Source organism: Phyllostomus hastatus, unplaced genomic scaffold (assembly GCF_019186645.2).
Source record: "Phyllostomus hastatus isolate PE091 unplaced genomic scaffold, TTU_PhHast_1.1 phas_contig_1, whole genome shotgun sequence".
Classification (NCBI taxonomy): domain Eukaryota; kingdom Metazoa; phylum Chordata; class Mammalia; order Chiroptera; family Phyllostomidae; genus Phyllostomus; species Phyllostomus hastatus.
This window is the reverse complement of record NW_025333498.1, coordinates 16,247,713-16,375,658: the sequence shown is the minus strand read 5'-3', so window position 1 is coordinate 16,375,658 and position 127,946 is coordinate 16,247,713. Positions and strand designations below refer to the sequence as shown.

Genomic DNA, 127,946 nt, shown 5'->3' with positions numbered 1-127,946 from the left:
ATCTATTAAACTCATACCCTATGTCAAATTCTCTGTTTAAATGCCAAGCAGAGTTCTGGTTTTCCAGGATGAACTCTGCCTGACGGACATATTAGTCTGGAGTTGGTTGGCCACATGCCACTAAAAATTCTATTGCTATTTAAGAAAGGGTGATGGATACTGGGGACAACTATCAGATCTCAGAACAAAGAACCTTAGTACAATTTCATTCATCCCTTATACCGCACCATACCTTTCAAGATTTGTTGACACTGTCCTGCGCTTTTGTTCCAGTTTATTAATTTTTGCACTTTATGCCTATAGTGTTAGGACTTCCTTAAATAGTTCTACTTAAACTCACAAATACAGTATCAATAATTATTTGTACTTAATTATACATTTTACTGGTTTTTCACAACTTTCTGGTCTATCAGATCTTCCTGTTTTATAAGTTATTCTGAATCTTCTCCCTTTCCTGGGTAATGTTCTTCCCGTGTATATGGGGGGAATGGGGGGGAGAAGTGGACACAAATGGGTTGGCCAAAAAGTCCATGATGTTTTTTCTGTACAATGGCTCTAGCAGTGCTTTGTTGTCGTTAACTTCATTCAAAATATCTTTAAATTATACTTTATTGATTATGCTGTTACAGTTGTCCCAACTTTTCCCCCTTTACCCCCCTCCACCCCCTCAGATAATCCCCCCAACTATGTTCATGTCCATGGGTCATGCATATAAGTCCTTTGGCTACTCCATTTCCTATACTGTACTTTGCATCCCCATGGCTAGTCTGTAACTACCTATTTGTACTTCTTAATCCCCTCACCTCTTCACCCATTCCCTCACACCCCCCTCCCATCTGGCAACCATCAAAACGCTCTCCATATTCATGACTCTTTGTTCTTGTTTGTTTAGTTTGTTTTTCAGGTTCAATTGTCGATAGATATGTATTTCTTGTCACTTTGTTGATCTTCTTTATAGTTTTGATCTTTTTTTCTTAAGTCCCTTTAACATTTCATAGAATACTGGTTTGGTGCTGATGAACTCCTTTAGTTTTTTTCTTGTCTGGGAAGCTCTTTATCTGCCCTTCGATTCTAAATGGTAGCTTTGCCATCTTGGCTATAGGTCCCTGCTTTTCCATTCAAAACATTTTTATTAGATCGTCTTGTGACACCTGTCATATCAGCATGCATTTCCTAAAACACTTAGCTAAAACTGAATTTTTGTGCAGCCATTTTAATATTGAAGATGGAGGAAATAAGCAGTATTTTTGGTGTATTATGCTTTATTATTTCAAGAAAGGTAAAAATACAACGGAAATAAAAAAGATTTGTGCAGTGAGTGTATGGAGAAGGTGCTATGACTGACTGAACGTGTCAATGGTGGTTTGTGAAGTTTCTTCATACTGTTCACATTTTGGCCAAATCTTTGCTGTGGGGCTAATATAATTTTTAAAAAAGTAATGGTTATAAGAATGCTCAACAGAATAAAAAAGGATAGAAATCATAAGAAAGGAATAGTTAGAAATGAAGATACTTGTCCTGGCTGGTGTGGCTCAGGGGATTGAGTGCTGGCCTGCCAACCAAAGAGTCGCTGGTTTGGTTCTCAGTCAGGGCACATGCCTGGGTTGTGGGCCAGGTCCCCAGTAGGGGGCATGCAAGAGGCAACCACACATTGATATTTCCCTCTCTTTCTCCTTCCCTTCCCCTCTAAAAATAAATAAAAAATTTAAAAAATTACATTAAAAATTATTCAAGTATAATTGACATACAATATATTAGTTTCATGTGTACAACATAGGGATTTAACATTTACATATCAGTTACACTATGGTCAACACAATAAGTCTCTAAACTATCTGTCAACATAAAAAGTTATTATATTCCCTGTTCTATATTATATTCTTGTGACTTATTTTATAACTGGAAATTTTTACCCCTTATTCCCACTCACGTTTTCATCTGCCTCCCTCCCCCTTTTCTGGCAATCACTAGTCTGTTCTGTTTCTGAGTCTGTTTTTGTTTTGTTTGTTCCTTTGTTTGTTCTTAGATTCCAGATATGAGAAATCATTCAGTATTTCTCTTATTTCACTTAACATAATACACTCTAGGTCCATCTTTGCTGTTGCAAATAGTAAGATTTCATTCTTTTTTATTGCTCAGTAATATTTCATTATATATACATACACTTCTTTACCTATTCACCTAAACATAGATACCTAGGTTGCTACAGTATCTTGGCTATTGTAAATAATGCTGCAATGAACATGGGACTGTTGGGAACTGCCCTGCCTGGTATCAGAAGCTGTAACCATGCCAAGGCTAAGGCTGAGGGAGTGGCCTTGGACCATAAGCCAGTAAGGAGACAAAAGCCTATCTCCCTGGCAGGAGCGCTGCTTCTGCTGCTTCATTCATAACTGAACCCCAAAGCTTGGTCGGTTAGCCAATGACGGGTGAGATTCACCAAGGGGGGAATGACCTAAGACAGGCATGATCACGTGAGAGGCCCCCAAGAAAGGATTTTGGGGGCTATAGCAAAAGGGGGTGATGGACTCTCGCTCCTTGGCTGTGTTATAGCCTGAGTCCTCATCGTCTGGGAGAAAATCTCCTAATCTCTTGGCTGCCTTAGTTCCCTTGCTCCACCTAAGCCTGAAACAATGACAGGGTGGTGCAGCCCTGTGCTGAAAAGGGCAGGTTCCCCGGGTGATCAGGCCTAAGAAAGAATATGTAAGATCCTGTGAAACCTGCTTTGTTTAGAATGCTTTCAGTTGAATGAGAAGGGTCCAAGGAAGAAGTAAGTTTGTTCTTTAAAGTTTTACAGCTCTTTGACCCTGACTCAAAATAGGCCCTCACACTTTCTTGTTATCTATTGTTTGATCCTTACTTCCTAGCAATGAGTAATGAGTTTTTACCTGAATTCTTATTCAACGAAACTAATAAAAAGCCTCTCCGGAGGGGGAACAGTGCACTCTCCCCACCAGGGAGGGTGGCCAAGAGGCGCATCCCCTACGTGAGGAGTGGCCATGGCACCCTCCGGGAGAGAGGGTGGCCAAGGCGCTCCCCACGTGAGGAGTGGCCCTGCTGTTCCTATTCCCCCACAGGACCTGGTTGTCTCTGTGCATGTTTTTCTCACATGTTGACGAACATCCGCAGCTGAGATGCATACTGCTGGCCGGTATCATCCACATGGGGCAATGTATCCTTTCAGAATTCGTATTTTGTTTTCCTTGGATAAATTCCCAGAAATGGAATTGCAAGGTTGTAATACACTTCTATTTTTAATTATTTGAGGAAACTCCACACTATTTTCCATAATGGCTGCACCAATTTACAATGCCACCAACAGTATTAATGTATAAAGCAAAAGGGTTTATTTTTGAAGAATAATGGTATTGACAAATATTCTCTGTTCCTCATAGACCGCACATAATGCCATTGTTATCAGTTGTAAGAAACTCAAGCACCTCTATCATCTTAAATTTTGCTAAGTAAACAACATTAAATAATGTTTGCCTGGTTTTGGGGCCAGGCTATGGAAAACAACTGCATTATCTCCTTAATATTCATGCCTTAACATTATTAAAGCAAAAATAATTTTTGCTTGAACTGGGTGAACATTCTGTTGTCTTTCACAGGAAGCCAAACCTACTGTAAAATGAATTATATATAAAGTAAACCAGTCCTTATTTGACATAATTGACATATTCAAAAATAAGATTTAGAATCAGAAATAGTTTCCCATGGTAACTATTCTGTTCAAAGAATTCTAGTTCAAGAAATGATGTCTTAAATGTAAAATCTAATACAAAATAAAGATGCAAGGGAAGGTGTAGGAGGGTGCAGCCAAAGGGTCCCCAAAAGAAGGATTTGTAATGGAGTTCAGAACTCAAGGTGTCCAGGAAATATTAGAAAAATATATAGAATGTCCTCACCCTCCACCCCAGGGGAAGAGACAAATGGAGCAGGGCCATTGAGAGCTGTTTCGCATAGCAACAGCCTTGCAGCTACCCTCTGGTGTGGTCATTTAGCATATCTATAACCTTTAACTGGTTGCACAGATATGTTAAATAACTGTGACCAGCTCTGAGCCAGGGGAATGGAAGTAACTTCCCCACCCAGATGTAACTGGGGGGCAGGTCCCCAGAGTTACAGTGCCTGCGTGGTGGGAGCTCAGAGAAGATTGGCTCCATGACATGGGGCCACGCCTGTCCAGACTCATGATGGCAGCCCAGTGAAGCTGGAATGATATGAGTTCTGGCATGTGAGGCCGAGTGTGGGAGGAGTCGGAAATGGGGCTGCAGAGGAAGATTTGGCGCAGGGATTTAAACTCAGGTGCAGCAGCCATTAGAGAGAACCATGCGGCTTTAGCAGAGTGGGGACTCCTGCAGCTGCGTAGACACCTTCCGCAATGCAGCCGCCTGTGGCTCCTCTACCGCCTGGCTCTGAGCCCCAGCCAGCTCTACAGCTGAGGCCGCGAGAAGGGGCCACCAATAAGTGACTTGAGAGCACCGGATCACTGCCCAGCCGCTGCAGCAACCACCAGGCCTCTGCATGCTGCACCTGCGCTCTCACCGCTCGGGCTCAGCCAACCTTGCAGCCAACTGCTCTGGCCAGGACACGATGAGCTCCGCGCTAGCCCTCACGGCGCTGCTGCCACTGTTCTCTCAGAAAGGGGGATCATGCCCGCCACCCCCCCCCCGCAGCCATGAGAAGAATCACCACGTGGCTTTAGCTGGCGATCCTGGCAACACAACCAGTGGTGCTGGGAACTAAGGAAGGCCTGCCAGCTGAGCACAAATTACTAGGAAAAACCGAGAGCTGCCTAAGCCACGGACTTCTATTTCTTCTCCTGAGATACGGTACCCCAGACTGGGCAAAGGGGGGAAGGAAGGACTGTGTGTGTTTGTGGGTGTTTCAAGGGACTTTGGGATTTTAACAAAGACATTAAGTCTTTACTTTTAGTCTGTATAACTTGAATAAATAACTCTTTTCTTTTTCACCAATCTCTAACATGGAGAGCTATAATTCTCTGGCTTAGGGAGAGGTGAACCTAGTACAGGGGGACCCCAGGGGAAATGGGGATTAATTCCATAGCATTGTGGGACCCTCTTCCCTGGTGGCCAATCGGGGAGGATCATGGGAAACCACATGCGCAGTAGCTTTAAAGTAATACAACTACTTGTGTATACTCAGTAAAAACCCACTAAAACAAGCCAGGAAGGATCCACCCTATAAGAATAGAGCCCCTCCAGCCCTTGAGGTCAATCTCTGGTTGGAGTTGGCCTGCTCCCATGTTCTCTTCCATGAACTCTGGGTGTTCGGTTCAATTCTTTGTCCCGATCACTAAGAACCTGGTTACCGATGCCCACCTGTGACAAAGGCACTGTGATCAGGATAATGGTGTACTAACGCCATCCTCTTCTCTGAAAGCCATAGGAAAACAATGCACGTGCCTTTGAGGAACTCACTGGCTCACTATCGAGCAACAGAACCCTTCTAGTTTGAGTGTTACATGTGACAGATATGATGTCTTATAATTTAACGTTTGAGCTGGTGCTTTGGACCGCTGAAGTAGAATAAACTACACGTATTTCCCCCTTTATTGTAGGTTCCAATGTCACATGGCCTTTGTTATTTCAGAACTAGTAAGCCCTTTCATTTTGGAAACATCACTGATCACACTTTTTCTATGCAAAATATGTAATTGGCAACTCACCACTTACAGTTTTCCAGGAAGGTCTTTACCTTACATCTTGTGAGGGTTCCCTTAAACAGGATGCTAGCTCTCTAGGATCTTAGTATTTGCTTCAGTGAACACCCAAGTCTTGATCTGTAGTTACAGATAGTCTGAAAGGATCTGCACTTGTTTTTTAAACCATGTGGGAGAGAGAATTACAGAAAAGTTATTTGTATGTATTACAATTCTCAAAAAACTGTTTTTCACAACTATATCAGACAAAAACAAAATGATGTAATTCTGCTTCAAAACTATTATTCTGTGGTCAAGATAATCACAAAATGTCAGATTAATTTTTTTTCTTCCAAATTTCTGTTTCAGAACTAATTGCTTAGATAACTCAGCGTTCTTGAGGCACATGTTTATCTATGCATGTGCATATTTATATAAGATGAAGGCCTAGGAATAAATGTTTTTTGTGTAATAACATTCTCAGAAATACTTAGTGTCAAGCATCAAATTCTACAGTCTCAGAGATGCAGAATTATCAAAACTACATTTAACACTACGGACAAGCCAGAGATAAGAGATTCTATCTCCTGTCCTTTAAAATAAAGGACACACGACTTTGTGCTTTTAATATATCTGTCAAACTTTTTTAGAGAAATACATCATTTTGTTTTGATGAAATCTTTTATCTAATACCACATAATCTAGATTAAGCACGTGTTAGTATACTTTAAAATAAAAAAAATAGCCATGTGGTTCTCTGTATCTCTTCAGACTGATTCAATCCAAAGACTGAAACATCACTCTACATACTCTCCAGCAAAACCAGTGTCTTTCTTTTTCTTCACTTAGCACTTACCACTTCTAATACATAATGTACTTACTGTGTTAATTGTGTTTCTCAACACACACCCCCTCCACCAACACACAGAATGAAAGCTTCACATAGGCAGGGATATTGTGTCCTGGCAATGGGTGTATTCCAGGTGCCTGGAACAATGACTGACACCTGGTAGTACTTATTTAGTGAATACAACAATGGGTAGGAGATAAAGTTGGAGATGTTAAGGGGATGGGGATGGGGAAACATCGTCTAGGCTTTATAGGCCACTGCAGGGAATCCAGCTCTGAGTGCAATGAGGAGCCACTCCAGGACTTGAGAGCTGAACTCGCTGTATGTTGGAAAAGCTTCCCTCTAGCTGCTGTATTGATGGCTGAATGTAGTAAGTGGGGCTGTATGAGGTGGACACAGTGATGTGGGTCAGAAACGATGGCACAGATCAGGGTGATAGCAGTGTAAATGCTGAGATGTGGTTGAATTTTGGTTTATTTTGAAGGTAAAGCAGTGTGTTTCCTGATGGGTGAGTGTGGGCTATGGGAGAGCAATCGAGAATGACAAGGTTGTTCTCGCATAACCAAATGGAAGAATGCAGCTGTCATCAGTTGACTTATAAAAGATTGTGGGAGGACTACATTCGAAGGTAGGGCTGGGAAAGACTATGAGAGTTCAGTGTTGGACATGTTATATTTAAGATGTCTTGTTAGGCAGGCACCAAAAGATACCAAAGGCTGGTGGGTCTGTGTGTGGTTGAAGTTGAAGAAACATTTTGAGCTGGGAACACCCAAGATCACTGTACATGAATGAGGCTAAAGTGAATGCCGGGAAAGAGGAATAACGCCCGAGTACCCTGCAGTTGAAAGGTCTTGGGAAAGGAATGTATTTTATCACAGAAACAGAATATCAGGTGATGCAATTTCATGAAAGATAAGTAAGAACAAGCAAATTATGAACATAATTTAAAGATAGAATTTATTCTCTGATGGTTTACTCATGCAAACTGCACATAAAAGAAAATAGTACAGTTTGTATAACATTGCAAATGTAAGGACTCAAAATGCTAGGTACAGAAGTAGTGTGACATCCTGAAAGTCAAAATGAAATTTGTGTTTATACAACTAATAATGATTTTTATTTGCTGAGTACAGACTGATTTACAATGAAGGTTTTGCTAACGTTGGTAAGCTCATTAACCATTTACATGACTTCTTACATCTATGTAGCTTTATTTTACAGTTGCAAGAATTCCTGTTATCAAAGAACTTTAACTTGCATAAATAATAAAAATGAAAGGAAAATGCACTGAACTGGACTTAGAAGAGAGAAAAATTGAGGCGGCTTTTCCTAACCCATTCAAACTACAATAAAAAATAGCCTTCTTGTAGAATTCATATTTTGTGCCTTTGAGATCAACTCCTTAGCATAACTATGGCAAAATCATGATTAGAAATTGATTACTTTAACATTATAAAATCAGTTAAAAATAAAAAAACTTAAAAGTCGAATTATCAACTAAAAATGTTGTTTTAATAAGCCAAACAATAAAATTCTTCTTATCTTCATAACTTAAAAGTCCTGAAATGTCGTTTGTATAATTTGAATGTTTCCCAGTCTGGAACTTAGGCAGGTGGAATATTTCCTTGAATTATCAAGGATATTCCATACAAGTTTTTAAATGTCAGTCTCATTAGGAGATGGCACTGAGACTTTCGCAAACAGTGTAGTATGGATGCAGAACAAACTACACAACTTATTATAAATGCATTACAGGTATTTACATAATGGAATCCTGCTTGAATGCCAGAAGTTGCTACTGGGTAAGACTCATCACTATTTTACAAAGTTTTCTTACACACATCTACTACTTTTAAATTTTTAACAATTTAGTCTATTTTAAAATATTGTACTGTATTTTGAACGTAACTGCAGAATAAAAATAGATAATGGCACATTAGAAAACTCAGCATCCCACAGATGATTGGATAATGAGAAAAGTGTACCTACAATCATCTCATCAGAAACAAACTACATCATGGAATGTTAGTTATCCAAGCCTGCACAGTAATGACATTTTAAATTGCAATCACCTATTGGCCAGCATCACACTGAAGGCATCGTTAAACATTCAAGCAAAGATTGCTGGCATAAACTATTGAAAGATACACACACACACATACACAGACACACACTCTCTCTCACTCTTGCTTCCCACATTATAATTACATTGTTCTAAAGATACTGATTTTTTCCCACAAGAAACATTATCAAAATTTGCTACTAAAAGATGACAGTGCTTTCACAAGGATAAGTACAAGTTAGCTTGCAAGTACAAGACAATGGGGGTAAACAGTCTTAAATTTTCTAAGTAGTAATTTTTAGGCTTTTCTGGCAACCATACCATACTTGATTATGCATAAACTTCTCAGTTTGAAACCTGATCTGCAAAAAAACCCCAAAAACCTAATTTCAAAAAAAATTATTAGATATGTGATAACCCTGTATTGTACATTACATAATTTCATATTTTATAGCCTCAAAACATAAGGTTTAAAATACTGAATTTAAGACTTGAAAAATAGTCATTTCTGAAATGATAAGGATTCCAAAATTCATGTCTACTTAAAATCTTTAAAAAGAAAAAATGCACTATTAATGGTCTTGATCTAAGAGTTTAAGAGTGTGCATAAAAGCACTGTATGTCTTCCACCATGTTTCACTTACTTAAAAAGTGTTCTCTAATGTTCTTCCTTTTGCATAATGTGCAAAATAAAAGGCAAAAAGGTTAAAAGCAAATTTTTTTCTCTTGCTAGTGCTTTATGACTTTGTTAACATTACAAAGTCAACAGGGATTTAAGCAGAACTTTGGTATAAATGATATAACAATATTACCATCACAGTTGAGGGTTAAGAGGTGGTCAAAAGAAATGGAAGTGGGAAGAGAAATTCAGTAACACCCCCATTTTTTAAAACACCACCAAATTAAAAATGAAATAAACCACAATGAATTATAATACAATTTATACACTGAGCACAGAAAAATTAATAAATCTAACAATATTTATAAAAAAATCAAAATCAGTCTTTTTCCAGAGACTAAAAACTTTTGTTCAGTCTGATCATCAACTGCTGCTACACCAACTTTAGAGCCAAATTTAATTTCAAGTAAAAAAAAAATTTACAACCACAGATTTCGCATAAGTGGAAACTGGTCTTTCCTTGATTTCCCTTTGAAGTCACTAGTAAGTTTCTAAAGCTGCTGCACTGCAGGTTTCTAATCAACTTCCTGAGGGCTGTGCCTGGGAGGAAGGAGCCATAACAATCTGTGAAAGGGCAGGCTCTGCGCTCTGGTCCGCCATCTGGGTGAGGACTGACGTGGCTACAGCTTCTGCCTTGGAGGTGGAGCTGACTCCATTGGATGTGCTGACGGAACTATGCTGTATAGCTTCAGTATGTGGACTACTTGGCACCGACAAGTCTTCTGAACTATCATCCTTATCCGCAGCTGAGTAGAAAAAAAGAAAAACTCTCAGTTTCTTAAACAGTGTAAGAAGGTAGGAGTAGGCTGAGTCAATAAACAGAGTAAAAAGTTACAAGATTGGTTACTTAGACAAGTCAGTCTGATGGGAACTGTGTAACTGAGAGGTGGCTTGGCTCGAAGTCATGAAGTGGGCAATTTTACCTTCAACAGGTTGAAGGGAGGCACGACCATGCACGTGAAAACATCTGGGTGCCCGGTGCCTCAGCAATAAAGCTGAAGAAATATCTGCTAAATGGCGAGTGTTAAAGAGGCTGTGGTAGGGATTTGGGAGATAGACTCCTACAGCTATAAGCAAACACTTACAAACAACACATCTAACAAAACCAATCTGTTTGGCTATATTCATTCTTATTAACAGATAAAAAAATGTATTTCTACATGCATGAACAAAATGAATTCTTCCATACAAAATTATACCTTCAAATTATCCCTCTGCAGTTTCCAGAACTATTCTGGTTGACTTTCCATCTACTGCAGCAATGGATGACTACCACACCTGATTCTAATGATGCATACACAACAAGTGTAAGCATTTAGAATCCAAATGCCACCAGCTATTATAGTTGCATGCATTAATTGAGATTCAAATAAAAATCTATTAAAAACTCTAGATACTGCAACTGAAAAGAAACTCAGAAAAGGGCAATCTAAATATTTATGAAAATAAATCTACCCATTTGTAGGCGTGAATGACACATCTCCCATATCTTGAGAACAGAATTCAGTAACTTCATTTACTGAAAATTCTGACACACACAACACAGTTACAGTGTATATGAGTTATAAGACACAATGTTAACACGGACACCTGTGAACCCAGCTCCAACTTAAGAGAACATTGCGAATAACCCTGAAGTTTCCCATAAGCTGCTCTCCTTACCAAACATAATTGCCACTCTGATATTTCTTTAACCATTCCCTTGTTTTTTTCTGTGAAGTTTTAGCAAATAGGTATGTATCCGTAACAATAGTGTTTAGCTTGTTTATTACTGGACATTCTAAAAACAGTATCATACTAGATATATTCTTTTGCACCTTGTCTTGTTCACTTGGCATTGAAATAATTTTTATTTAGCAGGCTTTCCATCAAATCTGGGAATGCACACTAGCCTGCTTACTAGTGGCTAAGTCCTCCCCCTGAGTGTCCATTATTAAAAGACTATGGACCTTATGAAGCAGGACTTATCCCATGATTCATAATATAGAAGATGGAGGGGGAGGAACCTTACAAAGCACTTTTGTTCAAATAAAACTCCCTATTTTGAGGGTTTTCTAGAATATAGTAATTTTTATAGAATTTTGACATACTTTCCCCAATTCATGCATTTTTGAAAAGCAGTTTTAAAAATGTATGTGAGATAAAATCCTATATTCTCCATAATCTGCTATGAATGCAAAACACCACCTACCCTTATATAAAAATTTGACCTTAGGATATAAATAAAAAATCACAATCAGTAATTCTTTTAAAATTGTAACAAATGTTATAAAACACAGTTTAGTGCATAGCCAACATAATAGTTATGTGTTCAGAGAAAACACTACAGACTACTAAAAAGCCCTCGTTTTTATTTTTTCACTATTTCTTCAACAGGGCAAAAACTGACCTTTCTCTCAACGTTAAGTTCTAGGGATGCACCACCTTTCAGAAATAGAGGCTGATCTGGTAAGTGTAACAAGGAAATATAAACGTATAGTGAAGGCAATGACTCAAAATTAAACAGTAAATTCTGAGGGACAATGATTATCTCCAGTCTTTCAGAATTAGGTAAAGTAAATCTTTAGGCTGTATGTACAAAGAACAGGTAATCAGTTATAAGTTCTGTAATTATAGATTTCATACATAAAATAACTACAATGTGATATATTTGCATCTACCACTACTTCTAGAAGGTGAGCAGAGAAAAATTACCAGTATGATCACAAGCACAAGAAAGACAGACGAGACCTTACAGCACTCCAAGAGCCATTTTCAGCCTACAGAAGTTAAAGAAACCAGCTGTTTGACAATTCACTCTCTGAAGTTCTTCTCTACGTCTGTTCATGTATATTTTCAGTACTGAAAATACTGGGGGGGGGGCAAGAGTAGGTTTACAGTTGTTCATATGCAAAATATAATAATTAATAAGTAGTAATTAATAAATAATACAATAGATTCTGTGTTCTGTGAACTCACACCTGTAAACTTACTTTCGCCCCATCTGGATAAGCTCTCAATTATGTCTCAAAATTATCTTTCCCACTTATGACTATGGAAACAACTATAATACGATTTTAATTATGTTCAGCACTCCAGAGAATATGAATTAATGGCAATATGATCACTCTTGAGCTTTCTTCTTCATGAAAGTCAAACATTCAGAATGTACCGTATCTTTACCGACAGTTGATACTATCTGACTGTTACAGTGCCAACTGTGAGTTTTCCCATGGCTGGGTTTCCTAGGATGCACGACTTTCAGTGTTAAAACTGCTACCCTGTGACAGTGTGCCTTTAACTGTCACCTTTACCCACAAAATTTTGTAATATTCCTTAGCTTCTACTGAACCTTAGTTTTCTCTATTAAATGTTTTGAAGGAATTAACTAGCACTGAAGCTCACCATTAGCAATTGCTGTGTGCAACAGGATGAATAGCATTAGGTATTTGTAAATTTTGCCATGTTTTCTAAAAGATTTAAATATGCACTTAGTCACTCTCTATATTTAAGTATTAAACAACAGAGAAATCAGATTTTTTCCAAAGACTACAAATCCTAAAATAGAAATTACTTTAAAATTTCCACAAAATCCTATTATCTCCCAAGAGCTGAAGAGAACTAATTTTGTGCTAGAACTATACTCCAGTTAATCTGATTATTTAGATGACCAGACAGGAAAAAAGGTAGGTATAGTTTCCAAAATAAAAATGTCTTGCATTCTCACAACCTAGTATAATACACAGGGTCCAGCACAAAGAATGTTCCTTTTTTACAAAATCATAAACATGTAATTCTGTAACATATACACTATCCCACTCAGGCATACCATATGACATTTTAGGTGAAATATTCAAATTAAACTATGAATTATTACACCCATATTATTACCCTACCACCCATACTGAAGCAGGTGTTACTTCTGCCAGCCCCTGTATATTCACTAAAACTTATTAATCTAGGTTTTTAGTTTATTTAAAGGCATAGGACATAAATTCATGCATCTATGCACTTAAAAATTCCTTTATAAATTATTTCTTAAAATGAAAAATTGGCTTGCATTTGTTGAATATAATACTGCCTAGAGAATAGAGAGAAAACTGTTGGGATTATCTAACAAATTACCTAGGATTTAAAAATTGCAGGTAATTTTGAATTGCATGCAATATGAGGTAATTTTCTAATTTTATAGAATCAATTGTACATTACATTTTGAACTATCAAAATTCAAGAGAACTCTCTTGTGAAGAAAATCATGTATGCATAATGCTGAGCTCAGTAGCTTCTGTAGGAAATTATGTTGTTAAGTCAGATGGGAGCCATAATACCCTCATCTCTGCAGCAATCATTGTTAATACAAATTCCAAACATATTTCTATATGGGTCCCATTTACTCAACAATGTGTTTCACCATCCTGTCAAAATGATTAGATATCAAAGGACTGAGATTTATTTGCTCAAAAGTGACAAAAATCAATGTTCTAAATATATATGGCAATAGAGAGTTGCTAAATCTACTGAAACTTTTAAATTAAAAAATATTGCCTATTGTGATGAAACTGCTTACAATGACTACAAGTAAAGATGGTGGCCATTAAGTTTTATCGTGAGCACCTGAGGAACTGCTTGCGTCCAATACAAAATGTTTCTTTCCCTTTGAATTACTGACACTGGCAAATTAAAATGAAGTGGATACATATGGTTGAAACAATCTTCACATTTACAAATACCCTGAAATATCACTAAATCATAAAAATGAAAGCTGTGGGTTATATATTATGAATGTTGCCTAATGCATTCCCCGCTCTGTTATTTGTTACAAATTTGTGTACAATGGACAAAATTGGCCATTTACTCAAGAGTAACAGCTGGTTTCAACATTGTGCATATTATCAAAAAGAAGGACATTACCAAGGAAAAACCACAATTAACCTCTGAATTGCTAAAAACAGAAGAATCTCATTTTTCAGGAAAACCATTTAAGAGGAAACTGATTAGCAGATAATTTAAATACTGTTCCATCTTAGCCTTTTTATGACTAGTGAGATTCAATATAAAGGTTCACAACAATAAAAAAATCGCACAATGCTGGTATCTAAGAACAATAGGATTTGCTACTGTAAACAAAAACTATATATTAAAAAAACAGTTGATTTAAAACAATCATTACTGAACAAAGACTGGAAATGTTTCATCCTGTCAATCTAAGACAAAGCGTTCCAAGGAAGATAAACAAAATAATCATCAGTACTTACAGTACATTTTAAATTATTAACTAACCCATTGCGTTGATCTATAGCAATCCCTAGGAAAAAAACTAGAAATAGGAAAACTCAAAAATTCTAAATTCTAAGAAGAATACCCTGATTCCATAACCTCATGGAACTGACTTAATATTAAATATGAGAATTTCAGTCTTTTTAATGGTAGTTTGGTTCACTGTGGCAGCATTTCACGGGTGTAGCCTGAGGCTACAGGTAATGGACCATTACTCACTATGATAGCCAGATTTCTTCTGCATGGCGGTTACAGGGCAATCTTTATGAGCCAGGAGAAGCTGTTTCAGCTGCGCCACTTCATTTCTCAGCAGGGTGACTTCACTCTGGAGAAGAAACGAGTTATGTACCTTACCAACATCAGAGTAAACATTTCTTACTGTTTAAAACAAGTGAAGATTAAGATAGTGAAACTGGATATCTTAAACAATATCAAGGAATAAACAAAATATGCTTAAATGTTTAATCAGTACACATCAGTTTTTATATTTGAGCATTTGAATAAAAACTGCAGGATTTATAAAAATTTAATACCACAACCGGATAGCATATTTCAAAGTTTTTACATTATCACTTGCCTTGGGACTACTTATATATACTACATGTATTGAATATAAGGCATTTTTATTACATATATGTTAGATGTTCTTTTGATTACATAAAAAATCAGCAACATCGAAGGAGTCAGGATAAATTTTTAGTCACTCTATTCACTTGAAAATGAAAAATTTATCCTGAAAACTCAAGTTTCTAGTTTTCTGGAAACTTGAAAAAGCTCCATATGGGAAACCACAATATCAATCAATCATGGATAACTAAAATGCATTTCAAGGCACTGTGTTGGACATGAAACCAATGGGAGTATATCTAAATGGCTTAGTTACCTTTTACTTAGGCAATTCGTTCATATCTAAATTTAAGTCTGATAAATCAATGGTAATTTTCCCTATTCCTTATTATGGACTGAACACATCAGCTTTTGTTTTGTATGCATTAATCTGGAAGATTCTCTGCAAAACACAGATGGCAAACACAGGGCTCATGGGCTGAATCTGGCCCTCCACCTTGTTTCTACCCAGTGGCAGCCCCAAGTTCTCGCTTAACAGTTATAGAGTAGTTACATTTATACAGTCCTAAAATTACATTTGGACCTTTGAAGGCAACCGCGAAGCTGATATGGCCCCCAGTGAAAATGAGTTTGACAACCCTGTTGTAAAAGTCCCAAATTCAGAGTCCAGTTAATTTCATTCAGTCAACCCCAAATATTAAAGACATATAGATCAGTGATTACTACCAATACTCAAGAGTTAGAAATAATATGAATTTAATAAATTGGTAACATAAAAATTTTAATTTACAAATACCTCTACTTATTTGGACTTACATTAACCTTAACTATGCAGATTTCATCCATGAACCCAAAACTGAATAAATATAGCAAATGAGTGTACATAAAAGCACAGCACTTTGTTTTCCACCCCTCAGTCTCTTTTAATATAAAATAATTTAGCAGATTTGACTCATTATGCCTGCTGATGTGATAAATGACAAATACAAAAATCAAAAGAATAAAAATAAGCAATCTAAAGGTAAGTCTCTTGGGTCAAATAGTTCCTCATACCCCAATAATAATGAAAGGCAACACTATTTTAAAGCACACATCAAAAATTGATGCTTATAATAAATACGAATCATTAATTAAAAGGTTAAATTGTTTAGAATATTGTACTTGAGACAAGAATGGGTTCATAGCAATCAAAGTACTAAAGGGAAAACTTACAAGTTTTGTTTTAAAACTAAACTTATTTTAGAAAACTCATTTTTATGAAATAGTGCAGTCATTAGTGTCAATATGACTAATTGTAGCACTTTATTAATGACACTATTGATGAGAAACCATGTTATGAATAATCCAACATATAACTTCCAAGAAAGTTTCTCCCTCTGTCTGCTTTGTCAACTTAATTTTGAGACCCATGTCTATAAGTTTCTCTCATTAATTTGTGTAATATAAAATAGGACTGGATATGTATATCAAGCATATACATTTTATAATCTGGTACATGTGGCCATCCTTCCCATTAGTTTGAACCCATGAAATAATACTTAATCATTTTTACCTATAAAAAATAGAAATTTTATATGGCTACCTGAACACATATTGTTGTCTCTACCTAGAAAATCTTTCCTTTTTGCCTTGCTAACTATTCTACTCATCAGTAAAAGTCAACTCAACATAGAGTGAGCTTGCGCAGGAAAAGAAGTTAGATGTCCACTTCTTTGCTCCCACAGCTGTGAGTGTGTGTACTAACACGGCACTTATCACGATGGACTGTGATTTTTGGTTTACCAGTTTGCCACCTATGTCAGACTGGGGCTTTCTCCAGGGCAGGATTCTTGTTCTTTGTATGTTCAGAGCGTTACAGCACAGCCTGGCACAGGCTAAGTACACAGTTACATTATAGAGGACCATGGAAATTCTATGTCCAAGGGTACAAACAAAAAAATGAAAGAGGTAAAGTAAAATAAAGGACAAGAAAACATGAAGATGTCAAAGTCCCATTCAAATGTGAGCAATTTTGATTTTTTCTAATCAAAGTAAAACATACTTGGTAAGATAAAGCAGATGCTGAAAAAATTATCCTGGTAAAAAACAAAATGGACATTATTTTGGCATTGTCTTACTATTGCTCCATTCTATTTTTAGGTACTCAAAAATTGATTTCATACTAATACACAAATAAATAAATATTTTAGAGTTTGTCTACAGCAGACTGGACTGATGAAATCATGTTAGGGTAGCCAATCCATCAATCAACCAAAACTTCTTACTGATATCTGGCCACAGATGATGACCAGGTAATCCACAAATTTATGACCTCTGACTTACTGGTTCAGCCACTACCCCCAAAATTACAGTAATAATGTTAGATGATTTCTTCTTTGGGGAATTTCTCATTGCTAAAGATCTAATTTTTCTCATGTTTAGTCTTCATAAAAATCAATGATCAAATATTAAGATTCCTACTGAACAGTTCCAAAGGTTGCCATGGATACATAACCTTACACTTGAGAACAAAATAGTTTTTTGTCTACAATAGAAATATAGACAACAGTGTTTAATTTTGAAAATATTTTTCAAAAAAAAGAAAAAAAAAGAATGACCCTTTCCTCTTCTTATACTGTAATTACTTCTTTCATGTTTGTGTCCTCTGGTAGACCACAAATTTTGTAAGTGCAAGGGCAATGTCTTTTTCACTATTATATTCCCTGTGTCTAATAACATGTGCTGCATACAACAGATGCTTAATGACAGAATGAATAGTAAGTAGTATTTGCATAGCACAGTTATAACATACTTTTCTGTATCTTCTCTCATTATTCTATGACTGACAGACAGGAGAGAAAGATTTTTAGTGAAGGCTAGTAAAAAGAAGTACTAGGTTTCCAAATCTTAATAAAATGTATGAGGTACAGGTAGCATCACTAGTAGCTGCCCATCCCCCCACGTAGTTAAAAATTCTAGGGAGGGGGGATTAAGACAGTAGTGTAATAGGATACTTACTATCCCCACCCCCCGCCCCAGGAATTAAAACAGGCATTATACAGCATCTTAAATTGTGATTCCTTTCTATTTCAAGTGATAAATACTAAAGATTTGATCCTATTCCTATAGTCAATGGACTGATCAACAAAACCAATTTCATATCATTAACCTACAATAAAACTTTTCACATATCCAGCTATCAAAGAATGCTCCTATAAACTTCTGGAACTTCTACTTCCCATACATTTTGCAATACTTAAGTTTTAAAACCAAAATCCACACCAAAATCTCCAAATTTTATCCACAGAGTAATGGTTAAGGAGTTATAGTTGGTAGAGAGTCAGCTTTTTGGTCATAAAGGAAACGTGCTGATGTTGTAAACTGAAAACTAATCCCCCAAATATGTATGACTGAAAGGCAAAGCCATAAAAAGGTTAAAATGATTTCAAATAAAAGACAACAAAAACCATATATTACCATAAAAATATAATTTATGATTAACAGCATCTAATTCTTGGTCAAGATTACTCTAAATATCTCTAATCCAATTTGATAAAATTGCCTTTTTAGTAATGATTTTAGAAAGCTAAAATATAATAAATTTTGTGACTGGGGCAATAAAGTTGAATAATATTTAAAAAACCCTAATATATATTTGGTAAAAATATGAACAGTCACCAGCATTCATTAAACTTTTTATTGTATATGAAAAAGTCCAACCATTGTAATATAACAAGAAAGGTTTCCGTGACATTGATGTAAGCTAGCAGCCAAGAAGAGTGGACTGGAATGTGCATGGGTGAACAATGATGACTTCATTATAATAGTCAGTGGGGGCGGTAGATGCCATTGAATGAGCATGTGTAGTGTGTGGCCATCGCATTCAAAATGACTGAGCGAACAGAGCAATGAATCTACATCAAATTTAGTTATCAGGTAGTGTGATTCCTCCAACTTCATTCTTTTTTCTCAACATTGTTATTGCTATTGAAGGTCTTTTATGGTTCCATATAAATTTTTGGAATATTTGTTCTAGTTCTGTGAAATATGGCATTGGTATCTTAATAGAAATTGTGTGGAATGGATAGATTGCTTTGGGTAGTATGGACATTTTAATGATGTTAATTCTTCCTATGTATGAACATGGTATATGCTTCCACTTATTTGTATATTCAATTTCTTTCTTCAGCGTCTTAAAATTTTCCAAATGCAGGTCTCTTACCTCCTTGGTTCAATTTATTCCTAGGTATTTTATTCTTTTTGAAGTAATCGTAAATGGGACTTTTTTCCTTAGTTCCCCTTTCTAATAGTAATTCAGCAGTGTTTAGTACATTTACAAAGTAATTTACAAATCTACTTATGCAATATCTCTACCACTCTAAAATAATACCTATTACCCATTCATCAGTTTCTCCCTTTTCTCCTCTCCCCAGTGTCCCACAGCAACTCATCTGCATTTTGTTTCTATGGATTTATTTGTTCTAGATATTTCATGTAAGTGGAGTCACAAAACATGTGACTTTGTGTCTAGCCTCTTTCACTGAAGCATGTTTTGAGGTTCATCCACATTGTAGTATGTGCTTTCTATCCTTTTTATGCCTAAATAATATACCAATGTATGTATATACAATTTATTTACCCATTCATACACTGACGGACATTTAGACTATTTCCAGCAACCTTCTTTTCCCCCACAACGATAAACTACAATTTCTCAGGTTAATACATATAAATGGACCCTATTCTTTTTCTTTTTTGAATAAATATTTTACCAACAATCCCTGACAACATATTTCACCTCTGTTCATATTTTGGTATGCACCTCTAAAACTGAATACTTTCTTATCTAATTATCATGCCATCATCACCAGTTTCTAATGATTAAAAATATTTTGTTTTGTTTGTAATTTAAAGTATTAAGCTCTACAGTTGAATAAAACTTTAGTTAACTTAGTGATTTCCTGGATTTGACTTCTATTTAAAAGTTTCATGCTTCGAAAATGATGTGTAGCTTGTACTTAGATGATAAATCTTGCCTTCTACCTGACTTGGGAAATATAAAAATTTAACACATTTTACAATGGTATTTTAATCATAGTTTGTATAGTGGAAAAATGTAGTTAATAAAAAAAGATTACGTTTATTTTAAATTCTGAATTTTCCAAGGTTTTTTCAAATAATAAAGTACCATCGCTATTAATAATGATGACCAGCTCTGCAGTATAACTAAGGAAAAAGCAATATCTCATTAAAAGTTATTAATGCTGCAAAAACTTGGGTCAAAGCAGAAAACTGGCTCAACTTAAAGTACAATACCCTGTAACTAAGACCTTATAATTATATACCATTTATAATTTTCAAACATTTTCACTTCTTAAAAAGGCAAGTAAGCCAAATTACATAGGAAAAAATTAATAAATTTATCTTACTACAATTAAAAGTCTATGTATCTAAAAATACTCAAGCAATTTATGCAACAATCCAGAGATTAGCAGTGCCATCTCTGTTCCACAGGTAAGACGACTGAGACTAACAATGTTCAATGTCCTACAACTGTAAGTAGCCTTAGTCATCTGGAAGAATGATCTTGTTAGTTAAAAACAGAAAAGAAAAAATATATATACTTAAATCACCTTTGTTAATATAAAATGAATAGTCTTTGAAAATTTAATTAATTAAAATAGTTTTTAAAAAGTTAATATTATAAAAGAGAGACCTGGTAAAGAATGTATATTTTTATAGTGTATAAATAAATTGATACCTATAATTTGTTTCACTGAATTTAAGAGGAAAAATATTCATATTTTCCTTAAAAATTAATGTTTTCTAAAAATATAAGTATACACTTGAAGTCTCTGTGATGTAAACCATGTTTAATTTTTTCTAAATGGTTAAATATGTTTTGTAAGACAATTTGTTCTAAAACTAACATGTCAATATTCAAATCACAACACAGTATTAAAAGATATCTGCTGCCCTGGCTGGCGTAGCTCAGTGGATTGAGCGCGGGCTGCGAACCAAAGCATTGCAGGTTCGATTCCCAGTCAGGGCACATGCCTGGGTTGCAGGCCATGGCCCCCAGCAACCACACATTGATGTCTCTCTCTCTCTCTCTCTCTCTCTCTCTCTCACTCTCTCTCCCTCTCTAAAAATAAATAAATAAAATCTTAAAAAAAAATGTCTGCCTCACATTTGAAGAATCTTTAAGTTATAAAATTTACATTACAGGTTAAATGCTATCCCTGATGCTAAAAACTTTTCCTAAGCATTTAAATAGACATTTATATTAGTGACATCTTTACAGATACACAGGTTTAAGAAGAGAGCAGTTATCACCAATTATATAGAAAGATATGTTTTTAACTGGAAATGAATGAACTCTGAAGGCTGATCAATAACAACTATAACTCATTAACATAATTTTCTAGTCGATGCTCATTGATTGGTAGTTTAGAAGATTTTACTGGAGAACATTCACAACATTTAAAAAAAAAAAAAGAAGAAGAAAAGAAGGAAGAAAATAGATTTGGTGCTCCCCCACTGGAAATCTTACCAAAGACTGAATGGGAAGGAGCCTTAAAGCTTTATACCCATGAGGTTCCTAAGAAATGTATCTGAGGCACATCGGCAGGGCAGTATAAAATGATTTCTATTGCCACTGGCCATATTGTACCTGTTCTGTGGATAATAAGAGTCCTTCAGTTTCCAAAGCTGTCAATCTGGCACCTTTCTTGAGCACTATATTCACTTTAAATAAAACAAAACAAAACAAAACAAAAATTTATAATTCAAAGAAAAGAACTTAAGAACACCATTACTTAAAGCAACTTTACTGTTGTGAAACAAACCAGAAAATGAACATGAAAGTAAAATACCAGTGATGTTTTTAATTTTAAGATTCTTTGAACTTTATACCACAACTTTATAAAGTTTAAGTACTTTTGTACTACACAATTAAATTTAAAATCTTCGCTGTATCAGTGTTGAAAGTTTTCTATTACTTCATCTCAGTATTGAAATAGAGTTATAAAATTAGGCTTTATTATGGGTTCTCTACACACCCAACATGGTGTCCTAAAATATTTAGGTGGCTAACTAGGAAAGGAAGAGCTGTGTTCATGATTACTAAAACAAACAGATAAAACAAAATTTATATTTATGTACCATACCTGCAGTTGTCCATTTAATGAACTCAAGTCTTCTGCTTTCTTCTCTAAAGACTGAACCCACACTTTCCTTTTTTGTCGGCATCTTGAAGCCGCTGCTCTGTTTCGCTCCAGAAACTTCCTTCTTTTTTCATCAGGATCTTCATTAGCTGCCCTTCTTCGACGACCACTTGTATTTTGGGTCTGTGGAGTTGTGTGAGCTGGAGAAGCCTACAATAAACAGAAATGGAAGCATTTTAGTGACTGGTGTGTCTGTACAGGGCATTTGCCATAAATGGAACTTGTAGGACTAGAAGTTGCTCTGGGTAAGTCAGTGAGTAACTGGTGAGTGAACGTGAAGGCCTAGGACATTATGATACACTACCGTAGACTTTATAAACACTATATACTTATTATACACTAAATTTATAAAACATTTTTCTTCAATAATGTTAAATTAACCTGAATTGTTGTAACTTTTACATACTGAACTTTTTAAAACTTCTGGATTCTTTTGTAATAATATCTAGCTTAAAACACAATGTACATCTGTACAAAACATTTTTTTTTTTGAAAGATTTTATTTCCTCATTTTTACAGAGAGGGGAAGAGCAGGAGAAAGAGAGGGACACATCAATGTGTGGTTGCCTCTTGCACACCTATACTGGGGACCTAGCCCACAACCCAGGCATGTGTCCTGAGTGGGAATCGAACTAGCGACCCTTTGGTTCACAGCCCACACTTGATCTACTGAGCTATACCAGTCAGGGCCAAAAATATTTTCTTTCTTTATATTCTTATTCCATAACTTTTACTATTGATATTCAAAAAATTTATTTTTTTACTTTTGAAATTTTTTCATTAAAAACTAAGACACAAACACACATTAGCATAGCCCTAAACAGGGTCAGGGCCATCAACACCACTGCTATCCACCTCCACATCTGGTCCCACTGGAGGGTCTTTAGGGTCTGCCATCTTCTGTAATATGCTTCTTCTGGAATCCTTCATAAAGGACCTCCCTGAGGCTCTTCTGGAAAGAGGTGTCAATCTTAGAAATATGTCCATGGTCGTTTGGTGTTTTTTTGTTGCTGTTGTTGTTGTTGTTGTTGTTTTTATCACAGATTTGTTTGTAAGCATATACTGTAATCTTATAGAACCACTACCACATATGCAGTCTGCCACTGACCAAAATGTCATTATATAGCATGTGATTCTAACTCAGCTTGTCTTCAGTTTTTAAAATATAGGGTCAATCTTTTTCTAAGGGTTAGATTCATTAATGCTCATTTTCCTGGCGGGTAGAATACCATAGGAGTCCATATTTTCATTATAATTTATCCCTCCACCTCCCAACAGATTGGCTTGGTTATCCCAGGTCAGCCACAGACAGAAATCTTCACTCACCAGTGATATTGTCTAGTGTCTAGGACCATACAACAATAAATACCTCCAAGCCTCTCATAAGTCCCAAAAGTGTACCACAGAACACCTGAGTATGAAGACAGGAAATGAAGCCTTGGGCATTGTGCAAGGGAAACAGCACTTTGTGGCCACAGGCACATGATCCAAAGAAGCCTAAAATGATCTTTTACCTATAATTAATTATATTTTAAAATGGTGTGAACAGATAAAACTTCTATCTTCTCCTAATGTAGATAAATAGGCAAAAATCTTATATATAAGCTCAGGATAACTTCTACAGGAAAATAACCAACTAGTTTTCACTCTATGAACTCCAAAAAATACCATGTTATGATTTAATTCATTTTCCAAATAACTAGCATTAAAAATCACTAGGGTTATTCCATTTATACTATATTTTAACTGTAATAAAGACTAATTGTTAGATTATTTTACATAATAATTCCAAGTTAATCTTTTAGAAAAATATTTTTATGGCTAGCTTCAAGAAAGGCAAGCTTGAAATATTTTCTTTACCTTATCCTCGTAACTTATAGCAGGTTTTTTTTTCTTTTACTCATTTGGCTAAATAGGAGAGAACAGTTATTTTTTTTAATTGACAATTCAGTTTCACAGCAAAAGCCAAATCTAAGTATGATAAGTGGAAACTGTAACAGTTACATTTGTGTATTTTTACACCTAACAAGGACTTGAGGCTAATGAGAAGCATTAGGACCTCCTCCTTTCCTTTCTTTCACTGACTCATTCATTCCACTTCATTAAAAACATATATGAACTATTCTAGAAACTAGAGATATAATAGTGGAGCTTTCACCTAATAAAATAAAATATAAAGATATAGATAAAAATTAGACAGGGAAACTATAGCTAGTGTAAGACAATAAATTATATCTATTTCTTTCCTTTTAAATAAACTTTTAAAGAAATAAAAACCACACTTAGCTTGCACACCATACAAAAAAAACAGCCCTGGGCTTCATTTGGCCTGTGAGCCATCTTGCTAATCCCTGAATTATGACAATAAAATATACTTACTTACTTTCCCTCTCTCTTGGACAAGTAGTAAAAGTTGTTTAGTGGATGACAACCACAACTACATTCCACTTTGTTGTAAGTTTCATAAAGATAAAATAGAATTACCTAAATACCTATGCTTACGAGGCATTCTAAAACTTGCTGTTTGCCTGTGTTTATTTAAATGCAAAGTTTTGCTTTTTAATGCCAATGCTAACATTCTTAGGGTAGAGAAGATAAAAGGTCTAGAGTTCTGAAACACTAAACAGAAGTACAGCAACCGTTACTACAGAAGTATTGATCATCTAACAGGCAGTCACAAACTAGAGAGAAGTGAAAAGGGCCTCTAGTAAAAACAGCTGCCACATGGCATAGCTTTTCCTTTGGGGATGTTTCACAAATTTTAATGAAAGAATTGTTTGATTTATGCTTGTAATGTGCTACATATACACATTACTTCTTGAATACAATTAACAGAAAAAATATTTCTTTTGTAAAGTAATGGTGTACATTGTGCCATGTTAGGCCAACACATATACAGGGTGTCCTACGCAGTAATTACTTGACAGAATGATGGACTGGACTATTTACTTAATGTCAATACTTGTACACTGAACTACCTCTTCCTAAGGCTTCCTACATATTTTCAGAATAGCAACATAATCAGAAATAATTTTTTCAAAGTACATAGTCATTTAAGTTACACTGTATTTGTTTTGTTTTAAGGATTGTAACAGTGCTGAATGATAAAAATGACGAACATACCGGAGTTTCTGTAGTGGATGTGGCTGGTTGTTGTAATGACTGTGGTCGAGATTCCTCTGATTGAGTCCTAACCAGTCCGCTACCATGACCTTTTACTGTATCACCATTGGTCACAGGAGGATGTTGCTGGGTCAAAGCAGCTTTTAATCTCTGAAATGCAAACACTAAATTAAAAAAATTTCTCTGCTTTCCACCCAAATCCAACTCTTAATGTACTTTTTGATTAACCAAAAAAGATATTTGTTATGGAATACATAAACACACCCAGCTTTAAAGTTAGTTTTGATTTGTCATGATTTGTTACATTCCTAAGATCACTATAAATATCAATAAGATAAACAAAAGGACCTTTGGAAAGCTTCCCTGAGCCTTTTGTTTAGTAGTACTAGAGATTCTAAAGTTTGCTGTTCCTAATCAATTTTGAAAAAGAGTAAAAAATAAAAACACTATTGAGTGTTTTTAACTAGCTTTGTTCAACTAACATAAAGCAATACAAGTTTATTATGTACAATTATTCCCCCCCTCATTCCTGTATCCTATATTCTAATTTTCTCTGGCTCTTAGATTCTTAAATCAAAATCTTTTCTTTTCCAGATACGGGCCATCTGATTTCTGCTTTTCAGGTCTGATGTCAGTGCTTACTTTGACAATAACCTGATGTTGCACTTTTTTAGGCCACTACACTGTCAGGTTAAACCTCCTCTGAGAACCTACAGTCTGATTTGCATCTCTTAGGTCTTCCCTGTGTCCGATAAGCAGATCTACTTCCAAGTCTATCTGTTCCACTGTGTTCCATTTTGCCTGTTAACTGGACTGTACCTGACCCACTGTCAAGAGTATGAAAGGTCTAGTGTTAGAATGAGGCCCTAGACATTTATGGCTACCTTTTTAAAGGATACAATTTGAATAAGCCTTATTATTCTATTGGTAAAAATGTATTGTATGTGAATATATTATCTCTCTAATTAGACAGTAAGCATTTTAAGTGCAGAGATTGCCTTATATTTTTTGCATCCTTTTTAGCAACTGGTACTTTACTGATTTATTACAGAGGTGAACAGTGAATTTATTTGGTAATAAACAGAAATTGGTTTCTTTGATGAAAATGACATATATGATTTTGGGGATAGTTTTATTATTATGATCTGTATTTTGAAATAAATAGCACAAGGTAATCATACTATAGTATCTCTGAGATGAAAACCACTCCAGGGACCTAAAAGACCTGGAACTATTGTTGCTGATAATGTTCTTTTTTTTTTTTTTAAGAGTAAGGAAGATAAATATCTTTTTTTAAAGATTTTATTTATTTATTTTTAGGGAGGGAAGGGGGAGAGAGAGAGAGAGAGAGAGAGAGAGAGAGAGAGAGAGAGAGAGAGAGAGAGAGAGAGAGAGAGAGAGAGAGAGAGAGAGAGAGAAACATCAATGTGCGGTTGCTGGGGGTTGTGGCCTGCAACCCAGGAATGTACCCTGGCTGGGAATCGAACCTGGGATACTTTGGTTCCCAGCCCGTGCTCAATCCACTGAGCTACGCCAGCCAGGGCTGCTGATAATGTTCTTATTAACTGAAATGTAGTCTTGAGCCCAAAATAAAGCTCTATCACAAAACTTGATGCAGAAATATGTACATGACCTTTTCCTAAGATCCACCACACTCAGGCACAACTTTCAGAAGAGGGAGGCTACAAACACTGGTATGAGAACCGTGTTGCAGTCTATCCAGTGCTTCCAACTGCCTGTACGTTACATGCTAAAAACAGATTCTTGGTAGCCTTTTCTCTCTTCCTTCTCTGGGTAGAGCAGAAATGGTATATTACCACGGTAAGAGAGCTTTGGAAAGAGGTCCCCAATGATTCTAGTACAATTGCTTTCATTCATGCCAACTCAGAACAATTTAGAAAGTTCTACAACTACTCAAATATTTGAAGTTTCTTAATTTTCATCCATAACTATCTTACTTTCTATATCTAATCCAGATTCCTTAAAAACTGAAGCACATATGAAAAGATCTACAAAATTTCTACTAGGCAATAGTTAAACATGGATAATTGTTAGTGGACATCTTCTCTTTACTGCTAATCATTGTAGATTCTGAGTATGACTTTAAAAACAAAGTCAGTAGTTTAAAAAAAGTTTTACTGAGTTGTAAGTTCAATACAGTAAAGTGAACTCATCTTAGTGTACAGTTCTTTGAGTGTTAACAAGCACATACAGTTGTAGCACCACCTCCTACAATCAGGATATAGTACAGTTCTATTACCCTCAAATTTCCCTCATGCTCCTGTCCTGTCTCTCTCCTCACACAACCAGCCCCTGGAAACCACTAATCTGTTTTCTGACCCTAAAAGTTCTTGCCTTTTCAGGAATACCATCTAAATGGAATTATACAGTGTATAGCCTTTTGAACCCAGCTTCTTTCCTTTAGCACAATGTACAATGAGTTTCTAATAGGACAATATCCCTGTTTTACATACTCAGAAACCAGAGATCATTTGTCCAAGGTCACACAATCATTAAGCTAGTTCAAATCCTGGATTTGTTCAAATCACACAAGGAATGATCAAGAAATAAAGTTTGAGGCTGAGAAAGAGAGGGAGAGAAACATCGATGTGTGGCTGCCTCTTGAGTGCCTTCTACTGGGGACCTGGCCAGGAACCCAGGCATGTGCCCTGACTGTGAATCAAACCAACAACCCTTTGGTTCACAGGCTGGCACTCAATCCACTGAGCCACAACAGCCAGGAATGACAGAATACTTCTTTATGAATTGCAGAGAGTTCTACAATATGTAGAGTACTAGTATCTTCACTGGTTAGTATATAGAATGTATACTGTATACATATTGTATACAGCTGAGAAGACACTTTATATTGTTCAGCATTTAACTCTGCCTCAAACTATCTGTGTGACCCTGAACAAATCATTTACTGTATTTTGGCATGTATAATGTGCTCCCATGTATTATAATGCACACCCACATTTTTGTGTGCATTATACACAGGATCATTAGGCACATCATTATACCCATGGAATGTAATCATTATACCCATGCATAATGCGCATCCTTGTTTTCCCCTTAAAAATTTAGGTAAAAATGTGTGCATTACATACAGTAAAATACGATAATCTTTGGGTTTCGGTTTCTTTATCTGCAAAACTGAGGCTGAATAGTGTTAACTTCTAGGATTTAGGTAAAGATTAAATATAATGTGCAAAAGTACCTGATTCATAAAAGGATCTCTCAAATGTCGGGTTCTTTATTTCTTCAAAAATAGCCTCTATTTTCTTTGTATGGGTGTGGGGTGGAGATGCCAAAGAATCAGGCAAGTTCCTACACTTTTGTATTTTCAAACTATACTTGGGAAAAATGTACTTAAGGGTCATCTTAATCACTAATTTAGTCTCAGACATGTTTTATTATGTAAATTCAATTCTCAAGACCACATCATACAATGCATCTTTCGGAACCCAGATAAAATTCTTGGTTCCTCCCTTGTTTTCCTTTTTTTTTTTTTTAAACAAGGAGGAACCACCACAACAGTGGCTCAAATACAGGAGGTTTGGGCACTCATAACTGATGGGATAACATGGAAGTGGGTGAATAAGTAGACAAAACAAGTAGTTGGCTACAATCAGGTAGAAATACTTAGGTTAAATGGTCAAAGAAAAATTAAAAGTAAAATGATAAGAGTTTGAAAGTATGGGTCACATAAACAGAACAAAGGAGGAGAATCTGGAGAGGTAGTCTCTGCCTAAGGGTATCTTTTAAAAACAGAGTATCAAATATCAAAATACAACGAACAGCACCCAGCCTCTACCATTAGGTTAGGGCTTTCATTTATGGATATAAAATGTACATACGTGTAAGTAGTGATTAAGATGTGAAACTTAATAAATTTTATGTTGGTAAAACATTTTTAAGTCCTTAGGTAGAAAGCATCATAGAATTGGAAAGCATTTAAAGTTTTATAGTGAAGAGCTTAACTCTTAGAATTAATGAAATACAGTAACTACACACAGGGGAGTCTGAAGTACATAAACATCACTCTCTTGAATAATCTTTAGTAGGACAAGTTACTACCTTACAGAGCACTTAAAAGCAGCATCAGTATTCATTCATTACCCTCTCCTGACTGCCCTAGGGTATACAGTACTCAGCCAGTGAAGAAGCTCTAATGTTTGCTCCATGCTGTTACATTGATTACAACAAGTCTGACTTGGAAAGTGTGCCACTGGGTACAAAATTTCTGAAAAAGATTTTCAAGGGTTAAGTAACACTGCTCTGAAATGCAGATTTTTTGAACAGCAATAAATATACATATAAACTAAAAAGTTAGAATGGGTTCAGTGAAAAAGCTGTCACTAAATGATTCATATAAAGTTTACAATATAAAAATGTCTATAATCTACCCATATATATTGTATTTGCTAGAGATATTTTAAAGAAATAATTTGTTCAAAAATTAGTAAGAAATTCTGTCCAATGACTCCTACTTCATTGAACATATTTTAAACAAGTTTTGTCCAACTAGTGCTTTTGTCTAATATTAAGTATTCTAAGTATATTAGGAATCAAAAAGGGTATCAGTCCATTGCTAAGACTAAAATTTCTCTCATTAAGTAAAAAAAGATTGAGTGCTCAATGAAACTAAATATTTAAAAGTCTATATTCTCCAACATATACAATAAAACAGACATAACTTTAATTTCAAACTGAAGGTACATACCTTGTTTGAAAGAAAATGAAAACATCTTTATTACTGTATTTCTAAGCAGACTAATGTTTTAATGGTTAGAATTAATATTTAACAATATAAAATTCAACTACTACTGAAAACTTTTTTCTTAAAAGGTAGAGACTGTTGTGCTGATCTGACATATTCACTTTAAGAGGTAAATCTAAAAATAATCTGCTATTCAGGTTCTATGTTATATATTATATCACTGAAAACAAATTTTATCATATTTGTCAGGACTTAGTAGAAACAAACTATTCCATCATAGTTCAAAGAAAAAACAATGTTCTCTAAAAAAACAATTTATGAAAAAGTCAGATCCATATTTCATATGTGCCACAAAAGCTCATCAGAGTAATAACCCTCCTTCTCCTGGGTGTTATCCTACCATCTGCTGCTCTATTACTTATCTTTATTTCGCAACTAATTAACAGCATAATCTTCTAAATTCAGCAAGTTAATTATCATTATTGTGGTCTTTGCAGCATCATCAGTCCTCATAAAGTCTTGTCTCCCCACCCCCAGAGAACATATGAAAATGAAGTAGGTTGGGAGAGAGTCTGTTTCTTTGGAGTGGGCTCATTAGGTGTTTGCTGATTAGCTTAGCATGCAGAGGCAGGTCAGGAGAATTCTGCTGAACATGAGGTTCCATGCAGGGCCCAACTAAGTTAATGTGAGTTTCTGAACATTTGCCAAGATGCCCTCTGTCAGCTCTCAGTAGAAACCCCCCGCAGAAAACCTACTGGCTACCCACTGAGTGCAAAGGTATTTCTGTTTGTCACACAACTCTTAAAGGAATGATTCTGGAGAATACCACTTAAATGCATTTTACATCTTCTTAAACAAAACTCCTAAATGATTAACATTCAGAAGATTTACTTTTTGATTACAAATATTACATAAGAAAATTGTTCTACTAGAAGAGTAACAAAGACAGCAAATATTTATGGTTTATGTGCTTAATAACAAACAAAACCTCTTAATCTAAATTTGGTGAAATACAGTGCAATTTTGCAGTGAAATAGATTCTACTGATTCCTGTGTAGTATTAGAAAGTACTAGATAATCTTGTGTCTGTGGACCCCCACCTACCTTTTTCTTGCACCACACACTTACTTTTCCAAAGCTTTATTCTAAAGTTCTTAAAATTAAACAAACAAACAAAATATCTTGCTCTTAAGAAATTTCTTGAACACAAAACAAGGATCTTATTTCAATATTTATAGGGGACACAAACACAATGCAAATGTCATGCCTTCCTGTAATCACTAGGCATCTGCATATCGGGGCAGTGCAAAAGCATTCTTTGTGCTCTCTGGATACAAACAAGTTTTTCTTCAGCTATACAGTGTGCTACTCACTTTATGTATTCTAATGCTGTCATTTCTCTTACATTATTTTTTAACCACAGGTCATTTTAGTAGAATCAGCACTGCTAAGATATGTGGCATGTCATTAACAGATTGTGACGACACAGGCCAAATAAATCCTAAAGAGATATGTAGAAAGAAACACAGAGAATGTTTTAAGTATTTTCAGAGTTGAAAACACCAAAGCAAAAGCCAACTGAAGTAGTGAAAGAAGAAATTGTAAGTTTCACTGAGGGGCTGTAGATTGGTGAACAGTCAGAAAAATTAATTATCATGTATATAATGTGAATACAGAGATGTGGGCTGGGAACCATGCATGTGGAAAGCATGGATTTGAAGTTCTATCTCTGATGGAGAAAATAATAAAGTCCCAGGATCACTTATCTGGTTATTAAAAAACCTCTGTGCACTGAGATATGAACCCCGTTTCAATTTTCTTCAGTTGGGATGATACAATTATTTCTTCATTTGGTAAGCCTCTAATTTTAGCCCCTCGAAGCTTAAAAAAGTAATCTATGACACTAACATTTTAATTCAAATTTAGAAATAAGCTGTATCTATTTGGTATTTTATGTTCTAAAAGTACCTAAAATAACAGATTATCCTTGGATTTCAAATTAAAATATTTAAGAGACTGATTTATTCCTGTGATTTTAATTGAGGAACTAAGATAATCTTATTAAGCCTCTAACTTATAAAGGAGTATTTTAAAAAACCATGCCTCATTATATCTATTAAGTTCAATTGAATTTAAAGGTTATTATGTACTTGGGAAACAGAAGAAACAGGAAATATTAGGTTTAAAATAAAATTTAAGATGTTTAATATTAATTATAGTCCTTTAAAAGGGCTACGTATATAATTAGATGTGTAAATTGGCCTTAACAACTTACGGAAGAACTAAATTTAAAACTTTAGTAAATCTAATATTATTTTAATTATAATGTGTCACACCAACACACATCATAATTAAAATGCCAAAGGTTAAATATAAAGAGAGAATCTTAAAAGCAGCAGGAAAAAAGCAGTTAATTACCTACAAGGGAGTCCCCATAAGGCTGTCAGCTGATTTCTCAAAGGAAACTTTGCAGGCTAGAAGGGACTGGCAAGAAACATTCAAAGTCATGAAAAGCAGGGATCTACACCCAAGACTGCTCTGCACAGCAAACCTATCATTCAAAATTGAAGGGCAGATAAAGAGCTTCCAGACAAGAGAAAGCTAAAGTTCATCAACATCATACCATTATTCTTTGAAATGTTAGAGGCTAAAGAAAAAGTTCAAAACTATGAGCAGTAAGATGGCAATAAACACATACCTACCAACAACTGAATCAAAAAAATTAAGCAAACAAGAACAACAGAGATGAATCATGGATATGGAGAGCATTCTGATGGTTGGCAGATGGGAGGGCAGGATTTAGGGGATTGCAAGAAGAGGTGAGGAGATTAAGAAGTACAAATTGGTAGTCACAGAAAAGCCATAGAAATGTCAAGTACAGTATAGGAAATGGAGTAGCCAAACAACTTATATGCATGACCCATGGACATGAACCAAAAGTATGGGAATTACCTGAGGGGGGGGGGTAAAAGAGGAAAACTGGGACAACTCTAACAGTATAATCAATGTAATTTTAAAAACATCTGATATTTTAAAAAAGAAGTCCCTGAAAAAATGATTCTTCTGCAAAAAAAGTCACCATAAGAAACATCAAAAAATCAAAAACAAAAAAATCACCCCAATGATGTAATATAATCCTGTCAGTACCTGTTTGAAAAAAAAATCAATAATGTTCTTCTTAAAGGTAACACTTTTTTTTGACTCTCTCGATGATCACAGGCAATATCTGGGAGAAAAATCCCTCAAAATTTAAGATCACCTCTGCTAATTTTTTGGTACCCATGAATGTCTGTTAAATAAATGACAAGTGATAGAAATAACTATTAAATGAGACTGAGACAAAATATATAAACATGAATTAAACTACAAAAAACAAACTATTTCTGGTTACTCCCTAAGGCTGACAGACTCGTTTTGTACTTCTATAAGTAAAGTATAGTTGATGGTGATGATAACAACACGTAAGCATTGAAAAGTCTTAAAGAGATACTAAATAATGTTCATTGTATGTTACTAAGACAGGGAAAACAAACTAATATTCAATAAAAATATCAAACCAACAGTGAAGTAGGAAATAATCTAGCTTTGACAACAACAACAAAAAACCCCAATTAATCACAATTCCTTTAGCATTCCAGGCAACTGATATTCTGTGACCAGTTCATGCTACTTGAATAGCATGGTAACAACTATGATTTTCACAAATAAGCCAAATGCTTATACTATATTAGAAAATGAAAACACATGACAGATATACCAAAGGTTGTATATTACTACACCATAGTATATATAATTAAAATATAAAAAGAGGAAAGCCCCCAAATATTTGGAACCCGTGTAATACTTTTTAAAAAAGTTAATCTAAGTTTCATTCTATTTTCAAAACAATACCAATTACACAGTTACAAACAGAGATAAAAGCCAGATAAGATAATTGTAATAATTATCCAGAGAATGTTATAAGGCAAATCGGTACCTAAGCTTCAAGGGCAAGTAACAAATATTTTCTTCTAAATAATGACTATTGTTATTTTCAATATTTTTTTCTGAACTTTGGAAAATAAAGTCTTGCTTCTCACTTCTGCTTCCAGTTCCACTTGTCCTATACAAACAAGGAGTGCCACGGAAATGCAGGGAGACCTGAGGTCCAAAGGCAGATCACCGATATCGCCCAGAAGCTACCCAGTTTACACAAGAACGGGAAGTGGAGGTCAGTTCATCCAAAGTCAGCTAGAGAGGCACATAAGCAAGTATCTCAGAAAGTCTAGTCATATATATATATCCTCAGGCTAGCCCCTTTTTTTCCTCAATTCTTTTGAAAAACACTATGAAGTCTTTCTTAACATTTTATTGTATCACAAAACCTTCAAATATATATCCAAGATGGAAGAATTATGTAATAAACATCTGTATGCCCACCAATGCAGTCTATCACTAACATTTTACTATATTACTTTATTGCACATCTGTTGACAAACCCATCCCTCTATCCATCATTCATAAAGCCAACTTATTTTTTGGTGCATTTTCAAGTACAGTAAATAGCAGGTATCAGTAAATATACACCTAAATATTTTATCTTTGGGGGCTGAAATATACTTAAAAACACACACACAAATCGTAAGTATACCATTCAGTGTTTCCACAAATGTGTATTTGTGTAACCAAAACCTCTATAAACATTGCTACATCCCAGAATATCCTCCCATGCTCCTTCCCAGTAAATACCACCAAACACAACCACTATTCTGAATTTTTCCACCACAGATTACTTTTACCTGCTCTACAATTTTATATAAATGGATTTATAAGAAAAAAGTAAAACAGAAAATAAGTAATGAGAAAAAAATTCTGAAATATCTTATTAGAAAAATGGCTTAAGTTGAAATCTAGTTTGATTAATAAATACATCCTGAGACTTCCAGCCAAGATGGAGGTGTAGATAGATACCCTCTGACTCCTCACACAACCAAAAGAGGAACAACAACAAATTTAAAAACAAAATAACCAGAACTGCCATAAAATTGAACTGTATGGAAGTCCGACAACCAAGGAGTTAAAGAAGAAACATCCATCCAGAACAGTAGGAGGGGCGGAGATAGGCAGGCGGGCAGAGAGGACTTTCGGCAGGGTGGCAGCTGGCAGACCTGGGCAGGCAAGTTGGCACCTAGCATACTGGGTGGTCCCACATTTGCATTCAGATTAACCAGGAGGAACAACTGAGGAGTGAGACAGACCCCTCAACCCAGGGTTCCAGCCCAGAGAAATAAAGCTTCAAAGCCTCTGGCTGAAAACACCTGTGGGGGATGAGCCTCACAGGAGAGTTCGCAGGAGAGACCCACAGGATCCTAGAACGTACACAAACTCATGTAACTGGGAATCAGCACCCGAAGGGCCCAATTTGCTTGTGGGTAGCGAGGAAGTGGCATCGTTCCCTCTGAAACCCCTCCTCCAAAAACAGTGCCACAATGCAGCAACCTGGGTTGCCCACCCTGGGGGACACCTAAGGCTCCGCCCCTTACAACATAACAGGTTACCCACAAAGGAGTGCCCATAAGGCTATCAGCTGATTTTTCAAAAGAAACCTTGCAGGCAAGAAGGGGCTGGAAAGAAGTATTCAAAGTCATGAAAGGCAAGGACCTACATCATCCAAGATTACTCTATCCAGCAAAGCTATCATTTAAAATGAAAGGGCAGATAAAGTGCTTCCCAGATAAGATCAAGTTAAAGGAGTTCACCATCACCAAGCCTTTATTATATATTATATGAAATATTAAAGATACTTATCTAAGAAAAGGACGATCAAAACAATGAACAGTAAAACAACAACAAACTCACTGAACAATAACCATTAACAACTGAACCTAAAAAAAAAAACAAACGAAAACAAAGCAAACTAAGCAAACAACTAGAACAGGAATAGAGTCACAGAAATGGAGATCACATGGAGGATTATCAGTGGGGAGAGAGAGGGGTGAGAATGGTATAGGGAATAAGAAGCATAAATGGTAGGTACAAAACAGATAGGGGGAGGTTAAGAATAGTATAGGAAATGGAGAAGCTAAAGAACTTTTATGTATGACCCATGAAGATGAACTAAGTGGGGCGATGCTGGTGGGAAGGAGAATGCAGGGTGGAGGGGAATAGAGGGGAGAAAAAATATGGGGCAACTGTAATGGCATAATCAATAAAACATATTTTAAAAAATAAATACATCCTATGCAAGACTATTAAATTATTCAAAGCTGAAAAAAACAGCCCCCCGCAAAGCAGTTTGTTTAACTTTTCAAGAGAAGCCAAAGATCTATATTTTCATGTGAAAATATTCTGTTAAAATTTACCAGCAAATGCAAAATTGTAAAAGACCAAGAGATCTGGCTTGGTGGCTCAGTTGGTTGGAACCTTGACCCGTACACCAAAAGGTGCAGGTTCAATTCCCAGTCAGGGCACATACCCAGGTTAAGGGTTCCATCCCTGGTCGGGTCACATGCTGGGTAGGGGGTGGGGGAGAGGCAACTAATCGATATTTCTTTCTTTCCCCCTTCCCGTACTATTCTAGTCATGCAGATAAAAACTTACAATAAAACTCCACAGTGGATATTTACCCACAAAAATTAAGACATATCTCTCCACAAATACACAAGAATGCTCACAGCAGATTAACTCATAATGTATAGGCAGCAGAAACAACCCAAATGTGTGACAATGCATGAATGGATAAACTATAACATATTTATACAATGAAATAATACTCAGTAATGAAGGAAATGAAATGCAGAATATAAGCATCAAAAGCATTATGCTGAATACAGTAAGACAGGCATACTGTATAAATCCATATTTTATTTGTATACTTTTTGCATTTCATTTACTTTTTCATTGTTGTTCAATTACAGTTGTCCTAATTTCTCCTCGTTGCTCTCCCCTATCCCTCCCATCCCCTGCTCCCTCAGTCAATACCCACCCTGATGTCCATTACCATGGGTCCTTTATACATGTTTCTTGACTAGACCCTTCCCCTTCTATTCCCTGTTATCCCTCTCCCCCCTCCCTTTTAGTCACTGTCAGTCTGTTCCTTATTTCCATGTCTCTGGTTCTATTTTGCTCATTTGTTTTGTTCATTAAGTTCTACTTATAGGTGAGATCATATGGTATTTGTCTTTAGCTGCCTGGCTTACTTCACTTAGCATAATACTCTCCAGTTCTATCCATGCTGTTGTGAAAGGTAGGAGCTCCTTCTTTCTTTCTGCTGAGTAGTATTCCATTGTATAAATAGACCAGAGCTTTTTTTATCCACTTATTTACTGATGGGCACTTAGGCTGTTTCCAGCACTTGGCTATTGTAACTGTTGCTGCTATGCACATAGGGATGCCCAGGTTCTTTTGAATTGGTATTTCAGGATTCTTAGGTATAATCTCAGCAGTGGGATCACTGGATCAGAAGGCAGGTCCATCTTTCTTTTTCTTTTTTTTTTTTTTTAAGGAAATTCCATACGATTTTCCACAGTGGCTGAACCAGCCTGCATTCCCACCAACAGTGCACTAGGGTTTCCTTTTCCCCACATCCTCGCCAGCACTTGTTTGTTGATTTGTTAATGATAGCCATTCTGACCAGTACGAAGTGGTATCTTGCTGTAGTTTTAATTTGCATCCCTCTGATGGCTAGTGATGTTGAGCATTCTTTCATATGTCTATGTGCCCTCTGTACATCTTCCTTGGAGAAGTGTCTGTTCAGGTCCTTTGCCCATTTTTTAATTGGATTGACTTCCTGGTGTGGAGTCATATGAGTTCTTTATACATTCTGGAGACCAAACCCTTGTCCAAGGTATCACTGGCAAATAGGTTTTCTCATACAGTTGGTTGATTCCCTTCTCATTTTGCTGATGTTTTCTTCAGGCATGCAGAAGTTTTTTTAATTTGATAGAGTCCCATTTGTTTATTCTTTCCTTTATATCCCTGGCCCTAAGAGATATGTCAGTGAAGATATTGCTGTATGGGACAGCTGACATTTTACTGCCCTATTTTCTTCTGGGACTTTTATGGTGTCATGACTTTAAGTCTTTTATCCATCTTCAGTTTATTCTGGTGTATGGTGTAAGCTGGTGGTCAAGTTTCATTTTTTTGCAAGTACCTGTCCAGATCTCCCAGCACCATTTATTGAAGAGGCTATTTTTACTCCATTTTATGCTTCTGTCCCCTTTGTCAAATATTAATTGCCTATAGAGATGGGTTTATTTCTGGGCTCTCTGTTCTGTTCCATTGATCCATGTGTCTTTTCTTTTGCCAGTACCAGACTGTTTTGATTACAGTGGCCTTGTAATATAATTTGGAGTCAGGTATTGTGATCCCTTCTACTTTGTTCTTCTTTCTCAAAATTGCTGCGGCTATTCAGGGTCATTTATAGTTCCGTATAAATTACTGAAACGTTTTTTTCTATATCTGTGAAATATGTCATTGGTATTTTGATGGGGATCACAATGAATCTATAGATTGCTTTGGGTAGTACGGACATTTTAATGATGTTAATTCTTCCAATCTACGAACACATTTGTGTCTTCCTTAATTTCTTTCTTCAGTGTTCTGGAGTTTTTTGAGTACAAGTCTTTTGCCTCCTTGGTTAAGTTTATTCCTAGGTACTTTATTTTTCTTGTTGTTATAGTAAATGGAATCTTCTTCCTAGTTTCCCTTTCTGATATCTCATTGCTGGTATACAAAAATGCCTTTGATTTCTGAATATTGACTTTGTATCCCACTGTTTTGCTAAATTCATTTATTAGGGTGAGTAGTTTTTTGGTGGAGCCTATAAGAAAACCCGATAGGGTTTTCTATGTATACTACCAAGTCATCTGCAAACAATGACAGTTTTATTTCCTCCTTTCCAATTTGGATGCCTTTTATTTTTTTCTTGTGTGATCACTGTGGCTAGAACTTCCAATACTATGCTGAAAAGAAGTGACAGAAGTGAAAGTGGACACCCTTATCTTGTTCCTGATCTTAGGGAGAAAGCTTTTAGTTTTTGCCTGCTGAGTATGATTTTGGTTGTAGGTTTCTCCTATATGGCCTTTATTAGGTTGAGGCATGCTCCCTCTACTCCCACTGAAATAACCCATGGTTCAAAGAAGAAATCATGAAGGAAATTAGAAAATGAATGATAATGAATATATACCATAAAAATTTGTGCAGAGAAAAATATAGCTTTAAATGCCTATATTAAAAATGTAAATAGATTTAAATCAATGAGCTCCACTTTAGGAAGCTAATAAAAGATAAGCAAATTGAGTAGACAAGAGAGAATATTAAAGATAGCAATAGCAATCAATAATAGTACAAATATACTACTAAGGAAAATAAAGGCAAGCTACAAACTGAGAGGAGATATCTGTAAGGTTATATATAACAAAAATTTGAATCTAGTTTATATTCATAAAAACTAAGAATTCATAGAATGAATTCATACAACATAATAACAGCATACAAATAACCCAATTTAAAAACAGGCAAAAGATAACACAAAAAAGCCTAGTCAAATTGGAAATGCAAATAAAAACTATGAGATACTGCTATATACTCCTAGAATTTCTACAAGGAAAATGATAAAAACCAAATGTTGGCATAAATGTGGGAAAAACTGGGATTCTCATGCACTGCTTGTTGGAATGTAAATCTTTGGAAAAATATCTGGCAGTTTCTCATTAAGTTAAATGTATACCTACTCTCTGACTCAGCAATTCTACTATTTGGTAGCTAGACTAAATGAAAATATATGTCTATGGAGAGTTATATAAAAATGTGCATAGTAGTTTGATTCATAGTAGCTAAGCACTAAAAGCCATTCAGGTGTCTATCCACAGGAGAATGGATAAAGAAATTGTGGTATATTCTATACATACAATGGAACACTACTTAGCAATATAAAGCAGCAAACTAGGATACATTCAACAACATGGATAAATCTAACAGACACAGGCTGAACTGGACACAGAGTATATACTGATTGTAATTATATGAAGTTCTAGAACAAATTGCTGCTGACAAATAGAAGTTAGGGAACTGATGGGAAAGGAAATAAACTTTCTGGGTAGATATTAATGTTCTATACCATAATGAGGGTGTGAAGTACATGAATGCACTTATCAAAACTGTACATTTAAAATTGGTTCATTTCAATGTATGTAAATTTTACATGAAAAATAATTGAGTCACAGTAGGGAGTAATCTGAGGTATAGACAAAATAAGAATGGTAGTTATATTTATAATAATTGAAGCTGGGTGATGGGTATGTGTGGGTTCATTCTATTATCCTGTTTACTTTGTATGTGTTTAAAATTTTGCATAATGCAAAGTTAAAATTTAATAACCTAATTTCTGAGTCTTTTTATTTAATTAAAAAAGAACAAACTTATTTATTATACCAATTAAAAAAGGCAATCATTTAACTATAACTATTTCACATTAGCAAACTTCTAACAAGAAATTTATTTGGATTATTAAATTTAAGTGGAGCAATCTGTAACTCCCTCTGCTATTTTGGGGGCTTTCAAGCAATGATTGTTTTCCATATATAAACTTGTGAACATTATAGCTTTGGTATTTTTTAATATACAAGCATACAAAATACTTCTATTATTATTAATTTAATTTCCTGGTAACAGAGAAAATTATTTAGGGAAGTGCTCAATTTAATAGTTTCTACAAATATGGCCTAATCTTGTAAGCCAAGAGTATTTCTTTAAATTGAATTTGTTCTTTTTGAATTAATTTGTAAGAAAAAAAAGCCCACTGAGTAGGTAAAATATTTTTAGATACAGTGTACAATAATATCATCTCCTTATTCACATTTCTACTCCTAGTTCTCCCTAACTGAATTTTTTTTTAATATTTTATTTATTTATTTTTAGGGAGGGAATGGAGGGAGTGGGAGAGAGAAAGAGAGAGAGAGAGATCAATGTGCGGTTGCTGGGGGTTATGGCCTGCAACCCAGGAATGTACCCTGGCTGGGAATCGAACCTGGGACACTTTGGTTCCTAGCCCGCGCTCAATCCACTGAGCTACGCCAGCCAGGGCTTGAATTTTCCATTAGTACGATATGTTTAAAGTAAAATGTATAAAAAGCATTTCCAGGGAAGCTCTTTGGCTATCAAGTGAACATTCATCGTAGTATTTCCGAAGTTTTGACCTAAAAGCACTGTCATGTGAAAAATTTCCCTCTCAGGTTTTCATGTTCTCTCACTACAATCAATAACCAGCTAATTTTTACATCCCTCAGCCACCTATTATTCATTCAGATGATATGTACGTTTTATTGTTAAGAGAAGTCATCACATGCCAATTTCAGATTGATTATTTGCACTAATGGAGGACAGCAACAAAAAATTTAAAGACTTGCAACATATAATGGTTTTATGTGTACAAATCTGTATCATTAATGTACTGCCTAGCATTGAAGTAGAGCAAATAATAGGCACCTAATAACTATTTATCTATTGATTTCCTAGTAACACATTCATTAATTGCTGTTAAGAAGAAACTGCCCCGAAGTATGTGAGGCTGTAGAGGGAGAATTACAATGATTTAAACAAGATGATGATGATGTACAGAAGAGGCACTGTATTGTACAGCATTTTGGGAAACCAGTTAGCCGCTGGCTGCCATGCAAGTTGGTTGTGGAGAGAGAGAAAAGAACCTCCATTCCCATTCTGGAATTCCATGAGGACCATGGCATAATGCAAAGGACCCTGGCTGGCATTCAACTCCCAAAGGTGAGTGGGATATTCTATTTTTTTTTGGCATATGGGCCCGGTAAGGTCTCTTCCCAAAGCTGTGTTGGAAATCCACACTCCCTATGTACAAGCTCAGCAGAAAGACAACACTGTGCTCCCTCTCACCCCACAAACCACAGAGAGCTTCTCCTCCAAGGGAGTTAGTTTACCATGGTCCTGAGGCTTAGGGTCAGGGTATTTGGCGGCTAATAAAATAGACCACACACTGAGTTAGCTCAGTGATGTTGCTGAGCACACATAATTGCAGAATGATCTCAGAAATATTCTTGGGGACAACATATGAAAAAGCATCATGAATTAACATGCATTGAAGGCCTTCTCAGGTCCTACCACCCTTTGCTTCAAAGGTTCCCAACTCAAGTGAGAAAAGGAAACAATGTTCTCCACCCAAAGCCAAGATTTGAAATTCCAGCTTTATTATCCTTCAGGGATTATCACAAAGCCTCTTACTGGATTCATTTACATGTGATATAATGTAGGGTTTACCATCATTTTAAATAAAGACACTAGAAGAAATTTAAGACATATGAAGGGGAGAGAGAATTTAAAAAACAAGCAGCAGTTATATGTCTTCTAGCAAGAAAATTAGCAGATTTATAGGATTTGGAGCTAAGACAAACCCCAGAAATCTAATTTTAATACCTTTATTTTACAGATGAGAAAAATGAGTCTCAGAAAAGTAAAAATGGGTTGGTTAAGGGTAATGAATAGCAGTTATGATTAAAATTACAATATGTTTCCTGACTCCTAATCTATAAATAGTTCATTCCTTACACAAAACCAGTTTCTCAGGGTCTGAAATACACCTCAAAAATATGATTTTCCTTTAAATTACTAATTTGTATGTTATTTCAGAATTTTGTTAATATTGTTCTACAAATGTGTATCACTGTTTAAAACTACTTACCAGCACTGACTTCAGATGATTACATCTAGTTTCAGCTGTAATATTCCTAGCCTCCACCAGGAGGACAGTTTGTTTAAAAAGCCACAGCCAAAAACCAGATAAGAATTAGAAATTTATTACACATTCATCCATTTATTTTAAAGCACCACTAACCAGTCACCATGCTAGTGGAAGCTCTCCTTTTCCAATTTTTCTAGTTCTTCTAATAGTGTAATATAGTCCATAATTTTATAAGATGTGATCTAAATTGTGCACTTGAGTGGGCTTTAATGAAACAAACAAACAAACAAACGAAAAACTATTTCAAAACAGGCTCAAGAAATGGACAGAACAAGTAAAATCTTATTTACCATTTTTGCTTCTGACTGTACTGGTTGAGGAGATGAAGGACCTGGAATCCCTGGAACACTAGGCACCATGGTGACGGGTCGAACGAGCTATGCAAAAGATATTAAACAATAACTGCTAGAGGATACATTCAAAATGAGGTTTGTACTTTATTTTCACAATTGCTGCTATAATTTGAGACTTCAAATCAGGAAACTGTTTCTGTCCCAAACCCTTATCAATCTTATACCCTGATTTATCCTTCAAAAGTTGTCAATTTCTAAGACACTTGCTTCCCTTATCTTCAATTTTCACAATTTTTAAAAATGGTTTCTTCTTACAGAAACTCACAGTATTCAAAGTGACTGATGCACAGCTTCTCACGTATCTGTCACACTTCCATTCTGAGTGTGTAAGAAAATGTTAAGTCTTGTGGCAACTAGGCATAAAAAATAATTTCATCCATGAATTACGCTTTTCTAAAATATGTTAGATTTCTAAAAAATATAAAAATAGTTTGCTATATTACCATACTGCATAATGACAAAAAAAGCCCTGATTACCTCTAATAATTTCTCTAACAACCTGAAACAGATTTTTCCATTTTGTTTTTTCCTTTTTTTAAACCTAGTATCAACACCGAGTGATAAGCTATTGTGTAATAAAGTATGTCTTTTTCATTTCAGTTTCTTTCATCACCGTTACATTTCACAGTATACCCATAAACCTCAAATACAGGGCAAAAATGTTTCTTTTTCAAGAATATCCTCAGAAAAGAGGAAGTCGTCACCTTTTATTTAGTCCTTATAAAGTTTCTCAAATAATTCATCTTAAACAGCACAGTTCTGTTTAAAGGTCACATGATCTTGAAATTATTTCAATCAATGCTAATTCTGGGTACTTAGAAAGGTCACTTGGAAGAGTTAATAAAAATAAGTATTTAACATTAATTTTAATACTATGCTTGGTATAATCTTACAAAAAGTGCTGGATGTTACTATAAGCAAGCTTTTCAAAATGATTTTTAAAAGCGATACAATAGCCCTGGCTGGTGTGGCTCAGTTAGGTGCCTTCCCCACATGCCAGTAGATTCCCGGTCGGGGCACACACCAGGGTTACAGCTCTAACTCTGGCTGGGGGCATGGCAGAGGCAACCAATCAATGCTTCTCTTGAAAATTCATGTTTATCTCTCTCTCTTTTCTCCCTCTCACCCTCTTCCTAAAAATAAATAAATAAAATATTTTTAATTTTTTTAAAAGCTACACAATGAATGATTATAATGTACTACAGAGAAATATCTATCTACAAAGTAAAAGAAGAAACTATCTTTTTGTTTTATGAATTAGTATTAGGGCTTGGGGTAAGACTTCCAGAAAGGGAGTAACAGATTCAAAAAGTATTATATTGAAATTCCGTAAGTAAAAATGAAAATAATGTATCTTAGAAGAGTATGCCATGTCTTAAAAGGTGGTTCTAATGATGACTTTAATGTTGAAGACACATTTTGAGAATTTGAATAAAATTGTTTTATGAAATGTGAAGACAGGAAAAAAGCATTATTTCTAACTTACATTATTCCAAATAATGTGTTTTAAATATTCACCAAATTATTAAATATTATAATTAGATATTTAACTTATTACCTATGTCTTTTAACATTTATATAATTAACATGCCCCTCAAACAAGTTTTAAAAAAAATTCTCATTAGGAAAGTGGGGGACTAACTATTGTTTTAGATTGATTAAGATGCTCATAGGCTTGAATAGCAAAATAATTCTATAAACCCAGCTTGAGCATAAAATTCTGAGTGTTTTTATAAACAATTTCTACACTATTTGAAATACCATGGAGTTATCTGACAAGTGTTCTAGCATAAATATCCCCTTAAAGAATAAAAATCTGTGTTACTATTTGAATTCTACAAATCCAATCGAATTGAAATGAGTTGACTAGGAATAACATTCTTCATTCTAAGTTTTGCTATAACAAAAAATTTAAATAGTCTAAATCTCGAACTCACTGGGACTGCAGCTGGAACATGCACATTAGAACTTGTAATTGATGCAGGAATAGCAACAGGCATAGTTTGTCCATTGGGAAGATGTAACAGAAGAGGAAATGGACCTGGTACAGGACTAATAAAAACAAGGAAGGGAAATTAAAGAAAAGAAATTTGTACCAATCATCTCTATTACTCCTATTACTGTAGCATTTAAAAATAAATTTTCTAACCAATGAAAAGCAAATCACAAAATTTAATCACTTTTAATTGTATCTTAAATTCATAATATATGTGGCAGTGTGAATAAAAACAAAACAAAACAAAAGAAAACAGGAAAAAAACAGAAACAGTTATGGATTTATTTAGGACACTCTCCAATATATTAATGAGAAAAATTCTTATTAGAAAGCTCTGAATAACTACCAGTCTAAAAGAAATACCATCTAAGTTTTAGATATTTATTTTCCAATTTTATATCTATCAGGTCTGTCTGGAAAAAGTCCAGCCATTGTTAATATAACTAGAATGGTTTATGTGACATTGATGTAACCTGGCAGCCAAAGAGCGTGGACTGGAATGTGCATGCGTGAACAAGGAAGACTTCACTGTACTAGTCAGTGGGGGCAGTAGACGCTGCTGAGTGAGCATGTGTACTGTGTGGACGAGGCAATCAAAATGAGTTAAGTAGAGCAATGAATCTGCACCAAATTTTGCATTAAGCTACTTGGATAATACAGAAGCTGCAGCTATGGACAACTGGTGACTGGCAGCTTCACCATGACAATGCACCTACTCATGTATCATGTCTCATGGAGAGATTTTTTGTGAAATATCAAATCACCCAAGTGACTCAGCCCCTCTACAGCCCAGATCTGGTGCCCTGCAACTTCTGGCTTTGCCCAAAACTAAAATCACCTTTGAAAGGGAAGAGCTTTCAGACTGTCAATGAGGTCCAATAAAATGTGACAGGGCAGCTGATGGTGATTGGGAGAACTGTGTGAGGTCCTAAGGTGCCTATTTTGAAGGGAACTGAGGCATCATTGTCCTAGGTACAATGTTTCTTGTACCTTCTTCGATGTCTCTATTTTTCATACATATTACACAGCTGGATAGTTTCTGGACAGACCCTGTATACACACACACACACACACACACACACCCTTGTATATTTAAAGAAGACTACCCAAGTACTTTTTCCCAAAACCAAAGCATGCAGAATACGATCCTTCCCACCTGTCTCTCCTTCTCTCATATACACACCCCTGATTTTAATGATGTCACAATTTTAATGATAATGTGACAACAAAAACTTAACAGTTCAAATAGGTCAATAAATGGCCCAAATCACTTACACAATTGGCCTGTTGGAGGATGGTGCCTGGGTGATTACAGTACTTGAAGTTGGTGAAGGTACTGCCTGCTGAATAATTACACTTGAGTCAGAACTTGTAAGCAGCACGTTGGGAACCTGTAATGATGGTGGACGAACAATAGCTGATGTTGGCTGTGCAGTTTGTGCCAATGGTACTTCCTATTTAATAATGATAGAAGAGAGTAGAATTGAAAAATGCAAGTCAATTCATGTACCTTAATGAATAGAATATAACACACTTCGAAAGCATCCACAGGATAGTACTTAATATCCCCCAAAGTAAATTAATGTGTAAAGTTAATTAAAAGAAAATTTTAGAGACAGCTCTAAAGTTTCAAATGCTATGTTCATATCTTAATTTAAAAAACATCTGAGTGGTTTTTTCAGTACAACTTGTTTTCCCATCAATCCAGAAATAAGTTATTAGGCTCAGCAACTTGTCTATGATACCATAAGAATTTTAGTAAAAAATAAAAATAACAGCCATTCTCATGGAATCATAGAACTTAAAATCCAGAAGGGACTGCTTAGTTCTGCTGCATCATTATATGATAAACACGAGGAAAGAGGTGTAGGGAGGTCATGTTATAGCTGATACAAATTCAGTAATACAAATACTTAAAAAAATTTTTTAAGGTGCCCTGGCTGTTGTGGCTCAATTGGTTGGAGCACTGTCTTGTAAACCAAAAGGTTGCAAGTTCAGTCCCAGGTCAGGCACATACAAGAGGCAACCAATCAATGTTTCTCTCTAACATCGATGTTTCCCTCCCTCTCTCCTTCTCCCTCCCTTCTTGTAACTCTAAAGTTAGTAAGCATGTCCTCTGGAAAGGACAAAAAAGAAAAATTAAAGCAATGCAAATGTTGCTTTAGGTAGGTACCCCTCCATTATCAATAACTTCTCAGTATCAAGAGGCCAAAAATAGTGGATATCTTAAATATAAAATACATAATTATAGAATTATAAAAATAGTTAATGGCATGAGAACTTTCCAAATTAAAGGAAAACATAGAATTTATGACTTGGTCGGGACCTTATAGATGGTCTTTTCCCTGGTTTTACACATTAGGATACAGATTAAGGGCCTTATCAGAACTCCTTAACTAGGCAGTATAAAATTGGGTCTACTGTGTACTTTGAATTGGCTTTTATGCTGCCACTTATTACCAAAATCTTATTACGCTACACAGAAAGATAAACTATTACTACTGGAGCTTCATCTACTCCACAGTCTGAGAATGTATAACATGCTCTCAAGAACTAGTGATAAAGGACAGACAATAAACAAATAAAACAAAATTACAGATTGAAATGTGCTATACAGTAGAAATACAACATAATAGATAATGAAAAACTGAAGGAAGGTTGGAGTTGGTTACTTTAGATAGTATAATGAAGATAGACTTTGAAAAAAAAAATAGTATTTGAACTGATACTGAAAGGATAAGGAGAACATTCTAGGGAGAAGGAATCAATACTATGAGTAATGATGTCTTTGAGCCAAGAAAGAACTTGCAATATTTGATAAATACACCAGAGAGTGGCACGAGGTGAGGTTAGATGGGTAGACAAACCAAGATCAATGAAGACTTATGGAAGAAGTGTGAGTTATCTTAAATGCAATGAAAAACCAAAGGATTTCAAGCAGGGAAGTGACAATTTATTATGGTGGCTTGCACTAAAGTGGTGACACTGAAGATGGGAGAGGATAAATTGATGTATTCAGGAAGTAGGTCTGGTAAGATCTACTGTTGGTTTCAGTGTGAAGGAAAAGAAGAAATTAAGGGTTCTTGGCTTGAGCAATTAGATGGATTGAAAGAAAATATACTGAGATAGGAAAAACTGTGGAAAGAATCAAGGGCTCTGATTGAGACATAGGAATTTTAAGATGAGAGACGAGGTGGTTCAAAGTTACCAGGCCATTCAAGATCTAGGAATGAGGCCCTAAACCACCTACTAAAGGCCTTGTACTAAGATAGTATCATCATTATTTTAGTTGCTGCTACCCAAGATCCATTGCTAAGGATGAGTAATGCTGTTAACCCTTTAAGCACCTAAATAACCTTTGTTAAATTTCTCACTGTAAACATTCTTAATTAAGCTGTCACTGTATAAAAGTTGTTAAGAATAGCAAAGCCCAGAAAAATTAACTTTTTGAATTTATATATCCTTTTAAAAATAAGCTTTATCTAAAATGACTACTCTCCCTTATATTTTGTGTAATAAAGAGCTAATTATCTATAAAGATAGAATTTTCTTTCCCTGACATTTCTATGAGGAGTTAAAGGCTTTCACATATAAAACTGTTACAACCTGACACTAAGTTATGTACAATTTATGACCTTAACATTTATGTAGGTCAAATATTAATCTTCACTTAAGGTACTAATTTTTCCACTTAGTTTATGTTTTCACCATAAAGACCAATGTCTAACCTTTTCATCACTGGTGGTAGACTCTGGGTGAGGTAAAGGGCTATCTTGGTGAGTTGTTTCCACAACAGATGGCTCCTCAATTTTGCTTCTTATGATGGGTGTTGCAAGAGGGGATAAATCTAGAGGCATCTAAGATAAACGTAAACATTAAAAACAAGTTAGAAGTTAAAAAATAGCCAATTAGTTTATCTGAAATAAGAAAGAAGGAGTGTAAACTATAATTGTTTTTCTGCCAGAAGTACTCTTTAATACCATGGTTAACAACATACTTTTTTAATGTCGTCTTCTGAGGCTTTCTTGAATTCATTCTCAAATGGACTTGCCAATTCATTAAACAAACCCACTTCTTCACAGTTTTTCAAGAATCTTGTTGGTGTTGGGGTCTGATCTGAAATAAATGTCAAGCAGCAATCACATAGATTTAAATATCATAAAGAACCCTAAAATATATGTAGTAAATTAACAAATTAGCAGGACTGGTTCAGTCAGCTGTTAATTCTCTCTTTGGAAAGTCCTCTTCCTTTAAAGCAAACAAAATTTGGTTAAGTACCTGTTGCAGTTCAAGATATTTCATCCAGTTTATGAACCATGAAAGAAGTCCTTCTTGTTCCTTAGTCCATACCTTCTGAGTACAGTGACATAAACATCCTCTACTCAGAGAACAATTATTGTCATTATTCAACAGTTTTTAATAATTTACATTAAAATTATGTTTAAAATACATGCAATCTGGGGAAAACTAAGACAAGAGCATGTATGTTCACTCAAATGTGGCCCTTCCACTAGTGCTGATAATCTATTATGGAAGCATGCTTAAATAAAACAATCTTTAGCAGGTAAATCAAATACACAAGATAAAAAAGGTTTAAAATTAGGCCCCTAAAACAAAAACAAACTAAAACAAAATCCCTGATTACTACCTACTGAAGCTAACTTTCTATTTTAATGCATTTTTCAAGCTTGTATGAGGAGCTAGCTATGTAAGAGTTCCATATCTATGGAATGTTCTAGCTTAATTTTTGAGCAGCAGAGGAGTAAGTCAACTTTACATTCTCCAAACTTGAAATATTTTCACTATATTTGAATACTGAATTCACCTATGTACATGTGTTGGTTATAGACCAAATGACTGTTATGGTCCATGTGCATAAAAATAGTAAATTTACAAATTTTGTCTGTTAAAAGTCTTATTATTTTCAAGGCTATTCATGTTGATCAGAGTTGGCAGCACATTCAAATTTTATATTTTAGGGCATCAATATTATAGGTTATATAATGAATCTAGCTTAAACCAAATAAATGTATAAGGATGATTTTCATTTAAGGTAAAATACTCATAAAATCTTTTGTAAAATATATTTGTTAATTATTGTCCCCAAAATGGGCATTACTTACTGATTTGTTTTTGCCTCCACACATATACTAATACCATATCAGAGGACTAATATGTTTATTACACATGTAGTTTAGCACTAAAATGACTACTTGTCACACATTACACATAAAGTAGGCCTATCTCAGATACTATTAGTATTAACAGAGTTACTAGAGACTCTATTGTGTTATCCTTTTTCCTATTAGTCTGCAACTTACATATCACCTACCCACCAAAAGATTTCCAATATTGTATTACACAAGGGCCCATCGTACATGTATCAGCTTAGGTCTATTGTGACTGACTTAGTAAACTGAACATAATTGAGTTTTCTGTTCACACTTAAAAGATTTACCTATCTAGGGCCAACAAAAGGCTCCTTCCTAATGTGTGTTAAAGGGAGAGAAAAGTCTTAAAAATAAAACACATATGCATAAATCACTTTTATCAGTGATTACTGGAGAGGTCAGGCTTGAGAAAGTCAACACAGGCACAATTGTTTAAACATGCAGATGGCTTATGACTGATGCTCATCAAATATATAGTACACACATCATGCATTCTATATATATAGTAATGCTAAACTACTCATCTTGACATATATTAGTAAAAAATATGGTTAAGTGCTGTGTTTGAATGTGTTCTATTTTCTACTGTATTACATGCAAACAGGAAAGTAATTCTAGAAAGCAATCTCAAACACTTTTGAATTAAAAAGTTACAAAGACAGACAGTGCCCTAAGGCAGTCAGTTTCAGAGAAGCAAAGACTTCCATGCCTGGGAGAGTGACTGTTCCAGGTTATTGTTATACCGCTTATTTGACTGTTTTCAGTTCTGGCTCATATCTGAGGCACAACACTCTAAAGATGCACACCTTACTCTATTCTGTTTCCTTTTACTTAATGGAACTGAAGATAGGTTGAGCATTCCCCTAAATTTTTCATAAATAAATACTTTTAATAAATCACCAACTTTTTGTTATATCCAATTTTTTCATTACAAAAATTTTGATGCTAAAAGTATTGGAAGAACGATGTGATATTTGCCTCACTATCTCTAAAGATTGCATATGAAAATTTGATCTCTACATTTGGGTAATTTTTTTAAAGTGTTAATCATTCTCAGTACTCAGGTATAAATACAGACTTACAAAGAGTGTAAAAACCTAAGCTTTATAAGAGGAAAGAATTTAGTGTTATTTTGAATACTTATGTAAATCTGTGGTTATGACACTAAAAGTCTGAAATTTATATAAAAATACTAAATTTCATATAGATTTTTCTTACCACAATAATTATAAAATATGTAAAATTCATTGAAATTAAACATATTGTGTGTGTACATATAAACAGGTATGTGCTTATATATATTCAAATAACAAAAGAGGGGCAACTAACAGCATGGAGGACAAGAAACAAATTTGTACGTTGGGTTTCTCTCTTCACATATTGTGAAAGATTGTATCTGCTTAGGTGATCTTGTATGTTCATGGAATCAACATACAAAAACACTGACTGAATTTAGGAGAGCACTTTACTAACACAGATGTTTAGTACAAAAGAAATAGAAACAAAATCCTAGTGAACAAATTGGATAAGTGCTCTTTCTCCAACAGGAGAAGCGTGATCATTTTCTATCTTCACACAGCACCACAGGCCAGGTGTGAACAGCTAAAAGAAACAATGACCAAACATCACATTAGTTCAATTATCTATTAAATGTAAACTTTGGAGATGGTATAAATGCTCCCAGGTTTCTAATTAACTTCCATAAAATTGACATTGAAATCTACATTTCAAAACCATACAAAAAAGTGAAATGAATGGTCAGAAGGAAACATGGAGATGTAATGGGTAAAATACATGTTGCCAACATTTACTGTAAATGAAGTCATTGGAATATCACCAGACTATATTATTTACATAGAATACACAAAAATTGTGCACATTCCAGGTGAAATATGTATATAAGCTATTAATAAAAGCATATACTAACCAGCCACAATGACACTGTCATTACGTGCTGGACCAAATTTCAGTGTCATCTCATGTTTATGTTTATGGACAGCCAAATGATCCTCGTTGGTAAAACGCTGTGGCAAAAAGTTTTAAAATATAGTTAAGATTTTCAATTTGATCAAATAGGTAAAATAAGGAAATTCATTTCCACAACATGTAAAACCACCATTAACAATGAAATAGCAGTTTGTTAACTATAAGAGAATCTACTGTTAGTATAGATAAACATACTAGATTTCAAATTATCACAGAGAAACCTATTACCCAAGAATAACCAATGCTGATATATTACTAGGACACATAGCTCCTTTGAGAAACAAAACCTGAGGCAAAGAAACTTTATATAAATTTTATTGGACACTAAAAACAGACCTCTATAATTTTTGCCATGTCATAGTAGAAATATATGCTCCGTAGTGTAAAGACTTTGGAAAGAAGTACTGTATTTACATAGACTTCTAGTTACTTACCACTTTTAAAATGAGAATTTTTTAATATTACTCTTGGATGAATTAAGAAGTAAATCAGGTTCTTTATGTTACCAATATGTAAAAAGAATGCCTCTGTCATAATCAGTAAAGAAACAGTAGCCAATGCAATAATTTTAAAATAAAATTTTAACTTAAAATACTGATTTTTTTCATTTTTTTTCTACCACAGTTCTTACATTAAAAATGAAACAAAATTACCTTTAAAGCTACAATTAACTTGGATAGGTCCTGCATGCAAAAGGTAATATTTGTGCTTACAATATAATAAATGCATAATTTTAATATCACCTGAATGTCTGGACAACAATGTTTATGAAGATACCCTTTACTAAGCAACATTTATAACTGCAAATTGTGAGCACTTACTCTCTGTTATTTCAGAGCAATAATTGTAAAATGCCAAATTAAGAGATCTAAACTCACTCTCTAGACAACATCCTTATAAATAAGGATGTTAAAATTACACATACTTGACCTTAGTTCCCCCAAACCATCATAATGGATTCCTTCCTTGTGGTCCAGTCCCTACTTCCTCCTACCCAATTTACTGTTTCCTTTCATGGAACCAGTAATAGTAGCTATAGGGTAACATTAAAACAGTATAAAAGAATGAAACTTTTTTTTCCATTATGCTTTTTATTCTAAAATTTTCTAATTCTAAAAGTATGATACTAAGTACCCACATTATCCTTACAAGCCAACCAGATCTTCAATCTGTAGAAGTCAATCCCTCTCATTTATACCCATTATGCTCTGCACAATGCCTTGGTTACAGTACCTATCAATATTGTATTAACAATTTTGTACATCTGTCCTTTTAAGTAGGCTGAGCTCCTATTGTTTGAGGTCCTCCAAAATTAACATATAATAAGTAGTCAATAAAAATTCAAAGAATGAGCTCCTTTACAATAAAACAGTGTATCACCATCCATTTTTGTTATACTCTTACATATTGGTCTGTGCCATTTTTATTTTATGTTTCATTGATCCCTAAAACAATGGAAGAGTATAATTTGCAGAAAACTTATGTTAATAAAATTCAGAAATTTAAGTGTCAAGCAAAATTTGATACATGTGTACATGTGTATGAGGTACTTATTCTAAAAATGATCACTGCTAACCTATAAAAATATGATTAAAAAAAAAACAAAAAGACCCAATAAAACAGTTGAACCTTTAAGCCCAGCCTAAAGAAGAAACAAAAAACCCACCAAAACTAGAGACTGTTCAGTAATGTGAATTAAGCTTTCATTTAATTTGGCCATATTTTGCTATCATGGTACATGTTGTTGCCACTAAGTCTGTAGGTTACTGTACACACTAATGGAAAAATGTCTATTATTATGAGACACTCTGTCAGAATCTTCCGTGGTCCTATTGAAGGTGAGTGTTTAGATGCAACAGTATCTCTATCGCTTGATTTACTCATCCACTCACTCTTCAAACATTTACTAAGCACCAACTAAAGGCACTGAAACAACAACCCAGTTCTTCCCCACCCAAGTGCTATTTTCCTATGCTTTATCATTATAAAAATCCTTCCCAAATTTACAGAAATAAGTAGTCATTCTTTGACAGACTTCTGAGTAACAAAGCTCTTGGAGAATGCACATATCTATAGAGTTTATTACTGGCATTATTTCACTGCTTTTAACCTTTGCATTACAGTTGTAAATGTGTGTATCTTACATTCTTCATTAAATGAATCTTAAAGCACAATTCACTTTATGTTACAAATAGCCTAACAATGTGGCTTCTCCACAGAGAATCATTAAACATTTGTGAGTGAATGTATTTGGCAGAGGTCCTAGATTTTACAATGGCAAAGTCAGCATAATTAATAGATGAGGACTTGGAAAATTATCTCCCAGGAATTTTATGCTACTAGTATCTTCTGCTTGGATTGACTTGACCACAAATATTCAAATCAAAGAGCAACAACATGAAGAATAAATAACATTATGTTTTGTACAAAACATGTGAAAATGGCAGCAAGATTGATCCTAGGTGAAAAGGAGTAGCTAAAAAGACCCTAAAAAACATTTAGGGTCATATTAATATTAAAATGGGAAATGCAAGAAATATGCAAGATCTCCAGATCAAATTGATCTAAATGCTATTAATAAAGGAAATATTGATGGTATTAAAGGAAACTGGTGATATAATTTATATACATGGATAAAATACACTGAAATTGGCACTTGATACAGGTGAGTTTAACCTTGATTGTCATGTAAGAAAATTTACTTGCCTTTAACAAGAAAGTTAAAGACAGTGGCAAAAGGCAACCTTATCAAAAGGCTGTCATCAAGAAAAGATATATACTGGAGTGGGCAAACGTAGGCTTACAGTTTTGAGTATGTGAAAGTTTATTCTTGTATTATTTATTAATTATTATACTATTTGCATTACAACTGCAAGCCTAGTTTTGCAAAATCTATTTGAATTGCTGTCCCAGCCAAATTAAAAAGTTTATTCTAAAAATAAGTTTTGAAGAAAATCATAGTGATACTGCTAGTAAGAACATATTGAGAGCACAAATCCAATGTGAAATGTGCCAAGTATTGTGTTAACAAGACTTCAAGCGTATAGCTGAATAAACAATGGGAAAGGCAGTCAAGAAAGGTGGAACAAGATAATCATCTCTCTTAAAAGGTTAAAAAGAGGAAGGGTAACCTACAAGTTGGAGGGATATAAATCAGATGCCTCTATAATAGATTGATAATAAGCTCTGATAGCTGAGAAATCTGTAATTCCAAGGTTTGAACACACTAGCACTACCTAAGAAATTAGTCATTCTGCATTTAATTCATATACTGGATATAGATTTTAATTCCTGTTTAACAGGTAAACAGGTTCAAATGAGTTATAAAGCCATCAGGACAATACCACTTGAAGGATCTAGCCAACATCAGGAAGTTACTGATTAACACACACCAACACACACACACACACACCCCTCCACTGAAACTTTAAATAAAATGAATCTTCAATTCCTTCATAAAACAGTTTATAATAAATATATAAACATTCTACCAAAAGAAGTTTTTTTTTAAAAGATTTTATTTACTTTTAGAGAGAGAGAGAGGGAAGGAGAAAGAGAGGGAGAGAAACAGCAATGTGTGAGGGATACATCAATTGGTTGCCTCTCTCATGCCCCCAACGGGGGACCAGGCCCACAACCCAGGCGTGTGTCTCAACTGGAACTGAACCAGCAACCCTTGGGCTCGCAGGCTGGCACTCAATCCACTGAGCCACATGGGCCACATCAGCCAGGGCAAAAAATTATTTCCAATGAAAATGTCACCAAAAGCAAAATTATTATCACTAAAATAGAGGACTTCCAATATTCCATAAATCTTTCACTAAATTATCTCACTTTGGACAAATTCAGTGGAACACCACTTTAAAACAAATGAAATTAACAGAATTTTTTCTGTGAAATACCTAGTAGTGACTGAAGCATTCTAAAAAAAGATTTAACAGCAATAGTAAACAGTTAAAATGCTTTCATTGATTTCTACAGGTCTCTTTCTCCGAAATGATTTTATCAACAAAATATATTTAAATTTAAAAATCTATTTGAGGCTCTGGTCAGGTAGCTCAGCTGGCTGGAGCACCACCCTGATACACCAAGCTTCTGGGTTCGATCCCCAATCAGGGCATGTACAAGAATCAACTAATGAATGCATAAATAAGTGGAACAACAAACCAATATTTCTCTCTAAAATCAATTAAAAGGAGAAAAATCTATTTGAAAATTTAAATTTAAGTCTATTAAGTGTGTTAAAGCTAAAATTCAAACGTGGAATCAAGTCATTATTTACTTATGACCAAAAATAATTTGTACTACCATCACTTCTAAAATCAACTCTTATTAGAAGTTTTGATTTCCTAGGAAATACTACTTGAACCCAAAGAGAGACTATTCGATTTCCATTCACAGCTAGATTTAACAAATAGATTTAACGAATAGATAATGTCAGTAATCTGACATTAGCCAGATTACTGTTTTGATCAGTAACAGTTAAGATATTATTACAACATTGAGATTATTTTAAATCCCTTAGGGAAAAAATATAGCCACCCCCCAAAGTAATAATACCCAAAACTGGAGTGTTCATGATAAAACCAGTGCTTAAATAAACTATTAGAATAAAAAGTTGGTTTAGCTTTTAAAACAATATGGCAAAATGTATGAAGAACCTCAAAATTGTGTATACATTTTGACTAAGTAATTCTGTTTTTAAAATTGTATTTTGAGAAATTAGAGATGCATATAAAAGGTTATGTAGGATATTTACCACACTGTTGCTTATAACACTAGAATTATAAAATTACATATAAATTATAACATGCTATATTCTATATACTCATAATTTGTATATCACATTATATAATAAAATTAATTATAAAAATTTTATAAATTACAAATTATCAAATTCCACAATAAAGAAATGGGCAAATCAATTATGGGACAGGCTCTGGCAACAGAACAGGACACATCGACTTTTAATGAACACAAATAGGACCAGGTGTTAAATTTTTAAAAAATATATTTTATTGATTATGCTATTACAGTTGTCCCATTTCCCCCCTTCTCTCCCCTCCAGCCTGTACCCCCTCTCCCACCCACGTTCTCCCCCTTTAGTTCATGTCCATGTGTCATACTTATGAGTTCTTTAGCTTCTACATTTCCTGTACTATTCTTGCCCTCCCCCTATCTATTTTCGAACTACATTCTATGCTACTTATTCTCTATACCTTTTCCCTCTCTCTCCTCCTCCCACCCCCGTGCTGCTAGCCCTCCATTTCTGTGGTTCTGTTCCTGCTCTAGTTGTTTACTTAGTTTCTTTTGGTTTTGCTTTACGTGTGGTTGTTAATAATTGTGAGTTTGCTGTCCTTTTACTATACATGTCTTTTCTTTATCTTTTCTTAGATAAGTCCCTTTAGCATTTCATAAAATAAGGGCTTGGTGATGATGAACTCCTTTAACTTGACCTTATCTGAGAAAGCACTTTATCTGCCCTTCCATTCTAAATGAAAGCTTTGCTGGATAGAGCAATCTGGGATGTAGGTCCTTGTCTTTCATGACTTGGAATATTTCTTTCCAGCCCCTTCTTTGCCTGTAAGGTCTCTTTGGAGAAATCAGCTGACAGTCTGATGGGAACTCCTTTGTAGGTTACTGTCCCCCTTATCTCTTGCTGCTTCTAGGATTCTCTCCTTCATTTTTACCTTGGCTAATGTAATTATGATGTGCCTTGGTGTGTTTCTTCTTGGGTCCAACTTCTTTGGGGCTCTCTGAGCTTCTTGGATTTCTTGGAAGACTGTTCCCTTTACCAGAATGGGGAAGTTCTCCTTTATTATTTGTTCAAATACATGCTCAATTTGTTGCTTTTCCCCTTCCCATTCTGGTACGCCTATAATTTGGATGCTGGAATGTTTAAAGGTGTCCTGGATGCTCTTAAGCTTTTCCTCAATTTTTTGAATTCTTATTTCATCATGCTTTCCTGCTTGGTTGATTCTATCTTCCTTCTGGTCTACCATATTGTTTTGAGACTCAGATTCCTTCCTTTCACTATTGGCTCTCCTCCGCGTATCTTCCTTCATCTCTTTTATGGTAACCTGCATCCTTTCATCTAAATTGCGCCCAAAATCAACCAATTCCGTGAGCTTTCTGATCACCAGTGTTTTGAACTGTGCATCTGATAGATTGGCTATTTCTTGGTCGCTCAAAAGGATGAGTCCTGGGGGACTGATCTGTTATGTTGGAAACATGTCTTATGCCTTTCCCTGTCTCTCCTTTTTTTTTTCCCGGTCTGGTCACTCTTGTTACGGTGGGGGGGCGGAGCCTTAGGTGTTCACCTGGGCTGGGCCCCCCAGTCGCTAGATTGTGACGTTATATGTGGGGGCGGGAGCGGGGACGGGAGGGAACAATGGCGGTAGTTCCGTTCTCCTGGGCTCAGACCCTTCTCTGGGATCCTGGGTAGCGAGCTCTGCCCTGGTCCGCAATCGCTGCCCCACTGGTTCCCCCAGCCGCAGCTTGCGTACTCAGGGATCACCGCTGCGTTCTTGCGCCCCGGATGGCTGTCTCCTACCAGTCTGGATATACGGGTCTACTTCAACTTCTTGGCTGTCCAACTTCCATTCAGATAAATCCTGTCAGTTCTGAGTGTTATTCTGTCTGTAAATTATTGTTCTAATCTTGGTTGTGCGAGGAGGTACGGTGCATCCACCTATTCCTCCATCTTGCCGGAAGTCCCGGACCATGTGTTAAATTAACAAAAAATGCTTATGATACATATAATGTAATCTACATACAAATAGAACACAAAACTATGTAAATGCAGTACAGTCCCAAGTTTGTTTTAAAAATAAAAGAGAGAAGGACTCATAAAATGCTCCAAATGTTAATGGAGTCCTCTCTGGATTTTGTTTTGCCCTGTTTAAGCTGTCAACATTTTCTGTGATACTTATGTTATTAAGAGGAAATAAAAACTTTATGTTAACTGAAAGATAACAAATAACAAGGTGTATTCAAATACACCTTGGAGTCTGAACATTCTATTTACAGACAGAACACAAGAGTGGGCTTGGGTCCAATTTATTTCCAATACTTGCTGGTTCTGTGACTCGAGAGATTCTTAAATGTTTACATTAAATTGGTCACCTGTAAAATAAGGCCAGTAGCACCCTCGTCATAGGGTACTGCAATTATTAAATGACATAATCCACATACACTTCTTTGCAAAGTCACTAAGTCAAAAAAGGTTATCACTGTTTTTATCATTATAACTATTATATGAACCTTTAAATTCTCAAATACTTTTTGAAACAAGTTGAGGCACAGATAAATAATAGACATGGTATACACTTAATATTTGAAAGCTCTATTCTGTGGTTGATAAGTAACTTTGTGTGTGTTCCTTGGGTAGAATTTTTGTTACTATTACCAAATAAACATATATTTTTTTGTTTTGGGGAGCATTCATTGAGCACCTATTATGTGCTGCACATACATTATCCCTTTTGACTGCCACAACATTCTAGTAAAGTTGGCAGTGTTATTACCAAATCCATTTTTTGTGTGTGGAAATTTTTTTTAAATTGAATGAACTTTTTATTTTGGAAAACTTAAATTTACAGGAAGGTTACAAAGACAGTACAGAGAGTTCCCGCACACTCCGAACCCCCTTTCAGTTCCCACTATTGTTCTCATCTTACTTACTGTGCTACATTTCTCAAAATTAAGAAACCAACACTGACACATTACTGGTAACTAATTCTAGACTTTGGTAACTTTGTTTTAAACTTCAAACACAGTAGAGCAGGTGCTTGAATAGCCTTTTGTTCTTGCCTATGATAAAATTTCATATTGTTTCACCAAGTTGCAGAACCTATTGACAACATTAAGTGAGGAATTACTGTACCCAGCTTAAACAAATTCATCCTCTAAATGACTTATTGCTATGTCCTGAAATTCAAAATCATGTCTGAAAATGATGACAAGGACTGCTAGTTGTCTCTCAACCTCTTATTACTCAAAGTTTTCCCTTCAATAAAAGAACTTCCCAATTTTAGAACTGCCCAGAGCCAAGACTACATTTTCTAGCTTCCTTAGCAATAAGATGACCATGTGACTGAGTTCTCATCAAAAGGAATAAATGAAAATTGTATGTATTACTTCCAGTTAATGCTGATAAAATGGCAAGTGTGTATGTGGTGCTCTGCTTCCCCTTCTCCCTCCCTAATGGTTGAAATGTGAACTTGATGGGAGGAGCTGGAACATCCATCTTGGACCTAAAAACGAAACTCACATGTTGAGGATAGTAGGCAACCTTCCCTGGAACTCCTACTTCTAGGTTGTTATGTTAAAAAAAAACCCAAACTGTTCAAGCTATTGTTAGATTGAATCTTTGTCTAAACCAGCATCCCAAATACAAAACGGGTTAAAAATCTGCCACTCCTAAGGCTATTTAAAACAGTTTGCCATAGCCTCTAAAGGTGATTTCTTTGCAATAAACAGAAATGTAGGGTTTTTTTTAATGGTGATTATACTGAAGGAAATATGTCTGTATGCTTTCTTTTCTCTATTTGAACATTCCAAACCTTTACCCCCTCCCTTTTTAGTCTCAGTTACTATGGAATAATTGGCCATGGTCTTATTTACTAAGGTCAGTCCCTCCACTAGAGCACCAGATCCCATCTTCTTACCTACTTAAGGATACCAATCCTACAGTCCCTCTCTCCACAGTGTCAAATATGTTGTGATATTCCTACTATAAAATGCAAAACAAACAAGCTGTACCTTCAATCCTACTCCAGCTATATTTTTTGCTCCCTTCAAGCTCAACTCTAACAGCTGTCTTGCCCTGGCTGAGTGGCTCAGTTGGCTGGAGTGTTGTCCCATACAGCAAAGGGCTGCAGGTTTGATGCCTGGTCAGGGTGCATGTTGGAGGCAGCAGATTAATGTTTCTTACTCTCATTGATGTTTCTCTCCCATCTCTCTCTCTCTCTCTCCCCCTCCCTGTCTAAACTCAAAAAATCCTCAGGTGAGAATTTAAAAAAATATTAAGGAAGAGCTGTCTTATAATGTCTCCTTCATTTCTGGTTCTCCTCATTTTCTCTTCAACCTACTACAAACACATTGTTGTCACTGCTGCTTCACTGAAACTATTCCTCTGATAATCATATTTCTAAATCCAACAGTAAATACTGAATCCTTACCTTTTCCTATCAACTACATGACTACATGTGACTCCACTTTGAAACACTTCTACTTGACCTCCAGGACATAATTTTCTTCATTGTCTGAGGCTTCTCAGCTTTCTATGCTATTCCTCCCCCTCCTTCTGACTTCTAAATACAGAGTTTCTCAAAGCTTAGTTCTTCCCCTTCTTCTCTATCTATATTATTTAAGTATGGAAGTAAAATTAAGCAAATATGGGAATTACAGGTTATTAGGCAGAATGTGTTATAAACCTTGACAATGTAAAAAACAGAATTATCAGACATCAAGAGATGGAAGAGGTAAAAGGAAGTATGAATGTTAAATACTTTCACAATAGGGAGTGTATAAAACAATTCTAACTTAATGTTTTCCTTTTTTTAATTAGAGAGGTCTTTTAAGAAAAAATCTCTTATAAAACACACACACACATATTCTTATAGTCTGCAATAGGTTTCTTTTTGTTTTGTTGAATTTAAGCAAATTTAAATGTAATACTTTTTATTAACAACTGACATGTATATTAATAAAAGTCAATCACAAAATAACAAATAATTCTTACTAGTCTAAGAGAAGAATGGAAGATGGAATTAGGGGTTTGTTGGAGACTAGTTTTTAAGAATAATTCCTAAACAGCATAGCAAAACTGCTCATTGTCCAAAGGCTGGCTCTAGAACCTCACTGTGTTTGCAGTAATCCAGGGGATTACAGAATCAGGATGTGTCTGTTCAATCCACTCCAGCAAAATGGGTGACTTGAGTAATACCACCTCTCTTTCCATTCAACTCTGTACCAAATTCAGGAGTAAATGTGATTTATCAGAATGAAACACTTTAATGCTTATTTTTTATGTATAATTTGCATGTTTAAGTATTCTGTAATTTCACTATACATTACATATATTCTTTAATTCCTTAGTGTCTGTAGTTATTTTAAGATGAGAATAATTATAATACCAATAAATTAATAATTTAATAGTCTGTTACAAAACACTGAAATATTATTTTTTGAAACAACACTGAAGTATTATTTTCAGAAAATGCATCCACACATGCTCTGTATTAAAGATGTTAGACTTAAGAACATTAATACATTAGTAATGCTCTCAGGTGAATATTAGCTAATTTCATAAAAGTTTAGTAAATAAAGTAATTTTCATATAGGCTAATGTACATCTAATTTCCAATCAAGCAGTTTACAGTGATTTTCAACCAATAATGGTCAAATGAAAATACTTTTAAACCCTGGATTTTGTCCAGGTTTTCCATCTTTCCATTATAAGACAACTTCTTTTCCATATTAGATTGAATTTTTTAAAACTCAGATAATGCTACTGAGGAAGAGGAAGAATTTCTTCCTCCAGTTTTTCTGGGTTGTTTTCATTTAGCTCCAAAATTGTACAAAACATTGTAAGGAAATCCATTTAATGACTTTTATCAGTTCTTTAACAAATATGGATAAAAAACTAGTTTAAAGTAATCTGTTTATTACCTGGCCACATCCAGGGGCAGTGCATAGAAAGGGTTTGTCATCACTCATATTCCACAGGTCCTTGTATTGCCTGTAATAAAACATTAAGAGATGATGAAATGTTTTACAGTATAGATTTTTAAAGAAAGAATAAAGTGTAATATATATTTTTTAAAAATTTATTTATTTTTAGAGAGAGGGAGAAAAAGCATGAGAGAAACACTGATCAGTTGGCTCTTACATGTGTGCCCTGACTGGGGGAAAACCCGCAACGCAGGAATGTGACCTGACCAGGAACTGAATCTACCACCTTTTGCTTTGCGGATGACACCCAACCAACTAAGCCACACTGGTCAGGGAAAAATGTAGTGTTTTTTTATTTTTCCCAAAGTTTATTGTTTTTCCTACCTGACTGTGAAATAACACACTTTTACTGACATTTTAATCCTGACTTCTATCTTACTATGAGTAGACAAACATGTCTAACATGCAAATTTTACACTACAGAAAAAAAGGGTAGGATTCCTGGTCTATCAGGCTAAATCTTCCTATTAAATAGTGAAGTGTAGAAAGAATGAAATCTTATTGTTAGAAAATCACCACTTTGACCTTCAGTAAAATAATGGATATAGACAAAATAATGATTTTATCACATCTGATAAAACCATTAGGAGAAAAAGTGATGGGAACTTTATGAGGGTTCGATTGCGCTGATGGCACCTAAACTTACCAGTCAGTCTCAAATTAACATCACTAAAAGAGGCACAAAAAGACATTACATGTTTCCTGATATGATGCAATAGAAAGCACATAAAGTAAACTTGGGGAAAAAAATGTCAAACCTGAATGTAATCAATCCTCTGTAGATCCAACTACAGGAAATATAGGTGACAGAAAAACATGTTAAACAACACCAGCAGGCTGTGCTTAGCTAAATTCCATAGGACAAAAAAACTGTTTTTTTCAACAAATAGCATGAGGAACAAAGTGGGGGGAGTAGAAGGTAGGGGGAAGTGTTTTAGGTTAAAAGAGGTTTAATGTAATATGGTGACCTTTTTGGATACTGATTTGAACAACACAAGTACAAAAAGACATTTTTGAGTCAAGATTATTTTCCTACTTTTTGATTTAAAGTTCTCAATTATTATCAACTCGTAGGTCTTTATTTTGTTTTTGCTTTTTTTTTTTTAGAAATTATGTATATCAACTGTATTTGATGCAACTAAAAATTCTGTCCTTGTCAACACTACCTTGTTAACTCTTCAGAGCAATGTTTCCTAAAGCATTTCCTTTTTAAAAAAAGTGTATTTTGATTATGCTATTACAGTTTTCCCAATTTTCCCCCGTTATCCCCCCTCTGCTCTGCATCCCCAATCCTCTAGCATTAGCCCCCACCTTAGTTCATGTCCATGGGTTGTACATATAAGTTTTTTGAGTTCTGTTTCCTATACCATTTTTGACCTCTCCCTGTCTATTTTATGCCTACCAATTATGCTTCTTCTTCCCTGTACCTTTTCCCCTCATTCCTCCCTCCCCCCTCCCCACTGAACTCCCTATGTGTGATGTCCATTTCTCTGATCCTGTTCCTATTCTAGTTGTTACTTAGTTTTTGTTTCTGTTGTTTTTCTTTTTTCTAGGTTCATTTGTTGATAGTTGTGTTTGTTGTCATTTTACTGTTCATATTTTCGATCTTCCTTTTCTTAGATAAGTCCCTTTAACATTTCATATAATGGCTTGGTGATAATGAACTCCTTTAACTTGATCTTATCTGGGAAGCACTTTATCTGCCTTTCCATTCTAAATGAAAGCTTTGCTGGATAGAGTAATGTTGGATGTAGGCCTTTGCCTTTCCTGACTTGGAATACTTCTTTTTCCAGCCCCTTCTTGCCTGTGAGGTTTCTTTTGAGAAACCAGCTGATAGCCTTATGGGAACTCCTTTGTAGATAACTCCTTCCTCTCCTCTTACTGCTTTTAAGATTCTCTCTTTATCTTTAATCTTGGGTAACTTAATGATGATGTGCCTTGGTGTGTCCTCTTTGGGTCCAACTTCTTTGGGATTCTCTGAGCTTCCTGGACTTCCAGAAAGTCTATTTCCTTCACCAGACTGGGGAAGTTTTCCTTCATTATTTGTTCAAATAAGTTTTCAATTTCTTGCTGTTGTTCTTCTCCTTCTGGTACCCCTATAATTTGGATACTGGAATGTTTCAAGTTGTCCCAGAGGTTCAAAAGGCTCTCTTCATTTCTTTGAATTCTTGTTTCTTTATTCTGTTGCGGTTGTATTCTTCCTTTTATTCCAAGTTGTGGATATGAGTCTTGGTTTCCTTCCTGTCACTGTTGGTTTCCTGAATATTTTGCTTTATTTCATTTTGGGTATCTTTCATTTGTTCTCTCATTTTTCAACCAAGCTCAATCAGTTCTGTGAGTATTTTGATTACCAGGGCTTTAAATTCTCCATCAGATAAGTTGGCTATCTCCTCACTGCTTAGCTCTTGCTCTGTTCTTTCACTTGGGCCCTATTTCTTGGTCTTGGCGCACCTGTTAAGTTGTAAGGGGGTGGGGCCTTAAGTACTCAAAGTTCCATGAAGTTTGATCTTTCTGGCACTTTGGGTTGTTTATTGATTTTAGATTGGTTGTTATCCTCCTTTTGATTGTGCAAGGAAGCGAAGGGTTTCTACCTACGCCTCCATCTTGGCCAGAACTCATGAGCATTTCCAGTAAGGATGGCAACAGCTATTTCAGAAAAAAGGTATGTGGCCAAACAAATTTGGGAAATGTTAGAGCACTTTTTTTCTTTGGCATGAATTTTTGGAGTTTTCAATATGTTCAAGCAAAATGACTAAAGGAACATTCTGAATATTTTTTCACATTCATGGGGAAAAACATTAAAATACTTATCTAGAAACAACCTATGAAATTTTTTACTCTAAAATATTGAAAATGGTAAAAATATCAAATATTACACACATACCTGGCAGAATTCACATGTAACTTGAATTTCATAAGTTGAACAACTTATCACGTCCTTTTTTTCATGGCAAGGATACTGAAAAAGAAAGTGGTTCCCCACTGTTACTAGTTCTGAAATTTTTTTTTAAAAGATTTTATTTATTTATTTTTAGAGAGAGGGGAAGAGAGGGACAAAAAGAGGGAGTAAAACATCTAAGTGTGAGAGAAACATTAATCAGTTGCGTCTCACACGTCCCCAACCTGGGACCTGGCCTGCAACCCAGGCACAGGCCCTGGGAATTGAACTGGCAACCCTTCACTTTGCAAGAGGACACCCAACCCACTGAGCCATGCCAGTCAGGGCTAATTTTGAAACATTTCTTGAAACACTGTGGGAAAAAAAACAACACTCTAATAATGACACTCTGGAATGTTACTGTCATCCAAAAATCCAGTCACTATTAAGAATCTTTATAATAGAGTACTGCTTCTTAAACATGAACACCTATATAAATGCCATTTGTATATATTAAAAAATATAAACCTGTATAAAATACAATATAAATTATATAAAATGTATATATTAATACATAGGACTCCATCACAAAGAAGGTAAAAGAGAAAAAGACATTTATTTTGGCCTTTATGACTATGGTTGAAGAGCAGCCATTAAAAGGGTGAAAAGCCTGATTTCTGAAGGCTGATAAGAAAGATGAGAACTGGTATTTCAAAATATCTATTCAGAAGGCTTTTAATTTTTTAAAACTGTAGTTCACGGTTGTCAAGTCCTAAGCCTTATTCATCAAAATTGATTTGTCCCATAATGTATTGATCTATATAAGCAGCTCTCTCTTCCATAACTTTTTAACTTACTTGTTTTATACTAGCTTAAGGACAAGTAACATACTATCTAGGTTAGTGGCCCATTTTTAAAACTCTGCTAACATTGTTTCATCTATTCACTGAAACCCCATCTAGTGGAGAAAAGAGTATATATATACTTATTGAAATAAGCCAGTGGTACAGACAGAAAAGATTTTATTTTTGATAATTTTGCTTATAATTGTGGTATCAAGAATGTCTTGGCTCAGGAACGGTGGACAGTTCTTATAGGAAGTGTGTAAATACTAGCTATAGTTCTGAGGCCTGGAGTCCTGAGTGATACGGAATAGCAGAAAGGAAGAAGAAAGTTTTCTCCCTGGCCCTGGGCAAAACCTGTGTCTGGAAATGTTCCATTTCTTCATTCACATCCACCTTTACCATGCTGTTTGTGAAAAGAGGGAAAAGAACACTAGAATAATCCAAAGGAAACCTAAAAAAGTTATGCTTCTGTCATTACCAATAGAATGTGGGCTCAATGAGGGCAAAGAACTTTTCTTTTGGTTAACTATCTAAAACAGTGCCTAGCTTATAACATTTACTCATGAAAGATTAAGGAATGAATAAACAGCTGTATGACATGGACAAGTCAAATAAATATTGAAAATCTAAAGCAATATTTAAACTTAGTTAAGTTTCAGAAGCATTTAAACACCAAATACATGCCAACGCACAAAGATTTTTCATGGAGGGGGCAGAGGGGACAACTAAAAAGCAAGCAGCGCTTGCACTTGAGAAACTTTCAGTCTAGCAAAAGAAAGAGGAATACAGAAATCTATCATAATTTCAATTCCTTTGGAAAGAATGAGAGTTGAAATTTTATGAGAATATAGAGGTAGTTAGTACAGGGACCAATCTGATAGTTTTAGAAATGCTTTCTGACAGATTTAACTCTTGGTACCTTTCTCTCTCCTTTTTTCCATTCCTCCCCACCACAACTGTCCCTTTTCTCTAAAAAAGAAGGTCCTACTTATCAGCCTATTTCCTGGCCAACCAATTAAAATTCCCATTCCTTATTGCTATTTTTCTAATACCTCACTGAGGTAGCTATAAATATAAGCTTATGCCTCAAAGTGGAAGCAACTTTGGGACATCTCAAGCCTCTAAATCCAGGCTTATCTCCCTTTTACAGCAAGGTTGGAAATATGCTCAAAGGAAAGCCTGGAAGGGAGGCTTTTGTTCAACCATAAATTGTTGAGGAAGTCAATGACTACAGATATAGAACTGTTAATATACCATACCACTGTCTCTGGCAAGCACCCACTACTTATAATGGTGGGAAAATCACTGTTAGAAAGAATACACAGGAGAGTTCTAGGCAGTATTTAAAAGAAATCAGCTTCTTTGGTTTCTGTAATCTCTTTCAACTCTTCTTACACTCTTTTATCTTCCTTGTCCTCATAATCTAGTAATTTATCCTTTTCTTCTTTCAGTGAACAAATAATGAATGAGTGTCTACTAGTGCTTAGCACCATGCCAGATGCTAGGCATGTAGTAGTGAATTAAGACAAATACCTGTCCTTAAAAGTGTCCAGGATAATAAGGGAGCTTACACAAACTAATCAAGCATCCAGCTCAGACCTCCTCTTTCCAGGGTTCAATATAAACATGCCAATATTCTTCATATTTTCTGTATTTCATTATTATAAGGTATTTTATTTTGGAACCTCAAACTTAGTTAAAAGTATACTTTGAATTTTGTTTGTTAAAACATAGCCAGAGCAAGTTCCACGAACAGGTATCTCACATAAATGACCAATCTTATAATTACTATAAAACCCTAAAACCTGAAGTTATAAATACAGTTCAGGAGGTCATTGTTATTTTCTGACAATATGAACTAATCACACCTACTAAACTACAATGTTACAAATAACTTTAAATTTGCTCCCAGAAAAATATAGCAAAAATAGAAGTCACCCAAAATAGCACCACTCAGAACTAACTACTGTTTAACTCTCCAGAGTACATATTCCAGTCCTGTATGGAGATAAATAACTTTAAAAATTGCAAAAACAAAAAACAAAAAACAATTGCAAAAACATGACTATAACTTTCTTTAAAATTCAATTATATAAATTCTGCCACATCATTAAATAATGGTATCACTAAGTATTAGATGTTGTTTTTCATAGCTATATGGTATTCCATCATAAAGATATGATCTATTTAGAACTAATTCTTTATCAGTGGATTCTTATCATCAATAAATATGATATGATCCCTGAGGACACATTTTTGTGCAATATCTGTAATAATTTCCTCAGGATGAATTTATAGATGTGAAATCACTGTCAGAGTGAAGACGTGTTTATTTTTTTAATGTTTTTTATTTTTTTCAATTACAATTTACATTTAATGTAATTTGTATTAGTTTCAGATGTATAGCATAGTGATTACATAATCCTACACTTTACAAAGTGTCCCCCCCCCATATTTCTAAGCACCCACTTGGCACCATACATAGTTATTACAATATTACTGACTGTATTTCTTATGCTGTACTTTACATCCCCATGACTATTCTGTACTTCTACCAATTTGTACTTCTCAGTCCCTTCACCTTTTTCACCCAGTCCCCCAAACTCCCTCCCCGCTGGCAACCATCCATCTGTATTCTCTATAAGTCTGTTTCTGTTTCATTTGTTCATTTTTATTGTTCTTTAGATTCCACATATAAGTGAAATCACATGGTATTTGTCTTTCTAACTTATTTCACATAATACCCTCCAGGTCCATCCATGCTGTTACACAGGGTAAAATTTCATTCTTTTTTTATTGCTGAGTAATGTTCCATTGTATATATGTACCACAACTTTGTTATTCACTTGTCTACTGGTGGGCATTTGGTTTGCTTCCATAGCTTTGTAATGCTTAGATGAACATAAGGGTGCATATATTATTTCAAATGAGTGTTTTGGGCTTTGAAGGCGTATTTTTAAGGCTTTTGATTTACATTTCTAAACTGTCCTCAAATACACAATATTGATTTCTACTTTACAAGTAGTATACAAAAAGGCCTCATTTCTCAAAATTCACACCAACAATAGGTATTATTTTTAACATTTTTGTTAGATTAGTGAAAAAAGCTAATTTTAAGGTTGCACAACTTGACATAATAAGGTTGAACTTTTTCATATATATAAAATAGTCCTTTGTAGTTATCTGTGAAATGCTTCTTTTACTGATTCTTAAAAAAATCAAATGTTAGTCCAAAATTCTTTCTAGAATATAGATCATAGGCTTTTTCCTATGGTATGAATTTCTGGTCATGTACCTTATTCTGTTCCTGATCTGATCCTAACTACTCAACCTACAAAAGTGGGCCCCAAAGGGTAACTTGATTTATACTCAAAAGTAATAAAAATGAAACAAGAACCTTTCGACTGTTGTATGAACTGTGCCTACCAACTGGTATGCCTTGCTCTACTAAAGTATATCAAATATTATACCTTGCTATTGTATGGCTACCAATTATACCAACATTTTATATGAATCACCTTAAAAAAAAAAGCACAGACTCTTTTGGAGACTTGTAGGATTACACGGCTGACCTTTTATCAAATAAAATCACACATAATATAAAATGCCAATGAGAAAATAGTAAAGAACAACTTTAAGGAAAGATGAATAGAAGAAAATGGGAGAAATTAATTGGCAAATCATTTCTTATAACTTAAAATTAATACATAAGTCAAGCCTCCAGGAAAAAAAACAGGTGTCTTCCGAAGAGGCAACTTAGGCCATTGAGGGACAGCCCAGTGCCGAGTGTCAGAGCCTAGGCAAGGTGAGTGAGCTGTCCATGGGTGGGAACACAGGTTGGGCCTCAGGGGAATCAGAGTTGGGTGAGGCAAGTGTGTAAGAGGGTAAGTATCTTGATGTGGGATCAATGCCCAAGTAGGGTAAGAAGACATCCCATGAGGTAAGGTGCAGGGCTGGCACCATCCAGCAAAGGATGTCAGGGGCCAAGCAGGAGGATACCTACTCACTAAGGAGAAGAGGGCCTGGTGACAATAGGCAATTCATTATATACACACACAGGGATTGACTGAACATGTAAACATACCAAGGATGTGGTAGGTGAAGGTAAATCTACACTATGAGTGAAGGTAATTCAATACAATGAACCCTTATATTAGATGAGATTTGAAGATATTCATGTGAACTCAATGACTTTCAATATAGGTATAAAGATATAAATAATAAAGTGTACATATATATGCACATATTTAATACATTCCTATAGTTCCCTAGCTGTGCCCACCGAGAGGACCTGGGAACACTGATACCCCTTTAGCAATAAGCCTGCTTAGCACTCAGGTGTTGATGTTTAGATACCATTCCCCACCAAAAGGAACATGGGTTCTTTGAAAATTCAGCTGATTTCAGGGCTGGGACAGGGAAAGTACACGATGGACTTTGAATATCTTGAGCCAGAAAGCAAAGAACTTACATATGGCCAGAAAGTGGCCAAATGTAGGCCAATCTGAGAATCAAAATAAACAATAACAGTAATGGATCATATCATGAATAAAATAGGATTCCATTAATACATACTGATATAACTGAATATAGAATATACAGAATCCATGCAGAATAAACTGAAAGTCTGACAAGACAGAATATTTATATCTTCTCAAAGTATCACCCTATAAATACATTTTAATTACTAAAGGCAACAATAACATACAGTATAAAAACCTGACAAACATCACCTTACTCAAGTGATCAAAATTAACACTAGAAATAGAGGAAATCAATATCACATGCCTGGAAAGGCTGCAATAAGGATATATTATCACTTACATGATAGCCATGCCAAAAATAAATGAACTTAATTTAATTATGAAGAAATATACAACTGCAAATTGAGGTACACTCTTCAAAACAACTGGTCTATGATCTCCGAGAGGGTCCAAGTCATCAAAGTCAAGGGAAGACTGAGGAACTGTTTCAGACTGAAAAAGACCAATGAGACACAGCAACGAACTGCAATGTGAATTCTAGCCCGAGCCTTTTTGCTATAAATATAAAAGACGTTATTGGAATAACTGGCAAAACTTAAATGTGATGTGCAAATTGGATGGTAGTACATATTAATTTCTTGATTTTCATGGTTGTACTGTGGTTTTGTAAAAGAATGTCGTATTGTAGAAAACAAAGTATTTGGGGATGATGGGACATCATGCTGGCAACTTTTAAAAGATTTTGAGCTTAAAAAATTTCAAAAAGGAGTTAAAAATTTTAAAAACTTAAATTAAAAAGCTTGTAGTTTACATTGTATATAAATAATATGTACTACAATAATTTACTATATAATTATTATATAATTAGTATGTAGTTTTTAACAGTATTTACATGAGAAAAATACTATAAAATATATGGATTCTTGAACAATTTTCTGCTTGTTCCTGGTTTGTAACTTTCATGTTACGAGATATCAAAGAGTAGAAAAACTATGATCCATACGGAAAGGTTAAGAGCCATACTGTGGCAGAACAACTTCCGTATCTGAATAAAGACTCAGGGGTGATATCAGACAATTTGTCCAAAGGAATAGATTCCTTTTTAAAAAACAATATAAAATGTGAGTTAAAAATCAGCCAAACAGAGGTACCAGCAACTCAAAATTGTACTCAGGACTGGTGGATATTTTTTGTCATGTTCATACTGATAAGAAATTAATGAGAGCCAGAATGAAGTAGGCACAGAAAAACAGACATGAGAAACCATGCAGCCAAGATGAAGGAATGCAGTTTCTGTGATGCCTAGCTATGCTTATGATTGGGTGATGAGTCTCCTAAAACCTGAGTATGAGGCTCCTTTTTTTTTTCTTTTTTAAAGCCGAATGTATCTGATTTTTTATCCCCTAACTAAGGTAAGCACCTGGCCAACCCTAGAAAGAGTGTCTGGGAACACTATGGAAGGAAGCAATGCCTGAGCTTAGTCTTTTCAATGAAAGAGGCATCAGTCTGTTACAGATGATGGTTTGGGCACAGGAGATACCATGTGCAAAGCACAATAAAGCAGAGTACACTGAAGAATCTGAGAACTTCTCTGATGGCTGAAGTGTAGAACATAAGGTTGAAGGGAAGGGAGGAGAGGCCAGAGAGGGAAGCATATCTTTAAGGGCCTTTAAAGCCCGGCAAGGAATTTCAGTTCCATCCTTGCTTCCCATCCCACCTGCACTCTGAGGTTGTAAACTAGGGCCCAATGCCAAAATGTTAAGCTAAAAAAGTTTTTCACATTTTTAATTGGCTTGGGTGGGGGGTGGCGGGAGGAAAGAAGAATAAGCAACAGAGGTCTCAATAAAGCCCAAAATATTTACTGTCTGGACCTTTAAAGAAAAAGTTTGCTTAACCTTGCTATAAAAAAAATGAAAAGAGCCCTGGCTGGTGTGGCTCAGTGGACTGAGCGCTGGCCTGCGAATCAAAGGGTCTCTGGTTCAATTTCCCGTCAGGGAACATGCTGGGTTGTGGGCCAGGTCCACAACCCAGTGGGGAGCATGTGAGAGGCAACCACACATTGATGTTTCTCTCCCTTTCTTTCTCCGCCCCCTTCCCCTCTCTCTAAATATAAATAAAATCTTTTAAAAAAATGAAAAGATTTTAAGCAGGTGAACTAGATAATGAAAGGGCCATGTTGGTGAGATCACTAATATGAGTGTGGAGGACTGGCTAGAGAGGGCAACACTATGCATGAGAAAACCAGTACAAGCTACTGCTAACCTCAGGGAAGAAAATCATGGTCTGAATTCAAGCAGTGTCAATCAAAACGAGAGTAAAGAATGTGTTTATGAAAAACTCCTCTTAGGATAAGACCCTTAACATTGTTTCTAGACCCTTGCATGGACTGACTTCTGTCCCCCTCCCAGTCTCACGCTACCTCTTTATCTCGTGGCTGTAGTTATGCGGACTTTTAATCAGCTCCCTCTTTCAGCCTCACTTCTCACTCATCCATCTCAGTTTTAGTGAACACCACTCCCCTCTGATATCCCGACATCCACTATCCCCCTACCCTGAAATTCAGATCTCTCATTTACTCAGTCATTTAGTCAATAAATATTTATTGAGTAGCTGCAGGAGGGTAGGAATTGGGCTAGACTTCAGAGTTCAATGATACAGACCCAGTCCCTGTCCTCATGGAATTTACATTTCCTGGAAAATAGTTCTAACCAAATCAGTAGACTTGAACATTTAAGTTGGACAAGTAGTTCAAAATTATTTAACATAGATATCAATATGTAAGGAAAAATTACCAAAATGTACTGGCACCTTATACTTGCTGAAAAGTTTTTACTTTTTCAAATACACAGTATGTTTAAATTATCTTCCAAATTTTTGTCAAAATTAAGAGTAAATGTACTTATTGCACAGCTTTTCTTTTGATCTGAACCTTCAGATTCAGGTGCAACAGCATGGGCCAATTTGCTGTATCTTTTTTTTATATTTATGTTTTTAAATACTTTTTTTAAAAGATTTTATTTATTTATTTTTAGGAAGGGAAGGGAGAGAGGGAGGGAGGGAGGGAGAGAGGGAGAGAGGGAGAGAGGGAGAGAGGGAGAGAGAAAGAGAAACATCAATGTGTGGTTGCTGGGGGTTATGGCCTGCAACCCAGGAATGTACCCTGGCTGGGAATCAAACCTGGGACACTTTGGTGCTGTATCTTGATATATTTGACAAAGTCCATCACCACACGACACTGCTTTGAGAGACTCCGTATGCCAGGCCACATTTAGTAAATCACCATTTTCTTTCCATTTTTAGAAGCTATACCCCCAAATTATATAAACAGCTTGAGACCAGAAATCATTATACTGTGTATCCTTCAACATCAGCACACCGTGGTTGCCACATAGATAATAAAGGTAAATGTTTGACTATATATCTTTCTATTAATGTTTCTGATCAGCATGAAATAATCATGGTACTAAACTTAGTTGATATAATTCAAGACAAAAGCAAGTAAATTTGACCTTTTAGTTAGTTTGTACAGCTTTAAAGTGGGTAATACTTTTTGTCCAACATATTTTTGAAATACAGAAAATATGTCACAGATTAACTCTTGATACTATCCTTATAAAATCCTACGATTGGGACTTTCATATTAGGACCCTTTGCTAATATAGAAGGCTCCCTTGTCAGAGAAGTTTGGGAGCCTCTGGGTTAAACAACATTAAGTACTTCAACCGAAGTCTTTGGTGTACTTATGTAATGCTTTGCATAGTAGCTCCAAAAGGACATTTTCAAATTTGCTGAACCTCAGAATTTTTTTTAACTAGACACTGTCAAGTTAACACTAGCATTCTGAGGACTACTGTCTGGAAACATCTGTTGAATTTAACAATATCTGAGAGATAATCACAAAATAAAAAGACCACTTTTGTATACGAAGTTTAAAGTCTCTTACCTTTCTGGCTGGTGGGCCATGAGCTTTATTCACTCTGCGGCCTCCAATCTCTCAGCTCTGATCAAGTAAATGGTGCCCCTCAGGTTTTCTTCCAAGTATTCCTAGGGCAAAGGAGAGGCAGAAAAGAGTGAACTCATTACTCTGTGACATCTAAAGAAAATGCCTCATGCAGTTCAACTTCATTCACTACATTTTAAAAATGTGTGTTTTATATTTTCAAATGCATCTCTAAAAAAATTAAATGCATGTGAATTTTGCTTTTCATGCTATTTTTTAATACAAAAATTAGGGTTCCCTCCAAAGTCTTCAGTGCTCCAGGAAGATGTTCATCCTGTGGCCTCCTGTAACCCCAGGCACACTGCCACTCATTAGGTGTGTAAGTTTCAAGGATGGAAGTACCTCAGTGGAATCCCAGTGAGAAGAGAAAAATGGAGCTTTTCACGATAATAGAAGGGAGAGGTAGTCATAGTTGACAGGTGAAATGGCAGTGCCAAATCCAAGCACCAAAAACTGTTAGTGAAAATTAATGGTGTTTCTTGTGTCCGTGCTGCACCACAACCCCCAAGAGACCCAGTTTATGTGCTTGTTATTCAGAAACAGCTTGACTTTTTTATACCAGAATCAGTTAGAATTAGGTTCAGCTGTGAGTGACAGAAAACTCAAAAGAACAAAGGCTTAAATGATTCAGAAGTTTCTCTCTCTCATATAAACACAGGCAGTTCAGAACCACCATCATTAGAAGCCCAGGCTCTTTCTATTGTCTTTCCAAGCTTAATGAGGGGTCCCCTTCATGGTTTAACTGCTCAAGGTCTAGTAATACACCTGCTGATCAGAAAACAGGTAGGAGAATGGGGAGATATGCAACAGCCTTTCTTTAGGGAAGCTTTTCAGAAATCTCACAGAAAATGTCTACTTATATTCCATAGGCCAGAACATAAGTCACAATGGCTATAACTATCAGGAAAGCTGGAAAATATAGTCTTTATTTCACCATATGCTCAGCTAAAAAATGGAGCATGTATAATAAGGAAAAAGAATGAATACTGGTGGACAACTAGTTATTTCTGTCATCATACTCATTTCATTCTAAAATGTAAGATGGTTGGATAAATGCATTTGGGAAAGGCAGCTAACCTAGAAGGAAGATGAAGGGAAAGCACACTTTCTTCTCCACTAGGCTGTGTATGAACTTCAGAAATTTCCCTATTGTACAGACTATTGGAAAGAAGGGTTGCACTTTACCTTAAATAAAGTTGGCTGAACTAGCTTTAATGTGTTTAAAACTTTGATGCAAATGCCAGAAGCTGGAAAGACGCTCATTCCAAAGCTGGCAACAAAATTCTGTTTTATACAGATTGTTTCTTAAAGGGAAATGGACCCCAAACAGGATACATTCAGCTATATAAACGTAAGATTGGGACTATAAATGAAGCAGCAATTCTGTGGGATTCTATAAATGAAGTGGTTCTACGGGATAATATGAAAGTTCCCATCTTCTGGGCAGAGATAAATTACTACTACCCTATCCTAGCTACTGTGTATGTATTTCTTCTATTTGGATACAATTAATCTGTGGATAAGGGGTAGGATAACTGCTAATGGCAAGGATTCTGAAAAAGGGTAGATATTGTGCCAAGAAACAGACCCTAAAAGGTAGTGTGAGAAAGGAATTAATTTTCTGGGACATGGACTCGGAAGAGTCTAATATACTCAATGGCAATCCTGGCTGGAAAAGAGAAGATGGCTTTTGGCCTTGTGGGAAAACAGGAGTGGGCCAAAAGGGGACAGTCTCTCAAGGCAGCAGTGTTCAAACAGATGTATTATGACTGACGGTACCTAAGACTTCCCACAAGACACCTGAACAAGCTAAGTTTTAAGAAAATCAATTTCCATAGCTTCAACTCGCCTATGTTTGCTTTCCAAAAAAAAAATGATCTGCCTACTTTCCTTAAGTCCTCATTCTTCCACACTTCAAAAGAAACCCACGTCTCTCACCCAGATCAAATCTTATTACAATGTATTGTTTCAGGCTGCAAAAACTTCCGCGGAACAAAACAAGGGATAATTTAAAATAAAAGTGTCTTAAAGGCCCCATTGATCAAGGCACCATTAAATCTCAGACTAGCATCTTTTCCTGTCTTATATTTTTTGTTAAAGTAAAGCATGGCTTTAAGAATGGTGTTTTGCCCTATGTTTAGGAATGTTCTCAATTCAGATATATTGTACAGTATGATAGGAACAAAAAAACCACTTTCATTTAATAATTGTCTTTCATTCTGGAAATATTGTCCAAAAATGCATGGTCCTGACAGAGAGCTCCATGAGAACAAAGCAAAGAGGAAATCGGTAAGAACTTTTAAAAACTTTAATTTATATTTGTTGCAGAGATAAGGTGATCAATACTTTAAAACATTAAAATACACTGGATATAAATAAAATTGTTAGAGAAGTGGAAATTGAATAACTTCCATAAGAAAAAGGAACAAGTTTCCAACTGTTGAAGATGAATTCTTTTTTTTTTTTAAGTGAACATACTGACATTTTATTGTCACATAAAAAAACACAATATGAAGCCTAGATCCCTTGGCCCTTACTCATCTGCTCCCAGTTCAAAATGCAAGCATCTCTTAATAGCCAACTTCTCACAGATCTGCAGTTAGGCTCAACACATTCAAAAGCCTCAACACAATCTTCTTTGTAGTTTTAGCCTTTTTGCAGAAAATCGATTAGTCTTCCCACCATAGCCACTCTGCTTCCTATCACAAGGCTGCTTTGCCTGTGCATACAGAGAATCCTGCCCTTCTTATACTGTGCCACTTTGTGGGGTTGATGCTTAACACACTTATAGAAAGTGTGGTGGGTTAGGAACTTCACAATGTTTACAGGAGTGCTATCAAGGTGAAAACTCAAGTTTGTTTTCTAAAATCAATGATACTATCAAATCACTATGGAAATTGGGTACTTACAAAATAGTGTCATCAATATCTGGAAAAGCCAGAATTTATACTTTTTTCCCAACTTTTTAAATCAAACTTCTTTTCAGGTGCATATGAGTACAGTAGGTAGAATGCCCCCCACCTCAAAGATGTCCACACCTTCATTCCTGGAACCTGTGAATAGGTTACTTTACATGGCAAAATGGACTTTGCAGATAGATGTACAGATCCTAAAATAGAAAGATTATTTCCTGGGTTATCTAGGGGGCCCATTTTAATTACATGAGCAGAGAACTTGCTCTCTCTGGAGTCAGTGATTCAGTAGCCACAGTAGCAGCAGTAGCCAAGAGACTAGAAGCCTGGGAGAGACCTGGCCAGCTATCACTGGGAGTGTGGCAGCATTGAAAGCATTTCAGCATCGAGGAGCAAGGACCAGCACTGGCTGGCAGTAAGCAAGGAAAGAGGGACCTCAGACCAACTGCATTCAGTGAACAACCTGAACTTGAAAGTGAATTCTTCCCCAGGGACTCCAAAAAAAGAAATGCAGCCCTCCCAAAATGCTGATTTTGGCTTTGTAAGACTCTAAGCAGAAAACCCATCTGAGCCCAGCTGGACTTCTGGCCTACAAAAATTGAGAGACAAATCTGTGTTAAGATGTAAAATAAAGTATGTGGTAATTTGTGATGCAGAATTAGATAATAGAGCCAAAGATGTTAAGGTGCCTAGGAGAATAAGCCTGTGTCCCAAGGCTTCAAGGGCATCAGCATCTTACAGAAGCGGAGTTTTGTCTGTATTATAATTTCCTTGTATCTTGGTCTAGCATCACAAAATGTAAAAACTGATCCTCAAGTTCACCATGGGAAAAGCAAAGTAGGCATAACAACAACCTTAAACCTAAGGATTTGAAAACCTCTAGCTATGAGTTGGTAGGACTTCATTCCCTTTTCAGGGTTAAAGTACCTTTGTATTTCTGTATTAGGAAAATTTTATTTTTTAAAGAGGAGAGAAACGTCAATGTGTGTGGTTGCCTCTCATGCACCTCCCCACTGGGAACGCGGCCTGCAACCCAGGCATGTGCCCCAACTGGGAATCGAACCAGCAACCTTCTGATTTGCAGGCTGGTGCTCAATCCTCTGAGCCACACCAGCCAGGGCATGGAAAATTTTAAATAGTATGATTTTACTACAATCCTCTCCAATAAGAAACAATACACATTTCAGGGTTGTCAAAAAGAATAAATGAAAATATGTGTAAAACACATAGTACAGTGTATGGTAGTCATACAGTATCCATCAAGTTTATTAATGGTTTTACTGTATTTTGATTTTAAATGTACATTTTCCTAATGCTTAATTAATCCTAATCTTACTACAGTCTTTCCTTATTTTTTTCATCCTCAACCAAGGATATGTTTATTAATTTCAGAGAGAAGAAGGGTGGGGGGAGAGAGAGAGGGGGCGGGGGGAGAGGGAGAGGGAGAGAGAGAGAGAGAGAGAGAGAGAGACAGAGAGAGAGAGACAGAGAGAGAGAGAGAGACAGAGAGAGAGAGAAACATCCACTGGCTGACTCCTGCACGCACCCCAACTGGGGATCAAACCTGCAACCTTTTGGTGCCTGGGACAATGCTCCAACCAACTGAGCTGCCTGGCCAGGGCACTACCTTTTTTATTTTTAAAGCCAGAAACTGAGAACTACACATATAGTTTAACTCTTAGAAGACTTTTACATTACTCTCTAATCCAAACGTTACCTGGTATATAACTTTAGTTCATCAATGTATGAAATCAAACTTCTCAGGTGTGAGAAAAATGTAAGGCCAGCTTTAATGAGGAAAGCGGCAGTTTTTAAGTTTTCTTTACTCACAGCACACATGATAGATGTCCTTCACACACATCACAACTCACACGAGTATACTGAAGTTTTGATGAAATTCCTCAAAGTTGACAAAACACATAAAGAGTTTCTCAATATTGTATTCATGGAAGTACATTAGTATCTGAACAGTGATGTCAGCCCACTATCTCAAAACATTCTTTAGTAAAAACCAGTAGTCCAATGTTTATGTTCAACTTCATTTTAAAATGAGTTTTGATTATTCACAGACCTCTAATCACTAGGTAAAGTAAGGCAAGCAAGTTCTTGTTTTATAGTTTAAAATTACAACAGAACATTAGAAATATACAAATACAAAGAACTTACACACTAATGGTTATGAATATGAACAGTGTGAATGCAAGTTTTTACTAGTAACATCATTTTAGATTTGGTAATTGTATGCTATATGAAATAATGTGCAATGCATTATTTTTGCTCAAGGTAGTTGTATAAAATGTACTTATCTAACATTGCTTTTCTTTTCTTACTAGAAAATGGTCTTTTGTAAAAGTAAAAAGAAAACAAGTTCACAGCTCCCTTAGTACTACAATAACTCATACTCGTCATTACTATTAAGAGTACATAAATAATTTCTCACTATGAAGGAGGCACAAATAAGATAGGGTATGAAGTATGACAATTCACATTACAACACGAGTAAGCTCACTTCTCTCTCCTCCTTTCAAAGTATGTCAAAATTCAAGTTAAGTGATAGAGGTATTACTTCAGGAATAACATCCATATTTCAACAATAATTAAAATTCTTCCTTACAAATGATAAAAGACATCAGTGACTCTCCACACTGGTTGAGAACCATTGATGTAGTTATATTGGATGAATAATTAGTAAAGAATTCAAAAGAACACAGAATGGAATACTATGCAACAGTAAAAAGGAATTCTTTTTTTCTAATTTTTAACATTTTTTATTGTTGTTCAAGTACAGTTTTCTGCCTTTTCCCCCACCCCTCCCCACCACCTCAGCCATTCCCACCTCCCACCTGTTTCTACCCCCCCTTGTTATTGTCCATGTGTCCTTTATAATTATTCCTGCAAACCCCTCACCCTTTTCCCCTATAATTCCCTCCCCTCTGGTCACTGTCAGCCTGTTCTCAATTTCAGTGTCTTTGGTTATATTTTGCTTGCTTATTCATTTTGTTGATTAGGTTCCAGTTAAAGGTGAGATCATATGGTATTCATCTTTCACCACCTGGCTTATTTCACTTAGCATAATGCTTTCTAGTTCTATCCATGCTGTTGCAAAGGGTAGGAGCTCCTTAAAAGAAGGAATTCCTACCTTTTGCGACAACATGGATGAAACTGGAGACTATTATTCTAAGTGAAATAAGCCAGGCAGTGAGGGACAAATACCATATGATCTCACTTGTAAGTGGTAACTAAGGAACAAAATAAACTAACGAGAAGAGTAGAACCAGAGGCACAGAAACATGGAACAAACTGACAGCTGTAAGAGGGGACATGGGAGGTGGGGACTGGTTGAAAGAAGGTGAAGGGACTAGTCAAAAACACATGTGAATGACCTATAGACATGGGCAAGAGTGTAGGGATTGACTGTGAGAGTTGCGGGACGAAAGGGAAAAAATTGGGACAACTGTAACAGCATAAACAATAAAATATTTAAATTTAAAATAAATTCAGCCTTGGCTGGTGTGGCTCAGTGGATTGAGCACCAGCCAGTGAACGAAAAGTGTGCTGGTTAGATTCCCAGTCAGGGTACATGCCTGGGTTGTAGGCCGGCCCCTGGTTGGAGGTGTGAAAGGGGCAGCCAACTGATGTTTCTCTCTCACATTGATGTTTCTCTCCCTGTCTTTCTTCCTCCCTTCCCCCTCTGTGAAAATAAATAAAAATCTTTTTAAAGAATTTAAAAAAGAATTCAAAAGAACATTAGAAATGTGTTTCTTTAATTTAATCATCTCATCTACTATGTAAGGAAGAAATGAAAGGTTTCTCTGAAATGTAAAAATCACAGTATAATAATTCTATCATTTCAAAATATAGATATGCTATACTGAATAAGCTTTATATGTATAGAAAGAGTCTGATTTGGGGAGAAAGGGTGGATATGAAACAAAAAATGATGAGATACTCTTTGACATGGACTTATGAAAATTGTAAGGTGGTAAGTTCTACCACAAATTGTAAATTCCTAGGGAAACCCAACAATATTGCCAAAGCTACAAAGCAGATGGTTGATGTATTGCTTTCAAGCCACATAACACATGTGCCTGGAGGGGCTGTGATATATTATTATTATTTCTGAATGAACTTGAAAATAATTACCACATCACATACTGAGTACTCATTCAAGTTCCTGACATTGCTTTAAGCATTGTACATATTTTAATTATTTGAATTATCACAAGCTAGAAGTGGAATATTGTTATTCTTAAAAATGAGGAAACTGAGGCACAGAGTACTCAAGGTGATACAGACAGTAAGTGGTAGACCCATGATAATCTGGTTCCTAATAACTACCCTAAAACAATGATTACATACTATGTTCCAGAAAAATGGCACTGAGGAAATAATAACTCAATTTGGCTCAAACATGCAGTTTCTTTATTTCAAGGGTTACCTATATGGAATGTCATTATGAATTTCAATAGGTCATAAATCCATAGTTGAGAAAATAGGTCTTATATTACAACAAACTGCCCTGACCAGCATGGTTCAGTTGGTTGGGCATCAATCTGTAAAGTGAAGGGTTGCTGGTTTGATTCCAGGTCAGGGCACAACACACCTGGGTTTTAAGTTTGGTTCCCAGTCAGGGTGCATTTGAGAGGCAACGGATCAGTGTTTCTTTCTCATATTGCTGTTTCTCTCCCCTTCTTTCTCTTTCCCTTCCCCTCTCTCTAAAAATACATAAATGAAATCTTTAAAAAAGAAGCAAATTAGAAAAAAACTAGCATAAGACATCCAACATGTGAATTATGTAAAACTGCATAAAATTTAAGAATTATTGTTATTAAATTTTACAAATTTTAGTAATTTGCCCTGGCTGGTGTGGCTCGGTGGACTGAGCTCCAGCCTGTGAACCAAAGGGTCACTAGTTCCATTCCCAATCAGGGCACATGCCTGGACTGCACGCCAAGTCCCCAGTTGGGGGCATAGGAGAGGCAACCACATATTGATGCTTCTCCCCTTCTCTTTCTCCCTGCCTTCCCCTCTGTCTAAAAATAAATAAATAAATAAATAAATAAATAAATAAATATATATATATATATATATATTTAGTAATCTTTATAAGAAACAGTCAGTGTAATGACAGAAAATATTAAATATATGCAATATGTCTCAGCATAGATCACTGGTAGACAAACAGCTACAGATTGTAATGGTTAACTAAATCACACCACACAGCAATACAACCTATTCCCATCATTAATTCCTAATTAAGTAATCCTTCTGTATTAATAAGCACAATTCCAAAGTTGGTGAAATTATGACAACGTTGGTGCATTCCTATTCTGATGGTATAAATTTGCTCAAATGTTTGGGTAGGCAAAAATTGGCATCTGTAGAAACATTTATATCCTCTGACGTAGTAATCTCATTTGAGATTAGTATCCTGTGGAAACAATTCAAAATAAGTAAAAATATATATGCAAAGAGATGCTCAATTCACTGTTAAAACAGGCAAAACCCAAACACAATTATTTTCCTATTGGGCACTTAAAATTGATCACATTTTAATAGTCATTTAGTAAATGTTGTATAAACATTAAATATTACAAAGGTGAGATAACATTGGGAAAATGCTAATGCTAGAAAAGTAAAACAAAACTGTATTACAATTCTGTAAAACTGTAATACATATACACAAATTAGGAGGTAACAAAAATAATAAATACAAATATTTGTTAATAGGGCAAAAATGAAGTTGATTTCTAGTAACACTACTCTAACAAATGCTTAATAAATAAAAGGAAACACACTAGCCCAAACTTCAGAAAGGAAGTAAAATTGAAAAAGCAAAGGTTTATGTCAAGTTAGGCAAACTCAAGAAACTTAAGTTAGAGAGCTTATTTATAAATTTGATATATAAGAAGGTAACCATATATACTTCTAAAATAACCAAAATGAACTTGGTATTTTGCCAAATAACTTCTGCTAATTATTGGGTTGGCTAAAAAGTTCATTTAGTTTTTTTCCATACAATAGTTCTCGTAGTGCTTAGTTGCTTTTAACTTCATTTGAAACAATTTTGTTAGATCATATTGTGACAGCTGTCATATCAGCATGCATTTAAAAAAACTTATCAAAACTGATGAATTTTTATGCAGCCATTTTAATACTGAAGATGGAAGAACATGTACAACATTTCAGGCATATTATGCTTTACTATTTCAAGAAAGGTAAAAACGCAACTGAAATGCAAGAAAAGATTTGCGTATGGAGAAGGTGCTGTGACTGAGTGAACGTGTCAAAAGTGGTGTGCGAAGTTTCTTGGTACTATTGACATTTTGGCCAAATAATCCTTTGCTGTGGGGCTGTCTTATGCATTGGAAGATGTTTAGCTGCACCTCTGGCCTCTAAGCACTAGAAGCCAATAGTGGGAGATAGCCAATATACTCAAAGTATCCAAGTCAATAAAGTTATTGGTGAAAATGAAAAATGTCTTTTATTTTACATAAAAAACCATATGGATTTTTGGCCAACCCAATACTATATGTATCAATTTTTATAAGGATCAGCTGAATATCCATTACTGTTATTCACTGGGTTTTAACAGAAATTCTGTAATCGCCCAAGATGATACAAACAGTAAGATCCAAGGACTTGATCTAATAATTTAATACACCAAGAGAACATACAAATCATTGAAACCCAACTTTTCCAAAAAACAGAAATTTAGGAAGGAAAAATGTAGATGGTCTCTTGAGAGTTAATGCTAGTTACAGGTAGTAGGAGTTTGATGCATAGCATATAAAAATTTTTTGACATTCATAGTTTCCAATAAAAAGCATCCCTATAAAATATTAAAGACATAATAATAATTTCTACAACTATTTTAAAAAGAGAAAATAAATTCTCCAAGTAAAAAAGTAAGTGCAGGAATTTCTGGAGTACATGTTTAACAGATTATAATATAGTGTTTGAAATATGAAATAAACAATCTAATAAGGTATGTAAAAGAGAACTTCCAAGAAATGCAATCACATCTACAGAAGACATTATGTACCTTAAAAATTTACACACAAAGTCCCTGAAAGTTCCTTCCTTAGTGACAATTAAAATACAAACACTTAAACTCTGAATGACCACAATATTATATTTTAAATAATTAAAAAGTTAATGGCAGTCATATCTTCTCAAAGGAAGGTTAAACATGTTTTAGGAAAGCAGCATATACACCACTGTAAATTTGTAAGATTCTTATAATTCCTTTGCAAAGACTAGGACTCTTAATTGTAACTCAATTTTGGTGGCTTTAAAGATGCACGAACTTCCTTAAATCTGTTTCTTGATCTGAGGAAGGGAATCTCTATTTTCTTTTTAACATACTTTACATCAATGTTCCTACAATTTTGAAGAAAGCATTTACAATGTATTCCTCAATTCAGTGTAGCAAATTTAAGATAAAATTGCAACTGTATGTGTCTTTCAGGACACTTAGCCCTGCAGGGTTGACTTTTTAACAAGCTTCTCACCTTCATAGCTTGGGTACAAAAGACCAAGGCTACACGGTTAAAGGTTATGCCTAGAAAGGCTATTACCGACAATGCCAGTGACGACGAATTTCTTCAAATAGGACAAAATGGGCTCAGAGGAAGTTTTTGGGGTTTTTTTTTCAAATATATACATTAGATTTATGCATTGTTATCGTTTCCATGATTTAAAATCCTTAAGAAATTGTATCTTTCACATTAGAATTTAGGGATTAGTCAATAGGCCAAATTCCATCAGGTGTAATCCCTTTTACTCCATCACATGCACTATAGTGCTACTCTTGGCTTTTAGTTTTAAGACGCCCCATTAAGCGAAGACAATTTTACACTACCTAAGAGCACGCAAATAGTCCCCAGCTCCCCCACCCTCTCCCTCCTTACAGGGGCGGTTCAACAAGGGAACTCAGAGCACACACACACACACACACACACACGCGCGGCTTTGGTCCCTAGGGCATCAATAAAAGCACAGGTTATTTTCCAACAGGAGCTCTGCAGTCCACCCAGGGAGGTAAAACGTGGGGGGAAATGCAAGAATCGATACGCACCCACACCTCAGCCCCGCCCCACTGGGAAAAAGTGGGGGGTGGCGGGAGTGTGAGGGGGCAGAAAGGACGGAAAAGGCCGACACTACCAACTCCCAGGTTCTGCATACCATTTGTTCCAGCATGTTCCACCGCAGCAAGAGACCCTGACCCTATTTTCAGCCGCGCCTCCCTAACCTCATCCCTACCTCCATCACAGACATAGTCCCCAACCACCGAGTCCTGGAGTGAGGAGGCCAGAGCCAGCCCTCTTCCTGGTCAATCCAGGGACTGAAGAGGAGATCCCTCTGATCCCTGAGCAGATCTGACGTGTTGCCCAGGAACCTCTGAAGTGACCAGAGAAGGAGAAGATAAACGGGGGGAGGGGTCTAAGAGGAGCCGTTATTCCTTTTTCTTCTTCGTTAGGAAAGCGCGCGAGCGGGGAGGGGCCGGAACAACGAACGCTTGTTACCTAACGGTCCGGCTCGGCCGATCGGGCTCCAGAGGCCGAAGCTGCGCGGATGCTGAGGCGGCAGCACAGTCACAGCGGCCCCGAGGGTTAGGCACCAAGGCAGGAGCGCCCGAGGTGATAGGAAGCTGGGGGTGGGGACTACGGTGAGCGACGTCGCCATGTTAGTGCCTTCTTTCTCCGTATCCCTACAGTCTCCAGTCCTGCGGCCCTCTCCCCACCACTACTCACCTTTCTAAGACACTAATTCATGCTTCGTTCGGTCGCCAGGGAGGCCTGAGCTCAGCCGTGTTTACAAACTACCCTTGGAGGAAAGGGCTGAACGGCACTTTAAAGGCCACGGGCTCCCACAGGCTTCCGTCCCCTCTCGCGAGATCGGATTGACAACCCTTCTCCCCGCCCCACTCCCGGCATCCCCCTTTTTCTTCTAGTACCCCTCCCCTCCACGCACACGCCCCTTCTTGCCTTCTTTCAGATGGAGAGCCTCCGGGTCAGGTGATTCTTTCAGGTTTAAGAGAAGGGGGAAGGACTTCAGGAAGGTGGGGATGTAGGGGGCGGGAACCAAAGAACACTCAGTGGTTGACGATTGGACAATGAGCCCGAAGGGCGGGAAGCAGTTCTGGAGAGGGCGGGGCCAGGGAGCAAAAAAAAGGAGGTGTCTCGGTAGCACAGGACTTGCGGAAACCTGGGATTGCCAGGCAGCTGGAGGCGAACTGGGTGTGAGGCACTGGAGCAGGTGATTGTTGAGGTCGGTGGAAGAGGTTGACGGTACGCGTGGAGCAAAAGCTGTAAGTAGCCAGAGGGAGAGCGGGACGTGTGCCCCGAGCCCTGCCCGAGGAGCCTGGTATTTCCGTTTCTGTCACTTCCTGGCCCTGGGTAGGAAGAAAGGTAAAGCGTAGGGAGGTGCGCTCCTAAACCCACCTTCCGGCTACCCAGGAGCTTCCATTGAACTAAGGGTTGGAAGAGGCGGGGTTTGCCGGAAATAACCCCAAAGCCCCCGATATGCTTAAAAGCAGACAGCCAGAAAAGTCAGTGCTGGAAAGAAAAGAAAAAGCCTTTGCTCTGAGTTACGTTTGTTCGGATTTCACTAAGCTATAAGTGGAACAGATCCTTCTGGCTCCTAAGCATCTAATACAATGTACGGTATTAGCATACAATTATGTTTTAAGTAACTTATCAAAAGGCAATACAATGCCTTCTACTAGAACACCATAATTTAAAAGAAAGAGTGCAAGAACTTGTTTGTAAGAGAAAGCCTTTCAAATTATGGGGTATCCTGTTTTATTAGTTTTCCTTTACTTAGTAGTTATAGATAATATGTATCCACTTTAGTAGAAATAATTTCAAACTTTTAAAACATCAACAACTTCAATTTTAGAAAGGGCTAAAGGGCACCAAATTAGAATGTGGCATAGAGATGGCACTCTTTCCACAGTACTATCCCACTGCCACTATCACTATTAAGGTCTCTGCAATGCCAAAGAAATGTCTGTCAAGCTTTGAAAGTAACTTTAAAGTAAGGGGAAAGAGGAGAAGAGCATTTGATTAAATTAACGTTAAAGACTTAGGAGATAATATGGGATGGGCAAATAGGTTTACATTAGTGAATATCAAAACTTAGAGTTTATTCTTGTATTATGTATTGTTAACTATTGTGCTATTTGTATTATTTGTCTTTTTGTTATTGTTATTATTTTGTATCCTTATGATGTATCTTTTAGGTAATTATTTTGTATCCTTATGATGTATCTTTTAGATAATTTACCTACTTTTCCCCAGCTCAGTATTTACTTATTTGCCCTTGACACAGATAAACTCCTAAAACCACAGAAATGAGTCCAGTGCTGAAACCATTTCTTTTAATGTTGCTTTATGATTCTCTATACAACTTACACATTTAAGTGGTAAGTGTATGGATATTGATTTTTCAATAAATACACACTACCATAAATTGAAAAGTATGACCAGGGCCCCTGTGGAAAATTTGCATTATACTACTTTTAAAAAGACAAGTTTTTTCAGTATCTTGTTTTTTTCCTTATTAAGTGCTGATTTCTAGTCCATGACAAAATTATGAATAAAGTTTATGGATTAACACAAAAATGCACTCACAAACATATCTAAATCAAAGTGGAACTGAAATTGTTGGAAGATTGTGAGAGGTAGTATTTGAGAGTTAATGAGCCTGCAAATCAATAATAGTATCTGGCATAGCAGTGGAATTGTAATGGCACTGGATCTTTTAACAGGTTTCTGGCCTGTATACATGTATGTGAGCCAACTCACTCCTCTTTTAAAACTAATTTCATTATTTAAGAGACCAGAAAGAAGCCAGGTTATTAACTCTGTTTACTTTTCAAATTAAAATGAAAGTACCACCCCTATATAATATTAGTAACATTGAGGTAGGATTAGTATAGTGTAACACTAATTATATCAACAAACCCTCAGCAGCTCAGACTACTGATGATGAACAGGATGATGGACAAAATATGCAATTGACAAATCGGAAATTGTTAAGTCTAGAATACATTTACTAATGTGGTGCTGCTTCTCTCTGTCCCCCAAAATGTCTAATGGGAGAAAAAACATATAAATATTATGTTATTTCAAAAGAAATCTGCATCAATTAGAGTCATTTTTTTAAACAATTATTTTCCATTCACTTATATCCAAAATTTAATATGCGCCCTGGCTGGTGTGGCTTAGTGGTTTGAGTGCCCACCTGGGAAGCAAGGGGTTGCTGGTTTGATTCCCAGTCAGGGCACATGCCTGGGTTGCTGGCCAGGTCCCCAGTAGGGGGTGTGTGAGAGGCAACCACACATTGATGTTTCTCTCCCTCTCTTTCTCTCTCCCTTCCCCTCTAAAAGTAAATAAATAAAATCTTTTTTTAAAATTTTTAAATTCTTTTCTCCTGTTTTGATTCATTTTCTGTTGGCGGTAGGTTTGGTTTTAAATTTCTCCTCCTCATCCCTGCTTCTCCAGTCTATTGTCAAGTAATTATCTACATAATGTAGTAGAGGGACATGTTTCTTTAAATAAAGTCCTTCAGGCATCCTTAGACGCGAAAAGAGTCATTTAGTAATACAAATAGTACTGTGGTCTGTTGTGAGAATGCAGTTTTGGCTAATTTTCTAAAGAGATGGTATAAAGGGAGATAAAATAAAGATGGGGAGAAAACAGGTGGAAATCATGCAAATCTGTTCTGTGCACGTAGGCAGCATGGCAGTTAGCAAAGGGTCTCACTTTATTTACATGCTTCTAGTTGTACAGCAGTTCATTGACTATAGCTTTTCTACAAACAGAAAACATTCGCTGTGGACAAAATGAGTGTAGTTTCAGTTCTGATTCTATGAATTTGTAAGTCTTATATTTGTTCATATCCTCATAAAATGCTTTTCAATTTTTTTCTGACATCATTCCTCAGGATCCCCCAACAGCCTAATGTTCCCTACAATCTTCTCTTTACAAGTGCAGGAAACATCTTCTGGATACTTTCTTTGCCTATCTTATCATTCCATACATGCATCTACCCAACTTAATCCTAGGAAAACTAGTGAGAATCTGGTAAATCTCCTTTAAGAAGTCAGCATGATTTCTAAATAAAACTGGCTTCCCTTAGATTTCAGAAGAGGCTATTTGAAGAAAATTATTTTTATTGTGAGCCCATTACTAAATACCACAAGAAACAATGGCGGCCTCTCAGTACTCTCAAAACCTCCCAAATGCCACAGAATGTGGCATTTTCAGCCTTGGTTAGAAGTAATAGGTTAACCCATCTTCTGCTATTGCTCATAAAAATTCTACCAGAGGGAGACAGATTTAATTTATAAAATATAGTTTCTGTTTGTCTGAAGCTAAATAAAACATAACATACTCAAGGATATCCCTTATATCTGCCTTGGACTCAGAAAGAGCCTCTACATTTACACAGGTATCCTCAAGATGCAATCCAGTATGGTGCATTAACTGGGATTTTGCTAGTGAGAACAGGTTGTGTGTGTGTGTGAGAGAGATGAAAGGGGTGGAAGGAGCAAGGCATAATTATTCACCCACTTAATATCAGAGAGAGGAGATGAGAACAGCATGGCCCCAGACATTATAGTTGATTTTTTTTGGTAGCTTCTACTCATGGTTTGCTGAAATGACTTAATGTCATGTCATAATGTCAATGCCTTTCACTTACCCATTCTCACTATGGAAATTTCCATTCAGAGCATTTCAAGTGCACCTGTACACCTCCCACCCCCCACCTTTGGATTCTCAAAGTAATGTATTATTTACTGTGTGTGGCTTTGTGAGGAAAAAATTAGAGGGCTGAATTTATCTTCAAATCACACCAATTATAGTTTATGCCAGCCTCAGTGAGACCAGCCCACAGATGGAGAATGGAACCTATGGGCTCTATTTTCATCTTTCATATCAAAACCTCCTCCAATCTGTTTCATCCCATTCACTAGAAGGGAGACTTGTCATCATTATATTCTGCTTTCCATACACTATTAAGTTACCAATAAAATAAATAGAACCAGTCCTAGGGTAAAAATTTTCATCTGGCATTCCAATGTCTACCTTTCATAGCTAGTCTGTTTGTCAAACTGGGGCCCACATAATTCCAAAGCCATCAATTCCTATGCCAGGAACCAAGGAGGGTCTTGTCATACGGACTCTCCTGGGCCCTTAGACTAATGCCTTGCTCTTTCCAGTTACCTTCTTACCTTGGACACAGACTTTAGATTAACTGTCAATCAAATGCTCTGTCTCTACTTCATTACTCATAAAGCCAAGATTTATTGAGTATAAACATGCCAGGCACTGATCCTGGTGCTGAGGCTACAAAACAAGACCGTTAAGGAGACTCTTATGGGGGAGGAGAGACATAATACATATGTAAACAATAAAAATTTGAATAGTGGTAATAAGTGCTATGGAGAAAATATAGCAGGGGTGTGATAACATGCAGTATTAAGCTTACTTTTGTACAACTTAAGAGGACTTGAGAGCTAGGCATTTTGGATATTTTTTTTTAAGATTGTATTTATTTATTTTTTTTAGAGAGGGAAGGGAGGGAGAAAGAGAGAGAGAGAAACATCAATGTGCGGTTGCTGGGGGTCATGGCCTGCAACCCAGGCATGTACCCTGACTGGGAATCGAACCTGCGACACTTTGGTTCACAGCCCGCGCTCAATTCACTGAACTAAGCCAGCCAGGGCCATTTTGGATATTTCTAGAGAGGTAAATAAATGTTTTGAGCTATCCTGTACAAGTATTATATTAAGGGAATAATACTGAGCTGTCCAGTGGCTGAAAGACTCGGCCAACCTGTGCACTTGAGGAAGAAAACCCTGGGAGTCTCCTAGAAGAGGAGCAGATCCCAGAGTCCCCATGGCTGGGAAGTGCTGACTGAAAGATGTTGAGTGCAGCCAACAGCCATGGCTCCCCTTAAGAGTCTGCCAAGATTGGTTGTGGGGTGTTAGCTCACGCTAACAGGTGGAACAATCAAAAGCCCTAGGATTTACAAGTCCCGGTTGATCTTAGGTCAATTCCTCTTTTTAATATTTAAGGTCCCTTGAGAAAGGAGCCCTAAGGTAGCAAATTTCTAAGAGAAAATAGATTACTAGCACAGGTCAGGAAAAAAAAGTACAGATTCTGACCAGGATCCTGGGCCAATTTAAATTATAAGCAGATTAAATTATAAGCAGATTTAAATTATAAGCAATTAAATTATAAGCAGATTGATAACTGAAAGGATGTGACCTAGGGGAAAGGAAGATACAGGCATATCTGGGGGATATTGTGGGTTCAGTTCCAGACATTAATAAAGCAAGTTTTGTAATAAAGTAAGTTGTAATCTTTTTGCTGGTGGAGGATTTTGCTTGCACTTTGTAAAAAATGCAAGCAACACCTGTAAAGTGCAATAAAGTGAAGTTCAATAAAAAGAGGCATGCCTGGCTCTGGCTGATGTAGCTCAGTGGATTGAGCACAGGCCTGAGAGCTAGAGGGTTACTGGTTTGATTCCCAGTTAGGGCACATGCCTGGGTTGCAGGCCAGATTCCCCAGCTGGGGACCTGTGAGAGGCAACCACACATTGATGTTTCTCTCCCTCTCTTTCTCTCTCCCTTCCCTTCTCTCTCTAAAAATAAATAAAATATATTTTTTAAAAGAGGCATGCCTTTAGTTGCATTCTTGTGTCTGCTTCAGCATTTGATCTGTTGATGAAAGTCTAGCCTCACACAGCTATGTATGTGGAAAAGGGAGGCACTCCTGAAGCCTCTGAAAGCCTCAGAAGTCCTCAGGCCACACTTCAAGAATCACAGAATTAGCAGTACATTCCAATAGGAAGAGAGGGGGATCTTCCAGTGAATGGACAGCTTTTTGAAAGATAAGGAGTCTTAAGGCATGGCATGTTGGAAATTGCAGTATTCTAATACAGCGGTTCTCAAAATTTAATGTATCTACAAATCATCTTAGATCCTTGTAAAAAAAATTCCTATTCTGGTTCAGAAGTTCTGGAGTAAAGCTCTAGAACCTGTAGGTCTGACAAGCTCCCAGGTTATGCCAATGCTGCTGACCCATAGACCTCACTTTGCGTAGCAATGCCCTGGTATGTCATGCTATCAAATCACCAGGAAGCCTCTAAATGCATGCATAAGTGAACTTGTGTGTGTTGGAGGCAGTCAGTCGGGGGAGAGGGTAGGATAGGGATGGGCAGAGAAAAGTAAATAAACTCACGTGATATATATATTTTTAAAAGCTATAAAAAGATTTTCTTATAAATCCTGCAAGTTTTGGCCACCACTCCAACTATCTCTACATCAGAGCAAGCTAAGGCATAATGTTGCTACTGACTGAAACAGAATCCAACTGCCATGTCTGTTGAGGCAGAGGAGGATGACATTAGATCTTTTAAAACAAACAATGTCGCCCCTAATAAAGAATTAGGCACATTATTAATGGACTCTGTTTGGAACTTAAGTTCATAATGTTATCAGTGTAGTTATACCATGAAATTACTAAATTAACATATGCTCAGTATGTAGAAAATTCAACTCATTTATTATTTCATGTTTAGAAATCACATTTTAAGAGGCTTTGCAGAGGATAGTACCTCAACAATACAAACTTTTCCTCTCCCAAACACAAATCACCCAAATCAAACCACATTGGCTAAAATTGTTTAATGGAATTTAAAACTTGTGGCAGAAGCACAAGTGTAGTTTATTTGGTTCTCAAATGTCACTTTCCATGTCTACAGTTCCTCCTTAAACTTCATTGGCATTCATTTCTATCCAACATTAGCCAGTCATCAGCTTGACCACAAATTGTAGGTTCACTACAAATTCATTTTATCTACCTGGAGCTGGGTCCTTACTGCTGCTCTGCACTTCTTTTATTAACATCTACTCTGTACTATAAACCACAGCTTTACTTTGTTCAAGCCCACAAGTCTCTTCGTAAAATTATGCTTCAATTTTGTATTTAAAGTTGCATAACAGCCCTGGCTGGCTTAGCTCAGTGGATTGAGCGCGGGCTGCGAACCAAAGTGTCACAGGTTCGACTCCCAGCCAGGGCACATGCCTAGGGTGCAGGCCATGAGCCTCAGCAACCGCACACTGATGTTTCTCTCTCTTTCTCCCTCCCTTCCCTCTCTAAAAATAAATAAATAAAATCTTAAAAAAAAAAGTTGCATAACAAAATAATCACTTCCCCCAAATCAGCTTTTTTTCTGTCATCCCTAACATACTCATACTAAAAATCAAAGCATAGACTTTGGAATTAAGGAAGATCTAAATTTGGATCATGACTTTGCCACTTAATGGCTGTGTGATTTAGGGGACGGTTGAACCCCTCTGAGCCTATTTTTCTCTGCATCTTGAAGAGTAATCCCAATTTTGCAGGGTTGTCTGAGGGTCAAATGACTTATTTGATGTACACACCCTCTCCTTCCCTAACTGGTTCCCAAGATCTAGACATCAAATCCTACTGATACTTTTGTAGACTCTATTGAAAAACAAACAAACAAAAAAAACAACTTACTGCCACTATCCTAGACTAGGCCCTCATGGCCTCTCAGGAAAGCTAGTATAGTAACCACTGATTGTTACTGGCTCTAGTCCATCCCACATACTGGTCTTATATTAACTTCCCTAAAACACATCTCTAAACCTTCAAAGGCTGGCTGTAGTTGCCCGAACAAAACCCACACTCCAGTGTCTGCCAGTTTACATAATTTGGCCCCAGTCTTTGCAGCCTCGTTTCACACTATTTCCCTCCCACACCCAGGCAGCTCTTTGTGTCTCACATACCTTTCCTGATGCTATCCACTAGCCAGCATACCCTCTTTTCTTACCTGTCTTCATTCCACCAGTTCCTTAGTGTTTATCTTAATTTGTAGACATTTCTTCATGTGATTCCATCACAGGAAATTCTTTCTGCATACTTTGAACAATTTATAACTTACTGCCACTCTTCTGGAACTTACCATTCTGAGTTCTAGTTATTTTCATACATATCTAGTGTGTGAGGCTAGATGGCAAGTTTCTCTTTAGTTCAAACACATTTCATACTCAAACCTATATTTTTAGTTAGTCCTAAAGGCATCAACAATACCGCATTTCTGTACCAAGGAAAGGTAACAATTGAATACCAAATAAAAAGTATGCCTGGAAAACAAATGCCCTTGGGAACAATATTCTGATTACATATAGTCGAATTGACACACTATAGTTGAAGAGCACATAATAGGTGCCCTTACCTATTGGACTTTTTAAATAGACCGAACTCTTATCAACATGAATTCATTTGATGTTTGATGTGAACATCTTGTTGGACTCTGTTCAGAATCTAAGGAAAGCTGGTGAAAAGCATGTACCATTAATATTTGTTTGTAAGGCGCATGAACTAAGGGAGGGGGTACTTCCTGTAAAATGGTGCACAGTAAACATCTCTGCTGTCTTTGTGGATGTATTCCAGTGAGGTACTTTCAATGTCAGAAACTTGTTACTGGAAACTAAAATACAGTGGAGAGATATACTCCAGGATGCTGATCCTTTCAGTGTCCTTTTGCCTTCTAGGGGATATAGGCTGTGGTTATACTTTGGTTATACTGACTTTCTAAAGACCTTGTTTTTTCTCTCTCTTTTTTTTTTTTCTCAGTAACATGGAAGTCACACAGCCACAGCCCAGACATTTCTTTCCATTTTCAATCTCCTCAGCTAGGGGCCTCTCTTGCCTGTTCCAAAATCAGTGTTTCAGGACTCTTCAACCAACCACCAAACCAATAAGAACAGTTTGTTTTTAAATACAAATTGACTTAATTTAAACAAATTTGGGACAGAGGACTAATTAATCTATATATTTTCCTAGGATTTAAAAAATGGGGTATGAATAATACTATGTACTTTGTGTTAACAGTACTTTAATTGTACTAAAATGTATTTGCCATTTTAACCATTTTAAATTGTACCAATTCAGTGGCATTTAGTGCTTTCACGGTATTGTGCAACCATCACCACTATGTATTTCCAGAGTATTTTTATTATCCCAAAAGGAACCCCCATACCCATTAAGCAGTCACTCCCTATTCTTCCCATCTTCCCAGCTGCTGTATCTATGGATTTGCCTATTCTGGATATTTCATGTAAATGGAATCATATTATGTGTTGGGAACCACTCTGCCTGGTTTCAGAAGCTATAACCCTCCATGGCTAAGGCTGAGTAGAGACCTTGGGACCATAAGCCACTAAGGAGACAAAGCTTATCTTCCTGGTAGGGGCACCGCCTCCTCCCCGCTTTTACCTCACCCTGCTCGAGGGGCAGATGACTGGTTAGCCAATGATGAGTCAAATTCCTCAAGGGAGGGAAGACCTAAGACAGGCATGGTCATCAAGGGGCCCTCAGGAAGGACTTGGGAGGTTATAGAGAAAGGGGGTGCTGGACCCTCGCCCCTTGCTTTGACATAACCTGAGTCCTCATTGTGTCTGCAAGAAGTCTAATCTCTTGGCTGCCTTACTTCCCCTGCCTGACTTAAGCCTGAAACAATGCTGGAGGAAGGTGTGGTCCTGTGCTGGAAAGGGTGGGTTCCCTGGGGGCAAGCAGGCCTAAGAAAGAATGCATAAAATCCTGTGAAACCTGCTTTACTAAGAATTGTCGTAAGTTTTCTGATAGGGGTCCAAGCATGAAATGAGTTTGTTTCCCAAAGTTTTATGGCCCTTTAGATAACTGACCCTGACTCAGAATAAGCCCTCATAGTTCTTTGTATGCTATCTATTGTTTGATCCTTACTGCCTGACAAAGATTGATGAGCTTTACCTATATTCCTGTGCAAATTGAACCCAATAAAAGCCCATTGAGGAAAAGGCTCCTGGCCCTTCTCCTTTGAGATACTGGCCACCTATCCTCCCCAAGCAGATCATGTCTTGGTAGACTTATTCTCATCCATGGCAGACAGGGATGGGGGCAGCGGGGTGGGGGCAGGGGGAGCGTGTGGGCAGAGCCTCCCAAGTATGCAGTCTTGTGTCTAGCTTTTTTACTCACCGTGTTCTCAAGGTTCATCGACGTAGCATGTATCAGCACCTCATTCATTTTTATGACTGAACAATATTCCACCATATGGATATTCATTGTTTACCCATTGATCAGTGAATAACATTGTTTCTGCCTTTTACCTATTGTGAATACTGCTATAAAAATTCATTTTTGTTTGAACACTCACTTGTTTTTAAATCTTTTGGGTATATATGAAGGCATGGAAATGCTGGGTAATACTACAGTATTTTTATGTTACATTGCTGAGTTCAAATACTGGGTAGTACTGTTCAAACAACAGTGAAGGCTCCAGGGCGTTACAGACTAGATCACAGGTGGCAAACACAAGGCCCACAGGCCAAACCTGGCCCTCCACCTTGTTTCTGAAAATGAGTTTGACACCCCTGGACTAGATAACTAACCAACTAAAAAGCAGTAGTAGCTCTAGTTTTTTGTGGTCTTAGGTGGTCTTCCCATACTACTGAGAAGCCCTGGTACTATATTTTGCCATGTGTAATGCACACTTTTTTTGCCCACATTTTTTGGGGGAAAAATAAAGATGCACATTATACAGTACTAAATTCCCCATCTATATAAATGTTTTTAATTCTTTTATTTATGCTTATGTGTAGTAAGTTTAACTCTAGAAAGTAATAGCGATATCCGTATGCAAAAGAATATCCTGGAATATAATTGGTTTTGTTTCTAAATTTAAATAAATAAAAAATTGAGTAAAAAAATTAAAGCAGATTTTCTTTTCCCCTGAAAGTCTGGGCCAAAAATGTGGGTGCACTGTATACAGGGGAGTACATTATGCATGGCAAAATACAGTAATTGACGACTCAATGAAATCATATTAGGCAGAAGACATTAAAGGAGTAAAATGCAGGTTTCTTAATTGTCATCCTAACCTTCATGGAAACCCTGAAATTGAGATGACAAATGATGTAACAGTACAATGTATCTGCTAGGGGGAAACGCAGTGTTTCTATGGTAGTACTACTTTCTTCCTTTTAATAGATAAATCTGACCAAGAAGCAACATACACAAACAAAACAGTATTGAACCAACTATTATTTCCAAGACTCCTACTGTAAACATTAGTATCAATGATAAGCATTGCTTCAGCAACTTTTGGCTTTAAAAATGTAGCTAATTCAATTTACTTTTTGATATTTATTTTTTTAATGAGCCATGTTGAAGCAAGAAACCAGCTGCTAGATTGAGCTTCTTAGAAAACAGGTAAGATTCACTACAGATACACAATTGCTTAGAAACTTACTAAAAAGTAAAAATTGCTTCCCACCCCCATTTAACAAGGCTCCAATTCCTAAAAAGCTGACATGATTTTTAGATCCAGCTGTGTAAGACCAGCCAAATTACTCTTGGAAAGTGATCCTGCTTCCAAGTACTGAATTCATGTTAGCTCTTAAAAACTCAAAACCACCTCAAGCAATTAACTATCTTGGTTTAATCATATTTCAAAGAAGCTCAAATCGCTCATATATCTCTCCTTTAATGAATAAACAAATCCCCTACCATTTACAATGCACAGAACACTATATAAAAGAATTCCCATAAAATTCCATTAGGATCTTTTTCATCAGTGAGGCAACTGCTGCAGTTCTTTCTGACTTGTACAGCATCTGCCTGAGTGCATGTCCTTCTTTGTGATGATCTAAATTGAGGTAAGTACACATCACAGCAAAAAATGAAAGTTTTCATCTTTAATGAAATGACTTTGGAAATAACGTCTATTTCCATGACACCAATACTACAGTGTTCGGAGTCACAGTAAGGTACACAGAATTACATCCGTAATTAATATGAATGCCAACATTTCAAGCAGTAATTTGTTACATGGCAAACAAAATCAAGAAAGCAACCATCAAACAAAAGAGACCCATAGCTTCAGACAAGGCAAATCCCAGGATAGCATATGAGAACAGCTGCTGCTTCAGCGAAGGGTTTCTAAAAGAGACACAACACATTTAATTGTTACTTTGGAATATTATTTGAATTTCAATATGTTTGGTAAGTGTTAAAGAATCAAATTACTAGTGTGGGGATCTTTGTAAACTGGAAAGTACTGAAAGAGTATTTGCCTAGATCTCTTGCTTCACCTTTGATATTCCTTTCTCCTCAATCCTAATTACATGGGGAAAAGGGAGGTAGCTGTTTCTGTGTCAATACAAGTAGTCTCCATTCATTTTGAGGGGTTCTGACATTCTTCTTATGACTGTGAGAGTATGTTCTATACCTTTTAGGATCTGATAGTTTAGGAATAAGGTTTTAAGTAATGAAATAGAAATTGACTTTTAAAGAATGTGCTGTTAACTATATTCCCAATATAGTTTGACAATTAAAGAGTGCACACTGTGAAGTCAAACTGAGTTAAAATTTATTTTCTGAGACTTACTAGCTATGACTTTCAGACTGTGTCTCTAGTCCTTCATAGGTAAACTGGAGTATGTCCCCAGTGGGTCTTGTGAGGAATTAAGCGAGGTAATGCATGCAAAGCCCTCAAAATATAATGCAAGACACACAGTAGGCACTTAATACAAAGTAGTTATTATTATTCCACTAGTTTTCTAAGTTCCCAACTATTTCAAACATGCTCTTATTTGGCAATGGAAATTACCTGGCATAACCAATGATAAGGCTGCCAAAGACTGTTCCAATACCGGCACCAGAACCAGCCACTCCTACTGTTGCAGCACCTGCACCAATAAATTTGGCAGCAGTATCAATATCTCTACTGATTGCACTGGTCTGAAACTCCCTTTGGATTAGCCGAGATACACCATTTGGGGCCCCATTAAATACTGTAGAGCCCTAGAGAACAGGAAATAAAAGAAAGGTCAAATCAGTAATCACAGCTATTTTAATTACTGTACTGTCAAAATGATAATTAGTTCTTTATTTTGTAGCTGAGTTTTAATAGGATGTGGTGTGGCACAATAGAAAAATCAATGGCTTTAAATAATTTCAACCTTGTAAAATAAGAATAACATCTACACCCCATAAAGCTGTTGAAAATTGAGGAACAACATGTACATATGCATTTTAATATAGTAAGCTTTTCAATAACTGCAGCTATTATAATCTTAAATCTAGGCAACTCAAGCCTATATACTTAAATATACATACTGACTATATTTCTTAGCCAAATCAGATGGATAAGTTTTGGATACAGAAGTTTATTTTATTGGCTTATCTTCTGTGCATTTCTCTGCATGAAAGGGTAGAAAGGATTGCCTTCAAACATTCTATTAATGAGCATTATTTTTTCTCTTAACTTTAAACAAAACCGTAAGACTTAATTTAGGAGTGTCACTTAATTTCTATTATTACTATTACCTCTCCGGTCCTAGCCTCTGGTCGAGATAACACTGATGCAGAAATTGGTCTGTACGCGACTCTGGATCCAGCTCGGATCTATTAATGAAAGAAGGTTCCATGGAATAAGTAAGGATACAGATAAGACTTCAATGACCCTTCTTTGACCAGGAGATCTAAGAAAGTAAGCAGCAAAAATAAATCAAAGTTCATGACTTTTCTTTATTGATACTTATCTTTGCTGTTTGGTCATTTTCAATACATGAAGCCATTTTAATAGCTTTGAAGTTGCAAATGAAATTTTAAAGCTTCCTTCATAAGGTATTTTTAATATACTGAACAAAACTACTAAGAAAAATTAGTTTAAAAAATACATGTATTGCTCTTAAACTTTCAATTGTTGTAGTGCTCCAATTCAGATCAGAAAAATGGCAATAAACATTGCACATTTTTTGGAAAGTTCAAGTGGAGCAACAAGTGAGTTATTTAGGAGTGTCACCTAAAAGCTTCTTATTTAAAATACCCCATTAGTTAATATGAGCTCCCACTATTTCCAACATATCCCAAAATGTCTAATAATCATGAAATTAAAAAGCAGTTTAAGCAAATCTACACCAGCATAAGAATAATCAGTGAAATACTCTGACCATAAGGACATATTCCATTTCAGCTGCTCTGTCCGCCCTTGAGTGTCCACTGAAGTAAGGTCACAGAAAATCCTTTCAGAACCAAGATCGTATTCTCTAAGGCAAATTCCCCAGATCTTCCCTTCATCTAAAACCTCCAAAATGGTTATGGAAATAACGTTCTAGAGGCAGGAAGAAAGACTTTCAGCTGTTCCGCCACCTTCCTCCACCCACACAGGGCAAGGCAAAGTCCCTCCCTCTGCAGCAGCGAGTTTGACCTACAGAGAGACAATGGAGAGCGCTGCTGCGGTGAACTAGGCCTCAGCGGCCCTCTACATCCCTCAGAGCACGCCAACCTTAGTGTCAACCCCAACCCACCAGCGTGGCGAGTGGGAGGGGGAGGGGGAACTCTCCGGGCCTGCAGGCAAGGAGGGCTTGACCTACACCCCTTGGGGCCTGACAGCTAGGCCTCCACTGCCCTCCATTGCTCCAGGAGGGAAGCAGCACAGCGAGGCGCTGCAGAATTAGGAAAAAAGGGACACAGGGTTAAGGGGTGAGAGGACAGCTGTCCCGAGGGCGGTGGACGCTGCCGGAAGGTGGCCCATTCAACGACGTGGACGCTAGAGACCAACAGGTCGGGCCCACAATCCCCGGCCCGGCAGGGCTACGCACCAGAGCGGGGGTGCAGGCGAGCTTGGCGCAGGCAAACATCTTACACTCCTCGGGGCAGCGGCTGGAGGACTTGGGTGGCAGGCTACGTGGGCTCCTCTCCCACTTTCTCTGCGGAGAAGAGGGTTAAGGTCAAGGGCCATCCGAGGGCCTTTCCTCCCCTCCACGTCCCGCAGATTCCTGTGCACGCTGTCAGTTTGGGCCTGGTGCCCAGTGAGGTGCCGACAGAATGAATGGGTCCCCATGGTCACCGCTCTGTCATCCAGGCCCTGCTCCCACGCCCGCCACTTACCTTTCCCCGGAGCTAGCGGCGGCAGCGGCGGCGGCAGAGGTCGAAGGAGTGGAGCTGGGCGCGCAGGCGCGGTGCCGCTCTTATCAGCGCCGTGACACCCGGATGGAGAAGGCGGGGAATCGGATGCAGTAGGGAAGACGCTCAAGGTCACTTTGTAACAACTTTATTGGTAACCAGTTGGGAAGGACACTAACAGCCATCGATGATGGGCTGGTCCCGCGATCCCCAACCTTTTTGGCACGAGGAACCGGTTTTTCCACGGACTTGGGGGTGGGGAGGTACAGTCATGGCCAGGAGGCGGAGCTTAGGCGGGGTGGGGGTTCAGGGGGCGGAGCTCAGGCGAGGTTCACTAGCTTGCTGTCTCAACTCGGGCTTTGGACCCAGGAGGGGTATGGGCATGGCCGGGACAGGAGGCGGAACTCAGGCTAACTTCGCTCAGCCAGGTTCCTAACAGACCACTGAGTACTACGGATCCACCGCTTGGGGATTGAGGACCCCTGAGCTGGTGGACAGGGGGTGGTAAAGGAGAGATAAAAAGAAGTTGAAAACTAGCCCTGGCAGAGACAAATGAACAGGTTTTGATCTGAACCAGAGGAGTAAAGTGCTAATACTTTTTCTTTCAGTTGACACCTTGTGAATTTTGGCCTTTCATTAGATGCTTTTTAGTAGAAGGGTCTCCTTCCTGGTCCCTCTTCTTTGTGAAATAGGACTATGTGTGTGTGGAAAAAGGGTTCATTCATTACTTGACAGAACAAATTAGAGTCTCAGCAAAGTGAATACATTTCTTGAAAGGAATCTGGAAAAGATTCCAAAGATATGGTTAATCCTTTGGATGCAAGAGGGCCCAACCTAGAAGTGCTGTGACAAAGGAATGAGCGAATCAATTTTATCTAAGAGTTTTCTTGAATTTGGGTATAAAAATGGCTCTTGGTAAAGTGAGAGAGGTCCATTTCTCTTCCAGCTCTATGATTGAAAGAATTAAGGGATTGTAATGTGTAGGGAACGGGGCTAAAGAAAGTCTGAATATTTTCAAAACCTACCCAACCGTAAGACCGGTTTTTGCCAACTTTGGACAAATCATTTTCTCAGAAATGTCTCAGAAAAGTGGCTTTTACTGAACTTCTGCTTTACAGGGTCCACAGATTCAAATGTTAATCTCATCCAGAAACACCTTCACAGACAAACCCAGAAATTGTGTTTAATCTAGGCACCCCTATGGGCTGCCAAGTTTATACATAAAATTAAACATCATATGCCTTATACTTCAATAATAGGTCCTCTTAAGGGAAAATTATTCTAATGGATTTGTGTATGGAGATAGAATAAGAGAAGTTCCTGTCTCTTGAGCCATAAATCATTAGTACTAATTATGGAGGAGGAGGAGACATGAGACAAGCCAGGACTCCTAACCGGATCACTTCCAGCGTACACACAGACAGAGGCCTATGGGAGGGAGAGGTGAAGAGAAAGTTCAGGCCCGGCACTGTCAATGTGTCAATAAGCAGATGAACTGGCCTAGAAAAGGTGAGAATAGGTCTTTTGTGGGTTCTATCAGAGTTTAAGTATTTATGAAGAACATTAGGTGTTCAAAGAACAGATGTTGTATCTTTGAGAATGGTGTGTGTATGTGACAGAGAGAAGGAGAGGAAGGATCCAGTAATTATTTGCTGGAGGAAGAAAGACTTTGAAGAATGAGAAAGTATATCTACCTCACAGGCTGGAGGCTAGAAACTGGACTCAGGGTTCTAAAGTGCAGCCCAGACAGTCTGAGGGTTCTGACCATGGCCATGTCTCCAAGGTGCTGTCTAGATCAATTTCCTCAGACTTTGCTGGTTTTTGCATCCTAAGATTATACTGACAGGAGGGGAGTGGATCTTGAGTGACAGGAATCCATGTTGATAGGGAGTGTACATTTGCACTGAGGAAGTTTGAAGAAAAAAGGCACCTTCTGAGAGGAGTACAGTGAGACAACAAAGATGAATAGAGAACTTTTTGTAAAGTATTCGATCCATTCTGTATTTTCTGTTAGACTATACAGATATGTTAAATTATGAGACATCATAATTTGGTAGTATCCAATAAGCCTGGCTGATGGTGGCACAGGGAAGAAAGGAATGGGGAATGAAAGAGAAGTATGAAAAATAATTTCCAATATGGCTACAATAATTTCTCCTATCCTGCAAGCCCCTTTGTATTTACTTATCAAGCAGTGAAGTGTTTCCCTACTCAAATCTGAGCTGACCCTGTGACTTGCTTCGACCAAGAAAATGTATTGGGTGTCACAATTTGTGACTTCTGGACTAGGCCATTAAGTGGTCCCATAGCTTTCATTCTCTCTTTCTTGGAAGCCAGCCACCATATCATGAAACATGGATTAGACCCCTAAATGCTAAGAAACTACATGGACAGAAAAAAGCCTCATGAAAGAGAAGCAAGGTGCCCCAGACATGTGAGTGAATCCCTCTTAGGTTCTCCAGCTTTAGTCAAGCCTTCTCAGCCAACACAACAGGGAACAGAAATGAGCCTTGCCCAAATTCCTGACCCATATCTTTGCCCACATTCCTGACCTACAAAGTCAAGAACAGTGAAAGGGTTGTTGTCTGAAGATATTACATTTTGTGGCAGTTTGTTATACAGCAGTAGATAATTGAAACAGGAAGTTGTCCACCAAATATTTACTACTCTTTGAGATTCATGTGGAGGCAGAACCATAGCAGTTTCTTAATATGGGGAATTTCAATTCAAAATTCCACATAGAGCTTGTAGCAAACCAGACAGAGAAAAGGAAAGCAAATGTCTCTGTGTCTGACTCACCTTTCCTTGAAGTACTGTGGTAGAGTGGAGTAGGGTTGCTATTATTAAAGCTCTTATAAGATAATTCTAACCCAAATATATGGAAAGATGTTTAAATTATCTACTTTTAAAAGTTTTCATTTTATTAGAAAGTTTTCAGCCTTCTTCTCATGCTAGTGTAACAAAAAATACTATTTATGAATTGAAAATAAGAAATGTAAGTCAAAATATTCTGTATTTTGTTATAATATTTTATTTTTCTTATAAAAGCTTTCATTTCTTATTATTGGCCTTCACTTGTTATCAATTTATCTTTTAAAAAATAAGCCTCTACACTGGGACTAATTCTATAAGGTCATTAAATCTTAATTCTTATAGAATTCGGTGAGCTCCACATAATATGTCATCTCTTTGAACATAGTGAGTATATAAGAAAATGTAACAGTTTACAATATAATTAGGTAATATGAAAAATTGGACTAAGGTATGTGGAGGATACTGGCCAGCAGTGTCCATCCCTGCTACGGATACTCATCGAAACACGAGAAAAACATACACATGGACAACCAAGTCCTGTAGGGAAATAGGGATGAAACGGCCACTCTCTCTAGTGGAGAGCACTGTTTTCCCACCCAAGCAGGCTTTTATTGAGAATACAGATACAGTTTGTGGATTAACAGTCTGGCAGGGAAGATCAAAAGGAATAGGTAATTTTCAAAGGGTCTGACAGAACTCCTGCTGGGATTCTGGGCTGAGAGTTTGTGTTTTATCACTTAAAAGGACTATAGGACCTAAAAGGCTAGTCTCGTTTCCTGCCTGTGCCTTCATATTCTAATTCAATAGCATCCTCCAGCAAGCAGATCTCACAGGATCTTGCATATTCTATGTCCCAGGCCTGATTACCCTGGGGGATCCGCTGACTCTGGTCTGGACTGCACTGCCCCTGTTATTTCCTCAGGCCTGAGTCGGGCAGAGGAGACAAAGACAGCCAGGAGACTTGGAATTCTCACAACTAAGAACAAGGACTCAGGCTTTGACAAAGCCAAGGGGGCAGGGGTTGATGTCGATCACCCCTTCATTTCCACAGCCCTGCAAGTCCTTCCCTGAGGCCTCCTCGTGATCATGCCTGTCTGAAGTGATTCCCACCTTGGGAAATCTTACTCATCATTGACTAACTGATCAAGCATTGGGGGCAAGCACAGAACAGGCAGTGTTCATGCCAGGGAAATAAGTTTTGTCTCCTTAGTGTCTCCTGGTTCGGAGGTCTCTCACTCAGCCTAAGTCACAGGGGGTTACAGCTTCCTGAGACCAGGCAGGGCAGGTCCCAACAAAGGTATATAAAATTGCAGAAGAGTACAAATCAGTAAATGTTTCAGGACTAAGTTGTATGGTGTGTGATAAGGGAAATAGGTTAAGAAAAGAAATGAGCCTTGCCCAAATTCCTGACCCATATCTTTGAATTCTTTATTCAGAAAATGCTTCATAGTTGAACTAGTATGAGAAAGATGGGATAATCTGTTTACAAAGATTTCTTGGCATCTCTCTTATTTATGTATTGATTGATTGATTTAATATTTTTTTTTGATCTCTTAAATAAAATTCAAACACCTGGATATACTAACTGCCTAGACTACAAATCACTCTCTGGTGCAGAAATTTTTGTTCTTAAACTTCATTTTTGACTCCTTTACAAATTATTTAGCTATTTTCATGACATCTAATATAGTGGAATAGAATATTTACTGAATGAATTCCAAATAATTCAGTAAGGAATTAAAAGTAAATATATCTTTCCATGTCTTCTCAGATGGCCAGAGGGTCTAAGCTAAAATTTATAGTGAAGAGTTACATAAAAATAACATACTAATAAAAATAAATATTATTCTATCCTTTTTCTGGTAAGATTACTTACCAGATTTATTTTCTGGATAGATTACTCTATCCTTTTTTCTAGTTATTGAGAAAAAAATTTTTATATCACAGCCAATAATTAATCTAGAAAGACTAAGTAAAAAGAAAGTAAGTATATGGATACAAGATCAAGGCCTCTGTTGACTCTTGCCCATCTCATAAATCATTTACTCATTTCTCCAATTAATTTGTGGCAGACACAGATGCCTATCCAATACCCATTCTCTCTCCTTTTTTTCTTACCTACAGAACTCTGTTCACAGTTAAAAAAACATTGAACTTCCCACATTCTCTCACAGTTAGGAATGGTCAGTAAGGGTTTGAGGTCTCTTAGAATGCTCAGAAAGGGGATAGATTTAACTGGATCATTTCTTTTTTCCTTTTCCCTTTCGTTTTTCTGCCTGGATATGGACCCAGCATCTGGAGGTGAAGCAGCATTCTTGCACACACAAGTACAGAAGCCACACGTTAGAGTGGAGAAGCTGGAAGCTAAAAAAAGCCTGAATTCTTTATTTTTTTCAATAGCTACAACAGCTCTTAACTGCCTACGTATAGACTTTATGTTGCATGAGAAAACAAATCTCTATTTGGTAAAGCCACTAAGTAATTTTTCTGTTATATGCAGCTAATATAACCCAAACCAACACATAATTCTATAGATCTACATCTCTGAAGCTGTTTAGTCTTTGGGCTGTGATTATGCAGAAATGGCCTTTCTCCCACAGAATTTATATTAACTTATATTTGTCTCTTTTCCCTTATTCCATATCTGCTAGGGACCAATCAGGAGACAGAAACCATATCAGTAATTTGAACAAGGAAAATTTAATATGAAGCTTGCTAACCAGTAAAAGCTGTCTAACTATCTAAGAAGGTGAGAGCAGACTACAGGATACAGAAGTAGCAACTGTGGGAGTAGCTTCTACCCTTGACTAAGGAAGAGTAAACAGCAAGGAAGAACTTAGAAATTTAGAGAGGGATTCAATAAATGATGTTGGGAAAATTGGACAGATAACGTGCAAAAAAATAAAACTAGACCACCTTCTTATGCCACACAAGAATAAATTCAAAATGGATTAAAGACTTAAATGTTAGACTTGAAACCATAAAACCCCTAGAAGAAAACATAGGCAGTAAAGTCTTGAGCATTCCTTGTAGCAATATCTTTTTCTGATATATCTCCTTAAGCAAGGGAAATAAAATAAAACATAAACAAATGGGACTACATAAAAGTAAAAAGTTATTGCACAGCAAAGGAAGCCATCTACAAAATGAAAAAACAACCAACTGAATATGAGAACATATTGGCCAATACATCTGATAAAGGGTTAATATCCCTTTAACCCTTTAAAGGGTTAAAATTTATAAAGAACTTATAAAACTTAATACCAAAAAAACAAACAAGCCAGTTGAAAAAAAGGCAAAGTGCCTGATTAGACACTTCTCCAAAAAAAACATACAGATGACCAATAGACATTTAAAAAGATGCTCAACCTCGCTAATCATCAGAGAAATGCAAATTAAAGGCACAATGAGATATCACCTAATACCGGTCATAATGGCTATCATCAATAAACCAACAAACAATAAGTGCTGGTGAGGATCTGGAGAAAGGGGAACCCTTTTACACTATTGTTGGGAATGCAGATTGGTGCAGCCATGGTGGAAAACAGTATGGAGCTTCCTCAAAAAAATTAAAGATAGAACTGCCTTTTGACCCAGAAATTTCACTTCTGAGAATTTATCCAAAGAAACCCAAAACACTAATTTGAAAGAATATATGCACCCCTATGTTCACTGCAGCATTATTTACAATAGCCAAGACTTGGAAGCAGCCCAACTGTCCATCAGTAGACGAGTAGATAAAATAGCTATGGTACATTTACACAATGGAATACTACTCAGCTGTAAAAAAGTTTTACACTTGGATAGTATGGATGGACCTGGAGAACATTATATTAAATTAAATAAGCCACTCAGTAAAAGAAAAATACCATGATTTCACTCGTATGTGGAATCTAATGAACAAAGTGAACTAACAAGCAAAATAGAGACAGACTCATAGATAGAGGTCAGGATGACAGCTCTGGGGTGGGTGTGGGTTGGTGGGTAGAGGGATTGAGCAAAAAAAAAAAAAGACCTCATGAGTATGGACAACTGTGGTGATTGCAGGGGGGTGAAGGTGGAAGAGGGTATAAAAGTGATAAATGGTAATGGGAATAAAAAAGTTAAAAAAAGACCTGAAGAAGCAAGCAAGCAAGAAAAATTAATAAATTAATTAATGTGGAGAAGGAAGGTACAATCCACAGGTATGGGCCTCAGGTGAACCATGAGCCATGCTGAGTGAACATAACCAGTCAGTCATCTGCAAACCAATCCACTGGCTCACATGAAAAATAGTACACACAATAGTACACACTTTTCCCTCCTGGTCTTGTCTCAGTGTCTTTCTATCGCCCTCTATTGACAAAGCCTATTATTTTGCCAGTTGTCAAAGCAGAAATGCTTACAAGGTCCAGCTCTCTAGAATATGGAAGCAAGACAGAGAAGGATGGATTTGTAGTTGAGAAGTCACATGGTAATAACTGACAGGGCTGGTAAGATTCTCAAGGGCAGGAATTAGTTCTAATTCATATTTATTTCTTCTATAGCACCTAACATGGAGTGTTAAACATAGTCATTCAATACATTTTTGTTCAATAATAAAGGGCTTAGAATGCACAGAATAAGCAATAACTATATTGTTATTCTCTTTTAACTAAAATTTTAGTCATTTTGGACAAATTAGAATGACCTCTAGAATATCTTTTTCTTTCTAGCATTGCAAAATTCACACTTAGAGAACCCAAGGAACATTTTTTGATTTGTGGCATGAGTTTTTTCAAACAAATGTTTTCGTGTGCCTATGGAAGGGTTCTGTGTTTATACTCTCATAGGCCTAAAGAATTCACTAAAAAACCAAAACATGAAAGCATTTTATAGACCCATTCTATGATACAATAGAATATTGGCAGGAGTGGGACGTAAGCGGAAGCAGAGCTAAGCCATAGCCTGAGTTGTGACAGAGGCAACACCAGCCTGCAGTTACCCTCTCATTTCTTTTTCTCAATGCCAGTGGTCCATGCCTAGAAAGTTTGCTCTTTCTGCGGGCTCCTGGTGTCTTCATGGTCTCTCCAGGATGTATAAGGCTCTCCATGGTAAGCCATCTCTCTGCAGGGAGTGTCCAGCTTCCGAACTCTTATCCATGTAAAATCTTTTTTTAAAGGATTTTTTAAAATTTCATTTTAATCATTGTTGCAGTACAATTTTCTATCTTTTACTCTCCATGTAAAATCATAATCTCTTAGAGCTTGCTTCAGCAGTAGAAATACAAAATTAAAACAATCAGAGAAGATTAGCATGGTACCTTTGCAAAGATGCCACAAAGTTCAAGTATTCTATGTTATTACAGTATGCTACCATTTACCCCCATAGAAGCAGAGAAAATGACAAATGTATTTCCTATACTTAAAAACTAAAAGTTTCATAGATAGTTCCCTATGGGGTAAGAAGTTGGTAGGAGGGAACAAATATAGTAGCTAAACTTCTTGGAATATTCTTTGTTGTGTAGATTTAAATTTGGAACCATGCAAACCATTTATAAAAGTAAATTGTAAATTTACTTTTAAATTTAAATTTTACTTTTTAAAATTCAATTAAATTTTTTAAAATTTAAATGTTTAACTTTTTAATTTAAAAAATTCCCCCAAAATAAAAGCAAATGAAACAAATGAATTTAACTGTATCTACTTGGTAGCATAAATATGCAGAGCATGTAAAAATTTTTCTGTAAGTGGATAAAAAGACAGCTCCTTGATCACTCTGCTTCGTGAGCTCTGGCATCTGTGATTCCTCCAACGTGCTAACCACATTCCACCTCACAAGGCTGGACCTTTTGTTCCTTTAGCTTAGAAGCCCTTTCCCCTGGATATTCTCTTGGCTTATATCTCCACTTCGCTCACCTCTTTGCTGGAATTACTGCTTAAGAGAAGCCTTCCTAGATCCCGTACATATCTTTACAGTTATTCATAGCACTTGTGACCTGGAATTACTTATTGTTTCCTTGTTTAGCTCTCACATTAGACTATAAATCCATGAGGGTATGATGTGGTTCCAAGTGGTCTTGAATGGGGTCCCACCTCTGTGGTCCCGAATCGCTGCCCCACATTGGGTGCCAGCTGATCCGTGGGTCACTGGCCAGCAGTGATCAGGGAACGCTGTGGATGGCTCAATGAAACGCAAGAAAAAACATGCACAGAGACAGACTAGTTTCTGCGGAGAAGTAGGGATGGAATGGCTACCCCCTCTAGTGGGGAGCACGCCAATTTACCATTCAAACCTGCTTTTATTGAGCTCATTTTGCATAATAATTCAGGTAAAGTACAGTACTCATTAGGGGAAGTAAGGAACAATAGATAACAAGGAACTCTGCTGGTCTATTTTGAGTCAGGGTCAAAGAGCTGTAAGACTTTGAGGAACAAACTAACTTCCTCTTTGGACCCTTCTCATTCAACTGAGAACATTCTAAACAAAGGAGGTTTCACAGTAATTTACATGTTCTTTCTTAGGCCTGATCACCGGGGAATCCACCCTTTTCAGCACAGAGCTGCACCACCCTGTCATTGTTTCAGGCTTAGGTGGAGCAAGGGAACTAAGGCAACCAAGAGATAAGGAGATTTTCTCCCAGACATGAGAACTCAGGCTATGTCAAAGCGGAGGAGCGAGGGTCCATCACCCGCTTTTGCTGCAGCCCCCAAAGTCCTTCTTTTGGGGGGCCTCCCATGTGATCGTGCCTGTCTTAGGTCGTTCCCCCCTTGGGGAATCTTACCCGTCTTTGGCTAACCGACCAAGCTTTGGGGTTCAGTTATGAATGAAGCAGCAGAAGCAGTGTTCCTGCCAGGGAGATAAGCTTTTGTCTCCTTGATGGCTTACAGTTCCAAGGGCGTTCCCTCAGCCTAGCCTAGGCGGGGGTTACAGCTTCTGATACCAGGCAGGGCGGTTCCCAACAAGGGTATAAACTTTGTTTTGTTCATTGCTATATCCACATGGACTAGAACATGCTTGGCCCATTAATAGGCACTCAATAGATTTTTGAGCGATGGAATTGGAGAAGGAAGGGAGTAACTGTTAACATTTTCTTCATACACCTCTGTATTATTTGATATATTATCATATGCATGAATTACTTTACAATTTTAAAAACCAATGTATTAGAAAAGTTTTAATAATTCACAGTAGTTAATAAAATTTGTTAAATTATTCCTCCTATGGTTCTTGCATTACTTAAACCAAAGGAAGTATTCTTAAAGGTTGAATTTCAGATCTTGGTTATGGGCTTTAGCATTCTTTTAGGGAATAACCCTAACCAATACTTTTCAGATTATATTCAAACTCTATGGCATTTAAAGCATTGTGTTTGTGTGTACCTTCTTATCTATATATTGTCTGGAGTTTCTTGCTTGTAATAGGAAGATTTTATATCAATTTCATCTATATTTTAAAATATATTCTTTAAAGATTTTTATTCATTTTTAGAGAGAGGGAAAAGGAAGGAGAAAGAGAGGGAGAGAAACATTAATGTATGGCTGCCTCTCACACACCCACTACTAGGGACCTGGTCTGCAACATGCACAGGCATGTGCCCCCACTGGGAATTGAACCAGCAATCCTTTGGTTTGCAGACCCATGCTCAATCCACAGAGCTACACCAGCTAGGGCCAATTTCATTTATTTTTAAAGACAATCAGTTACAAGTAAAAGTCCTTATTCTCCTTCAAAAAATTAAATCCACCATATCCAGTGAACCTAGATATTCAACCTATGTCAAGAATAAGAAATTTTACAGTGCTGTTAAGATATTTGAGAGGACTCCTGTTTATCACATTTTTCTGCTATTCTAGCCCCAGTGAGGTGTTTAAGGCTCATATGACTAGTCCTAGTGCCATGCGACATATAAGGGTCTTACATCAGTTTTGTAATTATGGAGTGTCCATATGGCACTAGTATATCACAGTAAGTAATGCTTTCTTTTCCTTCTACTTTTGTCTTATCATGACTCTATGGAGGAATAGCACAGTTACACAGCACGAATCACTGTTTCCCTGGCCAACTTTTACATCACTGATTGTAGTCAATTATTTCATTATGTAGTTTGTTCAGATATAGTATTTAACTTCCCCCCTTTTCACCTTTCCAAGATTTTCTGAAGTATGAACTTTGATACTAAGGTTAATTTCCTATCTCATATCCCCAAGCCAGGGAACCTGGCTTAAAGTAGTGATGGCTGGCTATCTAGTAAGTTTGAAATAAGTGTGGTTTTCAGAGGGAAAACATCAAGGAGACACACTCTACAAAATGGCTCTGTAAGTGGAAGCCTCAGGTTCATTTAAGTCTCAAGGATTAAATTAGAGTATTTGCCTATGTTGATTTGAATTAGAGGAGAGCATAAGCAAAATGTGCAAGTTTTACATGTAAAAATTTGCATTTAAACTTGAAGTAGGGGACTTCTGGCAAAATGGAGGCATAGGTGGACGCACCGTACCTCCACGCACAACCAAGATTAGAACAACAACAATTTAGAGGCAGAATAACACCCAGAGCTGATAGAGAATTTATCTGAATGGAAGTTGGACAGCAAAGAAGTTGAAATAGACGCGTTCATCCAGACCGGTAGGAGGAGTGGAGAGGAGCAGCTGGGCGTGGGGTCGTGGCGTGCGGAGAACAGGGAGAACTGGGCACATAAGGCAACCAAGAGCGTGTAAGGCATCTGGGGCGCACAAGATTGCAGCGGGTGGACCCTGAGTATGCAAGCAGCAGCTGGCAGACCCAGTGAGGGGGCAATTGTGGACCAGGGCAGAGCGCGCAACCCGGGATCCCAGAGAAGGGACTGAGGTCCCAGGAGAACGGAGCTACTGCCATTGTTCCCTCCTGCCCCTGCCCCTGCCCCCACATACAACATCACAATCTAGCAACTGGGGTGCCCAGCCCTGGTGAACACCTAGGGCTCTGCCCCTCACCGTAACAGGAGCGACCAGACCAAAAAAAAAAAGAGAGAGAGAGACATGTCCCAAACAGAAGAATGGACCAATGCCCCAGGACTCATCCTTTTGAGCGACCAAGAGATAGCCAATCTATCAGATGCACAGTTCAAAACACTGGTGATCAGGAAGCTCACAGAATTGGTTGATTTTGGGTGCAAATTAGATGAAAAAATGCAGGTTACCATAAAAGAGATGAAGGAAGATGCACGGAGAACCAATAGTGTTGAGAAGGAAACTGGGACTCAAAACAATAGAGTGGACCAGAAGGAAGAAAAAAACAACCAAACAGGAAAGAATGAAGAAATAAGAATTCAAAAAAACAAGGAGAAGCTTAGGAACCTCCAGGACATCTTTAAACGTTCCAACATCCGAATTATAGGGGTACCAGAAGGGGAAGAGGAAAAGCAACAGATTGAACATGTATTTGAACAAATAATAAAGGAGAACTTCCCCATTCTGGTAAAGGAAATAGACTTCCAGGAAAGCCAGGAAGCTCAGAGAGCCCCAAAGAAGTTGGACCCAAGAAGAAACACACCAAGGCACATCATAATTACATTAGCCAAGGTAAAAATGAAGGAGAGAATTCTAGAAGCAGCAAGAGATAAGGGGACAGTAACCTACAAAGGAGTTCCCATCAGACTGTCAGCTGATTTCTCAAAAGAGACCTTACAGGGAAGAAGGGGCTGGAAAGAAGTATTTCAAGTCATGAAAGACAAGGACCTACATCCCAGATTGCTCTATCCAGCAAAGCTTTCATTTAGAATGGAAGGGCAGATAAAGTGCTTCTCAGATAAGGTCAAGTTAAAGGAGTTCGTCATCACCAAGCCCTTATTTTATGAAATGCTAAAGGGACTTATCTAAGAAAAGAAGATAAAGAAAAAACATGTATAGTAAAAGGACAGCAAACTCACAATTATTAACAACCGCACCTAAAGCAAAACCAAAAGAAACTAAGCAAACAACTAGAACAGGAACAGAACCACAGAAATGGAGATCACATGGAGGGTTAGCAACAGGGGAGTGGGAAGAGGAGAGAGGGGAAAAAGGTACAGAGAGTAAGTAGCATGGATTGTAGGTTGAAAATAGATAGGGGGAGGGTAAGAATAATATGGGAAATGTAGAAGCTAAAGAACTTATAAGTATGACACATGGACATAACTAAAGTGGGGGAATCGGGTGGGACAGGGTGTACAGGGTGGAGGGGAGTGAAGGGGGGAAAATGGGACAACTGTATTAGCATAATCAATAAAATATATTAAAAAAATAAACTTGAAGTAGAAAACACAGTGAGACAAACACTGATAACCAAGGACTACAGGAAAGGAAAACAAAGTTTGTAGTAGAAGACTCTAATTTAGAGGGTGCCATTCCCTCATGATGAGAACATTCTTGTTTGAAAGCCACATGCAGAAACATATGTTCGATCTGGTGATAATTTTGCTCAGGGCTATACAATCTTACAGGGCTGGTCAGTCATTTTGGGAGAATGGCCATATGTTCATGGCAACCACATGTTATTTAATTGCAAATTCTATCAGTTATTCCAGGTTGTTCTTTGACCAGATTCCATCTGCCTTTCTTGACCATTTAAGGGAGTCCCCTCAATTTGTTCTACCACAGAACTCCTACCAGCAGAGAAGCACAAACCAATCCCTTCCAAGGACCATTGAAATAGGCCCCTCTTCTATTTTATCTTAAAAAAAAAACATGCAGTATTTGTGTCATTCTATTGTAGAGATTGATATAATTTAAAATGCTTTTACAGTACTTACCAATTAAATTACTTAATTCTTCCCTTTATTATTCTTCAGTAAAACTGATATATGTGGAACTAGGTCATGATTTTCTATGTGTTGCTTACTTCTTGTCCCACCATTGCCTGTGTTGAGAGTGAGAGAACCTCAGCTTTAGGAGTAAAGATTTATTGTCAGACTTTCCTTTCTCTGGCCTGCTCATCCCATGGCCTCTGGCTAAAAGAGGGTATGTTAATATACAACATTGTGGACAGAATTTTCTAAAAAATCTTTCTGGATACTTATTAGACTATGGCAAATTATATATAAATCATTTTCCAAAGATCTTAACAATTTTAATTTCTCGAGTTAAGTTTAATCAAATCCTTGTCCCCACCCCATTTCCTCCCTATCGTTCAACTTCTTGGCTCAAAGCAGCCTATTCATGTTTTTTTACACTATATCCTTATATCTGATCAGCATCAGTTAACCTCATTTGATTACACAGCATGCCAAGAGGTGCGGGGAATGAACCAGAGCGGGGTAGGAAGGACCAGGTATGAGGAGTTCAGGTTGAACTCAGGGCCTGAAGTGATAGCTTAGTTACCCATAGAAAGGCTGTGACTTCTTCAGATAAGTTTCAGAGGGTACTTTTGGTAGGCAGAATGATACCCTTCCACAAAGATGTCCATGTCCTAATGCCTAGAACCTGTGAATATTACCTTACATGGCAAAAGGAAATTTGCTGATGTGATTGAGTATTTTGAGATAGGAGATCTACCTGGATTTCCTGGGTGAGCACAATTTAATTAGGAGGGTCTCTATAAGTGAAAGAGGGATGCTGGAGGGTCAGAGTGTTAGAGCATGAGGAAGACTCTACTGGACATTATTGGATTTGAAGATGTAGAAAGAGGCCACCAGCTAAGGAACTGAGGCACCCTCCAGACTCTGGAAAGACAAGGTAATGAATTCTTCCTTAGAGTCTTCAGAAGGAATGCTGCTCTGCCCATACTTCACCCAGTTAGACACTTTCAGACTATGGGTCCTTCAAATTTATAAACTAATAAAATTGTGTTGTTTTTAAACCATCCAGTTTGTGGCAATTTGGTGTGGAAGCAGTAGGAAACCATAGTCAAGCCTTTGTGTGATTCCAGGTATGGGTCATTAATCTAGAAGTAGGACATGGGATGGAGCCTTGATTTTGGAATTCAGGCAGCTGAGGTGCCCACTGTTATACGGTCATTCACTATGGATCCTAATTAGTACAAGGCCAGGGAGATAAGGAGCAGGCATGAGGTCTGACAAATGATGGCATGATCTCCAAGAGCATAATAGGTATACTGGCCAGCTGACTAGGTCATAGGACCAGGCTTACCCTGGTTACCCATAATTTTTGGGGGCAGGAAAAAAGCCAGGTATCCAGGAAACTAGATAGCAGTTAGCAGAAGATTGTTATCTCTAGGTAGGGAGACATAGGAAGTTGATATATAATAATGTTGCTGAAATGCTCTTGAGCATAAAGAAACAGAACAGTTTTTGAACCACACTGACATCTAGAAGAGAAGCTAGCAATATCTTTCCAGGTTTGTCTCCAAGTTGTTCTTACATAGAACACCCTGCAGGAAGAGGCAGCTGGAGGAGAGTCATCAATGATGGGGTGTTGGCCAGACAGGGAATGGAGTGGGTCAGTGTCAGTTCAACGATGAATCACTTTTACTGATAGCATCCTGGAGGGTAAAAGTCATAGGCTTCCGGATTCACACTTCTTGATTATTCAGGGGACTTCACCATTTCTTTTGTTTTTCTTCCCCCAATGAAACCACTCCATCTGGTCCAAAAATCTTACTAGTATTTGCTTACTCTTATTTAATCTATTTGTCTTCATTTTTGTCTCCTGATTCATGTGTCATTCATTTATTTGTTCAACAAGCATTTTATTAATTATATACAATTTTGAGGCTGCTTTCCAATTTCTTTGGTGAAAACTTTAGAATAAAATGTATACTAACTAATGTAAAATTAAAAGGCTTTTTTTTCTGTCCCCCTGGTATTCTGCTGTTAAAGCCCTCTGATCTGGGCAACATGGTTTACTCTGTGTCTTCCAAACAACCATTGCATAAGAGCCTCTTTGTAACTGGCTGCTTTGCTCTGGCAGAGCTCACGGGGACTGCTGAGTCCTCAGGTACCTCTTACATATATCAGCACACCATATGCTACTCAAATACCTCTGAAGATTATAAACAAAATAACTTGAGGGGGTAGGTGGAAGGTTAAGAATTCAGACAAAGTCTTCTTAACTGTCTCTATTTGCTGTTGCTGCTGCCAGATCATCCGGACAAATGTCATCACCCTTGAGATCTGCTAATTTGTTCCCACGCTACAGTTCTCCTGCTTCAGGGTTTTTATTGAATTTGGACCGCTAGCCTGCCAAAATATTGACCCTTGGCCTACTCATTTCATGTTTTGACATCTAACCAACTTTTCTGAAAACAAAACACTACAGCTATCTTCTAAAAATCATGTTATATATGCCTATGCTTACAAATAACTGGAACACTATAACATGATACAGAGCAAAGCTGTAGCTTCTGTATACTTCCTGCCCGATGCTGTTTTCCTTCCCAGAAGTAATTACTGCTAACAGTGTGGTTGTATATTTCCAGATCTTTCATTATGTTTTTACAAAGAAATATATAGCTATAGTATTTAATTTTCTTAAAAACTCTTCTTTTTAACAAATAGTGCTAGGAAAATAGTATATCTATATGCAAAATAGTTGGACCCTTATACCATATATAAAAGTTAACTCAAAATGGATTGAAGACCTACTTGTAAGATCTAAAACTATGTAACTTTTAGGATAAAAAAAGGAGAAAATCTTCGTGACTTGGGTTTGGTGATGATTTCTTGGCTATGACACTAAAAATATAGGCAACAAAAGAAAAAAGAGATGAACTGGACTTCATCAATATTAAAACTTTGGGTGCATCAAAGGGCACTATCAAGAAAGTAAAAAGACAACCCCCAGGATAGAAAAACACATTTACAAATCATATATCTGATCAGGAATTAATATCTAGAATATATAAAGAATTCCTACAACTAAACAACAAAAGCCCAACAACCCAGTTCAAAAATGCACAAAGAAATTGAAAAGATCTTTCCCCAAACATGGTACACATGTGGTCAACACGTACATGGAAAGAAGCACATCACTAGTCACTAGGGAAATGCACATCAAAACCACAGTGAGATACCACTTGCACGCCCATTAGAATAGCTATTAACAACAACAACAAAAAAGAAAACAACAACTGTTGGTGAGGCTATAGAGAAATTGGAATCCCAGTGCACTGCGGGTAGGAATGTAAATACTATAGCTGCTGTTGGGTTCCTCAAACACTTAAACAGAGTTGCCCTGTGACCCAGCAATTTCACTTCTAGGTGTACGTGTATGTATACTCAAAGACTTGAAAGCAGTAACTCAAACAAATACATACAATGCATTATTATTCAGCCTTAATAAAGAATGAAATTTTGATACATGCTACAGCATGGACAAAACTTGAAAACAGTGTGCTAAGTGAAATAAGCCAGGTGCCAAAAGATAAATATTGTGTAATTCTACTTATATGGTGTACTTAGAATAGGCAAATTCACCCCGACAGAAAGTAGAAGCTACCAGGGGCTGAGGGGAGGGAAAATAAGAAGTTATTACTTAATGAGTACAGAGTTTCCATTTGGAATGCTGAAAAAGTTCTGGAAATAGATAGTGGTGATGGTTGTGCAACATGTCAGTGTATTTAATGCCACAGAACTGTGCAGTGAAAATGATTGACGTGATAAATTTTATATCATGTATATTTTATCAAAATAAAACCCCAAAATATTGTATCTTGATTTTTCAGTGATATGTATTGGCAGTAATTTCATTCCAGTAAACAGCTACTTCAATATCTTAAAAATAATGTTTAAAAGTTTATAATGGGAATTTCAAATATATTCAAAAGTAAAGGGAATAGTATGTTAAATTCCCACCCATCACCCAGATTCAACAGTGATCAACATACGGTCAGTCTTGCTTCTACTATTCTCCCTCTCATCCACTTCTTTCCCCTTCTACCCCATGTTACTTTTGAGACAAATTCCAGAAGTCATAATATTAAAATTATGAATGCTTAAGTATGAATCTCCATAAGGATGTCTGAAAAATATAACCATAATACCATTAGCATACCTAAAACATTTAATAATTCCTCACATCACCAAATATGTAACCAGTATTCAGATATCCCTGATTGTCTCTTAACATTATTTTAACAGTTGATTTGTTAAAATTAAGAATCTGAACAAGTTCTACACATTGTAATTAGTTCCATATTTTTTAAGTTTCTTTGAATCTATAGATTCCTACTCTTCTTTCAAATTTATTAGTGGAAGAAACTCAGTTGTTAGGTAGAGTTTCCCACATTCTGGATTTTGCTAACTTTATCCTCATGGTGCTATTTAACATGTTCATCTGAACCCTGTATTTCCTATAAGTTGGTAAATAGATCTAGAGGATTGGTTAGTTCTTTTTGCTTCTTAAAATATCCTTTATAGCCCTGGCTGGCATAGCTCAGTGGATTGAGCGCGGGCTGGGAACTAAAGTGTCCCAGGTTTGATTCCCAGCCAGGGTACATTCCTGGGTTGCAGGCCATAACCCCCAGCAACTGCACATTGATGCCTCTCTCTCTCTCTCTCTCTCTCTCTCTCTCTCTCTCTCTCTCTCTTCCCCCCTCCCTTCCCTCCCTAAAAATGGATGAATAAAATCTTAAAAAAAAAATATCCTTTATAGGTGGTACTATATACTTCCTATATGGACCAGTTAGGAGGCATATAATGTCTGGTTGTCTTTCTTCTAATACTAAAATTGATCAATGAGGTCAGTTTGATTTATCCATTATAAAGTTCCCTATCAACTTTTTACTTAATGATTTTAATGGTCACTGATGATTATTTCCTGGATCCATTATTTCATTATGATTGACATACGGTGATTTTCCCCCATCATTCCTTCTTCATATATTATTAGTTTTCATATTAGTCTTCATATTAGTCTTCATATTAGTTTTTCATATTCTATGAAAAACTTTCTCATATCAACTATTTTTGTTACCTTGAATTATAATTAGGACAGAAAAGCGAAGATAAATTATTGATTCTTTCTCTTTATTTGCCAGTTTTCAGAATAATGAGTCCTATATAATCTTAAACCATGAGAAAATGAATACGGACTGATTTATCCTAAAGATTAAGACCTGGCTGGTGTGGCTCAGTGGACTGAGTGCTGGCCTGCAAACCAAACACTCTCCAGTTCAATTCCCAGTCAAGGCACATGCCTGGGTTGCAGGCTAGGTCCCCAGTAGGGGGTGCTAGAGAGGCAACCACATATTGATGTTTCTTTCCCTGTCTTTCTTCCTCCCTTTCCCTCCATCTAGAACTAAATAAATAAAATCTAAAAATAAAAAAAGCAGTTTATATATCTTTAAGGAAATTTGGATGATTTTCTGTCTTGGAAATAAGCCTAGACGAGGTGATCTCTAAGGTCCCTTTGAGCTCTTATAGTTCACAACCTTTCTTGCTCATGAAAACCATTTATGCCTTAATTCTCAATTTCAAAAAGAATATATTCCAATGTTCTTCAGAGACTAGACATTCCTTTAACATGAAGTATACTTTATTTCCCAACTAATTTGCAAGAGTCTTGTGGGTTTGTCTCAAAGTACTGGGTAGTTATCTAATATATTTAGGGAGACTATGTCAACTATTTTTAAAATGTTTATATAAGCATTTCGAACCTAGATTTTTTAACTTTAAATATTAAACATTGAATTGATTGAAAAAGTACTGGGAGGCACTAGAACTTTGACATATCTCAATACATGTATTATATATATATATATCAAACAATATTGTTTACAAAAATAATCAATAGTATTTATTAGTCACTTATAATGTGTTGGACATTGTCCCTATTACATGTATTATCTTAGCCAAAACATAGTCCTATGAGGTAAATTCTCCTACATCCTACTTTCAAAATGAGATAGTTGTAGATTAGGTAGGTTAAGGGGATTGCCCAAGGTTACACAACTGAAAAAAGTCTGAGAGTTCAAAGTCAAGCTGTGTCTGACATTAAAGTCCATCCTTTTTCTATTCCATATAAATGGTAGCATAACTTGAATACTTTATTGTAAGATATTTGCTAGAAGATAAATGATCTGTGAAAACCCAAAACATTAAATATTTTTTCAGGTGATACTATATAATATGAAGTGTACACTGAAAAAATATGTACTTTTATAACTTTTTTGTATTCTTATAAATACTTCGCAGGCTAATGGTAGAGGAGATGGCCAGAAAAATCCTCAGCATGCACATCAAAATGTACCCACTTGGGGGCACCCACAATGCAGCTATTCTGCCTGTTCTGCAGAGCTGGAGTTGAGCTAGCTGAAGAATTCAGTCTGTTCTACAGAACTGAGCCAGGCTGGAAGTCTCAAGGAATAGCCTCCTATATCTTTAAGTTTGGGGAATATCTTATTTAGCATGTTGCCCACACAAAAAAACTATTATGTGCTACTTAAAACATTAATAATTAGTGCATTTGCTAGAGGCCAAATGTCCTAGATACATTATTAGGATTTAATGACCAAGAACTAAAAATAATCTGCTGGTTAAAAAGGAGTTTTGTCCAAAGGAGATTTTGGATTTAAGTTATGCCAAAATTAGGAGCATAATAATTAACCAGCAGGGGTGACAATGTGCCATAAAATAAAGCTCAAGTGTTTTTAATTGATCTTGCTTGTGTTTATGTATATATACATGTATATATGTGTGTATATATACATATATGTGTATACACACACACACATTTCCAAGAACAAGGAAACTTTTGCAAGTACTGCTGCTGGTCTCATCTCTAGGTTAGGCATTTGGTCCTCAGCAGCATCAGATAGTAGAGATTCCCCTGAATTATACTGACGTCAAAGATGTCATTGATCCAGATACAGTTGCTGTGATTCTTCCTAGAAAGGGTTATTCTAGAGTATAAGGAGTGAAGAAATTGAAAATTAGGTTGTACTAAAGATTGAGAAATTGATATTTGTCCTGTTAAGATGGAGGCATAGGTAAACATGGCTCACCTCCTCTCACAACCATAGCAAAATTACAACTAAAATATAGAACAACTATCACTCAGAACCACCAGAAAATCGAGCTGTATAGAAGTCTGACAACTAAGGAATTAAAGAAACCACATCTATCCAGATAGGCAGGAGGGGTGAAGGGGTAGAGACACAAAGATGAGAAGACAAGATATGGACGTGTGGAAATAGTTGCTCCCAAAGCCATGTGTGGTAGATATAAAACAGAGGGATATCTCAGGAGTGAGGGATCCCACCCCCACATCAGACCACCCAGCCCGGGGTTCCAGTACCAGGAAGATAAGTCCCCATAACTTCAGGCTGTAAAAACCTGTCAGGGTTGGGTTAGTAGAAGAAACTGTGGGATTCTCAGGCCTCTCTTCTTAAAGGGCCTTGCACCATACATGGACTTACTCAGACTCACTCTGGGCTCCAGCACTGGGGCAGCAATTTAAAGGGCACCAATGGTACACAGGGAAGAACTGAAGTGTCTGGCATCAGAGCAAGAGCTGGGGGACAGCTTTCTCCTATACACAATTGCAGATAGCAGCCATTGTGCTTTTTCTGAGCCCTCCCCTGCACAGAGCCACGGTGCAGTGGAACCATATCTGAATCTCCATCAACCTGGCTCACATGTTAAGCTCCACCCTGAAAATTACCTTAGAGTCCACCCCATCCAATTTATGGGCCCACCTAAGCTGGTAACAGTGGCTTTTCCATATGAAGGGCTGGGCTAGGCATTGGCTTCAGACCATCCTAAATCTGCTCAAACAAGTAACAACTGAGCCCAGCCCCATATCTCTTGCTGAGTGGCCCCTGGCCCAGTATTAGCAGCAGCCATATGCAGATCACTTGATAGCTTATGCCAAAGGACCTCAGACAGAACAGAGATGGAGGCTAACCTAGGTCTGCAACACCCAGGAAACCCCAGAGCCTGCACACCCAGTAGACAGTTACAGACCATGTTGGAGCACCACCTAACTACCTCCGCAAGCCACGGAGGGAGGTGGTTGCTGGCCAGGGGTCATGGCCAGGGGTCATATCCAGTCATACCAGCTGTCTGGACTGGGTAAATCCCTCCCATTGACCTGCTGACAGCAATCAAGACTCATCTACAAGAGGAGGGAGTACCCAGCCTCCACAGAGGGTGCACCTCAAGTACTCACCTTGGGTGATAGGGAAGGCTGTGTACTGGCCTCTCCAGTGCACCTGTAACATTAGGCCAGACTACCAAGACACGGAGTCATAGTGGCTCCACCTAATATATAGAAATGAATACAGGGAGGCTGCCAAAATGAGGAGACAAAGAAATACAGCCTAAATGAAAAAACAGAACAAAATTCCAGAAACAGAACTAAACAAAATGAAGGTAGGCAATCTATCAGATGCAGAGTTCAAGACACTAGTTGTAAGAATGCTCAAGGAACACAGTGGGTACCTCAGTCTCATAAAAAAGACCTTGACAGAAATGAAGACTACATTAACTGAAATAAAGGACAATTTATAGGGAATCAACAGCAGAATGGATGAAGCCAAGAATTAGATCAACGATTTGGAACATAAGGAAGAAAAAGATGTCCAATCAGTACAGCAGGAAGAAAAAAGAATCCAAAAAATTGAGGATTGTGTAAGGAGCCTCTGAGACAACTTCTAACGTTCCAACATTCTCCTCACAGGGGTGACAGAAGAAGAAAAGAAAGAGCAAGAAATTGGAAATCTATTTGAAAAAACAGTGAAAGAAAACTTCCCTAATTTGGAAAAGGAAAAGAACATGCAAATCCAGGAAGCACAGAGAGTCCCAAACAAGTTGGACCCAAAGAGGACCACAGCAAGACACATCATAATTAAAATGCCAAAGATTAAAGATAAAGAGAGAACTTCAAAAGCAGCAAGAGAAAAGCAAATAATTACCTACAAAGGAGTTCCCATAAGACTGTCAGCTTTCTCAAAAAAAAAACACCACAAAACTTTGCAGGCTAGAAGGGATTGGCAAGAAATATTCAAAGTGATGAAAAGCAGGGACCTATAGCCAGCTGTATCCAGCAAAGCTATTATTTAGAATGGAAGAGCAGATAAAGTGCTTCCCAGACAAGGTAAAGCTAAAGGAGTTTATCATCGCCAAACCATTATTTTATGAAATGTTAAAGGGACTTAGTCAAGAAAAAGAAGATCAAAACTATGAACATGAAAAAGCTAATAAATACATAATTTTCAAAAACTGAATCTAAAAAACAAACTAAGCAAACAAGCAGAAGAGGAACAGAATCACAGATATGGAGAACATTGGGATGGTGGCCAGTGGGCAGAGGGTCTGGGGGTTGGGGAAAAGGTGTAGGGAGTAAGAAGTACAAATTGGTAGGTACAGAATGGGCAGGGGTATGTTAAGAGCAAGTATAGGAAAATGGAGTAGCCAAAGAACTTATATGCATGACCCATGGGCATGAACAAAGGAGGGGGGATCGCCAGAGTGAATTGGGGGTGCTGGGTGGAGGTGGGAGAAATGGAAAAAATTGGGACAACTATAATAGCATAATCAATAAGAAATTAAAAATAAATTAAGAAGAAAAAAATTAGATTGTACTGGACATGGCTATCACAGTGTCTTTCATACCTACCACTTATGCTAAAGAGGCAGATGAAGGCAGCCATGTTTTGTACCTAATAAATCCACCTTTCATATGGCTGATTGCAGTAGAGTGAGTCAAAATATAGACTGGAGAGCAGCTTACGGGGTCACGTTGATCAAAAAGCTCTACTTGTAGAGGGACAGCCAGACCAATCATATGCTCAGTCATGGGAACCTGATTTGGGAAACAGAATGAATGGGTAAGAGGAGGAACTGATATGAAAGGATGTATAAAGCAAGTATAATGTAGGAAAGAGGTCAAGATCAAAGCTAGGTTATAAGAAAGCTAAACTGTGAAGATGGTGAGACAATAGCTAAGTAGCAGCTATGAGAAGGAGAAAAAATAGAGTAGAGGGGCCTGTCTTTGCTGGGAGGAGTATCAAGAAGACATATGAAGAGAAGCAGAGACAGGGAGAGGCTTGTTTGTTATGGAGCATTTGAGAGAAGAGTCACAGTTCCTGTTCCTGAGGGTCTTTGGGTACAGTTCCAGTTTTTGTTCCACTCTGGTTCCTGTTCTTTAATTGACATGTGAGCCTGGTTCCAAACTGAGTCTCATAATAAATAGCATTGCTTGTGTAAACTTGAGTAAATATCCCCTTTTAACCAAAGAAGCTAACTAGAATAGGATTCTTTTAAAAAATCTTTTGAGTCTTTAAAAAAATTTGTGGTAAGCTATATGTAACATGAAATTTACCACTGTAACTATTTTTAAGCATATACGGGCATTAAATACAATACATTTACATTTTTGTGCCACTATCACTGCTCTTTGTCTCCAGAACTTTATCACCATCCCAAACTTTGTAACCATTACACAATAACACCCCCTGTCCACTCTCTGCAGCCCCTGGCAACCAGCATTCAGTTTTCCATATCTATGAATTTGTGCATGTCCTTTTTAAATGGAAAATGTTGGTATTAACTAGCTGAGATATTATTTATACAGCAAACCTGTAAGTGACAAAGCCACTGCCCAGAGTTTTGGGGAGCTGGAGTTATCCCAAATAGCCTGGAAAGTGTGGAGTATTTATTGTGTTCAGTCAATCAACTGCAGATGGAATGCAAACCAGACAGGAAACCAAACCTGAGTGGGAGGCCCCAAGGGAGTCTGAGATGTTGAGCTATGGTCTTTTGCCTTGTTCTAGCAAAGGGGTTGCTATGTTCAGAGGAATGCTTCCTTGCTGTATAAAGTAAAATCTGTGTGGGGGGCGGGGAAGGGAAGGGAAGACTAAGATCTGAGAAGATAGGAAGCCAAAGAAATTGTGGGGTTAAGATCTGCCATCTCTATTTGGCTAGCATAAAATTATTATGCCAGTATGACTCCTGAAGTCTATACTTTTGAAACACCTTTCAAAGAATCTCCAAAGTATCTAGAATGTATATTTTGCCAACAGTTGTGCTAGATCCTAAACAGTGGGTCTATGAGGAGATGGAGTAAGTTTAAGCTTTATGAGACCAGTTGGGAGGACTGACCTGACCATTTTCCAAGGAAGCTGGATGAAGTCCAAACAAAATCCAAATTAAGGTATCAGATAAGGTGAGATGGGATCCTGCAGTAAGATCCTTTGGGCAGTAGCTATGCTGGTGGTAACCAATGGGTGATATCACTTTGGTTCAGAAGAAACAAGATCCCAGAGAACATGTGGGAATCAGGGACATGGTGCAGATGCTGGGAAAAATAGATTGACCAGGACCAGGTGGATTGATAAATTTGCAACCAAGCAAACACATTCAAGACATGGTTGGACCATTAAGTAAACAGACCTGGCAGAACTAGTATCAAAAGTTCACTCTTACCAAATGAATTTCTATGTAATTCATGTAAAAGGATGCTCTTCATCTCTTTCAGGCAAGATTTATGAAAGGAGAGAGAAGCAGTACCTAAACATAGTCATGTTCAGGTCTCTTTAGCATACCAATGGTGTGGGACTGCCGAAAGATTGAATGTGTTAACTGTCTACTTCTGGGTTCAAGCATGCAAGAACAGGGAATACAACAATCAGTGCCTTGCTGTAAAGCCTGGAAAAGTTCCATGACTTTATTGATCAATCCCCTCTTTTAGACCATTTCATGTAACGCTAAGTGGTCGTTGTCCTGAGAACGTGCAGCTCCCCTACTTTAGAGACCAGCAATGAAACTCTGGACATGGCACTGATGTGTTTGATAAGGGCATTTGTGCTGAAACCCGACTTGGAAGATGGTGTTGTGGCACTGACCACTGGGATTCCATGTTATTCCACATACTTTGTCCATCTCTATTATATGCCTTTCAGTGGATCTTTTTAAAAATTTTTATTTATTTGAGAAAGAGGAGAAAGAGGGAGAGATGATAGATAGGTAGATAGATAGATGATAGATAGATAGATAGATAGATAGATAGATATTTGTTGTTCTACCTA

The 127,946-nt window shown here is 36.9% G+C and overlaps 2 protein-coding genes and 1 pseudogene across 3 annotated transcripts; 1 reads left to right on the top strand and 2 right to left on the bottom strand.

Moving 5' to 3' along the window:
- Positions 1–7,455: 7,455 nt before the first annotated feature.
- Positions 7,456–87,157, bottom strand: ATF2 (activating transcription factor 2). Of its 2 annotated transcripts, none has more exons than XM_045823567.1 (14): positions 86,997–87,157; positions 75,272–75,372; positions 66,006–66,080; positions 63,059–63,128; positions 52,326–52,422; positions 49,225–49,343; positions 48,956–49,084; positions 46,503–46,618; positions 45,169–45,283; positions 43,169–43,255; positions 25,408–25,557; positions 22,228–22,434; positions 14,732–14,837; positions 7,456–10,002 (listed from the first exon to the last, which is right to left on the bottom strand). In XM_045823567.1, exons 3-14 carry the CDS (start codon positions 66,035–66,037, stop codon positions 9,776–9,778), a joined length of 1,455 nt encoding a protein of 484 aa, XP_045679523.1. In that variant the 5' UTR covers positions 66,038–66,080; positions 75,272–75,372; positions 86,997–87,157; the 3' UTR covers positions 7,456–9,775. The 2 variants fall into 2 exon arrangements, with proteins under 2 accessions (XP_045679523.1, XP_045679450.1); XM_045823494.1 differs by having other exon boundaries at positions 46,503–46,681; positions 86,997–87,156.
- Positions 87,158–99,004: 11,847 nt separating this feature from the next.
- Positions 99,005–102,370, bottom strand: ATP5MC3 (ATP synthase membrane subunit c locus 3). The gene is made up of 5 exons (XM_045831560.1): positions 102,219–102,370; positions 101,930–102,037; positions 100,653–100,730; positions 99,934–100,127; positions 99,005–99,263 (listed from the first exon to the last, which is right to left on the bottom strand). Exons 2-5 carry the CDS (start codon positions 101,966–101,968, stop codon positions 99,149–99,151), a joined length of 426 nt encoding a protein of 141 aa, XP_045687516.1. The 5' UTR covers positions 101,969–102,037; positions 102,219–102,370; the 3' UTR covers positions 99,005–99,148.
- A 7,902-nt stretch (positions 102,371–110,272) lies between these two features.
- LOC123814439 lies at positions 110,273–110,369 on the top strand (annotated as a pseudogene).
- Positions 110,370–127,946: the final 17,577 nt, after the last annotated feature.

What these genes read in the sequence shown, in the direction of transcription:
- ATF2 (XM_045823494.1), bottom strand. Translation starts at nt 66,037, where the DNA reads ATGAAATTCAAGTTACATGTGAATTCTGCCAG. An exon ending in CTGCCCCTGGATGTGGCCAG is followed by an intron (nt 52,423 to 63,058) that starts GTAATAAACAGA and finishes TTTTTGCCACAG; the next exon opens with CGTTTTACCAACGAGGATCA. An exon ending in CAGAAGACGACATTAAAAAA is followed by an intron (nt 49,085 to 49,224) that starts GTATGTTGTTAA and finishes CGTTTATCTTAG; the next exon opens with ATGCCTCTAGATTTATCCCC.
- ATP5MC3 (XM_045831560.1), bottom strand. Translation starts at nt 101,968, where the DNA reads ATGTTTGCCTGCGCCAAGCTCGCCTGCACCCCCGCTCTG. An exon ending in TCGCCTGCACCCCCGCTCTG is followed by an intron (nt 100,731 to 101,929) that starts GTGCGTAGCCCT and finishes TTTCATTAATAG; the next exon opens with ATCCGAGCTGGATCCAGAGT. An exon ending in CAGAGGCTAGGACCGGAGAG is followed by an intron (nt 100,128 to 100,652) that starts GTAATAGTAATA and finishes CCTGTTCTCTAG; the next exon opens with GGCTCTACAGTATTTAATGG.